The sequence below is a fragment of the Phyllobates terribilis genome, unplaced genomic scaffold, assembly GCF_046119375.1.
Source record: "Phyllobates terribilis strain yellow unplaced genomic scaffold, ASM4611937v1 Scaffold_1__5_contigs__length_1240528914, whole genome shotgun sequence".
NCBI classification, from domain to species: Eukaryota; Metazoa; Chordata; class Amphibia; order Anura; family Dendrobatidae; genus Phyllobates; species Phyllobates terribilis.
The window spans coordinates 777,073,545-777,217,723 of NW_027362761.1; the positions used below are offsets into that span (position 1 = coordinate 777,073,545).

At 46.6% G+C, this 144,179-nt stretch overlaps 1 protein-coding gene across 1 annotated transcript; it reads right to left on the reverse strand.

Annotated features, from left to right (window-relative positions):
- Positions 1 to 17,389: 17,389 nt before the first annotated feature.
- On the reverse strand, positions 17,390 to 114,047 carry LOC141157188 (uncharacterized). Its single transcript, XM_073644190.1, has 6 exons — positions 113,854 to 114,047; positions 74,092 to 74,200; positions 45,162 to 45,599; positions 44,472 to 45,110; positions 33,092 to 33,745; positions 17,390 to 17,893 (listed from the first exon to the last, which is right to left on the reverse strand). Exons 1-6 carry the CDS (start codon positions 114,045 to 114,047, stop codon positions 17,390 to 17,392), a joined length of 2,538 nt encoding a protein of 845 aa, XP_073500291.1.
- Positions 114,048 to 144,179: the final 30,132 nt, after the last annotated feature.

Below are 144,179 nucleotides of genomic sequence, written 5' to 3' on the forward strand. Positions count from 1 at the left end.
TCTACATCCACATCGACCCGTGAACGGTTGGTTACCTGTTATGATGACCGATATGAGCACAGCCGTGGCCAAACGTCAACAGGCCGTATTAAAATTAATTTCTTTGGGGAACCGAAGCCACACAGCGCAGGAGCTCTGGAATGCCATCAAGCAGCAGAGCGATGTGTGGTTTGTGCCAGCGAATCTCCAGCCAGGCATGGTAGTGTGTGACAATTGCCGAAATCTGGTGGCAGCTCTGGGCCTAGGCAACCTCACTCACATCCCATGTCTGGCACATGTGCTCAACTTGGTCGTGCAGAGTTTTTTGAGGGACTATCTGGATCTTGATGCACTGCTGCACAAGGTCCGCATAGAGTGCGCTCACTTGCGGCGTTCCAGCAATGCAAGATCGCGCATTGCAGCTCTGCAGCGCCGATTACATCTACGGAACATCGCATCATATGTGACCTACCCACCAGGTGGAATTCAATGTTACATATGTTGGAGAGGTTGTGTGAGTAGCAGGCAGCAGTAATGGAGTACCAGCTGCAGCAGGCGCAAACAAGTCGCAGTGCGTGCCGTTCACACTTCACCACCATTGAGTGGGCCTCTATGAAGGACATTTGCCACGTTTTGCGTGCCTTCGATTATTCCACGCGGATGGCGAGTGCAGATGATGCACTAGTCAGCATGACTATCCCCCTTATCTGCCTGCTTGAAAAAACACTGCAAGCACTAGGGGAGGAGGTTTTGGAAGAGGTGGAGGATGAGGAGTCACAAATGCCATCTGCTTCTGTACAGTCTGCGCAACGTGGTTCCTCACAAAGGCCTAGGCAGGGGACACTTTGTGAGGAGGATGAGGAGGAGTCAATGGAGGAGGAAGACATCTGTCCAGAGGAGGGAGGTGCACAATGCTCTAGTAGTCAGTATCTAGAGCGAGGGTGGGGTGATGCAAAGCAGGAAGAGATCACGCCTCAAGCAGGGGACAGCGTTTCTTGGCCAGTTGGCAGTCTGCAGCACATGGTTGATTTCATGCTGCAGTGCCTGAGAAACGACCACCGCATCGCTCACATTCTCAACACGGCTGATTATTGGGTGTCCACCCTCCTAGATCCTCGCTACCGGGACAACTTACAAAGCCTCATAACACCGTTGAACCGGGAGTGTAAAATGCGGGAGTACCAATACGCACTGGTGCATTCCATCATGTTCTCCATTCCAACCGAGAGCAGTGCTGCTAGTGCTTTACAAAGCCGCTCAGTGCGTCGAATCAGTGGAGGAAGCTCTGCACAAAGAGGGAGCAGAAGCAGCGCCTCAGCACAAGGCAAGACCAGTATGGCCCAAATGTGGCAAAGTTTTGTGTCCCCGCCGCCACAAATGTCTACACCATCACAGGCGGCTCCAGTCAGCAGGAGGCAACGTTTCCGTCAGATGGTGACAGACTACATGTCTTGCCCTCTCAGTGTACTCCCAGACGGCTCTTCCCCCTTCAAGTTTTGGGTCTGTAAGCTGGATACATGGCCAGAGCTTAGCCAGTATGCATTGGAGGTGCTGGCTTGCCCTGCTGCTAGTGTATTATCGGAACGCGTCTTTAGCGCCGCTGGTGGTGTACTAACAGACCGTCGCATGCGCCTATCCTCCAATAACGTTGACCGGCTTACTTTTCTGAAAATGAACAAGGCCTGGATCTCGCATGAATTTGCAAGTCCTCTTCCAGAATAAATAATTGGTTAGCAACAGTATCCAGGTCTCCTGTTGTGTTCATGTTTCTACCACCTGAACTGTAATCCCTGAGCTCCAACACCGCCAGTTGCTGCTCAGAAGTTCCATCTGCACAGTCAACGCTTGCTCCAGCGTTATTGGGGTTCAGTAAAGTCAGCTGATCCCCAGCTGTGTGTCTGGCAAATTCTCCTGCTCTGTCCACATCCACTGTACTACTAGTTTAAAACTTGCTCCAATTACACCTCTAGCTCCTCTGTTTTTAGTATTTACTCTGGGCTCCAACACCGCTAGTTGCTGCTCATAAGTGCCGTCTGCACAGTCAACACTTGCTGCCATGTTATTGGGGTTCAGTAACGTCAGCTGTTTCCCAGCTGTATGTCCGGCAAATTCTCCTGCTCTGTCCACATCCACTGTACTACTAATTTAAAACTTGCTCCAATTACACCTCTGGCTCCTCTGTTTTTAGTATTTACCCTGGTCTCCAACACAGCTAGTTGCTGCTCAGAAGTGCCGCCTGCACAGCCAACGCTTGCTCCAGTGTTATTGGGGTTCAGTAATGTCAGCTGATCCCCAGCTGTGTATCCGCTAAATTCTCCTGCTCTGTCCACATCCACTGTACTACTAATTTAAAGCTTGCTCCAATTACACCTCTGGCTCCTCTGTTTTTAGTATTTACCCTGGGCTCCAACACCGCTAGTTGCTGCTCAGAAGTGCCATCTGCACAATCAACGCTTGCTCCAGTGTTATTGGCGTTCAGTAACATCAGCTGATCCCCAGCTGTGTGTCCAGAAAATTCTCCTGCTCTGTCCACATCCACTGTACTACTAATTTAAAACTTGCTCCAATTACACCTCTGGCTCCTCTGTTTTTAGTATTTACTCTGGGCTCCAACACCGCTAGTTGCTGCTCATAAGTGCCGTCTGCACAGTCAACACTTGCTGCCATGTTATTGGGGTTCAGTAACGTCAGCTGATCCCCAGCTGTGTGTCCGGCAAATTCTCCTGCTCTGTCCACATCCACTGTACTACTAATTTAAAACTTGCTCCAATTATACCTCTGGCTCCTCTGTTTTTAGTATTTACCCTGGGGTCCAACACCGCTAGTTGCTGCTCATAAGTGCCGTCTGCACGGTCAACACTTGATGCCGTGTTATTGGGGTTCAGTAACATCAGCTGTTCCCCTGCTGTGTGTCCGGCAAATTCTCCTGCTCTGTCCACATCCACTGTACTATTAATTTAAAACTTGCTCCAATTACACCTCTGGCTCCACTCTGTTTTTAGTATTTACTCTGGGCTCCAACACCGCTAGTTGCTGCTCATAAGTGCCGTCTGCACGGTCAACACTTGATGCCGTGTTATTGGGGTTCAGTAACATCAGCTGTTCCCCTGCTGTGTGTCCGGCAAATTCTCCTGCTCTGTCCACATCCACTGTACTATTAATTTAAAACTTGCTCCAATTACACCTCTGGCTCCACTCTGTTTTTAGTATTTACTCTGGGCTCCAACACCGCTAGTTGCTGCTCATAAGTGCCGTCTGCACAGTCAACACTTGCTGCCATGTTATTGGGGTTCAGTAACGTCAGCTGATCCCCAGCTGTGTGTCCGGCAAATTCTCCTGCTCTGTCCACATCCACTGTACTACTAATTTAAAACTTGCTCCAATTATACCTCTGGCTCCTCTGTTTTTAGTATTTACCCTGGGGTCCAACACCGCTAGTTGCTGCTCATAAGTGCCGTCTGCACGGTCAACACTTGATGCCGTGTTATTGGGGTTCAGTAACATCAGCTGTTCCCCTGCTGTGTGTCCGGAAAATTCTCCTGCTCTGTCCACATCCACTGTACTACTAATTTAAAACTTGCTCCAATTACACCTCTGGCTCCTCTGTTTTTAGTATTTACTCTGGGCTCCAACACCGCTAGTTGCTGCTCATAAGTGCAGTCTGCACAGTCAACACTTGCTGCCATGTTATTGGGGTTCAGTAACGTCAGCTGATCCCCAGCTGTGTGTCCGGCAAATTCTCCTGCTCTGTCCACATCCACTGTACTACTAATTTAAAACTTGCTCCAATTATACCTCTGGCTCCTCTGTTTTTAGTATTTACCCTGGGGTCCAACACCGCTAGTTGCTGCTCATAAGTGCCGTCTGCACGGTCAACACTTGATGCCGTGTTATTGGGGTTCAGTAACATCAGCTGTTCCCCTGCTGTGTGTCCGGCAAATTCTCCTACTCTGTCCACATCCACTGTACTACTAATTAAAAACTTTCTCCAATTACATCTCTGGCTCCTCTGTTTGTAGTATTTACCCTGGGCTCCAACACCGCTAGTTGCTGATCAGAAGTGCCGTCTGCACAGTCAACGCTTGCTCCAGTGTTATTGGGGTTCAGTAACGTCAGCTGATCCCCAGCTGTGTGTCCAGCAAATTCTCCTACTCTGTCCACATCCACTGTACTACTAATTTAAAACTTGCTCCAATTACACCTCTGGCTCCTCTGTTTTTAGTATTTAACCTGGGCTCCAACACCGCTAGTTGCTGCTCAGAAGTTCCGTCTGCACAGTCAACGCTTGCTCCAGCGTTATTGGGGTTCAGTAACGTCAGCTGATCCCCAGCTGTGTGTCCGGCAAATTCTCCTGCTCTGTCCACATCCACTGTACTACTAATTTAAAACTTGCTCCAATTACACCTCTGGCTCCTCTGTTTTTAGTATTTACCCTGTTCTCCAACACAGCTAGTTGCTGCTCAGAAGTGCCGCCTGCACAGCCAACGCTTGCTCCAGTGTTATTGGGGTTCAGTAATGTCAGCTGATCCCCAGCTGTGTATCCGCTAAATTCTCCTGCTCTGTCCACATCCACTGTACTACTAATTTAAAGCTTGCTCCAATTACACCTCTGGCTCCTCTGTTTTTAGTATTTACCCTGGGCTCCAACACCGCTAGTTGCTGCTCAGAAGTGCCATCTGCACAATCAACGCTTGCTCCAGTGTTATTGGCGTTCAGTAACATCAGCTGATCCCCAGCTGTGTGTCCAGAAAATTCTCCTGCTCTGTCCACATCCACTGTACTACTAATTTAAAACTTGCTCCAATTACACCTCTGGCTCCTCTGTTTTTAGTATTTACTCTGGGCTCCAACACCGCTAGTTGCTGCTCATAAGTGCCGTCTGCACAGTCAACACTTGCTGCCATGTTATTGGGGTTCAGTAACGTCAGCTGATCCCCAGCTGTGTGTCCGGCAAATTCTCCTGCTCTGTCCACATCCACTGTACTACTAATTTAAAACTTGCTCCAATTATACCTCTGGCTCCTCTGTTTTTAGTATTTACCCTGGGGTCCAACACCGCTAGTTGCTGCTCATAAGTGCCGTCTGCACGGTCAACACTTGATGCCGTGTTATTGGGGTTCAGTAACATCAGCTGTTCCCCTGCTGTGTGTCCGGCAAATTCTCCTGCTCTGTCCACATCCACTGTACTATTAATTTAAAACTTGCTCCAATTACACCTCTGGCTCCACTCTGTTTTTAGTATTTACTCTGGGCTCCAACACCGCTAGTTGCTGCTCATAAGTGCCGTCTGCACGGTCAACACTTGATGCCATGTTATTGGGGTTCAGTAACATCAGCTGTTCCCCTGCTGTGTGTCCGGCAAATTCTCCTGCTCTGTCCACATCCACTGTACTATTAATTTAAAACTTGCTCCAATTACACCTCTGGCTCCACTCTGTTTTTAGTATTTACTCTGGGCTCCAACACCGCTAGTTGCTGCTCATAAGTGCCGTCTGCACAGTCAACACTTGCTGCCATGTTATTGGGGTTCAGTAACGTCAGCTGATCCCCAGCTGTGTGTCCGGCAAATTCTCCTGCTCTGTCCACATCCACTGTACTACTAATTTAAAACTTGCTCCAATTACACCTCTGGCTCCTCTGTTTTTAGTATTTACTCTGGGCTCCAACACCGCTAGTTGCTGCTCATAAGTGCAGTCTGCACAGTCAACACTTGCTGCCATGTTATTGGGGTTCAGTAACGTCAGCTGATCCCCAGCTGTGTGTCCGGCAAATTCTCCTGCTCTGTCCACATCCACTGTACTACTAATTTAAAACTTGCTCCAATTATACCTCTGGCTCCTCTGTTTTTAGTATTTACCCTGGGGTCCAACACCGCTAGTTGCTGCTCATAAGTGCCGTCTGCACGGTCAACACTTGATGCCGTATTATTGGGGTTCAGTAACATCAGCTGTTCCCCTGCTGTGTGTCCGGCAAATTCTCCTACTCTGTCCACATCCACTGTACTACTAATTAAAAACTTTCTCCAATTACATCTCTGGCTCCTCTGTTTGTAGTATTTACCCTGGGCTCCAACACCGCTAGTTGCTGATCAGAAGTGCCGTCTGCACAGTCAACGCTTGCTCCAGTGTTATTGGGGTTCAGTAACGTCAGCTGATCCCCAGCTGTGTGTCCAGCAAATTCTCCTACTCTGTCCACATCCACTGTACTACTAATTTAAAACTTGCTCCAATTACACCTCTGGCTCCTCTGTTTTTAGTATTTAACCTGGGCTCCAACACCGCTAGTTGCTGCTCAGAAGTTCCGTCTGCACAGTCAACGCTTGCTCCAGCGTTATTGGGGTTCAGTAACGTCAGCTGATCCCCAGCTGTGTGTCCGGCAAATTCTCCTGCTCTGTCTACATCCACTGTACTACTAATTTAAAACTTGCTCCAATTATACCTCTGGCTCCTCTGTTTTTAGTATTTACCCTGGGCTCCAACACCGCTAGTTGCTGCTCAGAAGTGCCGTCTGCACAGTCAACACTTGCAGCCGTGTTATTGGGGTTCAGTAACGTCAGCTGTTCCCCTGCTGTGTGTACGGCAATTTCTCCTGCTCTGTCCACATTCACACTACTACAGATTTTAAAGTTGCTCCAATTACACCTCTGGCTCCTCTGTTTTCAGTATTATCCCTGAGCTCCAACACCGCCAGTTGGCGCTCAGAAGTGCCGTCTGCACAGTCAACACTTGCTGCCGTGGTATTGGGGTTCAGTAACGTCAGCTGTTCCCCTGCTGTGTGTACGGCAATATCTCCTGCTCTGTTAACATTCATACTACTACAGATTTTAAAGTTGCTCCAATTACACCTCTGGCTCCTCTGTTTTCAGTATTATCCCTGATCTCCAACACCGCCAGTTGGCACTCAGAAGTGCCATCTGCACAGTCAACACTTGCTGCCGTGTTATTGGGGTTCAGTAACATCAGCTGTTCCCCTGCTGTGTGTCCGGCAATTTCTCCTGCTCTGTCCACATTCACACTACTAGTCTACTACTGATTTTAAAGTTGCTCCAATTAGGCCTCTGGCTCCACTCTGTTTTTAGTATTTACCCTGGGTTCCAGCACCGCCAGCTGTTTCCCAGCAGTGTCTTTGGCACGGGTACTCCCTCCTGCCCAGCCTGGTTCCAGCACGCCAACTGTTTCCGGGTAGTGTCAACGTCACTTTGCCTCCAATGCGTTGTCCTGTCGTGTTGCGGTCGGGTTAGCCGACTCTATGGTGCCTGCAGTTTAGGTGACTCCTATGTGGGCTGCGGGATCTGGCAATGAAGGCTGGTTCCATAGTGCCAATAGGACAAGCACCCCCTGTAGGACTGTGGGTTTCAGTAACTGCGGCCGGCTCGCGGCCTTGCAACTTTTTTTTTCATGGGTACTTTCTGCTACCTATCCGAGTTCCAGTACCGCCAGCTGGTTCTCGGCAGTGCCTTTGGCTTAGGTGCCTCCTTCTCGGTATCCAAGTTCCACCAACGTCTGCTGGTCCTTGGAAGTGCTTTCTGGCACAGGTACCTCCTGCTTAGTAACTGAGTTCCAGTACCGTCAGCTGGTCCTCGGTAGTTCCATTGGCTCTTGTACCTTCTGCTACCCATCCGAGTTCCAGTACCGTCAGCTGGTTCTCGGCAGTGTCTTTGGCACGAGTACTCCCTCCTGCCCAGCCTGGTTCCAGCACGCCAGTTGTTTCCGGGTAGTGTCAACGTCACTTTGCCTCCAATGCGTTGTCCTGTCGTGTTGCGGTCGGGTTAGCCGACTCTATGGTGCCTGCAGTTTAGGTGACTCCTATGTGGGCTGCGGGATCTGGCAATGAAGGCTGGTTCCATAGTGCCAATAGGACAAGCACCCGCTGTAGGACTGTGGGTTTTGGTAACTGCGGCCGGCTCGCGGCCTTGCAACTTTTTTTTTCATGGGTACCTTCTGCTACCCATCCGAGTTCCAGTACCGTCAGCTGGTTCCCGGCAGTGCCTTTGGTTTAGGTGCCTCCTTCTCTGTATCCAAGTTCCACCAACGTCTGCTGGTCATTGGTAGGGCTTTCTGGCACAGGTACCTCCTGCTTAGTAACTGAGTTCCAGTACCGTCAGCTGGTCCTCGGTAGTTCCATTGGCTCTTGTACCTTCTGCTACCCATCCGAGTTCCAGTACCGTCAGCTGGTTCTCGGCAGTGTCTTTGCACGGGTACTCCCTCCTGCCCAGTCTGGTTCCAGCACGCCAGTTGCTTCCGGGTAGTGTCAACGTCACTTTGCCTCCAATGTGTTGTCCTGTCGTGTTGCGGTCGGGTTAGCCCACTCTATGGTGCCTGCAGTTTAGGTGACTCCTATGTGGGCTGCGGGATCTGGCAATGAAGGCTGGTTCCATAGTGCCAATAGGACAAGCACCCCCTGTAGGACTGTGGGTTTCGGTAACTGCGGCCGGCTCACGGCCTTGCAACTTTTTTTTTCATGGGTACCTTCTGCTACCCATCCGAGTTCCAGTACCATCAGCTGGTTCTCGGCAGTACCTTTGGCTTAGGCGCCTCCTTCTCGGTATCCAAGTTCCACCAACGTCTGCTGCTTCTTGGTAGTGCTTTCTGGCACAGGTACCTCCTGCTTCGTAACTGGGTTCCAGTACCATCAGCTGGTCCTCAGTAGTTCCATTGGCTCTTGTACCTTCTGCTACCCATCCGGGTTCCAGTACCGTCAGCTGGTTCTCGGCAGTGCCTTTGGCTTAGGTGCTTCCTTCTCGGTATCCAAGTTCCACCAACGTCTGCTGGTTCTTGGTAGTGCTTTCTGGCACAGGTACCTCCTGCTTACTAACCGGGCCCCAGTACCGTCAGCTGGTCCTCGGTAGTTCCATTGGCTCTTGTACCTTCTGCTACCCATCCGGGTTCCAGTACCGTCAGCTGGTTCTCGGCAGTGCCTTTGGCTTAGGTGCCTCCTTCTCGGTATCCAAGTTCCACCAACGTCTGCTGGTCCTTGGTAGTGCTTTCTGGCACAGGTACCTCCTGCTTAGTAACCGAGTTCCAGTACCGTCAGCTGGTCCTCGGTAGTTCCATTGGCTCTTGTACCTTCTGCTACCCATCCGGGTTCCAGTACCGTCAGCTGGTTCTTGGCAGTTCCTCAGCCTTCTTGTACCTTCTGCTACATTTCCAAGTTTAAGCTTTTTGAAATGGTTCTTGGTAATCACTCTGGATCTCCCTGACGAGGATCCTGAAGACGAGGACCCTGAAGATCACCCCGAAGAAGACGAGGACCCCGAAGATGAGGACCCTGAAGACGAGGACCCTGAAGACCACCCCGAAGAAGACGAGGACCCCGAAGACGACGACCCTGAAGATGACGACCCTGAAGACCACCCCGAGGAAGACGAGGACCCCGAAGACGACGACCCTGAAGAAGACGAGGACCCCGAAGACGACGACCCTGAAGACAAGGACCCTGAAGACCACCCCGAAGAAGACGAGGACCACGAAGATGACGACCCTGAAGACGACGACCCTGAAGACCACCCCGAAGAAGACGAGGACTCCGAAGACGATGACCCTGAAGACGAGGACCCTGAAGACCACCCCGAAGAAGACGAGGACCCCGAAGATGAGGACCCTGAAGACGAGGACCCTGAAGACCACCCCGAAGAAGACGAGGACCCCGAAGACGACGACCCTGAAGACGACGACCCTGAAGACCACCCCGAGGAAGACGAGGACCCCGAAGACGACGACCCTGAAGATGACGACCCTGAAGACCACCCTGAAGAAGACGAGGACCCCGAAGACGACGACCCTGAAGACAAGGACCCTGAAGACCACCCCGAAGAAGACGAGGACCCCGAAGATGACGACCCTGAAGACGACGACCCTGAAGACCACCCCGAAGAAGACGAGGACTCCGAAGACGATGACCCTGAAGACGACGACCCTGAAGACCACCCCGAAGAAGATCAAGAAGATGACCCTGAAGAAGATGACCAAGAGGACAAAGAGCAAGAAGACAACCACCAAGATATGGAAGAACAAGAGACAGAAAACCAAGAAGCAGAAGTACAAGAAGCTGCAGAACGAAAAGCGGAAGAACATTAAGCATAAGACTAAAAATCAGAGCAAAAGATATTATCTAAATTATAAGCAGAAGAAGACTAAGCAGTGTATGGGGGTGAGTCCGTTCCTCCTCGTGGTGCCCCTGGAAAAGTCCTGCTGCTGCAGGCCAAACTCAACGCGGAAAAATGCTGTTGTAAAGCTTTTGTGTCGGGCAGAACGAAAGGTGTAATGTTCAAACTTTTATAGATAACAACTACAGGAATGCCTGTCACAAATAAGAATATGATGAAGAAGAACAATATGAAGAAGATGAAGAAGTAGAATATGAAGAAGAATAATAGTTGAATAAGAAGAATATGAAGAATGTAAAAAAAAAGAATAATACGAAGAAGGTGAAGAAGAAGAAGATGAAGAAGGTGAAGAAGTTGATGAAAAAGATGCTGATGCTGAGGATGATGAAGGAGAAAGTGTGGGAGAAGTAAAAAAGAAGGTGAAGAGCATGGAAGTAGTGAAACATAAATATCTGACAAAATATAAAAAAACTTAACATAGTCAATATTTCCGTAAGTCAGAACGTCTTAAAAAAAATATTAATTCCTGCTATTCCATTTGATTGGGCTAAACCTCTATGCCTTTATTGTCTCCCCCACCTCCCCCAATACATTCTACATTATTCTTAGTTGTTTTCCTTCATGTAGAATTAACCTACAAGGAAAGAAAGGGTTTATTTTCATTCCGATATTTGTGTCCCATTGACTTGCATTGGTTTCTGGTATCGGAATCGGCGATATCCGATATTTTTTGAGTATCGGTCCGATACAATCCGATCCGATATTCCTCGATATCGGAAGGTATTGCTCAACACTATCCATCACACTTTATTCGTTTCTGACTTTCTTGCTCATCAGATCCATACAATAGTTATAATTGAGAGAATCCCCTCGGCTATAACTGGAACATGCCGACTTCTTGATTTTTGGGCCATGTATTGTTTTAGAGTCATCCAAATCTGGGAGATTACAGTTGTATCCTGTAAAGGAAAAACATGTAACCTGAAGATAATTATGTAATTGTCTGGTTTTATTGAGACACACAGTAATATACAGTACAGATCAAAAGTATAAATCCAACCAATATTGGGAAATCCTTGTACAACAACAATGTATATATATACACATTCATATATAGTGAAACTATTCAAATATTCTCCCACATCGGTAGGATTCATATTTGAATCTAGTAAATTGGGCAATGCACTTCAATGGAAGCCGGCAGTAACCTCCAACACTTGTAAGGTCACGGAATGACTCAATCCCTCTTATAAACAATGGTTTTAATAGCTCTTCATAGGATACAAAATCCCCAGTGTTCTATTGGGTCCTTTACTGCAGGTCATGGTGCACACTGCAGGCACCATTGTATCTTACCACCATCCCCTGATGAACCCCTAAAATGAAGAAGGGGGAAAACGCGTCAGGACTTGGTTCTTTTTTTTTTTACAGTTTTCAGACAAGTCGATATTTTCTATGAATTTTATTGCACATCAAGTGATATTTTGGGGATATTGTATCCTATGAAGAACTGTTATGACTATTGTTTATTAGAGGGATTGAGTCTAATTCCTAGGTTTTTTACTCAAAAATTGGGAATGCATTAGGATTATTGATTTTTGATATTTGATTGGTGCTCAATTTAAGAATAGGGTTATATAGGGACCAATAGGGTCAGTCTACAGAGAGCGGGAGCGCCATATCGTTTATAATTTAGGGTACCAACCTCTTTAGGTAGAGGTGAAAATAGGGTCCTATTAGGGACTTTAGAGAGAAAATATATTTAATCCTCCCTCAACCCTGTTTTATATCTTTGTTGGACATCTTTTATTGTATTAGGCTACACATATATGTGTATACCTGGTGTAGTAGCACTACTGGGATATTTTAGTGCTTAAGGTGTCTTTTGATATTTGGTTGGTGCTCAATTGAAGAATAGTCACATAGGGACCAATAGGGTCAGTCTACGGTGAATTAGGGCGCCATATTGCTTATAGTTTAGGGTGCCAACCTCCGCGATAGATAGGGGTGAACACAGGGTCCTATTAGGGACTTTAGAATTATAACCCCGTCACCCTGCTCGATATATCTTCAGGTTTTTGTATGTTTATATATGTTGCTAAATTTTCCAAAGTTTAACGAGTATTATAATAAAGATTATTTTTAAGTTTTTTTTTTCTTGCTTTTGTTTACTTGTTTAGGACGTCCTATATCTATTTGCTCTGGTTTTCATGCTTCATATGATGTCATAGAATGTTATGTTGTTGGCTCCGCCCACATTAGCTCTTATTCGTCATTTCACAGAATGTTTTGGTTGTTGGTTTCGCCCCCATAAGCTACTACTTGTGATGTCACTGAATGTTTTGGTTCTTGGTTTCACCCCCATTAGCTTCTACTTGTGATGTCTCCAAATGTGGAAGGTAGCCCTTCAGAATAGAATTGCTCTTGACTACCTGTTATCAATTGAAGGTGGAACTTGTGCTGTTATAGGTGAGGAATGTTGCTCCCATATTGAAGATGCACATGATTCAATTGAGAGAAACATGGATAAGATAAAGGAGCTGCAACAAAAAGCTAGAGATATCCAAGGAGCGATGGAATCCCTTTTTCTGGATGGGGTCTATCGGAGTTTGGTTAAACAATATACTCTCAACTTTGCTAAAGCCCATAGTGGTAGTGATAGGATTGATTGTATTGATCTTGATTGCCTGGAAATTATTAATGTGATGTGTTTCTCATTGCAGGAAATATAATTTTGGAGCCACTGGCGGACACACACAGAAGAGGGCCCCTGTGCAAGTATAATATATGAGCCCTTTGCAGCCCAATAGCTCATCATAATGCACAATTCCATCGCTTTGGAGGTGAAATGGGCCCCCTTACCTCTTGGCCCGTGTGCAGTCGCACAAGTTGCACCAATAACACATCCGCCCCTGATTGGAACCATAGGAAGGATGACATTACAGCTACAGAGGTGACTGTCTGATGGCCTAGACTAGCTCGACTACCCACTTCTCCTGAAGACCTTTTCAGACTTTTGAGACTTGGGTGGAGGACATCATCTCTGAAAAATAGGGTGCCACAGCTGCATCCCAACAGTCTGAGAACTGAGGATGATTTCATTCTCCAGAGTGGTTCTTGTGGTGGGATGCAGGTCTGGACAGTTGTCGTCATCCCATGATCTATGCAGACTAGCTGCATACTTCATGAACTATGGGCTGTCAACAGGGGTCATTTCACGATAGGCAGGAACATAGTTAGCGCACATCTGGACAGCTGCCATCATCCTATTAGATAGATAAGAATGAATATATCTGTATGTATGCTTTCATAAAGATTGAGTGAATACTTAGATGAAATTGCAACTATAAGGTAGCCAGCAATGGATGTCTGTCATCCCATGATCTATGCAGACTAGCTGCATACTTCATGTAGTATGGGCTGTCAGCAAGTGTCATTTCACGATAGGCAGGAACAGGACTGCCATCAAGACATTACTGTCCTTACTAGTGTATGGGGCTTTTATGTTAAGGGCATAGACCACTCTCTGGTTATTGCTACCCAATGTGTTTGTGAGATGATTAAAAGGCACTTAATGTCTTGTGATATATACATGCATATGTCCAATGTTCATATCTCATAGCAGGAAAGAGAGCAGCTTCCATAAATGTACAGGAAACAGAATACAATAATCTGCAATCAGAAATACAGATTATAAAACAATTATCATAATCTGGTTTCAATTTTTTAAAATATTTATGTGACATATTCCCTTAAAGAAAAATAAATTAAAATATAGCTAAAAAGAGATATTTTAAGAAATGTTAAATAGATTAGAGTAGCATAGGGCCCTGCCAAAAGAGTCTACCTTGTCGTGGTGGCAGGCTTAAAAAATCTTTTGGTTAAAACAAAAGTTGATGGCTATGTATGTGATATGGTGTTCGATGGGAACTGTTAATGTGTGATTGGTGAGGATGTGGTGCAGAAGTGGAGTTTTTCCAAGAGTGGGCGGTGAGATTGCGGAAGGTTCAAGGGGTGGAAGTGGAGCTGGGATGGGGCCTGAGTGGAGTGTTAAGGGGGCCCGAATATTTTAACAGTATGGGGACCCTCAAATTCCTGGTGGCAGCCTTGGGTGGAACCACTGTACCGTGATCAGAGGGCCGTGACTAGGGACCTCACGAATCTGATCTCAGATATACGGCATCTTGACGATACCGCAATCCGAGGAGAGATGAGGGAGGTGGAACCAGGTGCTACTCCCGGACTGACCTCGGGTGGGTGGCAACTGACTCCCAAGGGACAGGAGGCAGGGACTGCCAGGAATGGTAGATGAACTGACACCATTGGTTTGGTGACTGGGATGCCAGACACACGGGCAGGCAAGTACAGGCGGACACGGCTGGTGTACAGGCAGGCTGGTGCTGGCAGGCACGGCTGATATGCAGGCAGGATGGTGCTGGTGGGCACGGCTGATAGACAGGCAGGCGGGCACGGCTGATAGACAGGCAGGCATGGCTAATAGACAGGCAGGCGGGCATGGCTGATAGACAGGCAGGCGGGCACAGCTTATAGAGGAGGAAGTACGGGAAGGGGGCCGTGGCAGGGAGTGAGCTGGCTTTCCTGCTGGAGAGGAGGGACAGCATGCAGGGACTCCGGTGCTACAGAACCCTCCTTTACACCCCCTCTTTTTCAAGCCCACAAGAAATCTCTCCAGGTTGAGAGGGGCATGATGTTCTTCCTGGGCTCCCAGGACCTCTCCTCAGGATCGAATTCCTTCCAATCCACAAGAAAAAAGTTTTTTTTCTCTTGGTGGCCAGAATGTTCTCTACCTCAAAAGCGTGTTCTCTACCTCTGGTCTGCGTGTCTTTTCGTCTGCTCGTTGAACTTTAATAAGGAAGACTAGTTGTCCTTCCAGATGTCAGAAAAACTCTTGACGAGGGAATCCGCAGCAGGAATATCGGAGGTGGTTGACACAGGGAACGGGATATTGGGATGTTGACCGTAGACTACCAAAAATGGAGATTTGGCAGATGATTCACTCACATGGTTGTAATATGAGAATTCGGCCCAAGGGAGGAGCTCGACCCCGTCACTGTGGTGGGCATTGAGGAAGACCGGACAGTGGAGTCAAATGGGCCATCTTGGAGAAATGATTCACAACCATCCAAATAACGGTTCATCCAGCCGATACTAGAAGGTCGATGATGAAATCCATTGCAATATGCTACCAGGGAGCACATAGTATGGGCAAAGGCAATAACTGACCGGTCGGAAGCTGTTTCGGGGCCTTGTTCTGGGCACAGGAGGGACAGGCTGAGACGAAATCCACAATATACCTGCGCAGGGTCGGCAATCAATAATGTTAGGAGATGAGGAGAGTCGTTTTCTTCTGTCTGGCATGGCCAGCCAGCTTCCTATCTGGTTCAGCCACGTACGTCTTTCTGGAAGGGAGTCGAGCCAAATCCAACGGGGCAAACGCAAGGATTTTGGACAGCTCAATTATGTGTAGAGGCTCTTCTCCCTGGTCGGAAGACTGGAAGGATCTAGAGAGCGTCCGCCTTGAAGTTTTTATCTGCCGGCCAAAAATGGAGTGAGAAGTTGAAGTGGGTGAAGAACAGAGACCACCTATCTTGTCGAAGGTTAAGTCGCTGTGCTTAATGCAGATAGGCAAGATTCTTGTGGTCAGTATATACACTAACGTTCAAAAGTTTGGGGTCATTTAGAAATTGTATTATTTTTGAAAGAAAAGCACTTTTTTTTTCAATGTAGCTAACATTAAATGAATCAGAAATACACTCTATACATTGTTAATGTGGTAAATGACTATTCTAGCTGCAAACGTCTTGTTTTTATTGCAATATCTACTTAGGTGTATAGAGGCCCATTTCCAACAATCACCACTCCAGTGTTTTAATGGTACATTGTGTTTGCTAACTGTGTAAGAAGGCTAATGGATGTTTAGAAAACCCTAGAAAACCCTTGCACAAGTATGTTAGCCCAGCTGAAAACGGTTTGGCTGATTTGAGAAGCTATAAAATTGACCTTCCTTTGAGCTAGTTGAAAATCTGGAGCATTACATTTGTTTGTTCTATGAAACTCTCAAAATGGCCAGAAAAAGAGAACTTTCATGTGAAACTCGACAGTCTATTCTTGTTCTTAGAAATGAAGGCTATTCCATGCGAGAGATTGCCAAGAAACTGAAGATTTCCTACAACGGTGTGTACTACTCCCTTCAGAGGAGAGCACAAACAGGCTCTAACCAGAGTAGAAAGAGAAGAGGGAGGTCCCGCTGCACAACTGAGCAACAAGACATGTACATTAGAGTCTCTAGTTTGAGAAATCGATGCCTCACAGCTCCTGTAGTGGCAGCTTCATTAAATAGTACATGCAAAATGCCAGTGTCAACATCTACAGTGAAGAGGCGACTCCGGGATGCTGGCCTTCAGGGCAAAGTGGCAAAGAAAAAGCCATATCTGAGACTGGCTAATAAAAGGAAAAGATTAATATGGGCAAAAGAATACAGACATTGGACAGAGGAAGATTGGAAAAAAGTTTTATGGACAGACGAATCAAAGTTTGAGGTGTTTGGATCACACAGAAGAACATTTGTGAGACGCAGAACAACTGAAAAGATGCTGGAAGAGTGCCTGACGCCATCTGTCAAGCATGGTGGAGGTAATGTGATGGTCTGGGGTTGCTTCGGTGCTGGTAAAGTGGGAGATTTGTACAAGGTAAATGGGATTTTGAATAAGGAAGGCTATCACTCCATTTTGCAACGCCATGCCATACCCTGTGGACAGCGCGTTATTGGAGCAAATTTCATCCTACACCAGGACAATGACCTAAAGCACACCTCCAAATCATGCATGAACTATTTAGGGAAGAAGCAGGCAGCTTGTATTCTATCTGTAATGGAGTGGCCAGCCCAGTAACCAGATCTCAACCCCATTGAGCTGTTGTGGGAGCAGCTTGACCGTATGGTATGCAAAAAGTGCCCATCAAGCCAATCCAACTTGTGGGAGGGGCTTCAGGAAGCATGAGGTGAAATTTCTCAAGATTACCTCAGCAACAGCTAGAATGCCAAAGGTCTGCAATGCTGTAATTGCTGCAAAGGGAGCATTCTTTGATGAAAGCAAAGTTTGGAGGAGAAAATTATTCTTTCAAATAAAAATCATTATTTCTAACCTTGTCAATATCTAGACTATATTTTCTTTTCATTTTGCAACCCATTTGATAAATAAAAGTATGAGTTTTCATGGAAAACACAAAATTGTCTGGGTGACCCCAAACTTTTGAACGGTAGTGTATAACCACAGGGTGCATCGCTTATTCATGCAAGTACCGCCACTCCTCCAGAGCAAGTTTAATCGCTAGCAATTCTCGATCACCTATAGAGTAATTGCATTTAGGAGCAGAGAAGATCTTGGAAAAGAAGCCTAAGGTCACAATGCGACCGGAAGATGACTTCTGAGTAAGAACGGAACCTGCTCCTGAGTAAGAAGAATCTGATTCCAGAAAGAACTGCTTGTTATTGTTCGGACGATGCAATGCTGGAGCCGAGGAGAAGGCCTGTTTTTGGGACACAAAGGCGTCCTCTGCTTCTGGAGTCCACACCTTAGGATTGGTTCCCTTGCAGGTTAGGGCAGAGATAGGAGGGGTCCAAGAAGAGAAATGTGGAATGAATTGGCGGTAGTAATTCGCGAGCCCGAGAAACTGCTGGATAACTTTTAGACCTTCTGGATGGGGCCACTTCAGATCGGCGGATACCTTCTCAGGATCCATTTTCAAGCCAGTCTTGGAGACGATGTACCCCAGAAACGGAAAACAGGTCTACTCAAAGACGCAGTTTTCATATTTGACGTACAGAATTCTACCTCTGTAGAACCTGGCGAACGTCCCTCCTGTGCGTTAGCAGATCAGGAGAGAACACCAAGATGTCATCTAGGTAAACTACCACACATGTGTAGGTCCCGGAACATGACGTTTACCCGTTCTTGGAAGACTGCTGGGGCATTACAGAGTCCAAACGGCATAACGCAATACTCATAATGGCTGTCGGGGGTGTTAACTGTTTCACCAGAAGCCTGTTTTCATCTTCCTGACCAGACCAATTTTTTTAATTTTGACCAGTGTCACTTTATGAGATAATAACTCTGGAACGCTTCAACGGATCCCGGTGATTCTGAGAATGTTTTTTTGTGACATATTGTACTTCATGAATTCATGATAGTGGTAAAATTTATTTGATATGAATTACGTTTATTTGTGGAAAAAATGGAAATTTGGTGAAAATTTTTAAAATTTTACAATTTTCAAACATTTAATTTGTATGCCCTTAAATCAGAGAGTCATGTCACACAAAATAGTTCATAAGTAACATTTCCCACATCTCTACTTTACATCAGCACAATTTTAGAAATATAGATTTTTTTGTTAGGAAGTTATAAGGGTTAAACATTGACTAGCAATTTAAAATTTTTACAACAAAATTCCCAAAACCATTTTTTTAGTGACCACATCACATTTGAATTGACTTTGAGGGGTCTATATGACAGAAAATACCCAAAAGTGACACCATTTTAAAAGCTGCACCCCTCAAGGTGCTCAAAACCACATTCAAGAAGTTTATTAACCCTTCAAGTGCTTCACAGGAATTATTGGAATGTGGAAGGAAAAAATAAACATTTAACTTTTTTTAACAAAAATTTTACTCTAGACCCAATTGTATTTACTTTCACAAGGGTAACAGGAGAAAATAGACCCCAAAATTTGTTGTGCAATTTCTCCTGAGCACACCGATACCCAATATGTGGGGAAAACCACTGTTTGGGTGAACGGCTCGGAAGGGATCGAGCGCCATTTGACTTTTTAATGTAAATTTTTCTGGCATAATTAGCGGACGACAGGTCGTATTTGGAGAGTCGCTGATGTGTCTAAACAGTGGAAACCCCCCACAAGTGACACCATTCTGGAAACTAGACAGCTCAAGGAACTTGTATAGATGTGTGGTGAGCACCTTGAACCCCCAGGTGCTTCACAGAAGTTTATAATGTTGAGCCATGAAAATAAAAACAAACAACAAATTTTTCCCACACAAATGTTTTTTGGCCCCATATTTTGCATTTTCACAAGGGTAACAGGAGATCTTGCACCATGCAATTTGTTGTGCAATTTCTGCTGAGTACACTGATACCCCATATGTTGGAGAAAACTACTGCCTGGGCACACGGCAGGGCTTGGAAGGGAAAGAGTGTCATTTGACTTTTTGAATGTAAAATTTGCTGGAATCATTAGAGGACGCCATGTCGCGTTTGGAGAGCCCCTGAGGTGTCTAAACAGTGGAAACCCCCCAAAAGTGACATCATTTTGGAAACTAGACCCCTCAGGAAACTTATCTAGATGTATGGTGAGCACATTGAAACCCCAGGTGCTTCACAGAAGTTTATAATGTTGAGCCGTGAAAATAAAAAAAATCAAATTTTTCCAGCAAGAATGTTTTTTAGCCCCAAATTTTGCATTTCCACAAGGGTAACAGGAGAAAATGGACCCCGAAATTTGTTATGCAATTTCTTCTGAGTACGCAGATACCTCATATGTGGTCAAAAACTACTTTTGAGACATAGTACAAAGATCAGAAGTGAAGAAGCGCCATATTGGAGTTCAGATTTTGCTGGACTGGCTTGAGGGTACCATGTCACATTGGTTGGGGTGTCAAATCAGCCCATAAGTGACCCCATTTTATAAACTATTAGTGATGAGCAAGCACTAAAATGCTCGGGTACTCGTTGCTTGGGTCAAGCAAATTGAATGCTCGAGTGCTCGGTCCGAGCAACGAGTCCAATGTAAGTCTATGGAAAACGCAAGCATTTTTCCGGCGGCCCCCCCCCGGCGGTCTGCACAGGCCCTAAAAATTGCCGAAATCAATGGGAACAGTGCTCAAATGACATGGGAATAGCATGGGGAAGACCCCTGGGAGCATCTCTGACTCCAAGGACACTGCTATCAACAATGTTGTCAGAGTATTACGCCACTTTTACGGACTCACAATAAAACATAAAAAACTAAACCAAACTGGATTTTCCTGGGAAAAATATTAAGGGACATCCTTTCCAGGGTAATGTCTTGTATATAAGGCAAAATAAAAAAAAACAAAACTGCTCCTCCACACCTTGGGCTATTTTCACAAATAGTGTTTTTGATGCGTTTTTGCACTTTTGCATTGCTTTCAATGGTGAAAAATACATTCACCGGTAAATGTCATTTTAACATTTTACAACTTTATCTGACCATGTGGTGTGTGAGACATCATCAGACACATCCTGTTTCATTTATGAAGGAGGGACTCTGAAAGTCACAAGGACTATTTTTATAGGGCCATTAGGCGGCCCTTACTATTCTTAAAGGGCCAGCAGTTGGCCTTCACTATTGTAAGAGGGCCATCAGCCGGCTACTCTTTCTTGTTCCCATTATTAAAGAGTGAGTCTCCTATACTGTTATTGCGTATGCAGTGACTGAAAGCAATGCCAAAAATTTGGACAAACCCCAATACCCTTTTGAAGAGACATAGATGAGGGCCTCAGTAAAAAAAAATGTTCCCATTATAAAGGAGTGGGTCTCCTATACTGGTAATACCCATGCAGTGACTGTAAGGGCTGCCAAAATTTTGGAAAAACCCCAATGACAATTTAAAGACACATAGAGGTGAGCCACAGTAACAACATGCTGCATTTAGAAAGGAGCTGTTCTTCTATCCAGTTATAGGGTATGCAGTGAGTATAAGGGCTGCTAAAATTGAGGAAAAACCCCAATAACAATTTAAAGACACTTAGAGATGGGCCAGAGTAACGACATGTTCCCATTAGAAAGGAGAGGGTCTGGTATCCAGTTATAGGGTATGCAGTGCGTACAAGGGCTGCCAAATTGTAGAAAAAAAACCCAATAACAATTTAAAGACACGTAGAGGTGGGCCACAGTAACGACATGTTCCTAGAAAGGAGCGGTTCTGCTATCCAGTTATAGGGTATGCAGTGAGTACAACGGCTGCCAAAATTTTGTAAAAACCCCAATAACAATTTAAAGACACATAGAGTTGAGCCTCAGTAACGACATGTTCCTAGAAAGGAGCGGTTCTGCTATCCAGTTATAGGGTATGCAGTGAATACAATGGCTGCCAAAAATTTGGAGGAACTCCAATGCCCCTTGCAAGAGACGTAGAGGTCGGAGGGCCTCCTGAAAACAATGTTCCCATTATTAGGAAGTGGGTATCCCATACTGTTTGCCTATACAGTGAATGCAACGGCTGCCAAAAATTTGGTTGAACTCCAATGCCCCTTGCAAAAGACGTAGATATGGTGATATGGTAGATATAGTGGTGATATGGTGGTGGAGGATGAGGAGAAGGAGGAGGTGAAGAGCAAATAGACAAAATCAGAAAGCGTATACCCATGTCTGGGTGTGAAGACAGAGGTGCATGGGAATATAGTTAGACCTCCCAAAAAAAAGACACTGTATTTGAGTTTATGTTACGCTGCTATCATTTGGAGGTGTTGAGAAGTCTGGCCCAATCCAGTCCTTGTTCATTTTTATAAAAGTCAGCCTGACAGCATTTTCAGTTGACAGGTGGATGCGCCTATCGGTTTTAATTCCACCAGCGGCACTAAAAACCCGCTCGGACAAAACGCTAGCGGCAAGGCAGGCCAGGACCTCCAAGGCATAGAGAGCCAGTTCATGCCAGCTTGGATACCCAATAATTATAAGGCACAGAAGAATCACGGAGGACGTTGGTACAGTCGGCAAGGTATTCCCTCAGCATCTTCCAAAACTTTTCCCCCTTCGTGAGAGTACCCCGTGCCTCAGGGCCTGTGCGATGGGAGGGTCTGAGAAAACTGTCCCAGAACGTTGACAGCATTCCCCTGCCTCTACTGGATTGCATTTGTGTCTCCCTTGCCTATGCTCCTTGGTTGTTCAACGAACTGTGACCTCTGCCACCTACATTTTCAGATGGGAATTTTTTTAATAATTCCGCAAAAAGGGCCATCTCGTACTGCCACATTTTATTAGGACTGTCCGGCACGGGCATAAGAGGCAGAAAGTTCTCCTTGTAGCGTAGGTCTAGAAGTGTCACCAACCAGTAATAACTGTCACCCAAAATTTGGAGACCGCGAGGGTCACGGGAAAGGCAGCGCAACATAAACTCAGCCATATTTGCCATCCTCCTCCTCCTCCTCCCTGTCCTCCCTGGCCATCCTCGCTGAATGAACGGTATGACAGTTGTGCAGTTAGTACCGTCTATAGCACATGAAACTAGCTTCTGTTCTTCCTCCTCCTCTTCCTAACTGCCACCCAATCCACGTTGGGATGAGATGAGGCTGGGCTGTGTGGAATCACCCTGTATGGTTCCTTGCTCCATCTCATCATGCTCCGCCTGCAATGCATCCTCTTTAATTGTGAGCAGAGTGCGTTGGTGACGCTAATTAATGCGTCATTGCCGCTCACCATCTTGGTGGAGTCCTCAATGTTTTGGAGGATGGTACAGATGTCTGACATCCATGTCCACTCCTGAGGACTTATGTGTGGAGTCTGACCTGAACAACGATGGACTTGTTGATTCTGGTAGTCAACAACTGCCCTCTTCTGATCTCGAATACTTCCCAACATCTGCAATGTAGAATTCCAACGCGTGCGGACATCGCACACCAGCCGGTGAGCTGGAAGCTGCAAATGCTGCTGAAGCATGGCAAGGGCGGCGGAAGTTGTAGCTGACTTTCTAAAATGGGCACACACGCGGCGTACTTTGACAAGCAGATCCAGCAGATCTGGGTTCGTTTTGAGAAACCGCTGGTTAAGCACATGGGCCAGGCATAGTACGTGTGTGAGCTTGCCTTGCTTCAGAGTCACCACAAGGTTCCGGCCATTGTCACACACGACCATGCCTGGCTATAGGCAATCCTCTGCATCGGGAGGACGTGTTCCGTCTCAAGGTCCAACTGGATCCCGGCTTCCACTATATTAACCCAGTGTGCCTTCAGTGAGATGTACCGTCCCTGCCCACAAGCATTTTCCCAGTAACTGCATTGCTGAGGGCTAATGTTGTGGAACACGTGCTCGTGTAATGCGGGGACAGCACACCGGGAGAAATAGTGGCGGCTGGGGAATGAGTACCGAGGGACGGCTGCCACCATCAGGTTGCAGAAAGCTTCTGTCTCCATGAGCCTAAAAGGCAACATTTCGAGTGCAAGCGTTTGCGAAATGTGTGAATTTAGTAGTGTGGCTGCGTATTTGCGCTTGTGTTCCAAGGACTGGGGTAGGGACAACTGAATGCTGTGCTGGGACAAGGGCGTGCTTGCTGATGGTGCTAGTTGAGAGTGTGCGATGACATGTGCAGGGAGGGAGGCATCTTCGCACGCGCCATGGACAGGGGATTGGCATGCAAGCACAACAGCGGAAGAAGCAGTGGTGTCACCCACAGACACTGCTTCTGGACCCTGGGGTTCAGCCCACTTAGTCGGGTTCTTTGCTGCCATGTGCCTGATCATGCTGGTGGTGGTCAGGCTGCTAGTTTTGCTACCCCTGGCCTGGCAGGTGGTGCAAATGGCCTTTTTGGGGTTATCTGCAGAGTCTGTAAAAACAACCAGACTCGGGAAGACCTAACAGTTATACTGGCAACTTCCATCGTGTTGGCGTTATAGGGGAACGCTTTCCTGCCTTCTGTCTGCGGCCACAACACTGCTTCTTCCTGCCTGTTGTGGTGCTATGCCTCCCTCCCCCTGTCTGCTGCTGTCCTCGCTCTGCATGTCCCCCTGCCAGGTTGGGTCAGTTACTATATCATCCACCACCTCATCTTCCACTTCCGCACACTGGTCCTCCTCCTGACTTTCTGGCAATTGTGTCTCACCATCATCATCCACCTCTTGCGACAGTAATTGCACTTTCCCACAGTTGCCTTTGTGTGACCGTGGCTGCTCAAATATTTGGGCATCGCTACAGGCGTTCTCCTCTTCACCCGCTTGAAGCTGGCTGGGCGAGAGGCCCGAATCTATGAATGGAAAAGTGAACAGCTCTTCTGAGTGTCCAAGTGTGAGATCAGTTGTATCCAGGCACTCAGCATGGTGGGAGGAAGGAGGATCAGGGTGAGGAATATGAGGTCCAGACTGACGGCTACTGAGACTTGACCATGTGGAAGACAGGGTTGTGGTGGTGTCATAGTGACTGGAAGCATTATCTGCTACGTAACCAACAACCTTTTGACACTGCTTTGTGTTCAATAGTGGTGTTCTGCGGTCCCCTAGTAATTGGGACAGGAAGGTCGAGCGACAAGATGTGGGTGTTTGTTGAGGCACAATTTCAGCTTGCTCATGGCCATGGCCTTGGCTTCGGCCTCTGCATGCACCATCACCTTCACATCCACTTCCCCGTCCCTTGCCACGCACCTTGCCCATTTTAAATGGAGGACAATATTTTACACGTTAACTACAAATGGCTGGATTTGAACCGTAGTCATATGTGATACATCTGACGGAGAACCACGCTTTTAAAAAGCGGGCCTGTAGTTTACTATTACTATTCTTCACAGTGACCTCGTGTGAATAGCTTCAATGACACACTGCAACAAAATGGAAATGGAAGCCAGAAATGGCTGATTTTTGGAATGCAGTTATAAGTGATACGTCTGACAGAGAACAACGGTTTTAAATAGCAGGCCTGTAGTTTACTAATAATATTCTTCACAGCGACCTCGTGTGAATAGCTTGACCGACACACTTTAACAAAATGTAAATGGAAGCCAGAAATGGCTTATTTTGGACCGCAGTTATATGTGATACGTCTGACGGAGAGCCACGATTTAAAAAAATGGGCCTGTAGTTTACTAATACTATTCTTCACAGCAACCTCATGTGAATAGCTTCACCGACACACTGCAACAAAATGGAAATGGAAGCCAGAAATGGCTGAATTTGGAACGCAGTTATATGTGATACGTCTGACAGAGAACGACCATTTTAAATAGCGGGCCTGTAGTTTAGTAATACTATTCTTCACAGCGACCTCATGTGAATAGCTTTGCTGACACACTGCAACAAAATGTAAACGGAAACCAGAAATGGCTGAATTTGGAACGCAGTTTTATGAGATACGTCTGACGGACAACCACAGTTTTAAATAGCGGGCCTGTAGTTTACTAATACTATTTTTCACAATGACCTCGTGTGAATAGCTTGACCGACACGCTGTAACAAAATGTAAATCGAAGCCAGAAATGGCTGATTTTTGAATGCAGTTATATGTGATACGTCTGACGGAGAACCACGGTTTTAAATAGCGGGCCTGTAGTTTACTAATTCTATTCTTCCAAGCAATGTGAACTGAGGTCTAAGATGGTAGACATGCAAGAAATAGGAGCATGTTCACACTAGCAAAAAGAAACAAAACCTACAAAAGACAAAAGACAAAAATATATCTCATACCCTACCATCATTATATATAAATGTAAAGCAAAGTTGCATAATAAATATAGGGTACTTAGTGAACTATTTTTGATCAAAAAAAGTATACAAGCCGTCCCACCAGCGGCAAGGTGACCCTAAATTGGGACGGTACCTATACTGCCTATATTAAAAACCTTACTGTATATCAAAGTTGAAGTAATGCATATAAAAGGGTAGACAAATAGGACCGGGTCCCAACTCCAGACCATCCAGGCCCGTGGTAAGCTACATATATACCAGTCAGCTCAACAAAGGGGATGCCACACCCTTAAATTGCACAGAATGCAAACAAGACAAAAAACCAAGCAATGTGAACTGAGGTCTAAGATGGTAGACATGCAAGAAATAGGAGCATGTTCACACTAGCAAAAAGATACAAAACCTACAAAAGACAAAAGACAAAAATATATCTCATACCCTACCATCATTATATATAAATGTAAAGCAAAGTTGCATATTCTTCACAGCGACCTCGTGTGAATAGCTTCATCGACACACTGCAACAAAATGGAAATAGAAGCCAGAAATGGCTGATTTTGGAACGTAGTTGTATGTGATATGTCTGACAGATAAAAACGGTTTTAAATAGCAGGCCTGTAGTTTACTAATACTATTCTTCACAGCGACCTCGTGTGAATAGCTTGACTGACACACTGCAACAAAATGTAAATGGAGGCCAGAAATGGCTGAATTTGGAATGCAGTTATATGTGATACGTCTGATGGAGAACCACGGTTTTAAATAGCGGGCCTGTAGTTAACTAATACTATTCTTCACAGCGACCTCATGTGAATAGCTTCACTGACACACTGCAACAAAATGGAAATGGAAGCCAGAAATGACTGATTTTGGAATGCAGTTGTATCACAGAGAACCACGGTTTTAAATAGCATGACTGTAGTTTACTAATACTATTCTTCACAGCGACCTCGGGTGAATAGCTTGACCGACACACTTTAACAAAATGTAAATGGTAGCCAGAAATAGCTATTTTTGGAACGCAGTTATATGTGATACGTCTGACGGAGAACCACGATTTAAAAAAATAGGCCTGTAATTTACTAATACTATTCTTCACAACAACATCGTATGAATAGCTTCACCGACACACTGCAACAAAATGGAAATGGAGGCCAGAAATGGCTGAATTTGGAACGCAGTTATATGTAATACATCTGACGGAGAACCACGGTTTTAAAAAGCGGGCCTGTAGTTTACTAATACTATTTTTCACTGTGACCTAGTGTGAATAGCTTGACCAACACACTGCAACAATATGTAAATGGAAGCCAGAAATGGCTGAATTTAGAACGCAGTTGTATTTGATATATCTGACAGAGAACCACGATTTTAAATAGCGGGCCTGTAATTTAATATTACTATTCTTCACAGTGACCTCGTGTGAATAGCTTCACCGACACACTGCAACAAAATGGAAGCCATAAATGGCTGATTTTGGAACGCAGTTGTATGTGATATGTCTGACAGAGAACAATGGTTTTAAATAGCAGGCCCGTAGTTTACTAATACTATTCTTCACAGTGACCTTGTGTGAATAGCTTGACTGAAACAGTTTAACAAAATGTAAATGGAAGCCACAAATGGCTTTTTTTGGACCGCAGTTATATGTGATATGTCTGACGGAGAACCACGATTTTAAAAAATGGGCCTGTAGTTTACTAATACTATTCTTCACAACAACATCGTGTGAAAAGCTTCACCGAGGCACTGCAACAAAATGGAAATGGAAACCAGATATGGCTGATTTTTGAATGCAGTTATATGTGATACGTCTGACGGAGAACCACGGTTTTAAATAGTGGGCCTGTAGTTTACTAATACTATTCTTCATAGCGACCTCATGTGAATAGCTGTGCTGACACACTGCAAAAAAATGTAAATGGAAACCAGAAATGGCTGAATTTGGAATGCAGTTAAATGAGATACGTCTGATGGAGAACCATGGTTTTAAATAGTGTGCCCTCAGTTTACTAATACTATTTTTCACAGTGACCTCGTGTGAATAGCTTGACCGACACACTGCAACAAAATGTAAATAGAAACCAGAAATGGCTGATTTTTGAACGCAGTTATACGTGATATGTCTGACGGAGAACAACGGCTTTAAATAGCGTGCCTGTAGTTTACTAATACTATTCTTCACAGCGACCTCGTGTGAATACCTTCACCGACACACTGCAACAAAATGTTAATGGAAGCCAGAAATGGCTGATTTTGGAATGCAGTTATATGTGATACGTCTGACAGAGAACCACGGTATTAAATAGCGGGCCTGTAGTTTACTAATACTATTCTTCACAGCGACCTGTGTGAATAGCTTCACCGACACACTGCAACAAAATGGAAATGGAAGCCAGAAATGGCTGATTTTGGAACGCAGTTGTATGTGATATGTCTGACAGAGAACAACGGTTTTAAATAGCAGGCCTGTAGTTTACTAATACTATTCTTCACATCGACCTCGTGTGGATAGCTTGACCGACACACTTTAACAAAATATAAATGTAAGCCAGAAATGGCATTTTTTGGATCTCAGTTATATGTGATACGTCTGACGGAGAACCACGATTTAAAAATATGGGCCTGTAGTTTACTTATACTATTCTTCACAGCAACCTCGTGTGAACAGCTTCACCGACACACTGCAACAAAATGGAATCCAAAAATGGCTGAATTTGGAACGCAGTTATATGTGATACGTCTGACAGAGAACCACGGTTTTAAATAGCGGGCCTGTAGTTTAGTAATACTATTCTTCATAGCGACCTCATGTGAATAGCTTGGCTGACACACTGCAACAAAATGTAAATAGAAACCAGAAATGGCTGATTTTTGAGCGCAGTTATATGAGATACGTCTGATGGAGAACAACGGTTTTAAATAGCAGGCCTTTAGTTTACTAATGCTATTCTTCACAGCGACCTCATTTGAATACCTTCACCGACACACTGCAACAAAATGTTAATGGAAGCCAGAAATGGCTGATTTTGGAATGCAGTTATATGTGATACGTCTGACAGAGAACCACGGTTTTAAATAGCAGGCCTGTAGTTTACTAATACTATTCTTCACAGCAACCTCATGTGAATAGCTTTGCTGACACACTGCAACAATATGTAAATGGAAGCCTGAAATGGCTGAATTTAGAACGCAGTTGTATGTGATATGTCTGAGAGAGAGCAACGGTTTTAAATAGCAGGCCTGTAGTTTACGAATATTATTCTTCACATCGACCTCGTGTGGATAGCTTGATCGACACACTTTAACAAAATATAAATGGAAGCCAGAAATAACTTCTTTTGGACCACAGTTATATGTGATACGTCTGACAGAGAACCACGGTTTTAAATAGCGGTCCTGTAGTTTAGTAATACTATTCTTCACAGCGACCTCATGTGAATAGCTTGGCTGACACACTGCAACAAAATGTAAATGGAAGCAAGAAATGACTGAATTTGGAACGCAGTTATATGTGATACGTCTGATGAACAACCACAGTTTTAAAAAGCAGGTCTGTAGTTTACAATACTATTTTTCACAGTGAACTCGTGTGAATAGCTACACTGACACACTGCAACAAAATGGAAAAGGAGGCCGATATTTTCCATGTTCAGTTCAAATTTCTGGATTTTAATTGCTGTAATATGGAAAAGATCTGGCTGTATTCTGCAGTGCTAACAATCAAATGGAGCAAAAAAAATGTGTTCTCTGGATTGCTTTTTAAGCAAGTAACCAGGATTAAGATAAAAAAAAATTAGCCCTGGCCCCTGATGTCTGGGGCTTTGTCTACAAATATCTGTCTCAGCAGCAGAAGCAGACAAATCGTGCAATGGACCCTCTTGTGTTGTGTGCACTGCTGTCTGCCACATAGTTACATAGTTACATAGTTTATAAGGCCGAAAAAAGACAAGCGTCCATCCAGTTCAGCCTATTTCTTGTGCACTGCAGCTATTCTGCAGCGTTGATCCAGGGGAAGGCAAAAAAAACCCATGCGGTATAGGCCAATTAAGATCATTGAGGAAAAATTCACTTCCCGACTCCAATCTGGCAGTCAGATTAAATCCCTGGATTAATTAACTATCACTAAGCATAAGATGTAATTTTATTGTTCTCAAGAAAGGCGTCCAGGCCTCTCTTGAACTCATTAAGTGAGTTGGACATCACCACTTCCTCTCCCAGAGAGTTCCAGAGTCTCACGGCTCTGACCGTAAAGAATCCCCTTCTATGCTGGTGCAGAAACCTCCTTTCCTCCAGACGCATAGTGTGCCCCCTCGTCTTTGTCACCATCCTTGGTATAAACAGGTCATGGGAGAGATCTCTGTACTGCCCCCTGATGTATTTATACATGTTTATGAGGTCTCCCCTAAGCCTTCTCTTTTCCAACGTAAATAGGCCTAATTTTGACAACCTCTCTGGGTATTCTAGTCCCTCCATTCCCTTTATTACCTTAGTCGCCCTCCTTTGTACCCTCTCTAGCTCCAATATGTCTTTCTTGAGCACCGGTGCCCTGAACTGTGCACAATATTCTAAGTGCGGCCTTACCAGCGCTTTATACAGAGGAAGAACAATGTTCTCATCATATGCCCTTATTCCTCTTCTGATGCATGCCATGACTCTATTTTCCTTCGCAGCTGCTGCCTGACACTGGGCATTCCAATTTAATTTGCTGTTAACCAAGACGCCCAGGTCCTTCTCCATGTCAGATTTCCCCAACGGTTTCCCATTTAATATGTATGGGTGACTGCTGTTTTTCTTTCCCATGTGCATGACCTTACATTTGCCATTTTTTGGCCCAACTCTCCAATTTATCTAAATCCTCCTGTAGCTGTGCCCTATCCTCATCTGTATTAACTACTTTACAAAGTTTTGTATCATCTGCAAATATAGCTATTTTACTATGCAACCCTTCCACTAGATCATTAATAAATATATTAAATAATATAGGGCCCAAGACAGACTCTTGAGGCACCCCGCTAGTAACCCTGACACACCCTGAGCTTACTCCATTGATAACCACCCTCTGCTTTCTATCACTCAGCCAGCTATTTACCCACTTGCACACATTATCCCCCAGACCAAGTATTCTCATTTTATATACCAACCTTTTGTGTGGCACGGTATCAAACGCTTTGGAGAAGTCAAGGTATACAACATCCACTGACTCTCCCCGGTCCAGCTGTGAGTGTTATGTTCTGCTACCAAAGCTAAGGAAAGAGAGGAGATCTGTCCCTACTATAGGACTCAGCTGAATCCCTACGATGTAACAGGGAACCTGATCCTGCGATCAGACCTGCTAAAGTCCTAATCTAGTCTGTACGGAGACCTATAGATGTGGGGAGGGAATCCCTACAAGTACTAAGGACTGGGAGGAATATGGGACACCTCCTAACAGAAATAGTAGCAGACAGACGAACAAACAAAATAGATAGAACATAGAGGTCCGTAGACCAAGCAAACTAACAGAGCTAGATACAGAGCACAGGCTAGCTAGAAAGTAGATATACAATGAAGTCCAGCAAAGCCAGAAGGGCGGAGCAGGATTAAATAGGCCAACAAGGTCATGTGACCAGCAAAGGAAAAAAAACCTAACAGCAAGGTTCTAACAGTACCCCCCCTTCTAAGAGGATCCTCCGGATCCCCTAGGACCAGGCTTATCAGGAAATCTCCTGTGAAACGCTCTGATAAGTCTGGACGCGGAAACATCATCTGACCTCACCCAAGAGTTATCCTCGGGTCCGAAACCTTTCCAGGCCACAAGATACTGCAAACTACCTCTATACCGTCTAGAGTCAAGGATGCGAGAAATTTCATATTCCCCGTCCTCCACCACCGGAGGAACAGAGGCAGAGGCGTCACCATCCGAAACAACAGCTTTTTTTAACAGAGAGACATGAAAGACCGGATTAATTCTCCAGGAGGTAGGAACCTCCAACCTAACAGCAGATTGGTTGACAACCTGAAGCACCTTAAAGGGCCCTACAAACTTGGGACCCAATTTCTTAGAAGGAATCCTCAACCGCAGATTCCTAGAGGACAACCAAACCATGTCACCAACAGCGAACAAAACCTCCTGTCGTTTCCTGTCAAAGTAGTCTTTAGATTTTCTGTTGGCCTCCTGAAGATTACCACGCACATCCGTCCAAACTCTTTCCAAATCACCGGAAAAATTCTCCTCCTCAGGCACGGCAGATCCCAACTTGGAGAACGACCCAAACGACGGATGTCTCCCAGAACAACAAAAAAAAGGCGAACAACCAGCAGAAGAAGATGTATGATTGTTCAGAGCAAATTCGGCAAGTGGCAGAAACTCAGACCACCCCTCTTGATTGTCTGCCACAAAACAACGCAAGAACTGCTCAACATCCTGGTTTTTCCTTTCTGTCTGGCCATTAGATTCAGGATGATATCCGGACGAAAACGACAAATGAATTCCCAACCTGTCACAAAAGGCACGCCAAAAACGAGCCATGAACTGAGGACCCCTATCAGAAACAATGTCAGTAGGAACGCCATGAAGTCTGACAATTTCCTTGACAAAGGCCTTAGCGAGAGTTTTAGCGCAGGGCAGTTTGACGAAGGGAACCAAGTGGCACATCTTGCTAAAACGGTCCACGACCACCCAGATGACAGTAAAACCCTCAGAGGGGGGAAGGTCAGTTATAAAGTCCATAGCCAAATGTGTCCAAGGAGCACTGGGGACCTCCAAAGGACAAAGCAACCCCGCAGCAGGAGTATGTGAGGACTTAGATCTAGCACATACAGTACATTGGCGCACCCACTTAATGACTTCCTTCTGCCATCCAGGCCACCAAAAACTGCGACCCACCAGTCTCTTGGTCTCAGAGATTCCGGGATGACCTGCCAACCGAGATTCGTGACACTCAACAAACAAATCTCTCCTAAAGGTCCCAGGCACAAACAACCTCCCATGAGGAGTGTTAGATGGGGCATTCTCCTGAGCTTTAAGAATCTCATCTTCCAAAACGGAGTCTAAAGCAGCTATCACAACACCTTCTTGTAAAATGTTTTCCTCTTTCTCAGCACCGACTATGGGAGAAAAACTGCGAGACAAGGCATCCGCCTTAACATTCTTAGTACCAGGGATGTAAGTAACGGAGAAATTAAACCGCGAGAAAAACAGTGCCCACCTAGCCTGACGGGCATTCTGGCGCTTGGCAGCATCAAGATATATCAGATTTTTATGATCCGTAAGAACCTGAACGGGAAATTCCGCACCTTCCAAGAAGTGGCGCCAGTGTTCAAATGCGAGTTTAATAGCCAATAATTCCCGATTACCAATATCGTAATTCAATTCAGTCTCCGAAAAATTTTTTGAAAAAAAGGCACAGGGATGTAATCCATCCCCGTTATCCTGAGACAATACTGCGCCAACCCCCACAGAGGAAGCATCAACCTCAACCAAAAACGGCCTAGTAACATCAGGCTGCATAAGGATGGGAGCAGAGGTGAACCTCTCCTTGAGATACACAAAAGCTTCAATGGCCTCAGAAGACCACTGAACCGCATCAGCACCTTTCCTGGTGAGATCAGTCAGAGGTTTGACAATACTAGAAAAATTTTTTATGAATTTTCTATAGTAATTGGCGAAACCCAAAAACCTCTGTATCGATTTCAAACCAATAGGCCTAGGCCATTCCTGCACAGCCTGAACCTTAACCGGATCCATCTCAAAACCTTTGCTGGAGATAATGTAGCCCAAAAAACTAATTCTCTGTACAGCGAACTCACATTTCTCCAGCTTAGCAAAAAGCGAATTGTCCATTAATAACTGTAATACCTCACGCACGCTCCGCCAATGAGACTCCAGATCTGGCGAATAAATCAAAATGTTATCCAAATACACAACCACATTTTTGCCGATCAAAGGTCTAAGGATGTCATTAATCAGATTCTGAAAAAATGCAGGAGCATTAGTAAGACCAAAAGGCATAACCAGATTCTCAAAATGACCCACAGGAGTGTTAAAAGCAGTCTTCCATTCATCACCCTCCTTCATGCGCAACAGATTGTATGCCCCCTTAAGGTCAATTTTAGAGAACCACTTGGCCCCCAATAACTGGTTAAACAGATCAGGAATCAATGGCAGTGGGTAAGGATTGCGTACCGTAATTTTGTTAATCTCACGAAAATCCAGACAAGGACGTAAACCGCCGTCCTTTTTTTTTACAAAAAAAAATCCAACCGCCACAGGAGACTTAGAGGGCCTAATGTGACCGGCGGCCAAACTTGTCTGTATGTATTCCTCCAAAGCCTTCCTCTCAGGAATAGTAAGGTTAAATAAACGACTTTTAGGAAGAATCGCTCCAGGGACAAATTCAATAGAACAATCATAGTCTCTATGGGGAGGCAAAACCTGCGATTCTTTCTCAGAAAAAACTCTCCAAAAATCCTGAATAGGAACAGGCAATTCTCCCCTATCCAAAGCTGCAATACGCCCGTTACAACACTTGTCATAACATTTATGGCTCCAGGATTTAATTTCACTGGTAGACCAATCCAGTACAGGATTGTGAAATTTTAACCAGGGCAAACCCAATATTACTGGAGAAGGCAAGTTATTCAACACTACCAAATCCAATTTCTCATGGTGAACACCATTAATAGTGAGAGGAAATTCACTGACCTTGAGAGTAATATTCTTCAAAGGGGAGCCATCCACAGAAACCACAGAAATGGGGGATGATAAAGGTTCAGGTTTTAAATTGAGTTTTTCCACGAATCCCCCATCAATTACATTCAGTGTAGACCCGCAATCAACAAACACCCGAAATTCCATTAATTTTTCCTGCGCAATCGTGGAAGCAGCTAAAAATATACCCTTGGAATTTAAACAGGCAATACGGGCGTGACTGACCATTTTTTTTTCTTTCTTCATACGAAGCTCACAGCCTTTAATCAAATGACCAGATTTTCCGCAATAGAAACACAAGCCTTCCGAAAAACGACGGTCTTTTTCTTGAGAGCGAGGTGCCACCGATCCAATCTCCATCGGTTCACCACTGTTAGTACACACATTATCATAACCAGAAACTGACATAGCAGAGGATTTGCTCTCATTAACCCTAGCACGCAGTCTTCTATCCACCCGTATAGCTAATTGCATAGCCTGTTGCAAATCCTCAGGTGTAGGATAAGCAATTAGCAGGTCTTTAACCCTTTCACCGAGCCCAGCAAGAAATAGACTTTTCAGAGCAGAATCGTTCCACCCTGTTCGAGTGGACCAACGACGAAAATGAGTACAATATTTTTCCACATTACCTGATCCTTGTTTTAAACGTCTCAACTCAGTCTCAGCTGATGCCACACGGTCAGGATCATCATATAATAATCCTAAAGCAGAAAAAAAAACTATCCACTGATCTGAAGCATGTATCACTAGGTTGCAAAGAAAAGGCCCACTCCTGAGGCTCTTTGCGCAAAAGTGACATTATGAACCCTACGCGCTGGGATTCATCCCCAGAGGACTTGGGTCTCAAACGAAAATACAATAAGCAAGCATTTTTAAATGAAAAAAATTCTCGATGTTCACCAAAAAATAAATCCGGCAAACATACCTTAGGCTCCAAGAAATATGCTCCAGGACAGTTACTCACGTGCTGACGGAGCTCGGCCACTTCCAGAGAGAGTCCCTGCAGGTGTTTAGCCAAATCCTGAACCGACACCATGATGGGACAAAAAAAAAAAAAAAAAAAATCTTTCCTTAGAGAATTTGCAGGCTGGACTTACTGTTATGTTCTGCTACCAAAGCTAAGGAAAGAGAGGAGATCTGTCCCTACTATAGGACTCAGCTGAATCCCTACGATGTAACAGGGAACCTGATCCTGCGATCAGACCTGCTAAAGTCCTAATCTAGTCTGTACGGAGACCTATAGATGTGGGGAGGGAATCCCTACAAGTACTAAGGACTGGGAGGAATATGGGACACCTCCTAACAGAAATAGTAGCAGACAGACGAACAAACAAAATAGATAGAACATAGAGGTCCGTAGACCAAGCAAACTAACAGAGCTAGATACAGAGCACAGGCTAGCTAGAAAGTAGATATACAATGAAGTCCAGCAAAGCCAGAAGGGCGGAGCAGGATTAAATAGGCCAACAAGGTCATGTGACCAGCAAAGGAAAAAAAACCTAACAGCAAGGTTCTAACAGTGAGCTCACCTCCTCGTAGAAGGCGATCAGGTTTGTTTGGCAGGAGCGATCCCTCATGAATCCATGTTGATATAGAGTTAGACAGTTATTATCATTAAGATATTCTACAATAGCATCTCTAAGAAATCCTTCAAACAATTTACCCACAACAGACGTTAAGCTTACTGGTCTATAGTCCCCAGGGTAACTTTTAGACCCCTTTTTGAATATTGGTACCACATTTGCTTGGCGCCAGTCTAGTGGGACAGTCCCTGTCCATAAAGAGTGCTTGAATATAAGATACAGCGGTCTGTCTATCACATTACTTAATTCTTTTAGTACCCGGGGGTGTATGCCATCTGGGCCTGGTGACTTGTCTATTTTGATATTATTTAGGCGTTTCTGAACTTCCTCCTGGGTTAGGTGGGTGATATTTAGTGGAGGGTTTACTTTATCACTCTGCATTTCCTCCGATAAATTGTTTTCTTTTGTGAAAACAGTGGAGAAGAAGCTATTGAGTAGGTTTGCTTTACCCTCATCGCCCTCTATGATTTTACCCAGGTTATTTTTCAATGGGCCAACTCCATCAGTTTTAATCCTTTTACTGTTTATATAGTTAAAGAACAGTTTGGGATTCGTTTTACTTTCCTTGGCAATTAGTCTCTCTGTCTCCACTTTTGCTATTCTTATTTGTTTCTTACAGATTTTGTTTTTTTCCCTAGAAGATATTAGCGCTTCCTCGCTGCCTTCTTGTTTAAGTTTACCGAAAGCCCTTTTTTTGTTTTTCATTGCCCTCTTGACTTCCTTATTTAGCCACATTGGCTTCCTCCTATTCCTAGGCCTTTTATTCCCATAAGGTATGTACCTTCTACAGTGACTATGTAGGACTGTTTTGAAAATTTCCCATTTTCTATCCATGCTCCTATTACTGAAGATACTATCCCAGTCTATAAGGTGAAGGGCATCTCTTAGCTGATCAAACTTTGCCCTCCTGAAGTTCAGTGGTTTTGTGACTCCCTTGCTGGGCACCCTACTGAAGCACATGTGGAATTGTATAATGTTGTGGTCACTATTTCCCAGGTGCCTCCCGACCTGCACCTCATTTATTCTGTCTGGCCTGTTAGTTAATATTAAGTCTAAAATGGCCGTCCCTCTAGTTGGTTCCTGCACAAGTTGTGACAAATAATTGTCTTTGATAATTGACAGAAACCTGTTTCCTTTCTGAGATCTACAGCTTTCGGTTTCCCAGTCTATATCGGGGGAGTTGAAGTCCCCCATAATAATCACCTCATTATTTTTTGCTACTTCGTCTATTTGTCTCATTAATAGACTTTCCGTGGCTTCTGCTATATTTGGTGGTTTATAACAGACTCCTATGATAATTTTATTATTGTTTTTTGCCCCATGTATCTCCACCCATAAGGACTCAACCTCCTCATTTCCCTCCCATACATCCTCCCGTATTGTAGGCTTTAGACACGTCTTTACATATAGACAGACTCCACCCCCTTTCCGATTTCTTCGATCCCTTCTAAACAGACTGTAACCCTGTAAGTTAACTGCCCAGTCATAGCTTTCATCTAACCATGTCTCGGTTATTCCCATTATGTCATAGTTACCTGTAGATATTTCTGCGTCCAGTTCATCCATCTTGTTTGTCAGGCTTCTGGCATTTGCTAGCACGCAGATTACACGATTTTGTTTTGTTCCAATCTTCTCCCTGTGGATTGTATTAGAAATTTTCTTACCTCCCTTCCAAGTATCTTGTCTTGGACCTTCTTTGTCGCACTTCATATCTTTCATTAGTTTGTTCTCTGGTTTCATGTTCGTGTCTGGCGTTTTTCTTCCCATCCCCTCTTCTTCTAGTTTAACGCAGTCCTGATGAGTGTTGAGAGTCTCCTGGTGAATATGTGTTTCCCGGGTTTGTTGAGGTGTAGTCCGTCTCTGGCAAGGAGTCCGTCATAGAGGTAATTCACACCGTGGTCCAGGAATCCAAATCCTTGTTGTCTGCACCATCGTCTCAGCCAGTTGTTCACATCAAGGATCCTGTTCCATCTCCTGACGCCATGCTTGTCTACTGGAAGGATAGAAGAAAAAACTACCTTCGCATCCAGTTCTTTTACTTTCTTCCCCAATTATTATTATTATTATTATTATTATTTATTATTATAGCGCCATTTATTCCATGGCGCTTTACATGTGAAAAAGGGGGTATAATACAAGAACAATTTCAATAATCTTGAACACAATGTGACAGCGACTGGTACAGGCGGAGCGAGGACCCTGCCCGCGAGGGCTCACAATCTACGAGGGATGGGTGAGGATACAGTAGGTGAGGGTAGAGCTGGTCGTGCAGCGGTATGGTGGAGCGGTGGTTACTGCAGGTTGTAGGCTTGTCGGAAGAGGTGGGTCTTCAGGTGCCTTTTGAAGGTTTCCACGGTAGGCGAGAGTCTGATACGTTGGGGTAGAGAGTTCCAGAGTAGGGCGGAAGCACGGGAGAAATCTTGTATACGGTTGTGGGAGGAGGAGATAAGAGGGGAGTAGAGCAGGAGATCTTGTGAGGATCGGAGGTTGCGTGCAGGTATGTAACGGGAGACTAGGTCGGAGATATATGGAGGAGACAGGTTGTGAATGGCTTTGTATGTCATGGTTAGGGTTTTGAACTGGAGTCTCTGAGCAATGGGGAGCCAGTGAAGAGATTGACAGAGAGGAGAGGCCGGGGAATAGCGGGGGGACAGGTTGATTAGTCGAGCAGCAGAGTTTATGATAGATTGGAGGGGTGCGAGAGTGTTAGAGGGGAGGCCACAGAGCAGGAGGTTGCAGTAGTCAAGGCGGGAGATGATGAGGGCGTGCACTAGTGTTTTTGCAGATTCATGGTTTAGGAATGTGCGGATCCGGGAGATATTTTTAAGTTGGAGTCGGCAGGAAGTGGAAAGGGCTTGGATATGTGGTTTGAAGGAGAGTTCCGAGTCCAGGGTTACCCCGAGGCAGCGAGCTTGAGGGACTGGGGAGAGTGGGCAGCCATTGACTATGATGGATAGGTCAGTTGGGAGGGTTGAATGAGATGGCGGAAAGATGATGAATTCTGTTTTGTCCATGTTAAGTTTTAGAAATCTAGCAGAGAAGAAGGATGAAATAGCAGACAGACATTGTGGGATTTTGGTTAATACGGAGGTGATATCGGGTCCAGAGCGGTAGATCTGTGTGTCATCAGCATAGAGGTGATAATGAAAGCCATGAGACTCTATGAGCTGTCCCAGGCCTAAGGTGTAGATGGAGAAGAGCAGGGGTCCTAGAACTGAACCTTGGGGGACACCGACAGATAGGGGGCGAGATGAAGAGGTGGTGTGTGAGTGGGAGACACTGAATGTCCGGTCTGTTAGGTATGAGGAGATCCAGGATAGGGCCAAGTCTGTGATGCCGAGAGATGAGAGAGTCTGTAGTAAGAGGGAATGGTCCACTGTGTCAAAGGCAGATGACAGGTCTAGGAGGAGGAGGACAGAGTAGTGTCGCTTAGATTTGGCGGTTAGTAGGTCGTTTGTGACTTTAGTCAGTGCAGTTTCAGTAGAATGGTGCGGTCGGAAACCAGATTGTAGGCGGTCAAAGAGGGAGCAGGAGGAGAGGTGGGAGGACAGTTCAGAATGGACATGTTGTTCCAGTAGTTTTGAGGCATAGGGGAGAAGTGATATGGGGCGATAGCTAGACACAGAGGATGGGTCAAGGGAGGGCTTTTTGAGGATGGGTGTGATTGAGGCATGTTTGAAACATGAGGGGAAGACACCAGTTGTTAGTGACAGGTTGAAGAGGTGGGCTAGGGCTGGGATGAAGATAGTGGTAAGGTTTGGGATGAGGTGGGACGGGATTGGGTCAAGTTTACAGGTGGTGAGGTGTGATTTGGAGAGTAAGGAGGAAAGTTGATCTTCAGAAATGGTGGAGAATGTAGTTTTGGAGGAGGAGGGTTGAGTAGGTGTGGGGAGGGGCTGTGGGGGCTTTAGGCAAAAGCTTTGTCTGATGGTGTCAATCTTCTGCTTGAAGAATGAGGCAAAGTCTTCGGCTGAAATAAGAGGAGAGGAAGGAGGCACTGGGGGACGGAGGAGAGAATTGAAGGTGTTGAATAGTTGTTTGGGGTTGTGGGACAGGGAGGATATGAGAGATGTGAAGTATGTTTGTTTTGCTGCAGTGAGTGTGGACTTGAAGGTAGTGAGGGACCGTTTGAATGCGATGAAGTGCTCATGGGAGTGGGACCTTTTCCATCTACGTTCAGCAGCCCTGGAGGCCCGTCGCAGTTCTTTAGTTAGGCTGGTGTGCCAGGGTTGTCTGTTGATTGTGCGAGTCTTGGTATGCATGAGGGGGGCGTCCGAATCGAGAGCTGCAGCTGTTGTGGTGTTGTATAAAGTGGCAGCAGCATCTGCATCATGTAAGGAACTAATGTCTGTAAGAGGGAGGAGGGATTCAGAGAGAGAGTGTAGGTCAAGGTGTTTGAGATTTCTACGAGGGTATTCAAGTTTGTGGAGTGGGGATTGTTGCCCCGGGGAGGAGAGAGAAGAGAATGTGAGTAGGTTGTGGTCAGAGAGAGGGAGAGGTGAGTTAGAGAGGTTAGATAGGGAACAGAGGCGGGTGAAGATGAGGTCCAGCGTGTGGCCGTCTTTGTGGGTGGGTGTGGAAGACCACTGGGTAAGACCAAAGGAGGAAGTGAGGGATAGAAGCTTAGAGGCAGCTGAGAGGGAAGTATCAATGGGGATGTTAAAGTCGCCCATGAGGATAGTGGGGATGTCAACAGAGAGGAAATGAAGTAGCCAGGTGGTGAAGTGGTCAAAGAAAGTGGTGGCTGATCCTGAGGGGCGGTAGATGACAGCCAGTTGGAAGTTGGAGGGGGAGTAGATGCGCACACAGTGCACTTCAAAAGATGGGAGAGTAATTGCGGGTGGCAGTGGGATCTGGGTGAAGGAGCAGTTTTCTGAGAGGAGGAAACCTATTCCTCCACCGTGCTTGCCGTTGGGGCGGGGGGTATGGGAGAGGTGGAATCCGCCATACGAAAGTGCAGCAGGAGAGGTTGTGTCGGAGGGGGTGAGCCAGGTTTCAGTGATTCCGAGGAAGGAAAGCTTGTTAATGATGAAGAGATCGTGAATGTAGGAAAGTTTATTGCAGACAGAGCGAGCGTTCCATAGAGCTCCTGTTAGTGGAACTGGGGAAGCGGGGGCTGGGCGGATGGGTGTAAGGTTAGAGGGGTTACGAGAGTTTGGGATAGATCGGGGGTAGGAGGTGGAAGTGAATGTAGGGATGTGGTGAGGAGGGCCAGGATGTGGAGAGATGTCGCCGGCAGTAAGGAGGAGCAGAGAAAGCGTTATTAGGTGGGAGCAGGAGAGGGCATGAGGTGGCTGTCTGTGTTTGGAGACAAAGGATTGTATGTTGTGGAATAGCTCTGAGGAAGAGGTGAGATGGGTGGGGAGAATGGAGGGAGAGATGAAGAGTTCCTTTCCAGGTGTAGGGATTAGGGGTGGTTGAAAGAAGTGAAGGATTAAGGGGGTGAGAGTGAAAACAAAAACAAACATTGTTTACTGTGACTTAGTATCCAGGTACCTTCAGTTCACTTCAGGTTCAATTCAGGATTAATTCAAATTTCAGACACTTCAGCTCATGGACACTTAAGCTGAGGGACACAGACTTCAGTCTGACACAGACTCCTAGTTCTCAATATATGGCCTGTAAGAGGAATGGATAAACAGAGATGCTGATTAGAGTGCGGTGGTGGCCGGTAAGGTACAGTCTGCATGCATCATATTATTCAGGATTAATTCAAATTTCAGACACTTCAGCTCATGGACACTTAAGCTGAGGGACACAGACTTCAGTCTGACACAGACTCCTAGTTCTCAATATATGGCCTACAGAATGCATTCAGCTGTGAACCAGAGGGGAGTGGTCTGTGCTCATCTTGATCAGCTGATTAAGGCTGAACCAGATGTAGGATACTCAAAGGTTCAGTAAACAAGGTCATAAATGAAAGTGGGGGGTGGGTAGTGTAACTTGGGTCACGTACCATTAGTATATAGTAGGAGCAGAGAGATATAGGGAAGGCTGCATGGAAATCAGGATGGAAAAGTTGGGTCACGTACCATTAGTATATAGTAGGAGCAGAGAGATATAGGGAAGGCTGCATGGAAATCAGGATGGAAAAGTTGGGTCACGTACCATTAGTATATAGTAGGAGCAGAGAGATATAGGGAAGGCTGCATGGAAATCAGGATGGAAAAGTTGGGTCACGTACCATTAGTATATAGTAGGAGCAGAGAGATATAGGGAAGGCTGCATGGAAATCAGGATGGAAAAGTTGGGTCACGTACCTGTAAGAGGAATGGATAAACAGAGATGCTGATTAGAGTGCGGTGGTGGCCGGTAAGGTACAGTCTGCATGCATCATATTATTCAGGATTAATTCAAATTTCAGACACTTCAGCTCATGGACACTTAAGCTGAGGGACACAGACTTCAGTCTGACACAGACTCCTAGTTCTCAATATATGGCCTGTAAGAGGAATGGATAAACAGAGATGCTGATTAGAGTGCGGTGGTGGCCGGTAAGGTACAGTCTGCATGCATCATATTATTCAGGATTAATTCAAATTTCAAACACTTCAGCTCATGGACACTTAAGCTGAGGGACACAGACTTCAGTCTGACACAGACTCCTAGTTCTCAATGCTTCAAAGTCCTTGCAGATTGTCGGTAGGTCCTTCCTTGCCGTGTTATTGGTGCCAACATGTATCAGAAGAAATGGGTGGACATCCTTGGAACTGATGAGCTTCGGTATCCTATCGATAACATCCTTGATCTTCGCACCTGGGAGGCAGCATACTTCTCTTGCAGTTATGTCCGGTCTGCAGATAGTGTTATGTTCTGCTACCAAAGCTAAGGAAAGAGAGGAGATCTGTCCCTACTATAAGACTCAGCTGAATCCCTACGATGTAACAGGGAACCTGATCCTGCGATCAGACCTGCTAAAGTCCTAATCTAGTCTGTACGAAGACCTATAGATGTGGGGAGGAAATCCCTACAGGTACTAAGGACTGGGAGGAATATGGGACACCTCCTAACAGAAATAGTAGCAGACAGACGAACAAACAAAATAGATAGAACATAGAGGTCCGTAGACCAAGCAAACTAACAGAGTTAGATACAGAGCACAGGCTAGCCAGAAAGTAGATATACAATAAAGTCCAGCAAAGCCAGAAGGGCGGAGCAGGATTAAATAGGCCAACAAGGTCATGTGACCAGCAAAGGAAAAAAAACCTAACAGCAAGGTTCTAACAGTACCCCCCCTTCTAAGAGGATCCTCCGGATCCCCTAGGACCAGGCTTATCAGGAAATCTCCTGTGAAACGCTCTGATAAGTCTGGACGCGGAAACATCATCTGACCTCACCCAAGAGTTATCCTCGGGTCCGAAACCTTTCCAGGCCACAAGATACTGCAAACTACCTCTATACCGTCTAGAGTCAAGGATGCGAGAAATTTCATATTCCCCGTCCTCCACCACCGGAGGAACAGAGGCAGAGGCGTCACCATCCGACACGACAGCTTTTTTTAACAGAGAGACATGAAAGACCGGATTAATTCTCCAGGAGGTAGGAACCTCCAACCTAACAGCAGATTGGTTGACAACCTGAAGCACCTTAAAGGGCCCTACAAACTTGGGACCCAATTTCTTAGAAGGAATCCTCAACCGCAGATTCCTAGAGGACAACCAAACCATGTCACCAACAGCGAACAAAACCTCCTGTCGTTTCCTATCAAAGTAGTCTTTAGATTTTCTGTTGGCCTCCTGAAGATTACCACGCACATCCGTCCAAACTCTTTCCAAATCACCGGAAAAATTCTCCTCCTCAGGCACGGCAGATCCCAACTTGGAGAACGACCCAAACGACGGATGTCTCCCAGAACAACAAAAAAAAGGCGAACAACCAGCAGAAGAAGATGTATGATTGTTCAGAGCAAATTCGGCAAGTGGCAGAAACTCAGACCACCCCTCTTGATTGTCTGCCACAAAACAACGCAAGAACTGCTCAACATCCTGGTTTTTCCTTTCTGTTTGGCCATTAGATTCAGGATGGTATCCGGACGAAAACGACAAATGAATTCCCAACCTGTCACAAAAGGCACGCCAAAAACGAGCCACGAACTGAGGACCCCTATCAGAAACAATGTCAGTAGGAACGCCATGAAGTCTGACAATTTCCTTGACAAAGGCCTTAGCGAGAGTTTTAGCGCAGGGCAGTTTGACGAAGGGAACCAAGTGACACATCTTGCTAAAACGGTCCACGACCACCCAGATGACAGTAAAACCCTCAGAGGGGGGAAGGTCAGTTATAAAGTCCATAGCCAAATGTGTCCAAGGAGCACTGGGGACCTCCAAAGGACAAAGCAACCCCGCAGCAGGAGTATGTGAGGACTTGGATCTAGCACATATAGTACATTGGCGCACCCACTTAATGACTTCCTTCTGCCATCCAGGCCACCAAAAACTGCGACCCACCAGTCTCTTGGTCTCAGAGATTCCGGGATGACCTGCCAACCGAGATTCGTGACACTCAACAAACAAATCTCTCCTAAAGGTCCCAGGCACAAACAACCTCCCATGAGGAGTGTTAGATGGGGCATTCTCCTGTGCTTTAAGAATCTCATCTTCCAAAACGGAGTCTAAAGCAGCTATCACAACACCTTCTTGTAAAATGTTTTCCTCTTTCTCAGCACCGACTATGGGAGAAAAACTGCGAGACAAGGCATCCGCCTTAACATTCTTAGTACCAGGGATGTAAGTAACGGAGAAATTAAACCGCGAGAAAAACAGTGCCCACCTAGCCTGACGGGCATTCAGGCGCTTGGCAGCATCAAGATATATCAGATTTTTATGATCCGTAAGAACCTGAACGGGAAATTCCGCACCTTCCAAGAAGTGGCGCCAGTGTTCAAATGCGAGTTTAATAGCCAATAATTCCCGATTACCAATATCGTAATTCAATTCAGTCTCCGAAAATTTTTTGGAAAAAAAGGCACAAGGATGTAATCCATCCCCGTTATCCTGAGACAATACTGCGCCAACCCCCACAGAGGAAGCATCAACCTCAACCAAAAACGGCCTAGTAACATCAGGCTGCATAAGGATGGGAGCAGAGGTGAACCTCTCCTTGAGATACACAAAAGCTTCAATGGCCTCAGAAGACCACTGAACAGCATCAGCACCTTTCCTGGTGAGATCAGTCAGAGGTTTGACAATACTAGAAAAATTTTTTATGAATTTTCTATAGTAATTGGCGAAACCCAAAAACCTCTGTATCGATTTCAAACCAATAGGCCTAGGCCATTCCTGCACAGCCTGAACCTTAACCGGATCCATCTCAAAACCTTTGCTGGAGATAATGTAGCCCAAAAAACTAATTCTCTGTACAGCGAACTCACATTTCTCCAGCTTAGCAAAAAGCGAATTGTCCATTAATAACTGTAATACCTCACGCACGCTCCGCCAATGAGACTCCAGATCTGGCGAATAAATCAAAATGTCATCCAAATACACAACCACATTTTTACCAATCAAAGGTCTAAGGATGTCATTAATCAGATTCTGAAAAAATGCAGGAGCATTAGTAAGACCAAAAGGCATAACCAGATTCTCAAAATGACCCACAGGAGTGTTAAAAGCAGTCTTCCATTCATCACCCTCCTTCATGCGCAACAGATTGTATGCCCCCTTAAGGTCAATTTTAGAGAACCACTTGGCCCCCAATAACTGGTTAAACAGATCAGGAATCAATGGCAGTGGGTAAGGATTGCGTACCGTAATTTTGTTAATCTCACGGAAATCCAGACAAGGACGTAAACCACCGTCCTTTTTTTTTACAAAAAAAAATCCAACCGCCACAGGAGACTTAGAGGGCCTAATGTGACCGGCGGCCAAACTTGTCTGTATGTATTCCTCCAAAGCCTTCCTCTCAGGAATAGTAAGGTTAAATAAACGACTTTTAGGAAGAGTCGCTCCAGGGACAAATTCAATAGAACAATCATAGTCTCTATGGGGAGGCAAAACCTGCGATTCCTTCTCAGAAAAAACTCTCCAAAAATCCTGAATAGGAACAGGCAATTCTCCCCTATCCAAAGCTGCAATACGCCCGTTACAACACTTGTCATAACATTTATGGCTCCAGGATTTAATTTCACTGGTAGACCAATCCAGTACAGGATTGTGAAATTTTAACCAGGGCAAACCCAATATTACTGGAGAAGGCAAGTTATTCAACACTACCAAATCCAATTTCTCATGGTGAACACCATTAATAGTGAGAGGAAATTCACTGACCTTGAGAGTAATATTCTTCAAAGGGGAGCCATCCACAGAAACCACAGCAATGGGGGATGATAAAGGTTCAGGTTTTAAATTGAGTTTTTCCACGAATCCCCCATCAATTACATTCAATGTAGACCCGCAATCAACAAACACCCGAAATTCCATTAATTTTTCCTGAGCAATCGTGGAAGCAGCTAAAAATATACCCTTGGAATTTAAACAGGCAATACGGGCGTGACTGACCATTTTTTTTTCTTTCTTCATACGAAGCTCACAGCCTTTAATCAAATGACCAGATTTTCCGCAATAGTAACACAAGCCTTCTGAAAAACGACGATCTTTTTCTTGAGAGCGAGGTGCCACCGATCCAATCTCCATCGGTTCACCACTGTTAGTACACACATTATCATAACCAGAAACTGACATAGCAGAGGATTTGCTCTCATTAACCCTAGCACGCAGTCTCCTATCCACCCGTATAGCTAATTGCATAGCCTGTTGTAAATCCTCAGGTGTAGGATAAGCAATTAGCAGGTCTTTAACCCTTTCACTGAGCCCAGCAAGAAATAGACTTTTCAGAGCAGAATCGTTCCACCCTGTTTGAGTAGACCAACGACGAAAATGTGTACAATATTTTTCTACAGTACCAGATCCTTGTTTTAGACGTCTCAACTCAGTCTCAGCTGATGCGACACGGTCAGGATCATCATATAATAGTCCTAAAGCAGAAAAAAAAACTATCCACTGATCTGAAGCATGTATCACTAGGTTGCAAAGAAAAGGCCCACTCCTGAGGCTCTTTGCGCAAAAGTGACATTATGAACCCTACGCGCTGGGATTCATCCCCAGAGGACTTGGGTCTCAAACGAAAATACAATAAGCAAGCATTTTTAAATGAAAAAAATTCTCGATGTTCACCAAAAAATAAATCCGGCAAACATACCTTAGGCTCCAAGAAATATGCTCCAGGACAGTTACTCACGTGCTGACGGAGCTCGGCCACTTCCAGAGAGAGTCCCTGCAGGTGTTTAGCCAAATCCTGAACCGACACCATGATGGAACAAAAAAAAAAAAAAAAAAATCTTTCCTTAGAGAATTTGCAGGCTGGACTTACTGTTATGTTCTGCTACCAAAGCTAAGGAAAGAGAGGAGATCTGTCCCTACTATAAGACTCAGCTGAATCCCTACGATGTAACAGGGAACCTGATCCTGCGATCAGACCTGCTAAAGTCCTAATCTAGTCTGTACGAAGACCTATAGATGTGGGGAGGAAATCCCTACAGGTACTAAGGACTGGGAGGAATATGGGACACCTCCTAACAGAAATAGTAGCAGACAGACGAACAAACAAAATAGATAGAACATAGAGGTCCGTAGACCAAGCAAACTAACAGAGTTAGATACAGAGCACAGGCTAGCCAGAAAGTAGATATACAATAAAGTCCAGCAAAGCCAGAAGGGCGGAGCAGGATTAAATAGGCCAACAAGGTCATGTGACCAGCAAAGGAAAAAAAACCTAACAGCAAGGTTCTAACAGATAGCTGCTTCTGTTCCTCTCAGTAGTGAGTCTCCCACCACCACCACTCTTCTTCCCTTCTTGGCTATCCTTTTTCTTGTCGCTTCTGGGTGTTTCTGGGTGCTCTTTTCTTCTTTGCTTGCTGGTAGTGCCTCATCCTTAGGTGTGCCATCTTCGTCCTCCACAAGTCCTTGGAATCTGTTTCTCTGTTGTGTGGTTGGTGGTGTCTCCATGGTCTTCTTGCTTCTTTAGGTCACTTGCCTCCACTGGAGGTTCTCTGACGCTTCCTTCACTTTCCGTGACCAGTAGTGACGCTTCTGTTCTGTCCAGGAAGTCTTCATTTTCCTTGATGAGTTTTAATGTCCCAATTCTTTCTTCCAGTCTTTCTTCCAGCTCACCATGTAGGTTGTCACATCTGCCATGCTGCTCCTTGTCCCTGCTGACTTGATGTCTGTCTTCTTTCTTGTGATACCCTAGGATAAACAAACTCCTGGAATATGCAAATTGTCCTCTTCAAGCTTCAATCGCTGGTTTGGCGATGCTTTCCAAGCAGCTGGTCCCGGCTGTACCCAACGATCTTCTAGCTGAGGGAGACTCTTCGCTTTTCCCAGAAGGCACCTGGAATATGCAAATTGTCCTCTTCAAGCTTCAATCCCTGGTTTGGCAATGCATTCCAAGCAGCTGGTCCCGGCTGTACCCAACGATCTTCTAGCTGAGGGAGACTCTTCGCTTTTCCCAGAAGGCACCCGGAATATGCAAATTGTCCTCTTCAAGCTTCAATCCCTGGTTTCCCTGCCTCCCTGCCTAACTCCTGCTATCACCACGGAATATATGCAGCTGGATTAGTCCTCAGAAGGACTGTTAGTTCAAATGGACATATAGATATGCTGTGAATACTTTTACTAACTATAAACAAGCAAATCTCTCCCTGACTCAGCAGCAACTCTCCCTACTCTGCCTGTTTCCAGGGTACACTGTGACGAGCCTAGCGTCACCGGGTCTTAAATAGACCTGATGACTCTGTGCGGCCAGCCAATCACTGTAATGCCACAACTAACATGGCTACGGCATTACAGTGCGTGGCAAGCAATCCCTGCCTCTTCATTGGCTCTCTAAAGAGCACCAAACATGCAGGGCGGGAATCCGAGCTCCCGCCCGAGCAACCCGGAAATACTCTCAGAGCGCCGAGCTTGTCGAGCACTGTGATGTTCGGGCGAGTACCGAGTACTGGCGAGCACGTTTGCTCATCACAACAAACTACCTCTCAATGAATTCATCTAGGGGATCATATTGACACCACAGGTGTGTCACAGCATTTTATACCATTGGGCAGTGAAAAAAAATAATTACATTTTTACCACCAAAATTTTTTTTTAGTCCTAGATTTTACATTTTCGCACTGGGAAATGGGAAAAAATGGCACCAAAATTTGTCCCACAATTTCTGCTGAATTTAGAAATATCCCATATGTGGCTGTGCAGTACTGCTAAGCCATACCTTTCCAGGGTAATGACTTGTATATAAGGCAAAATAAATAACAAAATTGCTGCTCTACACCAATGGAGTATGTTAAGATGTAGTGGTTTTGCTGCGTTTTTGCACTTTTGCATTGCTTTCAATGGTGAAAAATACATTCACCAGTAAATGTAATTTTAACATTTTACTTCCTTATCTGGCCATGTGGTGTGTGAGTCATGATCAAACACATCCTGTTTCATCTATGAAGGAGGGACTCTGAAATTCACAAAGCCTATTTTTACAGGACCATCAGGCGGCCCTTACTATTGTTAGAGGGCCATCAGCCAGCTTTGCATAGCCATATATATTGCTACTGCAATATAACGTAGCCATCTGAGGTGGTTAAATTTTCTTTTTAGCCCTCCGTCACATACAATAGGCCTGACAGGCACAACTTTTTTACTGTCATTTCTCCTTCCTCACCAGATTGTGAGGAAATCCCCTCCCTCCAGGTAGTCTCCTGTCTCTAGCAGCTCTGTGAAGCCTCATACCACAGTTGGATTGCAGAGCTACAGGAGGACAGATATAACTGCGCTAATCTCTCAGGCTCATTGTATGTGAACACGTCACACTCAATAAGGTTGGTATTTTATGTTTTTATTCATCACAATTGTTTATTTAGCTTGTTTTATGAATGTATAGCACAAAGTGTGAGGATATTTCATAGAAATAAGGCAGATTAAAAAAGAATGTGTGCTGCTCAGGCATATACAGTAGTTCCCTAACACATATTCCTTCTCTTGCTTCAGATTATCTGCTGAAATGGAGAGAAAAATGTACAATTTATCAAAAAACCTTGATGTTGAGGAAGTAACAAACATGCTGTTAGATGATGCAGACCCCGCACTGAATGATGATTTAGGAGAGGAAAGTGAGATTGATTCTCATGATGAGTTGGAAGTATGTGAAGTGGATTCTGAAACAGAGCAAGATGGTGACAGTGATGAGGATGAAGATGTAGAATCTTATTATATGGGAAAAGATAAAAAACCCCAATGGAACAAGAAGCCACTCCAGAAAAAACATAGGGAACCTCAAAACATTATTACTCACCTTCCTGCAGTTATAGGAACTGCAAGTAATGCAAAAACTGCAGTTGAATGCTGGAATAGTTTATTCACAGATGACATTCTGGATTCTATTGTCACATATACCAACCAATATATAGACATTATAAAGGACAAGTTCATCTGCAACAGAACCATCAAGGCCACAGATGAAATAGAACTGCGTGCTTTTTTTTGATTATTATTAGTGTTGAGCGAACATGCTCGACACTGCTCGGTACTCGCCCGAGCATCACGCTACTCGGGATGTTCGGTGAGCACCGAGCATTTCCGGGTTACTCGGGCGGGAGATCGAGTCTCCGCCCTGCATGTTTGGCGCTCTTTACAGAGCCAATGAACATGCAGGGATTGCCAGCCAGTCACTGTAATGCTGCAGCCATGTTGGTTGTGGGCATTTCAGTGTTTGGCTAGCCGCACAGTGTCACCTCGAGTATTTAAAACCGGGCGCCGCCATCTTGGACACAGTCGCTCCGGATTAGACAGTGTAGGGACAGCGCTGCTGATTTAGGGAGAGATATAAACTGCGAAATAGTTAGTGTAGGGTCTGTAAAGGCTGCCAGAACAAACAAACAGTCCTTTTCAGGACTAATATCCATCCCAGATACCAGGCAGGCAGGCTGTATAGGAGACAAAGTGGTTATACCAGCTAACGCTGCATTACAGTCCTGTGTGCTCCTGTTGCTGAAATTGCTGGACTTAGCACCAAGTGTCGGGGGCCAGGAAAAATCCTTTTTTTTTCATCTAAATCCTCCTTTTTTTTTCCTCCTTCACACTGTACAAATACCCGTCTTATTAACCTTTTGGTGTGTCCCCCCCCCCCCCAAAAAAAAGCGTGTCTCTGATTTTTCAGACACAAATATAACTGTTGAAAATAGTCTGGTGTAGGCTAGAGAAACAGAACTGTTGTTTTGCACTTCCACGGTTCAAACCTCTGTATTATCCATTTTGGGCCATTTGTATCTAAAAAAAAACTGTTTGAGTGTGTCGCTCACTGTTTAGCCGCAAATCTATATATTTAAAAAAGTCTGATATACCCCAGTAAACAATAACTGTGGTTTTGCCATCCCACGGTAAAAAATCTCTTTTATTCAGGTTTTGGTATATTTTCCATAAAGAAAAACAGTAGTGTCTCCTGACGGTTGTGACACAAAAATATATCTGTTGAAAATAGTCTTGTGTAGGCCTGACATCCCAGTGTGGTTTCGCAGTTCCACGGGTCAAATCGCTGTACTATCCAGTTTTGGGCCTTTGGTATCTAAAAAAAAAGCAGTTTGAGTGTGTCGCTCACTGTTCAGAGGCAAATATCTGTATTTAAAAAAGTGTGGTATACCTCAGTAAACAGTAACTGTGGTTTGCCATCCCACGGTAAAAAATCTCTATTATTCAGCTTTTGGTATATTTTCCTTAAAGAAAAACAGTAGTGTCTCCTGACTGTTGTGACACAAAAATATATCTGTTGAAAAAAGTCTTGTGTAGGCCCGACATCCCAGTGTGGTTTCGCAGTTCCACGGGTCAAATCGCTGTACTATCCAGTTTTGGGCCTTTGGTATCTAAAAAAAAAGCAGTTTGAGTGTGTCGCTCACTGTTCAGAGGTAAATATCTCTATTTAAAAAAGTGTGGTATACCCCAGTAAACAATAACTGTGGTTTTCCTCTTCCACGGTTCTAATCTACTCTTTATTACCCTTTTTCCATTGATAGTGCAAGTGTAAGCTATTTTACTTCATTTACAATGGGCAAGGCGCGTGGCAAGGGACGTGGAAGTGGACGTTCTGGTGATGGTTCGTGCAGAGGACGGGGCCGTGGCCAAGGTGAAAATGTGCCTAAACCAACAGCCACATCTTCTCGCTCCCACTTCTTGACCGAATTACTAGGGAAGCACAGAACAACACCAGTATTGAGAACTGATCAGTGTGAACAGGTTATTAATTGGATAGCAGATGATACTTCCAGTTACCTGGGCACCACCACCTCCGGTCTGTCTTCCACACGGTCAACTCTTAGCAGCCGTGAGTCTCGACCGCATAATCCTCCTCACCCTGATGCTCCTTCCTCCCACCATGCCGCGTGTCGTCAGACAGCAAGTGATCCCACACTTGGACACTCTGAAGAGCTGTTCACTGGTCCATTTCCATATTTGGGCCCCTCGCCTGATACGCTTGAAGTGGTGGAAGAGGAGATCCCATGTAGCGATGCCCAAATATTTGAACAGCCACGGCCACAGGAAGTCGACGTTGGCAATCTGTCACAAGAGGTGGACGATGACGAGACACAATTGCCAGGAAGTGAGGAGGAGGATCGTGGTGCGCAAGTGGAAGAGGAGGAGGTGGTGGATGATCTAGTAACTGACCCAACGTGGAAGGAGGACATGCAGAGTGAGGCCAGCAGCACACAGGGGGAGGGAGGCAGAGTACCCCAACAGGCAGGAAGAAGCAGTGTGGTGGCCGCAGACAGAAGGCAGGCAACCGTACCCCGTAACACCAACACGAGGGACGTTGCCAGTACAAGCGGTAGGTCTTCCAGAGTCTGGAAATTTTTAAAGACTCTGCTGATAACCCCAAAAAGGCCATATGTTCCACCTGCCATGCCAGCATCAGCAGGGGTGACAAAACTACCAGCCTGACCACCACCAGCATGATCAGGCACATGGCAGCAAAGCACCCGACTTTGTGGGGCGAAACCCAGGGTCCACTACCAGTGTCAGCGGGTGTCACCACTGCTTCTTCCGCTGTTATGCGTGCAATAGAACCCCCTGTTGTGTGTGCAAGGCAATCCCCTGTCCATACTGCATGTAAAGATGCCCCCTCCTCTCAGTCTTCACTTGTTATGGCAGTTTCTCAAGAAACAGCTTCAACGTCCACGTCCACGTTCCACCGCAGCGTTCAATTGTCCATATCCCAGACCTTTGAACGAAAGCGGAAATTCGCAGCTAACGCCCCACAGGCCACAGTCCTAAATTTGCACATTTCACGACTGCTTGCGTTGGAAATTATGCCTTTTAGGCTGGTGGAGACGGAATCCTTCCGCAATCTTATGGCGGTGGCCGTCCCTCGGTACTCGGTCCCCAGCCGACACTATTTTGCCCGGTGTGCCATCCCCGCACTACACAAGCACGTGTCCCAAAGCATCTGCCGTGCCCTCAACAACGCAGTTACTGGGAGAGTCCACCTGACAACGGACACGTGGACAAGTGCTTGTGGCCAGGGACGGTACGTCTCTCTGACGGCACACTGGGTAAACATAGTGGAAACCGGGACCCAGTCGGACCCTGGGACGGAACACATCCTCCCCACACCGAGGATTGCGGGCCCTATGTCAGTCAGAGTTGCCCCCACAGTGTACAGCTCCTGCGCATCCTCCTCCTCCTCCTCCTCATGTTCAGCCTCCATCTCAGATATCACCACATCAGTTACAAGCTGGAAGCATTGCAGTACTGCCTCCGCCAAGCGGCAACAGGCTGTGATGAAACTCATAAGCTTAGGTGATAAACCTCACACTGCTTGTGAGTTGTGGACAGCTGTGAAAGAGCAGGCAGATCTGTGGCTGAGACCGCTGAACCTACATCCTGGCATGGTCGTGTGTGACAATGGCCGTAACCTGGTGGTGGCTCTGAGGCGAGGTGAGATCACACACGTACCGTGCCTGGCTCATGTGCTTAACCTCGTGGTTCAGCGGTTTCTTAAATCATACCCCGAGTTGCCAGATCTGGTCGTGAAAGTACGCCGCCTGTCAGCTCATTTTCGCAAGTCGGCTACAGCTTCCGCCGCCCTTGCTGTGTTGCAGCAGCGTTTGCAGCTTACGGCACACCGACTGGTGTGTGATGTCCCCACACGTTGGAACTCTACCCTCCACATGTTGCAAAGGATTTGTGAGCAGAAGAGAGCAGTTGTGGAGTACCAGCTGCAACAAGGCCGTCGATATTCAGGTCAGACTCCACACATAAGACCTCAGGAGTGGACCTGGATGTCTGACATATGTACCATCCTGACAAACTTTGAGGAGGCCACCAAGATGGTGAGTGGCGATGACACCATCATTAGTGTCAGCATCCCACTTGTCTGTCTTTTGCAACGCTCTCTGCAGAGAATTAACGAGGAGGCATTGCAGCCAGAGTATGATGAGATGGATCAAGAAGCCATAGCGGGCGATTACACACAGCCCAGCTTCATCTCATCCCAACGTGCATTGGGGGACAATGAGAGAGAGGAGGAGGAGGAGGAGGAGGAGGAAGAACAGGAGCTGCTATCATGCGTTGTAGACGGTAGTACCTGTACAAGTGTCATACCGTCGGTTCAGCGTGGGTGGCCTGAGGACAGGGGTGAGGAGGAAGAGGAGGAGGAGGAGGAGGAGAGCATGGTCAGTCGTCATCTTGGTGAGGACACGGAAATCTTGCCCGTTACCAGTCTGGCACGCATGGCTGATTTTATGTTACGATGCCTTAACCGTGACCCTCGCGTTGTCAAAATGTTGGGTGACAGTCATTACTGGTTGGTGACACTTGTAGACCCCCGCTACAAGGAGAACTTTCACTCTCTTATTCCTGAGGTGGAGAGGTCTACAAAAATGGGGCAGTACCAGAAGGCCCTTGCTGCAGAAGTCTTAAAAAAATTCCCATCTGAACACGCTAGCGGCAGAGGTCACAGTTCGTTGCCCAACCAAGGCGTACAGGCGAGAGAGATGCAACTCCAATCCAGCAGAGGCAGGGGAACACTGTCAATGTTCTGGGACAGTTTTCTGACACCCGCCCAGCTTACAGGCCCTGAGGCGCGGGGTAATCTCACAAGGAGTGGAAAGTTTCAAAAGATGGTGAGGGAGTACCTTGCCGACCGTACCAGCGTCCTCCGTGATTCCTCTATGCCTTTTAATTATTGGGTATCCAAGCTGGACACTTGGAATGAACTCTCTCTGTACGCCTTGGAGGTCCTGGCCTGCCCTGCCGCTAGCGTGTTATCGGAGCGTGTTTTTAGTGCCGCTGGGGGAATTATAACTGATAAGCACACTCGCCTGTCAACTGACAATGCTGACAAGCTGAGCCTTATCAAAATAAACAATGGCTGGATTGGGCCAGACTTCTCATCACCACCAAATGACAGCAGAGTAACATAAAGTCAAATCCACTGTGTTATTTTGGGAGGTGTATTCACATGCACCGCTTCACACCCACACATGGTTATACGCTTCCTCGTTTTGGCTGTTTTATCTTCTTCTCCTTATCCTCAGCCTCCACCACCACTATACCACCAGGGTGCCAGCATTGCAAGTTCCTCCATCCTTATTTTTGGCAGCTTTTGCTTGCAAGGCATAAGCAAATACTATGGGACACCCACTCCCCAATAATGGGACTCATGTTTGTAATATGCTGTACTGCATGGCTCTTGTAAGGGGCATTGCAAGTTGCTCCGTCCTAATTTTTGGCAGCTTTTGCTTGGAAAGCATAAACAAATACTATGGGAGACCCACTCCCCAATAATGGGACTTATGTTTGTAATATGCTGTACTGCATGGCTCTTGTAAGGGGCATTGCAAGTTGCTCCGTCCTAATTTTTGGCAGCTTTTGCTTGCAAGGCATAAGCAAATACTATGGGACACCCACTCCCCAATTTGGGACTTATGTTTGTAATATGCTGTACTGCATGGCTCTTGTAAGGGGCATTGCAAGTTGCTCCATCCTAATTTTTGGCAGCTTTTGCTTGCAAGGCATAAGCAAATACTATGGGACACCCACTCCCCAATAATGGGACTTATGTTTGTAATATGCTGTACTGCATGGCTCTTGTAAGGGGCATTGCAAGTTGACCGTCCTAATTTTTGGCAGCTTTTGCTCGGAAAGCATAAGCAAATACTATGGGAGACCCACTCCCCAATAATGGGACTTATGTTTGTAATATGCTGTACTGCATGGCTCTTGTAAGGGGCATTGCAAGTTGCTCCGTCCTAATTTTTGGCAACTTTTGCTTGCAAGGCATAAGCAAATACTATGGGAGACCCACTCCCCAATAATGGGACTTATGTTTGTAATATGCTGTACTGCATGGCTCTTGTAAGTAGTGTTGAGCCAACCCCGTAGTGTTCGAGTTCGGTTCGGTTCGTCGAACACCCGTGTGTTCGCCGAACTGTTCGTCGAACTGTTCGTCGAACACCTTCGAACACCGTTAAAACCAATGGCAGGCAAACAAAAACACATAGAAACACATAGAAAACACCTTCAAAGGTGTCCAAAAGCTGACAAACTGCTCAGAAGACACAACTACCACATGGAAAAGTGACAAGTACATATAGTCATGCGAAAATAAAAGAGGTGGAGGAGTAAAAGGAGGGGGAGACACAGATATAGGCATGTCATGCCCTTCTAAAATCCAAAAAGTGAGAAGCCGACACGGCCAGTCCGCTCCTGCCCGTGCCACCTCCGTGACGCCGGGTTTGTGCCAGAGCCGCGGTGAACCCTGATGGCCAGCCCCCCTCTCCCAATACTGGTGCCTGTCCGCTGGTGGGTCGAGCGAGCCCCCCTGTGGTGCAGGCAGCTCTAAGCTTTTTAATTTAAATTGTCTCTCTAATTTGAATGAATACACTTTAAATCCATTTACAAGGATCTATTGGAGGGCAAGTCTCATGCCAGCAGCCGCGTAATTCCAGCTCCAGTAGCGTCCACTAAAGCTGCTGCAGTTAAAAAGCTTTTATAAGGATCGAGCTCGGCTGTCCACCGCAAGGCATCCTACTGCCAGTCCCAGCCCCTATGCCTTGGGGTGCCTCCTGATGCTCTTCACTGAGTATCCCATGGTCCCGAAGCATTTCCTTTGAAAAAATTAAGTGTCTAAACTACAGGTGGTGTAGCTTGCATAACAGCCGGGATAATCCGCTGACTAGCAGACACTGCTACTAGGCACAAAGTATTTCCTGGGCTAGATGCAGTTAAAAATTTGTAATTAGATACTCTCGTTGGATGCTGAGAAAGCATTCCATAGAGTCTCCTGGCACGCCATATATGATTCTCTTAAAAAGCTTGGGGTAGGGGTCTAGGGGACCCTTTTATAGCCAAAATCACAGCCCTGTATCGCAATACGTAACCTAGGCTGAAGATAAATGGAACTGTAGCACCCTGAGGGCTCGGTTGCTACAGACGTATTGCACCTCACCCAGAGGTGTGATATCTCACTCTCAGGTAAGGATGGAGTGTGGATCAGGACCCGACACCTGCATGCATTACACCACATTGCCGTGGGGCAGGGCGACCAATATGCCCCTGAGATGGGCACGACAGTCCCTGTCCCTGGCTGGAGTGGGGGGAGGGAACACTGAGGAAGGGGAACCCTGTAGTGCAGGAGCAGGGAGGAAGCAGTTTCTGGGTGCATTGAGAAGGGAGTATAAAAGGTGGGCACTATCTTAGTTCAGTGCAGAGAAGTCTGAGCAGAAGTGGCAGGGAGCAGGGGCTCTGCATGAGCTCTGCTCCGGAGGCGGGCCTAGTAACAGAGGCCCAGGCCTGGAAGAGGGAGAAGGAAGGAAGAGGAGCGGAGAAGGCTCCAGGAACGAGGAATGAAGGGATCCCAGGGGTGCGGACGGGCGAGTCGCCACCGCACGCCCGAATCCACCTGCGTGGAGGGGTCAGGCCAAAGGGGGAGACCGGTTCCCGAACTAGTGGAGGCAGGAAACGACCCTCAGCTAGAAACCGGAGGCTCTGACATTTTATGTGGCGCAGCCCCTCGCTACACCCGCTAGGAAGGCACCACATAGGGTCAGGGAAACTGGCGCCAAGTTTACCAAGAGGAGGCCCGAGGCAGCCGGACAGAAGTGTTGGTAAGAAAGGCCAGACAAAGGACACACAAAGGGGGTCCTGTGAAGTGCTCCAAAGTTATCTGGGAGTTGTCTGAGCCCCTCACCTGGTGAGCACAGTACGACGTGGGCAGCCGTTACCTGCAGACGTGGTCTGGATAATAAGAACTGTGAGTAAAGGCCCTGGACTGCATCACTGACTCCGTGTCGTTACTGCTGCTGCCCTGCACCATCACCCCCATCCTCCGCATACACTGCCCTGAGGCTATACTCCTCCCGTGGGGAGTTATGCTACGCTCTGCTGCACCCACAACACCAGCCTCAGCGGTCTGCCCTGTAGCGGCGGTTCACTCTGACCGCAATCCACGGGTGGCGTAGTCGGACATTTAAACATCAAAACCACATAAATAGTTCCGCCACTGGTTTGACCGCCCTGAGCCACGGAACCGGGTCGCCGCCACGAAGACTACAACCACCAGCATCCACCAAAAAGGGTCCGGCTCCGGGTGTCCCAAGGCCCAGGGGGTGCGTCAGAACATTTTCATCACCTTTCACAATCACCAATGGGACAAGGCAGGGATGTCCTCTGTCCCCTCTCTTATACATCCTAGTGACGGAGCACCTGCTCTCATCAATTCGCCATAACCCCAATATTAGGTGGATTGAGGTGGGAGGCACCGAGTACAAGTGCTCTCTATTTGCTGATGATGTCCTAGTATATATCACTCAATCACATATATCCATCCATGCTGTTATGGCTGAAATAGATCACTTTGTTACATGGTAAAATTTTAAAATCAATGCAGCGAAGTCTGAGGCCCTCGATGTCTCCCTCCCCAAATCCATATAGGATTCCATCCAGTCCAACTTTCCCTTTGCCTGGCCATCACAGGGTATCAAATACTTAGGAATTCCTATTCATAGAGACCTCTCCCATCTATGTTATCTTAATTTTGGGCCCTTTATTGAACAATTCCATACAGACCACGGTTGGCAAGTTAGAACTGTAAGATTCACTACGTGAACCGCTGGTGTTTTGTGGAAAAGCACATGTACACCGCGTTCCAAATTATTATGCAAAAAGTGTTTAGGAGTGATAAGGGAAGAATTTGTTTGTTTGTCAGTTAAACTCATTGATGGTGATGTGTGTCAGGGCTCTTTATATCACTGTAAGCAATTGCAGACACCTGTGCTAATTAGTTTGGCAGGTGTGTCCAATGAAAGGCAAGACTACTTAAGAAGGCTCTCTCACATTATTAAGCAGCCTACATTTTCTGCCAAAATGGGAAAGAAAAAGGATGTGTCGGCTGCTGAGAAGCAACAAATTGTGGAGTGTTTAGGTCAAGGCATGACTACAATCAACATTGTGCGATGATCAGGATGAAGTGTCTTGGCAATCAAGAAGTATGTAGCTGATTCACAGTACACACGTGTGCGTGCTGATAAGGGCAAATTGAGGACTCTTTCCTACAGGCAATTACGTCAGGTTGAAAGAGCAGCGGCAAAAAAGCCTCGTCATAGCAGCAGACAAGTTTTTGAAGCTGCTTGTGCCTCCAACGTCCCCCGAACAACAAGATGCAGGGTCCTTCAGAGGTTTGCAGCTGTGCATACGCCATCCTGTCGACCTCCTCTATCCACTTCACACAAGCAGAAACGGCTCCAGTGGGCCAAACATTACATGAAGACTGATTTCAAAACTGTTTTGTTCACGGATGAGTGCCGTGCAGCGCTCGATGGTCCAGATGGATGGAGTGGAGGATGGCTGGTTGATGGACACCCCACGCAAACACGGCTACAGCGCCAACAAGGAGGAGGTGGAGTAATGTTTTGGGCTGGAATCATGGGGAGATTGTCGGCCCCTTTAGGATCCCTGAAGGCGCTAAAGATGAACTCCATAATGTATGTGGATTTTCTCAAACAGCACTTCCTGCCATGGTTCAAGAAGAAGAACCGTGTATTTCACAGCAAGATCATTTTTCTGCATGATAATGCACCATCTCATGCTGCACATAAAACATCTGCATCTCTGGCTGATATGGGCATAAAAGGGGACAAACTTATGGTGTGACCCCCATGCTCCCCTGACCTGTACCCCATTCAGAACCTTTGGAGCATCATTAAAAGGAGTGTCTATGATGGCGGGAGGCAGTTCACATCTAAGCAACAGCTCTGGGAGGGTATTCTGTCCTCATGCAAAACAATTGAAGCAGAAACCATCCAAAACCTGACAAATTCAATGGACGAGAGAGTTCAGAAGCTCCTTTCGAACAAGGGGTCCTATGTGAAAATGTAACATCACCTAGAATAAAGTTTTGAGTTGAAAACTGTTTGATTTCAGTTTCTAACAACCTGCTAATGCTTATAATTTCAAAAATGACCATTTTTTTGGTCTTTATTAAAATGAAAAGGTTGATCAAAAAGTTTGGGGGATCTAAGAGTGTGGCAACCCAGTAGTCATGATTACTTCGAATTCTGACAATATGAGGGTCATGCTGCAGGTAGTGCAGCAAGAAGGCACTTATGTGTCTTGCGCATCTCGGAGCCCCAAAATTATTTTCCGGGCTAGATGCAGCTAAAAATTATTTTTAATTTTAAATCTGGTGGAGCTTATTATAGATGGCCTAATAGGATCAGTGCTGCACACTGCTACAAAGCCCAAATTATTTTCCAGTCAAGATACAGATAAACATGATTAGTAATTTGAAAGCTTAAAACGTTTGGTAGGGTGATTTTAACCAATCATCAAGCTTTTATTCTCCCCAGGATGACACAGGGGTAGAAAAGTCGTTTCGGATCCATGATTTGTTCATCTTTATGAACGTGAGTCTGTCTACATTATCAGTGGAGAGCCGCGTGCGCTTATCTGTCAGCACACCACCAGCAGCGCTGAACACACGTTCAGACAGAACGCTGGCTGCGGGGCATGACAAGATCTCCAAGGCGTTAGTGGCTAGCTCCGGCCATTTATCCAGATTGGAAGCCCAAAAAGAGCAAGGGTCCAGTGACACAGTCGTGGCTTCAATGTTTACTTGGAGATACTCCTGTACCATCGTCTCTAGGCGTTGACTATGTGTCAGACTTCTTGTCTCCTGTGGCCTTGCAAAGGATGGGCTAAAAAAGTGGTGAAATGATTCCGCAAAATTGATGTTACCATCAGATACTGTGGTTCTGTTACGGTTTGAGTGCTGAACACTTGACGGTCCCACGGTTGGCAAGTTGGAACTGTGAGATTCACTACGTGCACCACTGGTATTTTGTGGAAAAGCACATGTAAGATTCTGCAACAGTCTCTGCTGATACTCCTGCATGTGTGCATCCCTTTCTATGGCAGGAATAATTTCTGCAAATTTACTTTTGTACCGGGGATCTAACAGTGTGGCAACCCAGTAGTCAGGATTATTTCTAATTCTCACAATTCGAGGGTCATGTTGCAGGTAGTGCAGCAAGAAGGCACTCATGTGTGTTGCGCATCCAGGAGCACCAAGTCCCTGTTGTGTTGGTGGCGAGGTAACAATCATGCTTCCTTCCTCTGTCCTTTCCCCCCAACCTCGCACAACAGAAATGTGATCAAGGTCTCCCTCATCTGATGAGTCTTCCATCAGTTCGTCCTCCACTTCTTCCTGGGCTCCTGCACCTTCCTCACTAGTTTGGCTGCTACCATGCGCCCTGGTAAAACCATCTCCCCCACCCTCACATGCCTGCCGCCTTGGTGCTGCCGACCTTCTGGACCTTGCAGATGTTAGCCCTTCCGCATACAACTCCTCCTCCTCTACTTCCTCCACCTCCTCTTGTGCCACCACCTGACTCCGAATTCTGTTTAACATGTGCTCCAGCATGTAAATCACCGGAATAGTCATGCTGATAATGGCATCGTCAGCACTAAACATCTTCGTCGCCATTTCAAAACTGTGCAGAAGGGTGCATAGGTCCCTGATCTGAGACCACTACTCCAGCGTGATTTGCCCCACCTCTGAATCTCGTTGGCCCAGGCTATACGTCAGAACGTATTGCACCAGGGCTTGTCGGTGCTGCCACAGTCGCTGCAACATGTGCAGAGTTGAATTCCACCGGGTAGGCACATCGCATTTTAGCCGGTGAAGTGGCAGGCCCAACGACTTCTGTAGAGATGTAAGTCGCTGAGCTGCGGGATGCGAACGGCGGAAGTGAGCACACAGCGACCGTGCCCTCTGCAGAAGGCCATCTAGTCTGGGATAGTGGGCTAAAAATTGCTGGACAACCAGGTTCAACACGTGAGCCATACAAGGCACGTGTGTGACATTGCCCCGGCGAAGGGTCGCACCCAGGTTTGCAGCATTGTCGCACACGGCCTTCCCTGGTTTCAGGTCCAGTGGAGACAACCATTCATGAAATTGGTTCTCCAGAGCTGACCACAACTCCTCAGCTGTGTGACTCACATTTCCCAGACATTTCAATGTAAAAACCGCCTGATGACGTTGAGCCCTACTGCCAGCATAGTAAGGAGATGTGCAGGATCCCTTCTGCGCAGTTAGAAAGCTTGTGGCATGACCAGACAGGCTTTGGGTGCAGGTGGAAGACCGAGAGGAGGTTGAGGAGGCAGAAGCAGTGGAGAAACTTTGACATAAAGAGTATTGAGGCACAACTCGTGGGGACGGCAAGACTTGGACAGCACCCCCTTGTCCTGCTGTCACCATAGTTACCCAGTGCCCAGTCAGCGATATGTAACGCCCCTGTCCATGCCTACTCGTCCAAGTGTCTGTGGTGAAATGCACCCTGTCACACACAGAGTTTCTCAAAGAAGCGGTGATGTTGTGTGCGACATGCTGGTGGAGCGCAGGCACACCTTTCTTTGAGAAGTAGTGCCGACTGGGCATCTGGTACTGGGGCACTGCGACGGACATAAGGTCTCGAAAATCCTCTGTGTCCACCAGGCGGAAAGGCAGCATTTCTGTAGCCAAGAGCTTGCAGATGGTGAAATTCAACCTCTTAGCTTTCTCATGGCTAGGAGGAAATGGTCTTTTACTTGTCCACATCTGAGGGACCGAGGGCTGGCTATTGTGCTTAGACGGGGTTGATAAGGGTGTCCCCGGCAAACTGCCGGTCTGTGAGGAAGATGCAGGCGGACATGTTAGGTTGCCTTCATCCAAAGGTGGTGCTATCGATGTCGGACAGCGCTCAACACCAGCTGGTGTTACCACCTCCAAAGAAAATGATGACCTGCCAATCACGCTGGCTGTTGCGGGTAAAGAGGTGGCAGGTCTGCGCCCCAAAACAGGTGTGACTGCTGTCCCTCCAGTCACAGAGGATGAAGAGGCCGCGGATGCACAAGATATGGCAGACGGTGGTTGGCCCGGCCGGCTAGGCCGCATTGTAGCACACTGAGCTTCCCACTGCAACTTATGCTTCATGTCCATGTGCCGGTTCATGCATGAAGTACTCAAACTATGTATTTTTTGGCCTCTACTTAGCTTTTGCTGACAAATGTTACAGATAACACGAGTTGGGTCATCTTTATCGATCTGAAAAAATGCCCAGGCTATGCAAGGCTTAGCACCCATGCGACCTGAAGAGCCACCACGACTTGTGGTGAGAGGCAGAGTTGTGTTTGAGGATGCAGTTGTTGACGTGCTTCCAGTACTACGTCTCTGTCCAGGAAGGCACAACCTGACCTCGTCGTCACTAGCATCTTCCTCCACCTCCTCTGCTGACCTCATCTCTTGGCTGACTGTGGGTTGACAGTAAGTGGGATCTCCGACCTCATCATCATCACCCTGTGCGTTATCACACCCGTTGTCCTCAGAGCCAACCTGTTCCTGCCCTGACAAAAAACTAAAGTTGTCGCTCCAATCTTCCTCATTGTCTCCACCAACAGGAGTTACAGTTTGGGAATGAGGGTCTACATTATGGTCAGAACCTTCTGCGTCTGGTCCTGGATCCGATTCATAAAGATTCTGGGCATCAGTGCAGATCATTTCCTCGTCTGGATTCACAGAAGCGCTGGAGTCGACCTCTGATTCCCAGGCTATAGTATGAGTAAACAGCTCTGCAGACTCAACCATCTGTTCTACCTCATACTCAGACGGGCAGCTGGAGATTTGGGAGCTGTGAGGAAGCAAGTGCGATTTGGGTGACACCTTTGAGGACTGGAGTATTTGTGATGTTGAAGTTGATGTGGAGGAGAGCCCACTTAAAGGAGCACTTGATATCCGTTGAAGCACCTGCTGTTTTTGTGCCTCATCTGGAATTTGTAGCGATTGGCGTGGCCGTAAGAAAGGGATCTTATCACATTGTCCGCTAAAAGAAGTAGACATTTTAGTTTGGCTGGAAGATGGTCTTTCTTCTGCAGATGTTACTGTTGCTTTAACACCTACCCCACGGACACAACCTTTTTTCCCCTTCCCAACACGCCTATTCCCCTTTCCACCAGCAGCAGGCCTTTTTCCACTCATTTTGGTGGTTAACTAATTCACAACTCTGGAGTTGTTTGCACAAAAAAACAATGGATGGTAACCGAGCAGAGCTGAGTGGCCAAACTGTGGTATTAGGCCAAAACTATTGGCTGGGTTAGATGCAGAAAAAAATTATTTTGAATTTTCAACCTGATGGAGGTCAGTATAGATGGACTAATAGAGAAAGTCCGACACACTACTAGAAGGCCAAATATTTTTTCAGAGGTAGATGCAGAAAAAAATATATTCAGTTTGCAACCTGATGGAGGTCAGTATAGATGGACTAATACAAGTCCCGCACACAGCTAGAAGCCCAAATATTTTTTCAGAGGTACTGTAGATGCAGATAAAAATTATTTTTAATTTGCAACCTGATGGAGGTCAGTATAGATGGACTAATAGAGAAAGTACGACACACTACTAGAAGGCCAAATATTTTTTCAGAGGTAGATGCAGAAAAAAATATATTCAGTTTGCAACCTGATGGAGGTCAGTATAGATGGACTAATACAACAAGTCCCACACACAGCTAGAAGCCCAAATATTTTTTCAGAGGTACTGTAGATGCAGATAAAAATTAGTTTTAATTTGCAACCTGATGGAGGTCAGTATAGATGGACTAATAGAGAAAGTCCGACACACTACTAGAAGGCCAAATATTTTTTCAGAGGTAGATGCAGAAAAAAATATATTCAGTTTGCAACCTGATGGAGGTCAGTATAGATGGATTAATAGAACAAGACCCACACACAGCTAGAAGCCCATTATTTTTTCAGAGGTAGATGCAGAAAAAACTATATTCAGTTTGCAACCTGATGGAGGTCAGTATAGATGGACTAATAGAACAAGTCCCACACACTGCTAGAAGCCCAAATATTTTTTCAGAGGTACTGTAGATGCAGATAAAAATTAGTTTTAATTTGCAACCTGATGGAGGTCAGTATAGATGGACTAATAGAGAAAGTCCGACACACTACTAGAAGGCCAAATATTTTTTCAGAGGTAGATGCAGAAAAAAATATATTCAGTTTGCAACCTGATGGAGGTCAGTATAGATGGATTAATAGAACAAGACCCACACACAGCTAGAAGCCCAATATTTTTTCAGAGGTAGATGCAGAAAAAAATATATTCAGTTTGCAACCTGATGGAGGTCAGTATAGAAGGACTAATAGAACAAGTCCCACACACTGCTAGAAGCCCAAATATTTTTTCAGAGGTACTGTAGATGCAGATAAAAATTAGTTTTAATTTGCAACCTGATGGAGGTCAGTATAGATGGACTAATAGAGAAAGTCCGACACACTACTAGAAGGCCAAATATTTTTTCAGAGGTAGATGCAGAAAAAAATATATTCAGTTTGCAACCTGATGGAGGTCAGTATAGATGGATTAATAGAACAAGACCCACACACAGCTAGAAGCCCAATATTTTTTCAGACGTAGATGCAGAAAAAAATATATTCAGTTTGCAACCTGATGGAGGTCAGTATAGATGGACTAATAGAACAAGTCCCACACACTGCTAGAAGCCCAAATATTTTTTCAGAGGTACTGTAGATGCAGATAAAAATTAGTTTTAATTTGCAACCTGATGGAGGTCAGTATAGATGGACTAATAGAGAAAGTCCGACACACTACTAGAAGGCCAAATATTTTTTCAGAGCTAGATGCAGAAAAAAATTATATTCAGTTTGCAACCTGATGGAGGTCAGTATAGTTGGACTAATAGAGAAAGTCCGACACACTACTAGAAGCCCAAATATTTTTTCAGAGGTACTGTAGATGCAGATAAAAATTAGTTTTTATTTGCAACCTGATGGAGGTCAGTATAGATGGACTAATAGAGAAAGTCCGACACACTACTAGAAGGCCAAATATTTTTTCAGAGGTAGATGCAGAAAAAAATATATTCAGTTTGCAACCTGATGGAGGTCAGTATAGATGGACTAATAGAACAAGTCCCACACACTGCTAGAAGCCCAAATATTTTTTCAGAGGTACTGTAGATGCAGATAAAAATTAGTTTTAATTTGCAACCTGATGGAGGTCAGTATAGATGGACTAATAGAGAAAGTCCGACACACTACTAGAAGGCCAAATATTTTTTCAGAGGTAGATGCAGAAAAAAATATATTCAGTTTGCAACCTGATGGAGGTCAGTATAGATGGACTAATACAACAAGTCCCGCACACAGCTAGAAGCCCAAATATTTTTTCAGAGGTACTGTAGATGCATATAAAAATTATTTTTAATTTGCAACCTGATGGAGGTCAGTATAGATGGACTAATAGAGAAAGTCCGACACACTACTAGAAGGCCAAATATTTTTTCAGAGCTAGATGCAGAAAAAAATTATATTCAGTTTGCAACCTGATGGTGGTCAGTATAGATGGATTAATAGAACAAGACCCACACACAGCTAGAAGCCCAATATTTTTTCAGAGGTAGATGCAGAAAAAAATATATTCAGTTTGCAACCTGATGGAGGTCAGTATAGATGGACTAATACAACAAGTCCCACACACAGCTAGAAGCCCAATATTTTTTCAGAGGTACTGTAGATGCAGATAAAAATTAGTTTTAATTTGCAACCTGATGGAGGTCAGTATAGATGGACTAATAGAATGATGCTATGCCCAAAAGATTTTACTTCACTAGGTGCAGTAAAAAAATTGGTATTCTATACACAGGTGGTATATCTTGCAACACAGATAGGCTACTCCACTGACTAACACACTCTGCAATAGGCCAAAAAGGATTAGCTTTGCTAGATTCAGCCAAATGCTGTGAAAAAAACTTGCACAGCACTGGCACAGACCTGCCTGGCAAAAACTGATAGGAACTCATGTAACCTAGTCCTGAAAAGGACTCCAATTACAATTAGTCTTTACTCCCACAACCTATCTATTTAAGAGCACAGACCTCCCTGATAAAAGTCGTAGGAAATGCTGTAACCTAGTCCTTAAAAGGACTGCAATCACAACTATTCCCTACTCCCAAGCTATCTGTATATTTGTGCGAAAATTGGCTTGAAATTAACAAGGTATAGCGCACACAGCAACAGCGGTGCCGTCTAACACGCAGCTGCAGCAGTGAGAAAATGGTGGCGACGGGGAAAATGGCTTGGTCTTATAGGGCAAGGACATGTGACATACACTGCCAATGACACATGGCCTTGCTTGTGTGAAAAAAAGCACTTCGCTCCGTGTGTGCGCTGCTGATAGGCTGACAGATTGCACCTCCCCACTGTAAATGCGGGAAAGAGAAAAAAAAATGGAGATCTTCATTGTTCCTGCAGAGATCCATCCCCTGCCCCTCCCCCCACCCCGCTGTACACTCAAACTGCGTATTAACATTAATTTTCATCATTACTGAGAAAAAATCCAGTTATGATTTTGGTGCACGAACAGTTATCGAACATAACCTCGAACAGCCGAATTTTTCTCAAATCGTTCGTGTTCGCCGAACGGCTCGAACACCGCCCAAAACAGCTCGAATTTGAGATTGGCGAACAGTTTGAGTAGAACAACGCTCATCTCTACTTGTAAGGGGCATTGCAAGTTGCTCCGTCCTAATTTTTGGCAGCTTTTGCTTGCAAGGCATAAGCAAATACTATGGGACACCCACTCCCCAATAATGGGACTTATGTTTGTAATATGCTGTACTGCATGGCTCTTGTAAGGGGCATTGCAAGTTGCTCCATCCTAATTTTTGGCAGCTTTTGCTTGCAAGGCATAAGCAAATACTATGGGACACCCACTCCCCAATAATGGGACTTATGTTTGTAATATGCTGTACTGCATGGCTCTTGTAAGGAGCATTGCAAGTTGCTCCGTCCTAATTTTTGGCAGCTTTTGCTTGGAAAGCATAAGCAAATACTATGGGAGACCCACTCCCCAATAATGGGACTTATGTTTGTAATATGCTGTACGGCATGGCTCTTGTAAGGGGCATTGCAAGTTGCTCCGTCCTAATTTTTGGCAGCTTTTGCTTGCAAGGCATAAGCAAATACTATGGGACACCCACTCCCCAATAATGGGACTTATGTTTGTAATATGCTGTACCGCATGTGACGCGCCCCCTGGACCATATGTACACGTGTGTGGGATACCCGGTGCCGGGTCTCTGGGGTCTGTAGTCTCCGTGGCGGTGACCCGGTCCCGTGGCTCAGGCTGGTCAAACCAGTGGCAGTCTTTGTTAGGTTTTGAGGTTAATTGTCCGACTGCGCCACACGTGGATTGCGGTCAGGGAGTACCACCGCTGCGAGACAGACCGCTGAGGCTGGTGTTGTGTGCTCAGCAGAGAATGGGATAACTCCCCACGGGAGGAGTATAGCCTCAGGGCAGTGAGTGTGGATGATGGGGGTGATGGTGCACGAGCGCAGCAGGAACGACTCAGAGTCTTTGCAGTGCAGTTCAGGGTCTTTACTGATGATTATAAGGTAGACCCTCCCGGGAGTACTGGCTAGCATAAGAGGCCTGGTCAGTCTGTGAGCAAGCAGGAGATCCCCTGGCCAGTTGGAGTTGTAGGCCTCCCCGTCTGTCTGCACTCTTTCTGGCTACCTGGCTGTAAGCGGGTAGAAGTAGCCCACGTCCCTGAGTGTACCGTGTAGTGCTCACCCGTATGGCTGGTGACTTGGGGCCTTCTGTTAGCCTCCGCTCCACGACGGCGGTGCTGGCCCTTGCTTGTGACTGAGCCTCCGGGCTTCTATGGCCAGAGAACCTGAAATCCCCTGCCGGCTGGTTTCTGCTGCTGGATATATAAGTCCTCACAGCCTCGGACTCCTGTGTCCGGTTCCTATTGTCTTCTGCCAGGACGAGCTCTGCTCAGCTTCCAGCCCCTGGTCTTTAGCTCCTAGCTCCTACAGAGCTCCTTGCTGTTACTTTCCCTTGCTCTCACTCTGACTCTGACTGTTCTCTGTTCTCTGACTCACTCAACCCCGCCCCAGATCCAGTTTATAAGGGCAGAATTCTCCCCTCCCAGGACTGGGGCAGGAGGATGTTGCATGTTTAAGGGATCCTGACCAGGAAACCTCCCACTTGCTCTCCGACGTAATATCTCTATTACTGTGGTGACCAGACCCCTGGGGTGCCACACATGGCTCTTGTAAGGGGCATTGAAGTTCCTCATAATTTTTGGAAAGCCTTCCATTCACTGCTTAGGCCAACATTGCACAGGAGACCCAGTTGCTATAAATGGAAAAAAAGGTTTAGTTAATGCCCTCTGACCTCCATGTCATTTCCAAGGGGCATTGGAGTGGCTCGAAATTTTTGGTAGGCATTGCACTCACTGTATGCCCTATAACTGTGTAGCCGAACCGCTCCTTTTGTTCCAGAAACATATCCTACAAGACATATCTGGTTGACTGCCTGATATTGATGTGAATGGTCCCTGTTCCTCCTGCTCTTTCTCCTTTGCCACTACCTCATCCATCATTTATCACCTGAAGCTTTGTTTTAACGGGAGTCATAGAACTTGGATAGTAGCAGGAAAACATCCAGAAATCCTCGGAGGAGGTAGGATATGCGCCAAAACGCTGACCACCTCAGGCCTAGCCGCTACTACATACATACGCTTGCATTACAACAAAACAAAGCAGATGCTAACTTCTATGATCCTCATCATGCTCCTCACCTTGGCACTCTCAAGTCCCCTGATGGAGAAGCCAGGGCCCACCGGAGGAGTCTGAGAGTCCGGTGGGCTCGGCCAATGCTGCCCTAAAGCAGGCCAGGCTAAGAAAAGTGTGGGAAAGGTTACCGGGACAAATAGGGGTGGCTGGGGACCGAGTATGGACACACGGCCACCCCCTGGAGGCTGGGGAGCTAGCGGGGACACCCGACCACCAGGCGGCTGGGGACTGAGTATGGATACCAGGCCGCCGACACAGCCATGGTGTGGTGGCCAGATTCCGCCTCCACATGCCTAAAACGCCCAATTTAAAGTGCAAGCAAGCAAGCAGTATGGTATTGCAGCCTGGGGGTGGGTGGGTGGCATGCTGCATACTTGTGCTTGCATTGCAAGGAATGGGAGAGGTACAATTGAACACTGCCCTAGGACAAGGACTTGAATGGGGATAGTTGCAAGTCTGCAACGACAGGTGCAAGGTGTGAGGCATCTTCGCATGTACCATGAACAGGGGTTTGGCATGCACACACTACAGCCTAAAACGTTTTGGAAGAATGTTCTCTGGTCAGATGAGACAAAAGTAGAGCTTTTGGGGAAAAAGCATCAACATAGAGTGTACAGGAAAAAAAAAGAGGCATTCAAAGAAAAGAACACAGTCCCTACAGTCAAACATGGCGGAGATTCCCTTATGTTTTGGGCTTGCTTTGCTGCCTCTGGCACTGGACTGCTTGACCGTGTGCATGGCATTATGAAGTCTGAAGACTACCAACAAATTTTGCAGCATAATGTAGGGCCCAGTGTGAGAAAGCTGGGTCTCCCTCAGAGGTCATGGGTCTTCCAGCAGGACAATGACCCAAAACACGCTTCCAAAAGCACTATAAAATGGTTTGAGAGAAAGCACTGGAGACTTCTAAGGTGGCCAGCAATGAGTCCAGACCTAAATCCCATAGAACACCTGTGGAGAGATCTCAAAATGGCAGTTTGGAGAAGGCATATATCAGGGACCTGGAGCAGTTTGCCAAGGAAGAATGGTCTACAATTCCAGCAGAGCATTGTAAGAAACTCATTGATGGTTACTGGAAGCAGTTGTTCGCAGTTATTTTGGCTAAAGGTTGTGCAACCAAGTATTAGGCTGAGGGTGCCAATACTTTTGTCCGGCCCATTTTTGGAGTTTTGTGTGAAATGATGAATGATTTGATTTTTGCTTCATTCTTTTTTGTGCTTTTTCCTTGCAAGCAAATTAAATGAAGATAATAATACCAAAGAATTTGTGATTGCAATCATTTTCAGGAAGAAACTGAGTATTATCTGACAGAATTGCAGGGGTGCCAATACTTTTGGCCACCACTGTAGGTCTCCACAAAATCTGCTTAACTACTTCTATCAGCAGTATTAATATTCATCAGAATGAGCCCTTAGAAGGACTGTTAGTGTAGATGAAATTAATAATAGTGGTGTGGAATCCTTGTTTAAAATAAGCACCAATTCTCTTCCTCGCTCAGCTGCAGCTCTCCCTACTCTGCCTGTTTGACGTGTAGACTGTGACGAGCATAGGGTCCCGGGTCTTATATAGAACCGATGACAGCCAATCACTGTAATGCCACAACCAACATGGCTACGTCATTACAGTGACTGTCAGGCAATCCGTGCATGTTAATAGGCATCCTAAGAAGTGCCAAACGTGTGGGGCGGGGACTCGAGCTCCTGCCCGAACATTCAAAAAATACTCGCCAAGTAACGACCATCTCGAGCACTGTGATTCTCGAGCGAGTTACGAGTAGTGACAAGCATGCTCGCTTATCACTAATAGACATGTTAATTATATACAAAATCGTAAAAATGGAAACAAAATCTTCAAAACATCTCAATTTATTTAATATTGAGCATAAGCATCACGTGCAGAGATACATGCACTTATACGCCTTGGAATTCTATCATTGAGGTTATTAATGGTTGTCTGAGGAATGTCATGCTGAATGCACTTGGGGACGTAAATCATCAAGATCTGCTGCTGGCAGCTTACTTTGCAAATGTCAATCAGTGACTCCCCAGATGTGCTAAATGATACACAAGTCTGCAGATGCTGCAGGCCAAGGTAGCACATTTTGGACGCACAGGCTACTCACAGTTTCATAAGCAACTTGTTGCCTGGTGTAGTGTTGAAAAACTTCTCCAGGGATACTTTGGAGAAATGGCCTTACCATTGTTTCCACCACAAAATCAATGTAATGATGTTCTGTTAGTATCCCTGGAATGAACATTAGAGGGGTCAAGATACTGTACATTTTGCCACCCCACACCACAATCCAAGGAGTAGGACCAGTGTGAAGTTCCCTTGTAAAGGGCTCTTCATGGCAATACTCACATGGAGTCAAGACTGGCTATCATTGCTTATTACCAAAGTGTGACTCGTTGCTGAAGAGGATAGACCTCCATTCCAGCCTGAAGTACAGAATGGATCACTTCTCCTGTGTACCTTTTGCTCTCATTCCAGTTTGTCGTTCACCAAAAGCAAAGTTGAACAGTGCTGACATCTTTGTTTACGCACGTTGTGATCTACCGGAGTGATAAACTGGCGCATCGACGAACAGGAGCCATCGCACAATCATCCCACAATACTTGATCCAATATTTGAGATTTCATGTGGCTAAAAAAATTAGCTTTCTATCTGACTTTCATGCCCCTTCCACACACCACAGATTGGAGCTAGGTGCTTGAAAATTTGCAGATCTTAGCGACACCTGTTATTTCTTTTACTTACATAACTTCACGATTTGTCCTAGTGAGTGTAGCAATTTCCATGCTTAGAATATCGCTGTATTTCAAAAAGTATAATTCTCTATTCAAATCTTATTTATTGGTTATAAGTGCTGTCTACATTTGGATAGAGAGAAACATATCCCTGGGTATATTTGACATATCCATATGTTTATATTGGCTGAATATATGCCGAAAGAGCATGTCTTTCTATTAAAAACGGCTATATATTGTTAATTATTTTGAAAAGTGAATTAAATAGAAGTGGAAATCAATGGGGGATGTAAATAGCTTAGATCATTGTCCAATGGGAAATCAGTAGAGGTTGTACATATTTTTGGAAGTGGTGTTAAAAATTTCATGTTGTTCTGTATGCATTAAATATGACGTTCACTGGTATTTCCATATGGCTACATCTATGTTTCAATATATTTTTTTTACATCTATCTTATTCTATATAGCATTACTGAGATATTTGTTTTACATGCAGGTAATCCCATGCCCTTTGCAGCATTTAATGGTGAAATGAATACCCTTTCAGTGTGAGAACATTTCTGGTCATGCATGAATAAATCATTCTTTCCTCTGACACATGTGACTTGTAGTAGTGAGATTTAGCATTGACTTTTAAATCAAAAGGGATGTTTTTCAGCTCCTTGTGATTTGTGACAATATTGTTTTGTTTTATTCTTCTCGCTTTCTTAAAAAACGAAACTGACACAGATCAATACCTTTGATGGAAGGTAATAATCAGGCCTATTAAGTGACAAAGGTTTACTCTGTAACAGCTGTGCTGGCGGGAGAGGAGAGCTTGTCTGACTAATGAATCGTGAAACAATCAGGCAGTAGCCATTTGTGTTTAGATCTGTAAATATGGTGTGGTTCAAGTGCCAGACCATTGCCGGCACTCCAGCTGGGGGCACAGATGGTCCACATTCAAAGCAGCACAAGTGTAAGGAGATTTTTTTATTATGATTTTATTTCTTTTTCCCACATTGCACCTCTAAAACTAGCTCACATTGAAAACTTTATCCAAAATCCATGAAAAGGAAAACCTCACACATCCGTAAACATAGCAACATAAATGCATACAGAATCATTATTAATATATTATACTAGGATTTATCTATCAAACTATCTATCTACGTAAGAAACATTGAAAGAGAACTGTTGGAACCCACATTTATAAAATATCTTCATAAAAAAAAGTATGAATTCAAATGTCCCAGAAATGTGTCAGACGTTTTTAAAAAGTGAAGCAAAAAAAATTAGTCCACATGGTGTGCACCAAATGCATTTTGTGTATAACACCCCTCTAAGCTGACTCCGTGGGCAAGGTGTCCGGTAGTTCTCACTTGAATATGGTGCAATGACTCCACCCAAATCTTGCTGTGAGCTCTAGGGGGAGGCAGGAGGGTCTTCCTCTTCTGCCAGGGGTAGACTCTGGAAACCCCTGTCCGTGCTCTGTAGATGAGAGAGATGAGATTAAAACAACCCAACAAGTTTATCGCACAGGGGTTAAAAGGTGTAAATGGGAATGGGCATAAAAAGGAACAGTGAACAAAGGATATCACACAAACACAGCAGATAGCCAACCCTCTTAAAGGTAAAGGTTGTGATTTGTAGCTAGCTTAGGTGTTGTGATAGAACAGGGCAATCCTTGGGGGTACAACAGTACAGCAATCATACGTACATTCACCAATTATATCTACGCTGCTGGCCCTCAGTTATGGATGGCACTTCCCTTTTAATTGACAGCAAACACACTCCTAACTAATAACACATAATCCAATAATTGCTGCAGCAATGCCAGTAACACAACTGGGGCTCAGTTGCTGCGTATGTTGGCGCGCTTACAGGAACCATTGGCACACTTTAGTATCACAACTAGTGTTGAGCGAGCATGCTCGACACTCTCACTACTCGGGATGTTCGGTGAGCACTGAACATTTCCGGGTTACTCAGGCGGGAGCTCGGGTCTCCGCCCTGCATGTTTGGCGCTCTTTACAGAGCCAATGAACATGCAGGGATTGCCAGCCAGTCACGGTAATGCCGCAGCCATATTGGTTGTGGGCATTACAGTGATTGGCTGGCCGCACAGCATACCTCGAGTATTTAAAACCAGGCGCCGCCATCTTGGACACATTCGCCCGGGATCAGACAGTGTAGGGTCAGTGCTGCTGAGTTAGGGAGAGATATATAGTGCGAAATAGGTAGTGTAGGGTCTCTAAAGCCTGCAAAATCAAACAAACAGTCCTTCTCAGGACTAATATCCATCCCAGATATCAGGCAGGCAGGCTGTATAGGAGACGCAGTGGTTATACCAACAAACACTGTTTAACAGTCCTGTGTGCTACCGCTGCTCAAATTGCTAGACTTATTTTTCCGCCCCCCCAAAAAAATTTAGTGTGTCTGTGAGTGTTCAGACACAAATATATCTGTTTAAAAGAGTCTGGTGTAGGCCAGATAACTAGAACTGTGGTTTTGCAGTTCCACGGTTCAAATCTCTGTATTATCCACTTTTTTGCCTTTTTGCATAAAAAAAAACATTTTGAGTGTCTCGCTGACTGTTCAGACACAAATATATCTGTTTAAAAGAGTCTGGTGTAGGCCAGAGAAATAGAACTGTGGTTTTGCAGTTCCACGGTTCCAATCTCTGTATTATCCCCTTTTTTAATAAAAAAAAACATTTTGAGTGTCTCGCTGACTGTTCAGACACAAATATATCTGTTTAAAAGATTCTGGTGTAGGCCAGATAACTAGAACTATGGTTTTGCAGTTCCACGGTTCAAATCTCTGTATTATCAATTTTTTTGCCTTTTTTCAATAAAAAAAAAATTTTGAGTGTCTCGCTGACTGTTCAGACACAAATATATCTGTTTAAAAGAGTCTGGTGGAGGCCAGATAACTAGAACTGTGGTTTTGCAGTTCCACGGTTCAAATCTCTGTATTATCAATTTTTTTGCCTTTTTTCAATAAAAAAAAACATTTTGAGTGTTTCGCTGACTGTGCAGACACAAATATATCTGTTTAAAAGATTCTGGTGTAGGCCAGATAACTGGAACTGTGGTTTTCCTCTCCAAGCCACTCATAAGCATCAAGAATAAAAAGGCTAGACTGGACTTTGCTAAAAAAACATCTAAAAAAGCCAGCACAGTTCTGGAAGAACATTCTTTGGACAGATGAAACCAAGATCAACCTCTACCCGAACGATAGAAAGAGAAAAGTATGGCGAAGGCGTGGTACAGCTCATGATCCAAAGCATACCACATCATCTGTAAAACACGGCAGAGGCAGTGTGATGGCTTGGGCATGCATGGCTACCAGTGGCACTGGGTCACTAGTGTTTATTGATGATGTGACACAGGACAGAAGCAGCCGAATGAATTCTGATGTATTCAGAGCCATACTGTGTGCTCGGATCCAGCCAAATGCAGCCAAACTGATTGGTCGTCGTTTCATACTACAGATAGACAATGACCCAAAACATAAAGCCAACGCAACCCAGGAGTTTATTAAGGCAAAGAAGTGAAATATTCTTGAATGGCCAAGCCAGTCACCTGGTCTCAACCCAATTGAGCATGCATTTCACTTGTTAAAAGACTAAACTTCATACAGAAAGGCCCACAAACAAACAGCAACTGAAAACCACCGCAGTGAAGGCCTGGCAGAGCATCAAAAAGGAGGAAACACAGCGTCTGGTGATGTCCATGAGTTCAAGACTTCAGGCAGTCATTGCCAAGAAAGAGTTTTCAACCAAGTACTAGAAATGAACATTTTATTTACAATTATTTAATCTGTCCAATTACTTTTGGTCCCTTTAAAAACAGGGTGGCACATGTTAAGGAGCTGAAACTCCTAAACCCTTCATCCAATTTTAATGTGGTACCCTCAAATGAAAGCTGAAAGTCTGAACTTCAACTGCATCTGAATTGTTTTGTTTAAAATTCATTGTGGTAATGTCTAGAACCAAAATGAGAAAAATGTTGTCTCTGTTCAAATATATATGGACCTAACAGTATATTTGTTTAAAAGAGTCTGGTGTAGGCCAGATAACTAGAACTGTGGTTTTGCAGTTCCACGGTTCAAATCTCTGTATTATCCACGTTTTTGCCTTTTCTGCATAAAAAAACATTTTGAGTGTCTCGCTGACTGTTCAGACACAAATATATCTGTTTAAAAGATTCTGGTGTAGGCCAGATAACTAGAACTGTGGTTTTGCAGTTCCATGGTTCAAATCTCTGTATTATCCACTTTTTTGCATAAAAAAAAAAATGTGTGTGTCTCGCTGACTGTTCAGACACAAATATATCTGTTTAAAAGAGTCTGGTGTAGGCCAGATAACTAGAACTGTGGTTTTCCTCTTCCACGGTTCAAATCTCCTTTTTATTACCCTTTTGCCATTGATAGTGCAAGTGTAAGCTATTTTACTTAATTTACAATGGGCAAGTCGCGTGGCAAGGGACGTGGAACTGGACGTTCTGGTGATGGTGTGTGCAGAGGATGGGGCCGTGGCCAAGGTGAAAATGTGCCACAACCAACAGCCACATCTTCTCACTCCCAGTTCTTGACCGAATTACTAGGGAAGCACACAACAGCACCATTATTGCGAACTGATCAGTTTGAACAGCTTATTAATTGGATAGCAGATAATACTTCCAGTCACCTGGGCACCACTACCTCAGGTCTGTCTTCCACACGATCAAGTGTTAGTAGCCGTGAGTCTCGACTGCATACTCCTCCTCACCCTGATGCTCCTTCCTCCTACCATGCCGAGTGTCGTCAGACAGCAACTGATCCCACAGTTGGACACTATGAAGAGCTGTTCACTGGTCCATTTCCAGATCTGTGCCCCTCGCCTGCTCCGCTTGAATTGGTGGAAGAGGAGATCCCATGTAGCGATGGCAAAATATTTGAACAGCCACGGCCACAGGAAGGCGACGCTGGCAATTTGTCACAAGAGGTGGACGATGACGAGACACAATTGCCACAAAGTGAGGAGGAGTACCGTGGTGCGGAAGTGGATGGGGAGGAGGTGGTGGATGGTCTAGTAACTGACCCAACGTGGCAGGAGGACACGCAGAGCGAGGCCAGCAGCACACAGGGGGAGGGAGGCAGAGTACCCCAACAGGCAGGATGAAGCAGCGTGGTGGCTGCACACAGAAGGCGGGCAACCGTTCCCCGTAACACCAACACGAGGGACGTTGCAACCGGTAGGTCTTCCAGAGTCTGGAATTTTTTTAAAGACTCTGCTGATAACCCCAAAAAGGCCATTTGTACCACCTGCCATGCCAGCAACAGCAGGGGTGACAAAACTACCAGCCTGACCACCCCCAGCATGATCAGGCACATGGCAGCAAAGCACCCGACTTTGTGGGGTGAACCCCAGGGTCCATGACCAGTGTCAGCGGGTGTCACCACTGCTTCTTCCACTGTTGTGCGTGCAATAGAACCCCCTGTTTTGTGTGCAAGGCAATCCCCTGTCAATACTGCATGCAAAGATGCCCCCTCCTCTCAGTCTTCACTTGTTATGGCAGTTTCTCAAGAAACAGCATCAACGTCCACGTCCACGTCCCACCACAGCGTTCAATTGTCCATATCCCAGACCTTTGAACGAAAGCGGAAATTCGCAGCTAACGCACAGGCCACAGTCCTAAATTCGCACATTTCACGACTGCTTGCATTGGAAATACTGCCTTTTAGGCTGGTGGAGACGGAATCCTTCCGCAACCTTATGGCGGTGGCCGTCCCTCAGTACTCGGTCCCCAGCCGACGCTATTTTGCCCGGTGTGCCATCCCCGCACTACACAAGCACGTGTCCCAAAACATCTGCCGTGACCTCAACAACGCAGTTACAGGGAGAGTCCACCTGACAATGGACACGTGGACAAGTGCTTGTGGCCAGGGATAGTACATGTCCCTGACGGCACACTGGATAAACATAGTGGATAAACATAGTGGAAGCCGGGACCCAGTCGGACATTGGGACGGAACACATCCTCCCCACACCGAGGATTGCGGGCCCTATGTCAGTCAGAGTTGCCCCCACAGTATACAGCTCCTGCGCAACATCCTCCTCCTTCTCCTGTTCAGCCTCCATCTCAGAAATCACCACATCAGTTACAAGCTGGAAGCACTGCAGTACTGCCTCCGCCAAGCGGCAACAGGCTGTGCTGAAACTCCTAAGCTTAGGTGAGAAACCTCACACTGATTGTGAGTTGTGGACAGCTGTGAAAGAGCAGGCAGATCTGTGGCTGAGACCGCTGAACCTACATCCAGGCATGGTCATGTGTGACAATGGCCGTAACCTGGTGGCGGCTCTGAGTCGAGGCGAGATCACACATGTACCATGCCTGGCTCATGTGCTTAACCTCGTGGTTCAGCGGTTTCTTAAATCGTACCCCGAGTTGCCAGATCTGCTCGTCAAAGTACGCCGCCTGTCAGCTCATTTTCGCAAGTTGGCTACAGCTTCCGCCGCCCTTGCTGTGTTGCAGCAGCGTTTGCAGCTTCCGTCACACCGACTAGTGTGTGATGTCCCCACACGTTGGAACTCTACCCCCCACATGTTGCAAAGGATTTGTGAGCAGAAGAGAGCAGTTGTGGAGTACCAGCTTCAACAAGACCATCGATATTCAGGTCAGACTCCACATATAAGACCTCAGGAGTGGACCTGGATGTCTGACATCTGCACCATCTTGACACACTTTGAGGAGTCCACCCAGATGGTGAGTGGCGATGACGCCATCATTAGCGTCAGCATTCCACTTGTCTGTCTTTTGCAACGCTTTCTGCACAGAATTAAAGAGGAGGCATTGCAGCCAGAGTATGATGAGATGGATCAAGAAGCCGTAGCGGTCGATTACACACAGCCCAGCCTCATCTCATCCCAACATGCATTGGGGGACAATGAGGGAGAGGAGGAGGAGGAGGTAGAACAGGAGCTTGTATCATGCGCTGTAGACGGTATTACCTGTACAACTGTCATACTGTCGGTTCAGCGTGGGTGGCCTGAGGACAGGGGGGAGGAGGAGGAGGAGGAGAGCATGGTCAGTCGTCATCTTGGTGAGGACACGGAAGTCTTGCCCGTTACCAGTCTGGCACGCATGGCTGACTTTATGTTACGCTGCCTTAACAGTGACCCTCGCATTGTCAAAATGTTGGGTGACAGTCATTACTGGTTGGTGACACTTTTAGACCCCCGCTACAAGGAGAACTTTCACTCTCTTATTCCTGAGGTGGAGAGGTCTACAAAAATGGGGCAGTACCAGAAGGCCCTTGCTGCAGAACTGTTAAAAAAGTTCCCATCTGAACACGCTAGCGGCAGAGGTCACAGTTCGTTGACCAACCTAGGTGTACAAGCGAGAGAGAGGCAACTCCAATCCAGCAGAGGCAGGGGAGCACTGTCAAGGTTCTGGGACAGCTTTCTGAGACCCGCCCAGCTTACAGGCCCTGAGGCGCGGGGTACTCTCACAAGGAGTGGAAAGTTTCAAAAGATGGTGAGGGAGTACCTTGCCGACCATACCAGCGTCCTCCGTGATTCCTCTGTGCCTTTTAATTATTGGGTATCCAAGCTGGACACTTGGAATGACTCGCTCTGTACGCCTTGGAGGTCCTGGCCTGCCCTTCCGCTAGCGTGTTATCGGAGCCTGTTTTTAGTGTCGCTGGGGGAATTATAACTGATAAGCGCACTCGCCTGTCAGCTGACAATGCTGACAAGCTGACCCTTATCAAAATGAACAATGGCTGGATTGGGCCAGACTTCTCATCACCACCAAATGACAGCAGAGTAACATAAAGTCAAATCCACTGTGTTTTTTCTGGAGGTGTATTCACATGTTCCGCTTCACACCCACACATGGGTATACGCTTCCTCATTTCGGCTGTTTTATGTTCTTCTCCTTATCCTCAGCCTTTACCACCACTTTACCACCAGGGTGACCGTGGTCCATGTTGCCATTATTGCAAGTTCCTCCGTCCTTATTTTTGTCAGCTTTTGCTTGGAAGGCATAAGCAAAGACTGTGGGAGACCCACTCCCCAATAATGGGAATAATATTTTTAAGATGCTATACTGCATGGCTCTTGTAAGTGGCATTGCAATTTCCTCCTTCCTAATTTTTGGCAGCTTTTGCTTGGAGGCATAAGCAAATACTATGGGAGACACACTCCCAAATAATGGGAATAATGTTTTTAAGATGCTGTACTGTATGGCTCTTGTAAGGCACATTAAGAGCGTCTTGTTAAGCTACTGCGACCTCCACCACTTTTCCGAGGGGCATTAAAAGCGTCATGTTAAGCTACTGGGACCTCCACGTCTCTTCTGAGGGGCATTAAAAGCGTCTTGTTAAGTTACTGCGACCTCCACCACTTTTCCGAGCGGCATTAAAAGCGTCTTGTTAAGCTACTGGGACCTCGACGTCTCATCTGAGGGGCATTAAAAGCGTCTTGTTAAGCTACTGGGACTTCCACGTCTCTTCTGAGGGGCATTAAAAGCGTCTTGTTAAGCTACTGCGACCTCCACCACTTTTACGAGGGGCATTAAAGGCATCTTGTTAAGCTACTGGGACCTCCACGTCTCTTCTGAGGGGCATTAAAAGCGTCTTGTTAAGCTACTGCGACCTCCACCTCTTTTCCGAGGGGCATTAAAAGTGTCTTGTTAAGCTACTGGGACCTCCACGTCTCTTCTGAGGGGCAATAAAAGCATCTTGTTAAGCTACTGTGACCTCCACCATTTTTCCGAGGGGCATGGGCATTAAAAGCGTCTTGTTAAGCTACTGGGACCTCCACGTCTCTTCTGAGGGGCATTAAAAGCATCTTGTTAAGCTACTGGGACCTCCACCACTTTTCCGAGGTGCATTAAAACCGTCTTGTTAAGCTACTGGGACGTCCACGTCTCTTCTGAGGGGCATTAAAAGCATCTTGTTAAGCTACTGTGACCTCCACCACTTTTCCGAGGGGCATTAAAAGTGTCTTGTTAAGCTACTGGGATCTCCACGTCTCTTCTGAGGGGCATAAAAAGCGTCTTGTTAAGCTACTGGGACCTCCACGTCTCTTCTGAGAGGCATTAAAAGCGTCTTGTTAAGCTACTGCGACCTCCACCACTTTTCCGAGGGGCATTAAAAGAGTCTTGTTAAGCTACTGGGACCTCCACCACTTTTCCGAGTGGCATTAAAAGCATCTTGTTAAGCTACTGGGACCTCCACGTCTCTTCTGAGGGGCATTAAAAGCATCTTGTTAACCTTCTTTGACCTCCACCATTTTTCCGAGGGGCATTTAAAGCATCTTATTAAGCTACTGGGACCTCCACGTCTCTTCTGAGGGGCATTAAAAGCGTCTTGTTAAGCTACTGGGACTTCCACGTCTCTTCTGAGGGGCATTAAATGCATCTTGTTAAGCTAATGGGACCTCCACGTCACTTCTGAGGGGCATTAAAAGCGTCTTGTTAAGATACTGCGACCTCCACCACTTTTCCGAGGGGCATTAAAAGCGTCTTGTTAAGCTACTGGGACCTCCACGTCTCTTCTGAGGGGCATTAAAAGCGTCTAGTTAAGCTACTGGGACCTCCACGTCTCTTCTGAGGGGCATTAAAAGCGTCTTGTTAAGCTACTGGGACCTCCACCACTTTTCCGAGGGGCATTAAAAGCATCTTGTTAAGCTACTGGGACCTCCACGTCTCTTCTGAGGGGCATTAAAAGCGTCTTGCTAAGCTCCTGGGACCTCCACCACTTTTCCGAGGGGTATTAAAACTGTCTTGTTAAGCTACTGGGACCGCCACGTTACTTCTGAGGGGCATTAAAAGCATCTTGTTAAGCTACTGCGACCTCCACCTCTTTTCCGAGGGGCATTAAAACCGTCTTGTTAAGCTACTGGGATCTCCACGTCTTTTTCGAGGGGCATTGAAACCATCTTGTTAAGCTACTGTGACCACCACGTCTCTTCAAAGGGGCATTAAAAGTGTCTTCTTAAACCACTCTGAACGCCACAGCTCTTCCAAGGGGCATTGAAATGTTGTTTTTAATTACCTCTAACCTCCATGACTCTTCCAACGGGCATTGCATTTCCTCCTAATTTTAGTCAGCTTTTGCTTTTCAATGAAAAGTTTAAAATGAAGGGAGACCCACTCCCCAATAATGGGTAGAAGGTTTTTAGTACGCTGTAATCCACGTCTGTTTCAAGGGGCATTGCAGTTCCTCACAATTTTTGGAAAGCCTTCCATTCACTGCTTAGGCCAACAGTGTACAGGAGACCCAGTTGCTATAAATGGAAAAAACGGTTTAGTTAAGGCCCTCTGACCTCCATGTAATTTCCAAGGGGCATTGGAGTGCCTCAAAATTTTTGGTAGGCATTGCACTCACTGTATGCCCTATAACTGTGTAGCCGAACCAGTCATTTTGTTACAGAAACATATCCTACAAGACATATGTGGTTGACTGGCCTGATATTGATGTGAATGGTCCCTGTTCCTCCTGCTCTTTCTCCTTTGCCACTACCTCATCCATCATTTATCACCTGAAGATTTGTTTTAACGGGAGTCATAAAACTGGGATAGTAGCAGGAAAACATCCAGCAATCCTCGTAGGAGGTAGGATATGCGCCAAAACGCTGACCACCTCAGGCCTAGCTGATACTACATACATGCGCTTGCATTCCAAGGAAACAAAGCAGATGCTAACTTGTATCATCATCATCATGTTCCTCACCTTGGCACTCTCAACTCCCCTGATGGAGAAGCCAGGGCCCACCGGAGGAGTCTGGTTCTCTGGTGGGCTCGTCCAATGCTGCCCTAAAGCAGGCCGGGCTAAGAAAAGTGTGTGGGGGGATGTTCCAAGGAGAAATAGGGGCGGCTGGGGACCGTTTATGGACACCCGGCTGCCCCCAGGCGGCTGGGGACCGAGTGTGGACACCCGGCCGGGTGGCTGGGGACTGAGTATGGATTCCAGGCCGCCAACACAGCCATGACGTGGTGGCCAGATTCCGCATCCACATGCCTAAAAGGCCCAATTTCAAGTGCAAGCAAGCAGTATGGTATTGCAACCTGGGGGAGGCTGGGTGGTAGGCTGCACACTTACGCTTGCATTCCAAGAAAACAAAGCAGATGATAACTAGAGATGAGCGTTGTTCTACTCGAACTGTTCGCCAATCTCAAATTCGAGCTGTTTTGGGCGGTGTTCGAGCCGTTCGGTGAACACGAACGATTTGCGAAAAATTCGGCTGTTCGAGGTTATGTTCGATAACTGTTCGTGCACCAAAATCATAACTGGATTTTTTCTCAGTAATGATGAAAATTAGTGTTAATACGCAGTTTGAGTGTACAGCGGGGCGGGGGGAGGGGCAGGGGATGGATCTCTGCAGGAATAATGAAGATCTCCATTTTTTTTTCTCTTTCCCGCATTTACAGTGGGGAGGTGCAATCTGTCAGCCTATCAGCAGCGCACACACGGAGCGAAGTGCTTTTTTTCACACAAGCAAGGGCATGTGTCATTGGCAGTGTATGTCACATGTCCTTGCCCTATAAGACCAAGCCATTTTCCCCGTCGCCACCATTTTCTCACTGCTGCAGCTGCGTGTTAGACGGCACAGCTGTTGCTGTGTGCGCTATACCTTGTTAATTTCAAGCCAATTTTCGCACAAATCTACAGATAGCTTGGGAGAAGGGAATAGCTGTGATTGCAGTCCTTTTAAGGACTAGGTTACAGCATTTCCTACGACTTTTATCAGGCAGGTCTGTGCTCTTAAATAGATAGGTTGTGGGAGTAAAGACTAACTGTAATTGGAGTCCTTTTCAGGACTAGGTTACATCAGTTCCTATCAGTTTTTGCCAGGCAGGTCTGTGCCAGTGCTGTGCAAGTTTTTTTCACAGCATTTGGCTGAATCTAGCAAAGCTAATCCTTTTTGGCCTATTGCAGAGTGTGTTAGTCAGTGGAGTAGCCTATCTGTGTTGCAAGATATACCACCTGTGTATAGAATACCAATTTTTTTTATTGCACCTAGTGAAGTAAAATCTTTTGGGCATAGCATCATTCTATTAGTCCATCTATACTGACCTCCATCAGGTTGCAAATTGAATATAATTTTTTTCTGCATCTAGCTCTGAAAAAATATTTGGCCTTCTAGCAGTGTGTGGGACTTTCTCTATTAGTCCATCTATACTGACCTCCATCAGGTTGCAAACTGAATATATTTTTTTCTGCATCTACCTCTGAAAAAATATTGGGCTTGTAGCTGTGTGTGGGACTTGTTCTATTAATCCAACTATACAGACCTCCATCAGGTTGCAAACTGAATATAATTTTTTTCTGCATCTACCTCTGAAAAAATATTTGGGCTTCTAGCTGTGTGTGGGACTTGTTCTATTACTCCATCTATACTGACCTCCATCAGGTTGCAAATTGAATATAATTTTTTTCTGCATCTAGCTCTGAAAAAATATTGGGCTTCTTGCTGTGTGTGGGACTTGTTGTATTAGTCCATCTATACTGAACCTCCATCAGGTTGCAAACTGAATATATTTTTTTCTGCATCTGTGACACCCCAGGGGTCTGGTTGTCACAGTGATAGAGATATTACGTCTGAGAGCAGGTGGGAGGTCCTTTGGTCAGGGATCCTGTGCATGCCACACCTCCTGCCCAGCCTTGGGAGGGGAAGAACTTCCCCTGTATAAACCCGGGGCTGAGGCAGGGTTAGTGAGTCCAGGAAGAGTAGAGACAAGAGCAGCATAGGAAGCAGCAGAGTCACAAGGAGTCAGGGGCTGGCAGCTAAAGAGCTCGCCCTGACTAAGAAGATTCTTTACCGGACCCGGAGTCCGAGGCTGTGGGGACTAACTTCTACCCAGCAGCAGAATCCGTCAGGCAGGGGATTTCAGGTCCCCTGGCCCAGAAGCCCGAAGGCCCGGTCGCACGCGTGGGACCAGCACCGCCATCGTGGAGCGGAAGCCATTAGAAGGCCCCGAGTCACCGGCCATACGGGTGAGCACCACACGGTACACTCAGGGACGTGGGCTACTTACATCAGCTTCTAGCAAGGTAGCCAGAAGAGTACAGTCAGCTTGGGAGGCCTACAACTACGCCTGGCCAGGGGAGATCCCATCTGCTCAAGGACTGACCAGGCCCCCGTTCGCTAGTACTCCGGGAGGGTCTATCGTTGTTACCAGTAAAGACCCTGAACGCTACCATACCGTCTCTGAGTGGTTCCTGCTACCCCCATCATCCACGTCGGCTGCCCTGAGGCCATACCCCTCCCGTTGGGGGTTATACTATCACGCTGCACCATCCTTCCACCGGCCTCAGCGGTCTGCCCTGCAGCAGCAGCCCCCTGGCTGCATTCAACGGGTGGCGTAGTCATCAACCATTTTCTACCGCTAACAGACTGCCGTCCAGTTTGACTCCCTGGGCACGGACCGGGTCACCGCCACGAGACTACAACCCTAAACAGATCCGGCTCCGGGTAAGCTCCCGCGTGCGCAACGCAGCGCGACACAGGCCCAGGGGCGCGTCAACTTTGGCGTAGTCGGCAGGATCACGTGCCCGCAACCACCGGGTACTGCGTGCCTGAAAAGCAAAGACTGTTCAAACTTACCAGTGGTGAAGATTCCCGCCATCGGTGAAGATTCCCGCCATCCGGCGCCATCTTCAGCCTTCTTCCCGCCATCGGTGAAGTTTCCCGCCATCCGGCGCCATCTTCAGCCTTCTTCCTGCCATCCGTGGAGTTTTCCCGCCATTGGACGCCATCTTGAGGACGCCGCGCGGGAAGAAGAGGGGCGTGGACTCCGAAAGCGCGCGAGAACTGAAGCCCCGCCTCACGTCCGGACGTTGCGTAAGGTCCTGGAAGGAGCCCAGCAGACGCCGACGTCACAGGAGCGCGACGGAAGGTCCTCAACCCTGACGATCCACTGCGGAGCCGCGGCCTACGGAACAGGATCATCGCAAGGTAGGCCACGGTCCACTAGGGGGGAGGAAGATGTCGGATACGGAGGAGAGCTCCACTGCCTCAACCCCCGCCAGCGCTACCGCTGTTGCAGTTATGCCCTTCACCATGCCCTATATCCCGGGAGCAGCTTGGCTACCCCAGTACTCAGGGGAGTCACATACCCTGCATGACTTTAGAGAAAAGCTGGATAGCCTCTTCCAGGTGTACCCCCTCACAGAAGAGCAAAAAGTGAGCATCCTGGTGGCCCAACTAACTGGGGCAGCCAAAAGGGAAGTAAAATCCTGGCCACCTGGGAGGAAGACTGTCGCAGGGATACTAACCCGGCTGAAGGACACCTTTGATACCCGCACCTCAGCCGAGATTAAACTTAGATTCTACGGGTGCAAGCAGCGAGCGCATGAGAGTATAAGGGACTATGCACTCAACCTACAAGAGGCCCTGAGGGCCATTAAGCAGACCGACCCTAATGGAGTGGGAGACGAGGACAGGCTGTTGACCGAACAATTTATAGAGGGTTTATATTGCAATGCCCACCGCACCCAGTTGCGGGCAATGGCCTTACAGGACCCTCATCTAGAATTTGCACAGTTCAAGGACAGAGCCATCCGGGTGCTCCGAGAACCGGCACCAGGTGGCGTTGTGACCCACAGACGCCCCACTACCACTTACTACCAGGAGGCGGCGCCCTTGTCAGCAGGGCCTGTGGGAGCTGATGCGCAGGCTTTGGACAATGACCCGGCTCCAGACCTACACCATCAGTTCCAAGAGCTAGCTAAAAGCGTTGCTGCGCTAACCCGAACTGTGCAGTCTTTACAGGTTTCCACTCCAGGGAAGATCCAGCTGGCATCCGGACCGGAGGACATCCCGTGGCGTCGACCAAGGAGGACCCCACCGGCCAGAGGAAGACCCAGTGACCGATACAGCGAGGACGGACGACCCATCTGCCGCCGCTGCAATCAACCCGGACATATGGAAAGGTACTGTTCTTTAAACGGGCACAACCTGGGGTAGAGGGCCAACCCCCAGGAAAAAGATCACCAGGCCCATCGAACTGGCGCGACAGATATGTGGGAGGACGTCCAGTCTTGCCTGTGGTACTGGATGGCATTCCCATGAGTGCCCTACTGGACACCGGGTCACAGGTCACCACCATCCCGTACGTGCTCTTCAAGCAGTACTGGAATGACTCGGATATTACCCGCTACCCTGACGACGACTTGAGTATCATCGCCAGCAATGGTCAGCCCGTGCCACAGATCGGATTTAAAGAGGTGACCATCAAAATTGGTAGAGTCGAACTGGCCGCACAGGGACTGATCATTGTAGATATTGACAAACATGAGAGTCACCCAAAAATAACTCTAGGAACTAATGTAATTGAAAATTGTCTTGCAGAGGTGATTTTCCTTTTACAGCAGGTTGCCAAGAACGCCAGCTCCGGCGAGCAGCGGGTGCTCCAGAAAGAGATCCGGGCACTGATGCAACGGCAACAAGTGGAACTCTCCGGCGGTGAGATTGGTAGCGTAAGAATGTGTGACCCTTTTCCTATTGCCATGCCCCCAAAAAGTGAAATGATGATTTGGTGCCGGGCAGCTATTGGTCTGAGAGGTAGAGATTACCAGGCAATGGTAGAACCAGTTTACTCAGACAGTAGGCCCACCATTTTGACAGCACGGGGGGTGGTCAATGTACGCCATGGGAGGGTGCCCGTTCGCATAATAAATATCGGGGAGAGGGAAGTGTACCTGCCCCGGTATGCCACGCTAGCCAAATTATATACCACTAATCAAAATTCTATACAATCTGTGGAACCCTTGCCTCCATCTCACCCGGAGGAAGGTAACGGCTCTAAGAAAGACATGGAGGACTGGTGTCAGCAACTACATCTGGGTACTGACTCCACTCCCTCACACCAGAAACAAGGAGTCTATCGGGTGGTTCAAGAGTATGAGAGAGTGTTTAGTAAACACCCGTTAGACTTCGGGCGAGTCAAGGGGGTAGAACACCGCATCCCCACGGGAGATCATCCTCCCATAAAAGAGAGGTATCGACCCGTACCCCCTGCACATTACCAACACGCCAAGGGGATGCTTAGAGACATGAAGGAGGCTGGGGTAATCCGGGATAGCTGTAGCCCCTGGGCAGCCCCACTAGTTTTAGTCAAAAAGAAAGACAACACCATGAGGATGTGTGTAGATTACCGGAAAATCAACCGTATCACACACAAGGATGCGTACCCCTTACCAAGGATAGAGGAGTCATTGGCTGCTTTAAGATCTGCTAACTTCTTCTCTACCTTGGATCTCACTAGCGGGTACTGGCAGGTTCCTGTAGCAGAGGCGGACCGGGAGAAGACCGCATTCACCACCCCGATGGGACTTAGCGAGTTCACCTGCATGCCGTTCGGACTCTGCAACGCCCCAGGAACCTTCCAACGATTAATGGAGTGCTGTCTGGGCCACAGAAACTTCGAGACGGTCCTGTTGTACCTGGACGATGTCATCGTATACTCAAAAACTTATGAGGACCACCTGAAACACCTGGCGGAGGTGTTCGAAGCTCTGGCGAGTTACGGCCTAAAGGTGAAACCCTCCAAGTGTCACCTCCTGAAACCAAAGGTGCAATACCTGGGACACGTGGTGAGCGCTGACGGAGTGGCTCCCGACCCCGATAAGATCACCGCAATCAAAGGATGGCCAAGCCCTTCCAGCGTAAAAGAAGTGCGGCAGTTCCTAGGGTTGGTAGGCTACTACCGAAGGTTTATTCCCGGTTTCACCAAAAAGGCAGCACCTATGCAGGACCTCCTGATAGGCCAGTCCCGGAAGGCCAAGAACCAGAAGCCGCCCTTCAAATGGGAAAAGCTAGAAGAAGAGTCCTTCCGCCAGCTGAAGATGGCCCTCACGGGGGATGAAATCTTGGCGTACCCGGACTATAGCCAGCCCTTCATCCTCTACACCGACGCCAGTAACATCGGGCTAGGAGCCGTACTGTCCCAGATTCAGCAGGGGAGAGAACGAGTAATCTCCTATGCCAGCCGAAAACTGCGACCCACCGAAAGGAACCCCGAAAATTACAGCTCATTTAAGCTAGAGTTCCTGGCCGTGGTATGGGCAGTCACCGAGCGCTTTAGGCATTACCTCGCTTCTTCCCGGTTCACCGTATACACGGATAACAACCCGCTGACACACCTGGACACGGCAAGACTCGGTGCCCTGGAGCAGAGGTGGATGGCCCGTCTGTCCAACTACGAGTTCACAATTAAATACCGGGCAGGGCGCTCCAATACCAACGCGGACGCCCTGTCCAGGATGCCCAACCTGCCGGACGGAGGAGAAGATCCGGAGGGACTGGAAGAAGTTGAACTCCCTGCGTTCCACCGTCATGGGACTATCCAGTATTCCCACCGGGTAAGGAGTAAGCAGGCTGCTACGTTGAACCCCTTACCTCACTACAACTGGGCGGAAACGCAAGACAGCGACCCTGCCGTCCGACTGGTGAAGGAGATGCTGACTCGCCCGGAGGCTAGCCTGGAATCAGACGCTCCAGAGGAAGCCAAACAACTATGGGCAGAGAAGAGTCGACTGTTCCTTTACAAGGGGAAGTTGTGCCGCAGAATGGTTAACTCCAGGACGCATGAACTACTCTGGCAAGTAGTGGTGCCACGAAGAGACGCAGCCATGGTGATGGAGGCATACCACGACGGAGCTGGACACTTCGGGTGGAAAAAGCTGGAGTTCCTGCTGCGCGAGCGGTTCCACTGGGTAGGCATGAGGGGAACCATCGAGAAGTGGTGCAGAGACTGTGGCCCGTGCAATCTGAGAAGGAAGGACCGGGCCAGCCAGAAGACTCCCCTGCAGTCCATCGTCACCCGGCAACCGTTGGAACTGGTAGCCTTGGATCATGTAAAACTGACCCCCAGCAGAAGTGGCTACGTCTACGCGTTAACCATCGTGGATCATTACTCCCGGTTTCTGGTTGTCGTCCCCGTCAAGGACTTAACGGCTCGAACAGCAGCTAGAGCCTTCCAGCAGCACTTTTGCCGTCCACACGGGTACCCGGACCAAGTGCTGACGGACCAGGGACCTGCCTTTGAAGCGGAGGTCTTCCAGGAATTCTGCAATCTGTATGGCTGCCGGAAGATAAGGACGACACCCTACCATCCGCAAACTAATGGACTTTGTGAGAAAATGAACCAGGTGGTAATGGATCTTCTAAAAACGTTGCCCCTGGAAGAACGCAGTCTGTGGCCTGAGAAGTTGCCCGATCTGGTGGACCTATACAACCACATCCCGGTAGGTTCCACCAACTGTACCCCGGCTTACCTAATGAGGGCAAGACCTGGTAAGTTACCTGTTGACCTGGAAATGGGAGTCCTGACGCCCGAGGACACTTCACCAGAAACAGACTGGGACACAGAGAGGCAGCAGCAGTACCGGAAAGTACAGGAGAGCGTGGAGCGAAGTCTCTGTCAGGCTAGGGAAAGACAAGAGAAGACTTACAACCAGTATGCTCCCGCTGTTCCCCTGGTACCCGGAGAGCAGGTCTTGAAGAGGAAGAGACGGCTCCACAAGTTGGACGACCAGTGGGAGAAGGACCCGTACACCGTACTGCCCTCAAGCCACGAGAACCCGAAGGTCTGTACCATCAGTAAAGACGGAGGGGAAACCACAGCCATTGTATCCCGGGACCACCTGAAGAAGTGCCCCGAACAACTGAGGAACCCTGAGGAGGAACAGGAAGACCATCGACCCGTGGAAGAAAGGGAAGATATGGTTAGTACCGTGCTCGGGGACTTCCCTCGGTCTTGGACTCAAGTCAATGGTGCAGTTGTGGTACCCGTACTCACCTTCCTCCAACCATCATCCCAAGAACCTACGGAGCAACGGGTAGAGCTGGAAGAGCAGCCGGTCCAGGAGGCAGAAGACTCCACCCAAGCGGAACAGGAGAATCCACCCTCTGCTTATAGTGAGCCTGCCGTACCCCTAGTGAGACAAAGAGCCGGTAGACAGCTGCCCAGTTTACCCTTGACAGCTCCTACACCCTGTAGTTCAGGGCCAGACAGTCAGCTCCGTAGGTCCACTAGGGCCACTAGAGGCCAGTTACCCGCACGTTGGAGGATCTAAATGTTTAAGTTGTTTTACAATGTTTACCTGTTTATTGTTGCTTGTGTGTAATTTTGTGTTTCTAGTTGTTTTTAGGAGTCTTCGGTGGATTTACCGGGAATCCTTTGTATATAGTTGGAGCGTAACCCAGGATGGACTAGAGACTGTTAAGGACTCGGGGTAGGACAGACCCCTACCTGGTTACGTCTCCCTGTGTTGGTGAAATGGACACCTTTGCTTTTCTTCAAAGACTGCACCCGGTTGCGGACATCCGTGACCATCTTATTGTGTTTCCTTATTGTATTTTATTGTTCTTTGATATACCTTGTTATATTTTTCTAAAAAGTGTTTAGTCCCGGAGTACTAAATTTCACTAGGGGGGAGTGTGACACCCCAGGGGTCTGGTTGTCACAGTGATAGAGATATTACGTCTGAGAGCAGGTGGGAGGTCCTTTGGTCAGGGATCCTGTGCATGCCACACCTCCTGCCCAGCCTTGGGAGGGGAAGAACTTCCCCTGTATAAACCCGGGGCTGAGGCAGGGTTAGTGAGTCCAGGAAGAGTAGAGACAAGAGCAGCATAGGAAGCAGCAGAGTCACAAGGAGTCAGGGGCTGGCAGCTAAAGAGCTCGCCCTGACTAAGAAGATTCTTTACCGGACCCGGAGTCCGAGGCTGTGGGGACTAACTTCTACCCAGCAGCAGAATCCGTCAGGCAGGGGATTTCAGGTCCCCTGGCCCAGAAGCCCGAAGGCCCGGTCGCACGCGTGGGACCAGCACCGCCATCGTGGAGCGGAAGCCATTAGAAGGCCCCGAGTCACCGGCCATACGGGTGAGCACCACACGGTACACTCAGGGACGTGGGCTACTTACATCAGCTTCTAGCAAGGTAGCCAGAAGAGTACAGTCAGCTTGGGAGGCCTACAACTACGCCTGGCCAGGGGAGATCCCATCTGCTCAAGGACTGACCAGGCCCCCGTTCGCTAGTACTCCGGGAGGGTCTATCGTTGTTACCAGTAAAGACCCTGAACGCTACCATACCGTCTCTGAGTGGTTCCTGCTACCCCCATCATCCACGTCGGCTGCCCTGAGGCCATACCCCTCCCGTTGGGGGTTATACTATCACGCTGCACCATCCTTCCACCGGCCTCAGCGGTCTGCCCTGCAGCAGCAGCCCCCTGGCTGCATTCAACGGGTGGCGTAGTCATCAACCATTTTCTACCGCTAACAGACTGCCGTCCAGTTTGACTCCCTGGGCACGGACCGGGTCACCGCCACGAGACTACAACCCTAAACAGATCCGGCTCCGGGTAAGCTCCCGCGTGCGCAACGCAGCGCGACACAGGCCCAGGGGCGCGTCACATCTACCTCTGAAAAAATATTGGGCTTCTAGCTGTGTGTTGGACTTGTTCTATTAATCCATCTATAAAGACCTCCATCAGGTTGCAAACTGAATATAATTTTTTTCTGCATCTACCTCTGAAAAAATATTTGGCCTTCTAGCAGTGTGTGGGACTTTCTCTATTAGTCCATCTATACTGACCTCCATCAGGTTGCAAATTAAAAATAATTTTTATCTGCATCTAGCTCTGAAAAAATATTTGGGCTTCTAGCAGTGTGTGGGACTTGTTCTAATACTCCATCTATACTGACCTCCATCAGGTTGCAAATTGAATATAATTTTTTTCTGCATCTAGCTCTGAAAAAATATTGGGCTTCTAGCAGTGTATGGGACTTGTTGTATTAATCCATCTATACAGACCTCCATCAGGTTGCAAACTGAATATAATTTTTTTCTGCATCTATCTCTGAAAAAATATTTGGCCTTCTAGCAGTGTGTGGGACTTTCTCTATTAGTCCATCTATACTGACCTCCATCAGGTTGCAAACTGAATATAATTTTTTTCTGCATCTAGCTCTGAAAAAATATTGGGCTTCTAGCTGTGTGTGGGACTTGTTCTATTAATCCATCTATACAGACCTCCATCAGGTTGCAAACTGAATATAATTTTTTTCTGCATCTAGCTCTGAAAAAATATTTGGCCTTCTAGCAGTGTGTGGGACTTTCTCTATTAGTCCATCTATACTGACCTCCATCAGGTTGCAATCTGAATATAATTTTTTTCTGCATCTAGCTCTGAAAAAATATTTGGGCTTCTAGCAGTGTGTGGGACTTTCTCTATTAGTCCATCTATACTGACCTCCATCAGGTTGCAAACTGAATATAATTTTTTTCTGCATCTAGCTTTGAAAAAATATTTGGCCTTCTAGCAGTGTGTGGGACTTTCTCTATTAGTCCATCTATACTGACCTCCATCAGGTTGCAAATTAAAAATAATTTTTATCTGCATCTAGCTCTGAAAAAATATTTGGGCTTCTAGCTGTGTGTGGGACTTGTTCTATTACTCCATCTATACTGACCTCCATCAGGTTGCAAATTGAATATAATTTTTTTCTGCATCTAGCTCTGAAAAAATATTGGGCTTCTAGCTGTGTGTGGGACTTGTTGTATTAGTCCATCTATACTGACCTCCATCAGGTTGCAAACTGAATATATTTTTTTCTGCATCTACCTCTGAAAAAATATTGGGCTTCTAGCTGTGTGTGGGACTTGTTCTATTAATCCATCTATACAGACCTCCATCAGGTTGCAAACTGAATATAATTTTTTTCTGCATCTAGCTCTGAAAAAATATTTGGCCTTCTAGCAGTGTGTGGGACTTTCTCTATTAGTCCATCTATACTGACCTCCATCAGGTTGCAAACTGAATATAATTTTTTTCTGCATCTAGCTCTGAAAAAATATTTGGCCTTCTAGCAGTGTGTGGGACTTTCTCTATTAGTCCATCTATACTGACCTCCATCAGGTTGCAAACTGAATATAATTTTTTTCTGCATCTAGCTCTGAAAAAATATTTGGCCTTCTAGCAGTGTGTGGGACTTTCTCTATTAGTCCATCTATACTGACCTCCATCAGGTTGCAAATTAAAAATAATTTTTATCTGCATCTAGCTCTGAAAAAATATTTGGGCTTCTAGCTGTGTGTGGGACTTGTTCTATTACTCCATCTATAGTGACCTCCATCAGGTTGCAAATTGAATATAATTTTTTTCTGCATCTACCTCTGAAAAAATATTGGGCTTCTAGCTGTGTGTGGGACTTGTTCTATTAATCCATCTATACTGACCTCCATCAGGTTGCAAACTGAATATAATTTTTTTCTGCATCTAGCTCTGAAAAAATATTTGGCCTTCTAGCAGTGTGTGGGACTTTCTCTATTAGTCCATCTATACTGACCTCCATCAGGTTGCAAATTAAAAATAATTTTTATCTGCATCTACCTCTGAAAAAATATTTGGGCTTCTAGCTGAGTGTGGGACTTGTTCTATTACTCCATCTATACTGACCTCCATCAGGTTGCAAATTGAATATAATTTTTTTCTGCATCTATCTCTGAAAAAATATTTGGCCTTCTAGCAGTGTGTGGGACTTTCTCTATTAGTCCATCTATACTGACCTCCATCAGGTTGCAAACTGAATATAATTTTTTTCTGCATCTAGCTCTGAAAAAATATTGGGCTTCTAGCTGTGTGTGGGACTTGTTCTATTAATCCATCTATACAGACCTCCATCAGGTTGCAAACTGAATATAATTTTTTTCTGCATCTAGCTCTGAAAAAATATTTGGCCTTCTAGCAGTGTGTGGGACTTTCTCTATTAGTCCATCTATACTGACCTCCATCAGGTTGCAATCTGAATATAATTTTTTTCTGCATCTAGCTCTGAAAAAATATTTGGGCTTCTAGCAGTGTGTGGGACTTTCTCTATTAGTCCATCTATACTGACCTCCATCAGGTTGCAAACTGAATATAATTTTTTTCTGCATCTAGCTTTGAAAAAATATTTGGCCTTCTAGCAGTGTGTGGGACTTTCTCTATTAGTCCATCTATACTGACCTCCATCAGGTTGCAAATTAAAAATAATTTTTATCTGCATCTAGCTCTGAAAAAATATTTGGGCTTCTAGCTGTGTGTGGGACTTGTTCTATTACTCCATCTATACTGACCTCCATCAGGTTGCAAATTGAATATAATTTTTTTCTGCATCTAGCTCTGAAAAAATATTGGGCTTCTAGCTGTGTGTGGGACTTGTTGTATTAGTCCATCTATACTGACCTCCATCAGGTTGCAAACTGAATATATTTTTTTCTGCATCTACCTCTGAAAAAATATTGGGCTTCTAGCTGTGTGTGGGACTTGTTCTATTAATCCATCTATACAGACCTCCATCAGGTTGCAAACTGAATATAATTTTTTTCTGCATCTAGCTCTGAAAAAATATTTGGCCTTCTAGCAGTGTGTGGGACTTTCTCTATTAGTCCATCTATACTGACCTCCATCAGGTTGCAAACTGAATATAATTTTTTTCTGCATCTAGCTCTGAAAAAATATTTGGCCTTCTAGCAGTGTGTGGGACTTTCTCTATTAGTCCATCTATACTGACCTCCATCAGGTTGCAAACTGAATATAATTTTTTTCTGCATCTAGCTCTGAAAAAATATTTGGCCTTCTAGCAGTGTGTGGGACTTTCTCTATTAGTCCATCTATACTGACCTCCATCAGGTTGCAAATTAAAAATAATTTTTATCTGCATCTAGCTCTGAAAAAATATTTGGGCTTCTAGCTGTGTGTGGGACTTGTTCTATTACTCCATCTATAGTGACCTCCATCAGGTTGCAAATTGAATATAATTTTTTTCTGCATCTACCTCTGAAAAAATATTGGGCTTCTAGCTGTGTGTGGGACTTGTTCTATTAATCCATCTATACTGACCTCCATCAGGTTGCAAACTGAATATAATTTTTTTCTGCATCTAGCTCTGAAAAAATATTTGGCCTTCTAGCAGTGTGTGGGACTTTCTCTATTAGTCCATCTATACTGACCTCCATCAGGTTGCAAATTAAAAATAATTTTTATCTGCATCTACCTCTGAAAAAATATTTGGGCTTCTAGCTGAGTGTGGGACTTGTTCTATTACTCCATCTATACTGACCTCCATCAGGTTGCAAATTGAATATAATTTTTTTCTGCATCTAGCTCTGAAAAATTATTGGGCTTCTAGCTGTGTGTGGGACTTGTTGTATTAGTCCATCTATACTGACCTCCATCAGGTTGCAAACTGAATATATTTTTTTCTGCATCTACCTCTGAAAAAATATTGGGCTTCTAGCTGTGTGTGGGACTTTTTCTATTAATCCATCTATACAGACCTCCATCAGGTTGCAAACTGAATATAATTTTTTCTGCATCTAGCTCTGAAAAAATATTTGGCCTTCTAGCAGTGTGTGGGACTTTCTCTATTAGTCCATCTATACTGACCTCCATCAGTTTGCAAACTGAATATAATTTTTTTCTGCATCTAGCTCTGAAAAAATATTTGGCCTTCTAGCAGTGTGTGGGACTTGTTCTATTAGTCCACCTATACTGACCTCCATCAGGTTGCAAATTCAAAATAATTTTTTGTCTGCATCTAGCTCTGAAAAAATATTTGGCCTTCTAGCAGTGTGTGGGACTTTCTCTATTAGTCCATCTATACTGACCTCCATCAGGTTGCAAACTGAATATTTTTTTTTCTGCATCTACCTCTGAAAAAATATTTGGGCTTCTAGCTGTGTGTGGGACTTGTTCTATTAGTCCATCTATACTGACCTCCATCAGGTTGCAAATTAAATATAATTTTTTTCTGCATCTAACCCAGCCAATAGTTTTGGCCTAATACCACAGTTTGGCCATTCAGCTCTGCTCGGTTCCCATCCATTGTTTTTTTGTGCAAACAACTCCAGAGTTGTTAATTAGTTAACCACCAAAATGAGTGGAAAAAGGCCTGCTGCTGGTGGAAAGGGGAATAGGCGTGTTGGGAAGGGGAAAAAAGGTTGTGTCCGTGGGGTAGGTGTTAAAGCAACAGTAACATCTGCAGAAGAAAGACCATCTTCCAGCCAAACTAAAATGTCTACTTCTTTTAGCGCACAATGTGATAAGATCCCTTTCTTACGGCCACGCCAATCGCTACAAATTCCAGATGAGGCACAAAAACAGCAGGTGCTTCAACGGATATCAAGTGCTCCTTTAAGTGAGCTCTCCTCCACATCAACTTCAACATCACAAATACTCCAGTCCTCATAGGTGTCACCCCAATCGCACTTGCTTCCTCACAGCTCCCAAATCTCCAGCTGCCCATCTGAGTATGAGGTAGAACAGATGGTTGAGTCTGCAGAGCTGTTTACTCATACTATAGCCTGGGAATCAGAGGTCGACTCCAGCGCTTCTGTGAATCCAGACGAGGAAATGATCTGCACTGATGCCCAGAATCTTTATGAGTCGGATCCAGGACCAGACGCAGAAGGTTCTGACCATAATGTAGACCCTCATTCCCAAACTGTAACTCCTGTTGGTGGAGACAATGAGGAAGACGATGATGAGACTCAAATACCTGATTGCAGCGACAACTTTAGTTTTTTGTCAGGGCAGGAACAGGTTGGCTCTGAGGACGACGGGTGTGATAACGCACAGGGTGATGATGATGAGGTTGGAGATCCCACTTACTGTCAACCCACAGTCAGCCAAGAGATGAGGTCAGCAGAGGAGGTGGAGGAAGATGCTAGTGACGACGAGGTCAGGTTGCGCCTTCCTGGACAGAGACGTAGTACTGGAAGCACGTCAACAACTGCATCCTCAAACACAACTCTGCCTCTCACCACAAGTCATGGTGGCTCTTCAGGTCGCATGGGTGCTAAGCCTTGCATAGCCTGGGAATTTTTTCAGATCGATAAAGATGACCCAACTCGTGTTATCTGTAACATTTGTCAGCAAAAGCTAAGTAGAGGCCAAAAAATACATAGTTTGAGTACTTCATGCATGAACCGGCACATGGACATGAAGCATAAGTTGCAGTGGGAAGCTCAGTGTGCTACAATGCGGCCTAGCCGGCCGGGCCAACCACCGTCTGCCATATCTTGTGCATCCGCGGCCTCTTCATCCTCTGTGACTGGGGGGACAGCAGTCACACCTGTTTTGGGGCGCAGACCTGCCACCTCTTTACCCGCAACAGCCAGCGTGATTGGCAGGTCATCATTTTCTTTGGAGGTGGTAACACCAGCTGGTGTTGAGCGCTGTCCGACATCGATAGCACCACCTTTGGATCAAGGCAACCTAACATGTCTGCCTGCATCTTCCTCACAGACCGGCAGTTTGCCGGGGACACCCTTATCAACCCCGTCTAAGCACAATAGCCAGCCCTCGGTCCCTCAGATGTGGACAAGTAAAAGACCATTTCCTCCTAGCCATGAGAAAGCTAAGAGGTTGAATTTCACCATCTGCAAGCTCTTGGCTACAGAAATGCTGCCTTTCCGCCTGGTGGACACAGAGGATTTTCAAGACCTTATGTCCGTCGCAGTGCCCCAGTACCAGATGCCCAGTCGGCACTACTTCTCAAAGAAAGGTGTGCCTGCGCTCCACCAGCATGTCGCACACAACATCACCGCTTCTTTGAGAAACTCTGTGTGTGACAGGGTGCATTTCACCACAGACACTTGGACGAGTAGGCATGGACAGGGGCGTTACATGTCGCTGACTGGGCACTGGGTAACTATGGTGACAGCAGGACAAGGGGCTGCTGTCCAAGTCTTGCCGTCCCCACGAGTTGTGCGTCAATCCTCTTTATGTCAAAGTTCCTCCACTGCTTCTGCCTCCTCAACCTCCTCTCGGTCTTCCACCTGCACCCAAAGCCTGTCTGGTCATGCCACAAGCTTTCTAACTGCCCAGAAGGGATCCTGCATACCTCCTTACTATGCTGGCAGTAGGGCTCAACGTCATCAGGCGGTTTTTACTTTGAAATGTCTGGGAAATGTGAGTCACACAGCTGAGGAGTTGTGGTCAGCTCTGGAGAACCAATTTCATGAATGGTTGTCTCCACTGGACCTGAAACCAGGGAAGGCCGTGTGCGACAATGCTGCAAACCTGGGTGCGGCCCTTCACCGGGGCAATGTCACACACGTGCCTTGTATGGCTCACGTGTTGAACCTGGTTGTCCAGCAATTTTTAGCCCACTATCCCAGACTAGATGGCCTTCTGCAGAGGGCACGGTCGCTGTGTGCTCACTTCCGCCGTTCGCATCCCGCAGCTCAGCGACTTACATCTCTACAGAAGTCGTTGGGCCTGCCACTTCACCGGCTAAAATGCGATGTGCCTACCCGGTGGAATTCAACTCTGCACATGTTGCAGCGACTGTGGCAGCACCGACAAGCCCTGGTGCAATACGTTCTGACGTATAGCCTGGGCCAACAAGATCCAGAGGTGGGGCAAATCACGCTGGAGGAGTGGTCTCAGATCAGGGACTTATGCACCTTTCTGCACAGTTTTGAAATGGCGACGAAGATGTTTAGTGCTGACGATGCCATTATCAGCATGACTATTCCGGTGATTTACATGCTGGAGCACATGTTAAACAGAATTCGGAGTCAGGTGGTGGCACAAGAGGAGGTGGAGGAAGTAGAGGAGGAGGAGTTGTATGCGGAAGGGCTAACATCTGCAAGGTCCAGACGGTCGGCAGCACCAAGGCGGCAGGCATGTGAGGGTGGGGGAGATGGTTTTACCAGGGCGCATGGTAGCAGCCAAACTAGTGAGGAAGGTGCAGGAGCCCAGGAAGAAGTGGAGGACGAACTGATGGAAGACTCATCAGATGAGGGAGACCTTGATCACATTTCTGTTGTGCGAGGTTGGGGGGAGAGGACAGAGGAAGGAAGCATGATTGTTACCTCGCCACCAACACAACAGGGACTTGGTGCTCCTGGATGCGCAACACACATGAGTGCCTTCTTGTTGCACTACCTGCAACATGACCCTCGAATTGGGAGAATTAGAAATAATCCTGACTACTGGGTTGCCACACTGTTAGATCCCCGGTACAAAAGTAAATTTGCAGAAATTATTCCTGCCATAGAAAGGGATGCACGCATGCAGGAGTATCAGCAGAGACTGTTGCAGAATCTTACATGTGCTTTTCCACAAAACACCAGTGGTGCACGTAGTGAATCTCACAGTTCCAACTTGCCAACCATGGGACCGTCAAGTGTTCAGCACTCAAACCATAACAGAACCACAGTATCTGCTGGTAACATCAATTTTGCGCAATCATTTCACCACTTTTTTAGCCAATCCTTTGCAAGGCCACAGGAGACAAGAAGTCTGACACATAGTCAACGCCTAGAGACGATGGTACAGGAGTATCTCCAAGTAAACATTGAAGCCATGACTGTGTCACTGGACCCTTGCTCTTTTTGGGCTTCCAATCTGGATAAATGGCCGGAGCTAGCCACTTACGCCTTGGAGATCTTGTCATGCCCCGCAGCCAGCGTTCTGTCTGAACGTGTGTTCAGCGCTGCTGGTGGTGTGCTGACAGATAAGCGCATGCGGCTCTCCACTGATAATGTAGACAGACTCACGTTCATAAAGATGAACAAATCATGGATCCGAAACGACTTTTCTACCCCTGTGTCATCCTGGGGAGATTAAAAGATGGATGATTGGTTAAAATCACCCTACCAACCGTTTTAAGCTTTCAAATTACTAATCATGTTTATCTGTATCTTGGCTGGAAAATAATTTGGGCTTTGTAGCAGTGTGCAGCACTGATTCTATTAGGCCATCTATAATAAGCTCCACCAGATTTAAAATTACTAATCATGTTTATCTGTATCTTGGCTGGAAAATAATTTGGGCTTTGTAGCAGTGTGCAGCACTGATCCTATTAGGCCATCTATACTAAGCTCCACCAGATTTAAAATTAATAATAATTTTTAGCTGCATCTAGCCCGGAAAATAATTTTGGGGCTCCGAGATGAGCAAGACACATTAGTGCCTTCTTGCTGCACTACCTGCAACATGACCCTCATATTGTCAGAATTCGAAGTAATCATGACTACTGGGTTGCCACACTCTTAGATCCGCCAATTTTTGAAATTATAAGCATTAGCAGGTTATTAGAAACTGAAATCAAACAGTTTTCAACTCAAAACTTTATTCTAGGTGATGTTACATTTTCACATAGGACCCCTTGTTCGAAAGGAGCTTCTGAACTCTCTCGTCCATTGAATTTGTCAGGTTTTGGATGGTTTCTGCTTCAATTGTTTTGCATGAGGACAGAATACCCTCCCAGAGCTGTTGCTTAGATGTGAACTGCCTCCCGCCGTCATAGACACTCCTTTTGATGATGCTTCAGAGGTTCTGAATGGGGTAGAGGTCAGGGGAGCATGGGGGTCACACCATAAGTTTGTCCCCTTTTATGCCCATATCAGCCAGAGATGCAGATGTTTTATGTGCAGCATGAGATGGTGCATTATCATGCAAAAAAAAGATCTTGCTGTGAAATACACGGTTCTTCTTCTTGAACCATGGCAGGAAGTGCTGTTTGAGAAAATCCACATACATTATGGAGTTCATCTTTAGCGCCTTCAGGGATCCTAAAGGGGCCGACAATCTCTCTCCCCATGATTCCAGCCCAAAACATTACTCCACCTCCTCCTTGTTGGCGCTGTAGCCGTGTTTGCGTGGGGTGTCCATCAACCAGCCATCCTCCACTCCATCCATCTGGACCATCGAGCGCTGCACGGCACTCATCCGTGAACAAAACAGTTTTGAAATCAGTCTTCATGTAATGTTTGGCCCACTGGAGCCGTTTCTGCTTGTGTGAAGTGGATAGAGGAGGTCGACAGGATGGCGTATGCACAGCTGCAAACCTCTGAAGGACCCTGCATCTTGTTGTTCGGGGGACGTTGGAGGCACCAGCAGCTTCAAAAACTTGTCTGCTGCTATGACAAGGCTTTTTTGCCGCTGCTCTTTTAACCTGACGTAATTGCTTGTAGGAAAGAGTCCTCAATTTGCCCTTATCAGCACGCACACGTGTGTACTGTGAATCAGCTACATACTTCTTGATTGCCAAGACACTTCATCCTGATCATCGCACAATGTTGATTGTAGTCATGCCTTGACCTAAACACTCCACAATTTGTTGCTTCTCAGCAGCCGACACATCCTTTTTCTTTCCCATTTTGGTAGAAAATGTAGGCTGCTTAATAATGTGAGACAGCCTTCTTAAGTTGTCTTGCCTTTCATTGGACACACCTGCCAAACTAATTAGCACAGGTGTCTGCAATTGCTTACAGTGATATAAAGAGCCCTGACACACATCACCATCAATGAGTTTAACTGACAAACAAACAAATTCTTCCTTTATCACTCCTAAACACTTTTTGCATAATAATTTGGAACACAGTGTACATGTGCTTTTCCACAAAACACCAGTGGTTCACGTAGTGAATCTTACAGTTCTAACTTGCCAACCGTGGTCTGTATGGAGTTGTTCAATAAAGGGCCCAAAATTAAGATAACATAGATGGGAGAGGTCTCTATGAATAGGAATTCCTAAGTATTTGATACCCTGTGAGGGCCAGGCAAAGGGAGAGTTGGACTGGATGGAATCCTATATGGATTTGGGGAGGGAGACATCGAGGGCCTCAGACTTCGCTGCATTTATTTTAAAATTTGACCATGTAACAAAGTGATCTATTTCAGCCATAACAGCATGGATGGATATATGTGATTGAGTGATATATACTAGGACATCATCAGCAAAGAGAGAGCACTTGTACTCGGTGCCTCCCACCTCAATCCACCTAATATTGGGGTTATGGTGAATTGATGAGAGCAGGTGCTCCGTCACTAGGATGTATAAGAGAGGGGACAGAGAACATCCCTGCCTTGTCCCATTGGTGATTGTGAAAGGTGATGAAAATGTTCTGACGCGCCCCCTGGGCCTTGGGACACCCGGAGCCGGACCCTTTTTGGTGGATGCTGGTGGTTGTAGTCTCCGTGGCGGCGACCCGGTTCCGTGGCTCAGGGCGGTCAAACCAGTGGCGGAACTATTTATGTGGTTTTGATGTTTAAATGTCCGACTACGCCACCCGTGGATTGCGGTCAGAGTGAACCGCCGCTCCAGGGCAGACCGCTGAGGCTGGTGTTGTGGGTACAGCAGAGCGTAGCATAACTCCCCATGGGAGGAGTATAGCCTCAGGGCAGTGTATGCGGAGGATGGGGGTGATGGTGCAGGGCAGCAGCAGTAACGACACGGAGTCAGTGATGCAGTCCAGGGCCTTTACTCACAGTTCTTATTATCCAGACCACGTCTGCAGGTAACGGCTGCCCACGTCGTACTGTGCTCACCAGGTGAGGGGCTCAGACAACTCCCGGATAACTTTGGAGCACTTCACAGGACCCCCTTTGTGTGTCCTTTGTCTGGCCTTTCTTACCAACCCTTCTGTCCGGCTGCCTCGGGCCTCCTCTTGGTAAACTTGGCGCCAGTTTCCCTGACCCTATGTGGTGCCTTCCTAGCGGGTGTAGAGAGGGGCTGCGCCACATAAAATGTCACAGCCTCCGGTTTCTAGCTGAGGGTCGTTTCCTGCCTCCACTAGTTTCGGGGACCGGTCTCCCCCTTTGGCCTGACCCCTCCACACAGGTGGATTCGGGCGTGCGGTGGCGACTCGCCCGTCCGCACCCCTGGGATCCCTTCATTCCTCGTTCCTGGAGCCTTCTCCGCTCCTCTTCCTTCCTTCTCCCTCTTCCAGACCTGGGCCTCTGTTACTAGGCCCGTCTCCGGAGCAGAGCTCATGCAGAGCCCCTGCTCCCTGCCACTTCTGCTCAGACTTCTCTGCACTGAACTAAGATGGTGCCCACCTTTTATACTCCCTTCTCAATGCACCCAGGAACTGCTTCCTCCCTGCTCCTGCACTACAGGGTTCCCCTTCCTCAGTGTTCCCTCCCCCCACTCCAGCCAGGGACAGGGACTGTCGTGCCCATCTCAGGGGCATATTGGTCGCCCTGCCCCACGGCAATGTGGTGTAATGCATGCAGGTGTCGGGTCCTGATCCACACTCCATCCTTACCTGAGAGTGAGATATCACACCTCTGGGTGAGGTGCAATACCTCTGTAGCAACCGAGCCCTCGGGGTAATACAGTTCCATTTATCTTCAGCCTAGGTGACGTATTGCGATACAGGGCCGTGATTTTGGCTATAAAAGGGTCCCCTAGACCCCTACCCCAACCTTTTTAAGAGAATCATATATGGCGTGTCAGGAGACTCTATGGAATGCTTTCTCAGCATCCAACGAGAGTATCTAATTACAAATTGTTAACTGCATCTAGCCCAGGAAATACTTTGTGCCTAGTAGCAGTGTATGCTAGTCAGCGGATTATCCCGGCTGTTAAGCAAGCTACACCACCTGTAGTTTTGACACTTAATTTTTTCAAAGGAAATGCTTCGGGACCACGGGATACTCAGTGAAGAGCATCAGGAGGCACCCCAAGGCATAGGGGCTGGGACTGGCAGTAGGATGCCTTGCGGTGGACAGCCGAGCTCGATCCTTATAAAAGCTTTTTAACTGCAGCAGCTTTAGTGGACGCTACTGGAGCTGAAATTACGCGGCTGCTGGCATGAGACTTGCCCTCCAATAGATCCTTGTAAATGGATTTAAAGTGTATTCATTCAAATTAGAGAGACAATTTAAATTAAAAAGCTTAGAGCTGCCTCCACCACAGGGGGGCTCGCTCGACCCACCAGCGGACAGGCACCAGTATTGGGAGAGGGGGGCTGGCCTTCAGGGTTCACCGCGGCTCTGGCACAAACCCGGCGACACGGAGGTGGCACGGGCAGGAGCGGACTGAACGTGTCGGCTTCTCACTTTTTGGATTTTAGAAGGGCATGACATGCCTATATCTGTGTCTCCCCCTCCTTTTACTCCTCCACCTCTTTTCTTTTCGCATGACTATATGTACTTGTCACTTTTCCATGTGTTAGTTGTGTCTTCTGAGCAGTTTGTCAGCTTTTGGACACGTTTGAAGGTGTTTTCTATGTGTTTCTATGTGTTTTTGTTTGCCTGCCATTGGTTTTAATGGTGTTCGAAGGTGTTCGACGAACAGTTCGACGAACAGTTCGGCGAACACACGGGTGTTCGACGAACCGAACCGAACTCGAACACTACGGGGGTGGCTCAACACTAATGCTAACTTCTATCATCATCATCATGCTCCTCACCTTGGCACTCTCAACTACCCTGATGGAGAAGCCAGGGCCCACCGGAGGAGTCTGGTTCTCTGGTGGACTCGTCCAATGCTGCCCTAAAGCAGGCCGGGCTAAGAAAAGTGTGTGGGGGGATGTTCCAAGGAGAAATAGGGGCGGCTGGGGACCTTTTATGGACACCCGGCTGCCCCCAGGCGTCTGGGGACTGTGTGTGGACACCCGGCCGTGGGGTGTCTGGGGGCCGATTATGGACACCCGGCCGCCCCCTGGCGGCTGGGGACCAAGTGTGGACACCCGGCCGGGCGGCTGGGGACTGCGTATGGATACCAGGCCGCCAACACAGCCATGACGTGGTGACCAGATTCCGCCTCCACATGCCTAAAAGGCCCAATTTCAAGTGCAAGCAAGCAAGCAGTATGGTATTGCAGCCTGGGGGTGGGTGGGTGGCAGGCTGCACGCTTACGCTTGCATTCCAAGAAAACAAAGCAGATGCTAACTTGTATTATCATCATCATGCTCCTCACCTTGGCACTCTTAACTACCCTGATGGAGAAGCCAGGGCCCACAGGAGGAGACAGGTTCTCTGGTGGGCTCGTGCAATGCTGCCCTAAAGCATGCCGGGCTAAGAAAAGTGTGTGGGGGGATGTTCCAAGGAGAAATAGGGGCGGCTGGGGACCGTTTATGGACACCCGGCTGTCTCCAGGCGGCTGGGGACCATGTGTGGACACCCAACCGCGAGGCAGCTGGGGACCGAGTATGGACACCCGGCCACCCCCTGGCGGCTGGGGACCGAGTGTGGACACCCGACCGCCAGGCGGCTGGGGACTGAGTATGGATTCCAGACCGCCAACGCAGCCATGACGTAGTGGCCAGATTCCGCCTCCACATGCCTTAAAGGCCCAATTTCAAATGCAAGCAAGCAGTATGGTTTTGCAGCCTGGGGGTGGGTGGGTGGTTGGCTGCATATTTGCGCTTGCATTGCAAGGAATGGGGGAGGCACAATTGAACAGTACCCTGGGACAAGAACTTGCACGGGGATAGTTGCAAGTCTGCATCTTCTGATGCGGCAAGGATGACTTCTGAAGGGCACACTTTTAGGCAGTGACCTGGGAGTCAGAGATTCTTCCAGGCGTCTTCCCCATGCTGTTCCCATGTCTTTTCAGCACTGTATGCATGTGTCACACAGCACATGGCCAGATAAGGTTGTAAAATGTTAAAATGACATTTCCCGGTGAATGCATTTGTCACGGTTGAAAGCAGTACAAAAGTGCAAAAACGCAGAAAAAATGCTACTTGTGAACATAGCCCAAGGTGTGCAGGAGTATTTTTTGGGGGGTTATTTATTTTACCTTATACACAAGTCTTTACCCTGGAAAGGAGCTTCCTTAACATATTTCACAGGAAAGCAGTTTCAGTTTCATTTTTGAACGTTTTATTGTGAGCCCATAAAAGTAGCTTAATACCTCTGACCACGTTGTTGACTGCAGTGACCTGGGGGTCAGAAATGCTTTCTGGGGCGATCCCAATGCTGTCCCAATGTCATTTGAGCACTGTCATTATCGTTTTGGGCACTTGTTAGGCTTCTAAAAGACTGCCGGGATTGCCGCCGCAAAAATGCTCGGGTCTCTCATAGACTAACATTGGGCTCGTTGCTCGAGGAAGAACAGGAGCTGGTATCATGCGCTGTAGATGGTAGTACCTGCACAACTTTCATACCATCGGTTCAGCGTGGGTGGCCTGAGGACAGGGGGGAGGAGGAGGAGGAGGAGGAGAGCATGGTTAGTCGTCATCTTGGTGAGGACACGGAAGCCTTGCCCGTTACCAGTGTGGCACGCATGGCTGACTTTATGTTACGCTGCCTTAACCGTGACCCTCGCGTTGTCAAAATATTGGGTGACAGTCATTACTGGTTGGTGACACTTTTAGACCCCCTCTACAAGGAGAACTTTCACTCTCTTATTCCTGAGGTGGAGAGGTCTACAAAAATGGTGCAGTACCAGAAGGCCCTTGCTGCAGAACTGTTTAAAAAATTCCCATCTGAACACGCTAGCGGCAGAGGTCACAGTTCGTTGCCCAACCAAGGCGTACAGGCGAGAGAGACGCAAACTCCAATCCAGCAGAGGCAGGGAACACTGTCAACGTTCTGGGACAGTTTTATGAGACCCACCCAGCTTACAGGCCCTGAGGCTCGAGGTACTCTCACAAGGAGTGGAAAGTTTCTAAAGATGGTGAGGGAGTACCTTGTCGACTGTACCAGCATCCTCCGTGATTCCTCTGTGCCTTTTAATTATTGGGTATCCAAGCTGGACACTTGGAATGAACTCACTCTGTACGCCTTGGCGGTCCTGGCCTGCCCTGCCGCTAGCGTGTTATCGGAGCCTGTTTTTAGTGCCGCTGGGGGAATTATAACTGATAAGTGCACTCGCCTGTCAACTGACAATGCTGACAAGCTGACCCTTAGGAAAATGAACAAGGGCTGGACTGGGCCAGACTTCTCATCACCACCAAATGACAGCAGAGTAACATAAAGTCAAATCCACTGTGTTATTTCGGGAGGTGTATTCCCATGCACCGTTTCACACCCACACATGGGTATACGCTTCCTCATTTCGGCTGTTTTTTGCTCTTCTCCTTATCCTCAGCCTCCACCACCACTATACCACCAGGGTGACCGTGGTCCGTGCTGCTGGCATTGCAATTTCCTCCGTCCTAATTTTTGGCAGCTTTTGCTTTGAAGGCATAGGCAAAGACTATGGGAGACCCACTCCCCAATAATGGGAATAATGTTTTTAATATGCTGTACTGCATGGGTCTTGTAATGGGCATTAAAACCGTCTTGTTAAGCTACTGTGACCTCCACGTCTCTTTCAAGGGGCATTAAAACCGTATTGTTAAACCACTCTGAACTCCACGTCTCTTCCAAGATGCATTAAAACCGTCTTGTTAAGCTACTGTGACCTCCACGTCTCTTCCAAGGGGCATTAAAACCGTCTTGTTAAACTACTCTGACCTCCACGTCTCTTCCAAGGGGCATTAAAACCATCTTGCTAAACCACTCTGACCTCCACGTCTCTTCCAAGGGGCATTAAAACCGTCTTGCTAAGCTTCTGTGACCTCCACGTCTCTTCCAAGGGGCATTAAAACCATCTTGTTAAACCAATCTGACCTCCACGTCTCTTCCAAGGGGCATTAAAACCGTCTTGTTGAACCACTCTGACCTCCACCTCTCTTCCAAGGGGTATTAAAACCATCTTGTTAAGCTACTGTGAACTCCACGTCTCTTCCAAGGGGCATTTAAACCATCTTGTTAGGCTACTGTCACCTCCACGTCTCTTCCAAGGGGCATTAAAACCATCTTGTTAAACCACTCTGACCTCCACGTCTCTTCCAAGGGGCATTAAAACCGTCTTGTTAAGCTCCTGTGATCGCCACCACTTTTCCGAGGGGCATTAAAACCACCTTGTTAAGCTACTGGGACCTCCACGTCTCTTCTGAGGGGCATTAAAAGCGTCTTGTTAATCTACTGGGACCTCCACATCTATTCTGAGGGGCATTAAAAGCGTCTTGTTAAGCTACTGGGACCTCCACCACTTTTTCGAGGGGCATTAAAAGCGTCTTGTTAAGCTACTGGGACCTCCACGTCTCTTCTGAGGGGCATTAAAAGCGTCTTGTTAACCCTGTTCGACCTCCACCATTTTTCCGAGGGGCATTAAAAGCGTCTTGTTAAGCTACTGGGACCTCCACGTCTCTTCTGAGGGGCATTAAAAGCGTCTTGTTAAGCTACTGGGACCTCCACGTCACTTCTGAGGGGCATTAAAAGCGTCTTGTTAAGCTACTGCAACCTCCACCACTTTTCCGAGGGGCATTAAAAGCGTCTTGTTAAGCTACTGGGACCTCCACGTCTCTTCTGAGGGGCATTAAAAGCGTCTTGTTAAGCTACTGGGACCTCTACGTCTCTTCTGAGGTGCATTAAAAGCGTCTTGTTAAGCTACTTCGACCTCCAGCACTTTACCGATGGGCATTAAAAGCATCTTGTTAAGCTACTGGGACCTCCACGTCTCTTCTGAGGGGCATTAAAAGCATCTTGTTAAGCTACTGGGACCTCCACCACTTTTTCGAGGGGCATTAAAACCATCTTGTTAAGCTACTGGGACCTCCACGTCTCTTCTGAGGGGCATTAAAAGAGTCTTGTTAAGCTGCTGTGACCTCCACCACTTTTCCGAGGGGCATTAAAGCGTCTTGTTAAGCTACTGGGATCTCCATGTCTTTTCCGAGGGGCATTAAAACCGTCTTGTTAAGCTACTGTGACCTCCACGTCTCTTCAAAGGGGCATTAAAAGAGTCTTCTTAAGCCACTCTGAACTCCACAGCTCTTCCAAGGGGCATTGAAATGTTGTTTTTAATTACCTCTAACCTCCATGACTCTTCCAACAGGCATTGCATTTTCTCCTAATTTTAGTCAGCTTTTGCTTTTCAATGAAAAGGCGAAAACTAAGGGAGACCCACTCCCCAATAATGGGTAGAAGGTTTTTAGTATGCTGTAATCCACGTCTGTTTCATGGGGAATTGCAGTTCCTCATAATTCTTGGAAAGCCTTCCATTCACTGCTTAGGCCAACAGTGTACAGGAGACCCAGTTGCTATAAATGGAAAAAACGGTTTAGTTAAGGCCTTCTGACCTTCATGTCATTTCCAAGGGGCATTGGAGTTCCTCAAAATTTTTGGTAGGCATTGCACTCACTGTATGCCCTATAACTTTGTAGCCGAACCGCTCATTTTGTTACAGAAACATATCCTACAAGACATATGTGGTTGACTGGCCTGATTTTGATGTGAATGGTCCCTGTTCCTCCTGCTCTTTCTCCTTTGCCACTACCTCATCCATCATTTTTCACCTGAAGCTTTGTTTTAACGGGAGTCATAGAACTGGGATAGTAGCAGGAAAACATCCAGCAATCCTCGTAGGAGGTAGGATATGCTCCAAAACGCTGACCACCTCAGGCCTAGCCGATACTACATACATGCGTTTGCATGCCAAGAAAACAAAGCAGATGCTAACTTGTATCATCATCATCATGTTCCTCACCTTGGCACTCTCAACTCCCCTGATGGAGAAGCCAGGGCCCACCGGAGGAGTCTGGTTCTCTGGTGGGCTCGTCCAATGCTGCCCTAAAGCAGGCCGGGCTAAGAAAAGTGTGTGGGGGGATGTTCCAAGGAGAAATAGGGGCGGCTGGGGACCGTTTATGGACACCCGGCTGCCCCCAGGCGGCTGGGGACCGTGAGTGGACACCGGGCCGCGAGGCAGCTGGGGACCGAGTATGGACACCCGGCCGCCCCTTGGCAGCTGGGGACCGAGTGTGGACTCCCGGCCGCTGGGCAGCTGGGGACTGAGTATGGATTCCAGGCCGCCAACACAGCCATGACGTGGTGGCCAGATTCCGCCTCCACATGCCTAAAAGGCCCAATTTCAAGTGCAAGCAAGCAGTATGGTATTGCAGCCTGGGGGTGGGTGGGTGGCAGGCTGCACACTTACGCTTGCATTCCAAGAAAACAAAGCCGATGCTAACTTCTATCATCATCATCATGCTCCTCACCTTGGCATTCTTAACTCCTCTGATGGAGAAGCCAGGGCCCACCGGAGGAGTCTGGTTCTCTGGTGGGCTTATCCAATGCTGCCCTAAAGCAGGCCGGGCTAAGAAAAGTGTGTGGGGGGATGTTCCAAGGAGAAATAGGGGCGGCTGGGGACCGTTTATGGACACCCGGCAGCCCCCTGGTGGCTGGGGACCGAGTGTGGACACACGGCCGCCAGACGGCTGGGGACTGAGTATGGATTCCAGACCGCCAACACAGCCATGACGTAGTGGCCAGATTCCGCCTCCACATGCCTTAAAGGCCCAATTTCAAGTGCAAGCAAGCAGTATGGTATTGCAGCCTGGGGGTGGGTGGGTGGTTGGCTGCATATTTGCGCTTGCATTGCAAGGAATGAGGGAGGCACAATTGAACAGTGCCCTGGGACAAGAACTTGCACGGGGATAGTTGCAAGTCTGTATCTTCTGATGCGGCAAGGATCACTTCTGATGGGCACACTTTTAGGCAGTGACCTGGGTGTCAGATATGCTTCCAGGGGTCTTCCCCATGCAGTTCCCATGTCTTTTCAGCACTGTATGCATGTGTCACACAGCACATGGCCCGATAAGGTTGTAAAATGCTACAATGACATTTCCCGGTGAATGCATTTGTCACGGTTGAAAGCAATACAAAAGTGCAAAAACGCATAAAAAATGCTACTTGTGAACATAGCCCAAGGTGTGGAGGAGAATTTTTGTTTTTGGTTATTTATTTTACCTTATACACAAGTCTTTACCCTGGAAAGGAACTTCCTTAACATATTTCACAGGAAAGCAGTTTATTGTGAGCCCGTAAAAGTGGCTTAATACCTCTGACCACGTTGTTGACAGCAGTGACCTGGGGGTCAGAAATGCTTCCTGGGGCGATCTCCATGCTGTCCCCATGTCATTTTAGCACTGTCACTATCGTTTTGGGCACTATTTAGGCTTTCTACAGACTGCCGGGGGTGCCGCCGGAAAAATGCTCGGGTCTCCCATAGACTAACATTGGGCTCGTTGCTTGGGTCGAGCACCCGAGTATCACGGAGAGCTCGGCCCGAGCTTAGAGCATCCGAGCATTTTAGTGCTCACTCAACACTAATCACAACTAAAACAAAATCCCTTCAGCAACAGTTCTCTTATTAACTCCTCAACAGTGGAACCACAAGTCCCAGCATTACCTACTCACTCATTGATGTAGCAGGTCTGGGTTCACACAAGGATCCAGCTTGGGGCTGTAGGGTCCAGATGCCCGGGACACTGGACTTGTTCCCTTAGATAAGCCAGGTGGTGGTGGCATCTCCTGGTAACCTGGCTGGTCTGCAGATGTGGTTCAGCTGTAGGATTATCTTCTCCCCTCATGCACTGAGCAGCCAGACTAGTAGCACTCACTCTGTGCCTCTGTTGTCTGCTCTCTAGGATTAGTCTCTTACATGTATAACATGGTGGATTGCACCCATTTCTCTGTCTGCCGCTAGCGGCACTCTTCTTGTCCAACCTGCTCAGCCAATCAGTCCCTTCCTCTGCTGCTCCTCCTCTCCTATGATACATAGAGGAGCAATGTCTGCTCGGAGTTGCAGTCCAGGGCGGTGCAGCAAAAGAATCATTAATGTCTGATGCTGTGAATGCCTGTGTAATCCTCGGAGTTTCTGTACACATAGGTCACACTCCAGATGTTACACATGTATTACATATGTGGCGCCCCTGCGGGTCCAGTTGCCACAAAGGTACTGCATCTCAGCCAGAGGTGTGGTACCCCACTCTCAGGTAAGGAGGGAGCACTACCCGGGAACCAAACACTCACATCCAACACTACACACCATATTGCTGCACCCAAATTCTTTTTACAAAAGCAAAATGACGCCCACGCGTGCGCAGTAGCATCTTTCGGCAAACAAGAGATGCTACTGCCCATGCACTGGCCGCCGAAGCCATTTTGGGGAATGTAAATTTCACTTTGTGACACAAATTACACAGTCAGTATGTAAAATAGTAGGAAGGTCACTGAAAGCACAGTGACCTGTCACAAGGCAGAGATAGCCATATATGAATACAAAATGAGAGCACCAGAGCACATACATATCATTCTGTCAGAAATGAATGTAAAGATTATAAAAGAACCACTGGACGGATTTCACCAACAAAGGTATCATTTTACTCAGTATAATGGCGCCCACCTGACAGTGTATGTGTATGTACAATCCTGCTGACAGGTGCGTTTTATGCCATTCGGTGCTTGTTTACAGGCCTCCTTAAACAGGATTGCGAAGAAAGAGTGGCAGAGAATGAGTCAGGCTTGGTGAGGATTCTGCCTATGAGCAGATTAAAGGTACTCCAGATTTTGTGGTCAGTATAGATAGTCACCCGGAATTTAGCTCGTTCAAGATGATGTTGCCTTTTTCAAGGCCCAATTTTATGGCTAAGAGTTCACGGTCACCAATGGAATAATTCTGCTTTGCTGGAGAAAATTTCCTGGAGAAGAATCCACAGGAATGATTTCTTGCTTTTGAGGAATTTTGCCAGAGAACTTCCTCTACACCAATTTCAAAGGCATCCATTTTAAGGAAGAATAATCTGTCCACATCAGGATGGTGCAGGACTGGAGCAGTAGAAAATCAAGACTTAAGTTCTTGAAAGGCTTGAAGGCCGAAGATTTTGACCAGTTCCAGGAATTTGCGCCCTCCGAGTCAGAGCAGTTAGGGGAGCAACCGCTTGATAGTAGTTTTTAATAATCTGGTGGTAATAATAAGCAAAATTGAGAAATCTTTGAAGGGTCTTGAGACCAACTGGCCATGGTCAATCCCATATGGAGGAAAAGTTCTCTAGGTCCATAGGAAGATCACCAGATCACTAGGAGAGATGATGTAGACATGGAATGGCAATTTCTGTCGCTCAAACAGACATTTCTCTAACTTGGCATAAAGGTGGTTTTGTTGTAGTCTCATTAGAATGGAGTGGCCAGGCAAAAAGAGTCTAATTCTCTGGAGAAGATTAGGATGTCATCCAGATAGACTAAGACATATTGATACAGGACATTATGAAAAATCTAATTCACAAAGTGCTCGAACACAGCCAACATATTGCAAAATCTAAAAAGCATCACTAGATATTCTTAATGACCATTGCTAGTGTTGAAACCTGCTTTCCATTCATCACCCTTTTTGATGAGGATTAGGTTATAAACGCCATGAAAGTGTAATTTAGTGAAAACGGTAGCACCTTTAATCCTGTCAAATAACTCAGATATGACTGGCAATGGATAACGGTCTTTCAGAGTGATTTTATTCAGGCCCCAATAGTCTATGCATGGTCTCAGAGACCCATCTTTCTTTTTAACAAAGAAGAAACCTGCTCCAGCTGAAGATGAAGATTTTCAAAGAATCTCTTCTCTTGATTTTCTTTATTGTAGGCAAACATTGCCTCAGTCTCTAGGAGAGATAGAGGATAAACTTTTCCTCTTGGATAACTATAAGAAAGGGAATAGCACTGTTATACAGCCGATGAAGAGGTAGCGTCTCGGCCCACTGCTTGGAGAAGACATCTGCAAAGTCCTTGTAGGAAGCAGGCAAATTGGAGGTAGTGGATGCAGAAGAGAGTTTCAGAGGAAGTGGCTGGGGTAGAGTTTTGAGGCAATTGCGAAAACAAGATGGACCCCACTAGGTAAAGTGGTCAGTTGACAAGTCTATGATCGGAGCATGGAGCCATAGCCATGAATGTCTCCAAAGCACTGATGCATCAGAAAGTGGCAAAATTATAAAAGAAATTTCATTGACGTGTATTGCACCAATCTGTAGAATTACTAGTCTGAATCGTTACCTTCTCTGTCCGGAAATGGATACGATGACCAGGAATTGCAAAGCCATTTGTGGAGATTAGCTTTAGAGGTGTCCTCAAGGAAAACAAAGAAAATTTCAGCCTTTTGGCCAAAGAGAAGTCCATAAATTTCACTGCTGCTCTGGAAACAATGAATGCTTGTTGTGTGAATACAGAGGAACCAAAGGAAATAGTCATAGGCATGAGTAATTTTTCTTTAGTGGAGGACAGGGCTAATCCCAGGGCGATACTTCCTTCCTCATCTTTCCTTCCTCGTCTAGGGTCTGAAGTTTCTGTTTGGCCTTCAATTTGGAACAGTTTATGCAAGAGTGATCCTGTTCACCACTATATAAACAGTGTCCTTGTGAAAGTCAACAGGATCTTGACAAACTCTTCCAACCTACTGTATGAGGGGATTTTGAAGATGTTCTCTGAAGTGAGACATGAGAATCCAAAGTTTTTTCCCTAGGTTGTTCATTAAAGGGATTTTTGCTACTTCATATGAGAGCAGCATGATGAAGGAAAAGAGAACTTGATTCCAACAATGTATTGGTTAATTTACAAGGTGCAGAAGTTGTAACACAATCAGAGTTCTTAGATGTAGGATGAAGCATAGCTCAGAGAGCTATCCCTGCCCACACCATAGCTTTCTATGTACACAGTCTATAAACAGAGAGCTGCTTATCACAGGAAGGGGCATGGTTGGACTAGGTCTCATGCACTGCTGTAGTCCGAGTGGTGATATGTTCCTGGTGATAAAACCTTCATTATAAGTAAACAACAGCACATAGCTCGATAAGTGGCACATTACTGAATCTAGTGTTTTAACCCCTAGATCATGCTGTTCAGATTCTGACAGATTCCTTTGAAAGCGCAAGTGTCCACACCAGTAGCAAGGGAAATTCATCAAGTGAAGAAGGCTACTCCCATGTTCATCTTTAACACAACTAGACAGGCCGGCGCAGAAGACAGCCAGGAGAGCATCATTTCTCCGGGCCAATTTAGCAGACAGGGTACAGAACTGGGTGGCATGATATGAGTTAATCCATTGTTATAGCCATAGTATGGAATCAGCAGCTGAGTGAACGTGACCTGGTTCATTGAACACTCCAAGTAATGCAGCCAGGAATTATGGTGGAGAATGCATCATAGGATTGTCACACTCCCACAATGGCTCAGCCCAGAATAGGGCATCTCCAGACAGTAAAGAAAAAATATATGCCACTTTGAACTGTTCAGAAATAAATTGCTGAGGACACAATTCAAAGTGTACGGTGCATTGGTTCACAAAACCCCGGCATGCCTTAGGATTGCCATTAAAACAAGCAGGAGTGGGCAAATATGGAGATGTTTCCCAAGTTGAGTGTTAAAGGTATTAGGCTGTGGCAGGTATTGATGACCTGGTGGTGAATCTGCAGAAGTCTGAGGTAGTGCTTCCATGCAGGCTGAAAGATTTTGCACAACCTGGACAAGTTCATGTTTTGTGATTGCAAATTGCACCAACAGACAGTTCATCTGTATCTGTGGCTGCTGCACCTTTAGAGCCCATGGTCTTGGGATTCTTTTATGCTCATCTGGCGAGGTGGATCTTAAAAATCTCAGGTCCGGAGTTGACACAGCAAGCAGGAAGGCATGTGATAAGTGAAGATTTGGCACACTCAGGAATCTTAGTAGTAGAAGGGCTAGTGCAGTGGAACCCAGCAGGGATGGAAGTATGTTAAAGCACATTATGCATAGAAGGTGGAGCACACCAAACAAAGAAGTCTAGAGTCTCAATCCAAAGACATAGGTATGTGTGTCAATGGGCCTTAATTAGGTCTATGGAGATGATGTAATTGACCCACACTGGGCAATTTGCAAAACCCAATGTGGAGCACAACAGTGGGCGGGGATCCAGGAGAAGGAAGCGGAGCCCGGGATACACTGGCCATGTGTGTAACATTTATAATGTTTACTGCACTCTTAGTTATATTTACACATAGCAGATTTGTTGTAAAAATTTCTACAACTACTATTTGAATACAGTTGTTTTAGTGGCATGCACATAGATTTCTGCAAGACCTATTCAAATGAATGAGGCTCATAGAAATATCGACAGATGCGGCTTTTTTTTTTGCTACCAAAACCAACCAGTGCAATAGTCACCATTTTCCTCTTTTGTGAATCTCTTTCATATTTAGTATATGTGATACCTGGAAGACAGCAAAGCTGCAGCTATGGCAGGTAATGGTTTCAAATGATTTGTATGATTATACCTTTTATCGTTTTAAGAACAGGGTTTCACATTAACTAATAAAATAAATAGTGAAACAATTCATTGGGATTTCATAGAAGGCATACACGCTTGGCTAGAGGGATGTTAACCTCTCTTTATAAAATTGAAATTGCTTTGGGCAAATATAGAAAGGAACAAGACAAGTCTTGCTGAATATTTATCTCTGGAGGTTTTACTGTGTATGACTCTCTCACCTTTTTATTTCATAAGGCTATAAAAATTGCATTTTTTTCATCGTTTGAAGCGGACTTCCAGGATACAGTCTGGGGACTGCAGCTGGTCTTTGAATGTGGAGCTACGCAGTGATATGTCTTGCTATCATCCAGACAATTTACTATCAAAGCGTCCTCACATAGAGTCTGACAGTCAGTGCTCACAGCAGGGGACATCCGAGCTGGCCAACAATGGAAGAAGGACATTGGCAGTCTCACTGGCCTCTTATTGAAATAATGCAGTGATATAATATTCTCACACTGGGACTTGCAAAACTATATGTGTTTTATGCTCAAGCAATTTTTGCATTATACATAGATGTTGAGACCACTGTTCCTGTGGATAGGCCAGTGTGATATATTCTTTTGACAAAACCACAAGGGCGACAGTACAAACATCCTTCATGACAATAAATGAAGGAGCATGCTGCTAGTGGCTGCAGGGTAATTTTGATATTTGGGTTTTGCCTAGAAGCAAGTCATTTTGCTTCTAAACAAAAATTAAAATCAAATGGTGAAAACAAATTAAAAACAAAATAATTAGACACCTTTTAAAATGTATAGAAAAATCATGCATTTATCCCAGACATAGTTTAATTCTTGAAGCAAACATCCTGCTGCTAAATTTAGGCTGAAATTACACATTAGATGCTACATACTGTATACAGCAATGAATGGGCCGTTTAGTTGTCATATCAGGATAGTTGACTTTATGTATGATAATTGCTTGTTCTACATGGTGTCAGTTACTGCCTCCAAGCAACAGTTACATTGCATATGTAACAAAAATAGTATTGATTTATTCCCATAGTACTCATAACATAAAAATAAATATATACTATATATATGAAACAAAGAGTGAAAAATTTAAAGTGGTCTGAATACTTTCCGTACCCACTGTACGTACAGTACAGACCAAAAGTTTGGAGAAACCTTCTCATTTAAAGATTTTTCTGTATTTTCATAACTATGAAAGTTGTACATTCACACTGAAGGCATCAAAACTATGAATTAACACATGTGGAATTATATACTTAACAAAAAAGTGTGAAACAACTGAAAATATGTCTTATATTCTAGGTTCTTCAAAGTAGCCACCTTTTGCTTTGATGACTGCTTTGCACACTCTTGGCATTCTTTTGATGTGCTTCAAGAGGTAGTCACCGTAAATGGTCTTCCAACAATCTTGAAGGAGTTCCCAGAGATGCTTAGCACTTGTTGGCCCTTTTGCCTTCACTCTGCTTCACGGTGGGAACCGGGCATGTAGAGTTCACCTTTTCTGCGTCGCACAAAGACATGGTGGTTGGAACCAAGGATCTCAAATTTGGACTCATCAGACCAAAGCACAGATTTCCACTGGTCTAATGTCCATTCCTTGCATTCTTTAGCCCAAACAAGTCTCTTCTGCTTGTTGCCTGTCCTTAGCAGTGGTTTCCTAGCAGCTATTTTACCCTGAAGGCCTGCTGCACAAAGTCTCCTCTTAACAGTTGTTGAAGAGATGTCTCTGCTGCTAGAACTCTGTGTGGCATTGACCTGGTCTCTAATCTAAGCTGCTGTTAACCTGCGATTTCTGAGGCTGGTGACTCGGATAAACTTATCCCCAGAAGCAGAGGTGACTCTTGGTCTTCCTTTCCTGGGGCGGTCCTCATTGTGAGACAGTTTCTTTGTAGCGCTTGATGGTTTTTGCAACTGCACTTGGGGACACTTTCAAAGTTTTCCCAATTTTTCACACTGACTGACCTTCATTTCTTAAAGTAATGATGGCCACTCGTTTTTCTTTACTTAGCTGCTTTTTTCTTGCCATAATACAAATTCTAACAGTCTATTCAGTAGGACTATCAGCTGTGTATCCACCTGACTTCTGCACAACACAACTGAGGGTCCCAACCCCATTTATAAGGCAAGAAATCCCACTTATTAAACTTGACAGGGCACACCTGTGAAGTGAAAACCATTTCCGGTGACTGCCTCTTGAAGCTCATTAAGAGAATACCAAGAGTGTGCAAAGCAGTCATCAAAGCAAAAAGTGGCAACTTTGAAGAACCTAGAATATAAGACATATTTTCAGTTGTTTCACACTTTTTTGTTAAGTATATAATTCCACATATGTTAATTCATAGTTTTGATGCCTTCAGTGTGAATGTACAATTTTCATAGTCATGAAAATACAGAAAAATCTTTAAATGAGAAGGTGTGTCCAAACTTTTGGTCTGTACTGTATGTATATATATGTATATATATATATATATATATATATGTATATATATATATATACAGTGCTGGCCGAAAGTATTGACACCCCTGCAATTCTGTCAGATAATACTCTTCCTGAAAATGATTGCAATCACAAATTCTTTGGTATTATTCTCTTCATTTAATTTGTCTTTAATGAAAAAAACACAAAAATAATTGTCCTAAAGCCAAATTGGATATAATTCCACACCAAACCTAAAAAGGGGGTGGACAAAAGTATTGGCACCCTTTGAAAAATCATGTGATGCTTCTCTAATTCGTGTAATTAACAGCACCTGTAACTTACCTGTGGCACCTAACAGGTGTTGGCAATAACTAAATCACACTTGCAGCCAGTTAACATGGATTAAAGTTGACTCAACCTCTCTCCTGTGTCCTTGTGTGTACCACATTGAGCATGGAGAAAAGAAAGAAGACCAAAGTACTGTCTGAGGACTTGAGAAACCAAATTGTGAGGAAGCATGAGCAATCTCAACGCTACAAGTCCATCTCCAAAGACCTGAATGTTCTTGTGTCTTCCGTGCGCAGTGTCATCAAGAAGTTTAAAGCCCATGGCACTGTGGCTAACCTCCCTAGATGTGGACGGAAAAGAAAAATTGACCAGAGATTTCAACGCAAGATTGCGCGGATGGTGGATAAAGAACCTCGACTAACATCCAAACAAGTTCAAGCTGCCCTGCAGTCCGAGGGTACAACAGTGTCAACCCGTACTATCTGTCGACGTCTGAATGAAAAGGGACTGTATGGTAGGATACCCAGGAAGACCCCACTTCTTACCCCGAGACATAAAAAAGCCAGGCTGGAGTTTGCCAAAACTTACCTGAGAAAGCCTAAAACGTTTTGGAAGAATGTTCTCTGGTCAGATGAGACAAAAGTAGAACTTTTTGAGAAAAAGCATCAACATAGAGTATACAGGAAAAAAAGAGGCATTCAAAGAAAAGAACACGGTCCCTACAGTCAAACTTGGCGGAGGTTCCCTGATGTTGTGGGGTTGCTTTGCTGCCTCTGGCACTGGACTGCTTGACCGTGTGCATGGCATTATGAAGTCTGAAGACCACCAACAAATTTTGCAGCATAATGTAGGGCCAAGTGTGAGAAAGCTGGGTCTCCCTCAGAGGTCATGGGTCTTCCAGCAGGACAATGACCCAAAACACGCTTCTAAAAGCACTATAAAATGGTTTGAGAGAAAGCACTGGAGACTTCTAAGGTGGCCAGCAATGAGTCCAGACCTAAATCCCATAGAACACCTGTGGAGAGATCTCAAAATGGCAGTTTGGAGAAGGCACCCTTCAAATATCAGGGACCTGGAGCAATTTGCCAAAGAAGAATGGTCTACAATTCCAGCAGAGCATTGTAAGAAACTCATTGATGGTTACCGGAAGCGGTTGTTCGCAGTTATTTTGGCTAAAGATTGTGCAACCAAGTATTAGGCTGAGGGTGCCAATACTTTTGTCCGGCCCTTTTTTGGAGTTTTGTGTGAAATGATCAATGATTTGATTTTTGTTTCATTCTTTTTTTGTGTTTTTCCTTGCAAGCAAATTAAATGAAGATAATAATACCAAAGAATTTGTGATTGCAATCATTTTCAGGAAGAAACTGAGTATTATCTGACAGAATTGCAGGGGTGCCAATACTTTTTGCCAGCACTGTATATAGCGCTCAGCATAAATGAGTACACCCCCTTTGAAAAGTGAAAAGTAAGACTTTAATTAATAAGTTACTGAAAACAAGAACTGTTAACAATATTTTGATATCACCGAGTTTCTTAGAACATTCTTTTAACCCCTTAAGGATGGAGCCAATTATGTCCTTAATGACCAAGCAAAATTTTACAATTCTGACCACTGTCACTTTATGAGGTAATAACTCTGGAACGCTTTAACAGATCCCACTGATTCTGATATTGTTTTTTCATGACTTATTGTACTTCATGATAGTCATAAAATTTATTCGATATGACTTGCGTTTCTTTCTGAAAAATCAGAAATTTGGTGAAAAGTTTGAAAATTTCACAATTTTCAAAATTTTAATTTTTATGCCCTTAAATCAGAGAGATACAGTACAGACCAAAAGTTTGGACACACCTTCTCATTTAAAGATTTTTCTATATTTTCATGACTTTGAAAATTGTACATTCACACTGAAGGCATCAAAACTATGAATTAACACAAGTGGAATTATCTACTTAACAAAAAAGTGTGAAACAACTGAAAATATGTCTTATATTCTAGGTTCTTCAAAGTAGCCACCTTTTTGCTTTGATGACTGCTTTGCACACTCTTGGCATTCTTTTGATGAGATTCAAGAGGTAGTTACTGGAAATAGTCTTCCAACAATCTTGAAGAAGTTCCCACAGATGCTTAGCACTTGTTGGCCCTTTTGCCTTCACTCTGCGGTCCAGCCCACCCCAAACCATCTTGATTGGGTTCAGGTCTGGTGACTGTGGAGGCCAGGTCATCTGGCGTAGCACCCCATCACTCTCCTTCTTGGTCAAATAGCCCTTACACAGCCTGGAGGTGTGTTTGGGGTCATTGTCCTGTTGAAAAATAATTGATGGTCCAACTAAACGCAAACCGGATGGAATAGCATGCCGTTGCCAGATGCTGTGGTAGCCATGGTGGTTCTGTATGCCTTCAACTTTGAATAAATCCCCAACAGTGTCACCAGCAAAGCACCCCCACACCATCACACCTCCTCCTCCATGCTTGACGGTGGGAACCAGGAATGTAGAGTCCATCCGTTCACCTTTTCTGCGTCGCACAAAGACACAGTGGTTGGAACCAAAGATCTCAAATTTGGACTCATCAGACCAAAGCACAGATTTACACTAGTCTAATGTCCATTCCTTGTGTTATTTAGCCCAAACAAGTCTTTTCTGCTTGTTGCCTGTCCTTAGCAGTGGTTTCCTAGCATCTATTTTACCATGAAGGCCTGCTGCACAAAGTCTCCTCTTAACAGTTATTGTAGGGATGTGTCTGCTACTAGAACTCTGTGTGGCATTGACCTGGTCTCTAATCTGAGCTGCTGTTAACCTGCGATTTCTGAGGCTGGTGACTCGGATAACCTTATCCTCAGAAGCAGAGGTGACTCTTGGTCTTCCTTTCCTGGGGCGGTCCTCATGTAAGCCAGTTTCTTTGTAGCGCTTGAAGGTTTTTGCAACTGCACTTGGGGACACTTTCAAAGTTTTCCCAATTTTTCAGACTGACTGACCTTCATTTCTTAAAGTAATGATGGCCACTTGTTTTTCTTTACTTAGCTGCTTTTTTCTTGCCATAATACAAATTCTAACAGTCTATTCAGTAGGAATATCAGCTGTGTATCCACCTGACTTCTGCACAGCACAACTGATGGTCCCAACCCCATTTATAAGGCAAGAAATCCCACTTATTAAACCTGACAGGGCACACCTGTGTAAACCATTTCCGGTGACTACCTCTTGAAGCTCATTAAGAGAATGCCAAGAGTGTGCAAAGCAGTCATCAAAGCAAAAGGTGGCTACTTTGAAGAACCTAGAATATAAGACATATTTTCAGTTGTTTCACACTTTTTTGTTAAGTATATAATTCCACCTGTGTTAATTCATAGTTTTGATGCCTTCAGTGTGAATGTACAATTTTCATAGTCATGAAAATACAGAATAATCTTTAAATGAGAAGGTGTGTCCAAACTTTTGGTCTGTACTGTATGTCACACAAAAAAGTTAATAAATAACATTTCCCACATGTCTACTTTACATCAGCACAATTTTGGAACCCAAATTTTTTTTTTTAGGAAGTTATAATGGTTAAAAGTTGACCAGCGATTTCTCATTTTTACAACAAAATTTACAAAATCATTTTTTATGGACCACATCACATTTGAAGTGACTTTGAGGGGCCTTGATGACAGAAAATACCCAAAAGTGACTCCATTCTAAAAACTGAGACCCCGGAGAATTTCTGAATCTGGGGGGCGCTACAGCCTTATTCCTCAGCGACGCATTTTTACTGCGCTGAGGAATAAATACTAGTGATGAGCGAGTATGTTCTGTTAACCCTTTCGGCGAGCATGCTCGGGTGCTCGCTGAGTATCTTCAGCGTGCTCATGTGTTATGTTTTAGTCACTCCGTGCTCATGATTTGCGGCTGTTTGACAGCTATAATACATGTGAGGAATGCCTAAGAAACAGGCATTCCTCACATGTATTAAAGCTGTCAAACAGTCACAAATCATGCGCACAGTGTGACTCAAACATAACACCCGAGCGCACTGAAGATACTTGGAAAACACCCGAGCATGCTCGTAAATCTTGAGTAACGAGCATGCTCGCTCATCACTAATAAGTACCCTTAACAGTCGCCATAAAAATGCATTACGGCGGTCGTTAAGGGTTTAACCCATAATATGAAAGTAAGGTTAATAATATAACTTTTATTTCAAAATCTTCTATTTTACTCAGATTAGTTAATGCAAAAATTAATACACCCTACATAAAAAACTACTACAATCAGTATTTTGTATGATCTCCATGATTTTTAAAGACATCACCAAATATTCTAGGCATGGAATGAACAAGTTGGTGACATATTGCAACGTTTATCTTTTTCAATTCTTCAAGAACGACCTCTTTGAAAGCCTGTGTTCTGGATCGTGATTGATGCACAACCAGGGCACTCATGTAGCCCCACATAAGGACAACATGGTGTGGCAGTGTTCTTATGTGGGTCTGCATGAGTACTGCTGAAATCAGGAGCAACATTTCATTGATGGTATCATGAATTCACAGATCTACTGCTCTATATTGAAACAGAAGATGCTACCAGCACTCCGTGCCATTGGTGAATGTGACACCTGTGGGGAGTTCTAAAGAGACTAGTTGAGCATCACTTTCCTTTCAGCAACCAGACTCTAAAAGAGGTTGTTCTTAAAGAATGGAAAAAGATAGATGTTGCAACTTGTTCATTCCATGGGTTCAAATCCCACCAAGGACAACATCTGCAAGGAGTTTGTATGTTCTTCCTGTGTTTGTGTGAGTTTCCGGTTTCCTCCCACCCTCTAAAAACATATTGATAGGAAATGTAGATTGTGAGCCCCTGTGGTGACAGTGACAAAATGTTTGTTAAGTAATGCGGAATATGATAATGCTATATAAGCAAGTATAATAAATATATATATGACGCGCCCCTGGGCCTGTGCTGAGTAGCATTGCGCATGCGGGAGCCTACCCGGAGCCGGATCTGATAGGGGTAGTAGTCTCGTGGCGGTGACCCGGTCCGTGCCCAGGGAGTCAAGCTGAGTGGCAGTATATTAGAAGTAGATGTAGGACGACTACGCCACCCGTTGAATGCAGCTATGGAGCTGCCGCTGCAGGGCAGACCGCTGAGGCTGGTGGAAGGATGGTGCAGCGTGGATGGTATAACCCCCAACGGGAGGGGTATGGCCTCAGGGCAGCCGACGTGGATGATGGGGGTAGTAGGAACCACTCAGAGACGATGCGGTGTAGTTCAGGGTCTTTACTGGTGACAAAGATAGACCCTCCCGGAGTACTGGCTAGCGGTCGGGGCCTGGTCAGTCCTTGAGCAGATGGGATCCCCCTTGGCCAGGCGGAGTTGTAGGCCTCCCCCACTAATTGTACTCTTCTGGCTTCCTTGCTAGAGGCGGGTAAAGGTAGCCCACGTCCCTGAGTGTACCGTGTGGTGCTCACCCGTATGGCCGGTGACTCGGGGCCTTCTAGTGGCTTCCGCTTCACGACGGCGGTGCTGGTCACACGCGTGTGACCGTGCCTTCGGGTTTCTTGGCCAGAGGACCTGAAATCCCCTGCCGGGCGGTTTCTGCTGCTGGGTCTGGGTTAATCCCCACAGCCTCGGACTCCGGGTCCGGTGGTAACTCTTCAATCAGGGCGAGCTCTTCAGCTGCCAGCCCCTGATTCCTTTTAGCACTGCTCCCACAGAGCTCCTGATCTTTCTTTCCTAGGCTGCTCCTCTTCTTCTCTCTACTCTTCTCTCAAACCCTGCCTCAGCCCCAGTTTTATATAGGGGAAGTTCTTCCCCTCCCAGGACTGGGCAGGAGGTGTGGCATGCATAGGATTCCTGACCAAGAGACCTCCCACCTGCTCTCAGACATAACATTGCTATTACTGTGGAGACCAGACCCCTAGGGTGCCACATTCCCCCCTAGTGAAATTTAGTACTCCGGGACTAAACATATTTTTGTAAAACATAACAAGTAAAAACAGAAACAGTACAATAAAGAAATACACATTAGGATGGTCATGGAACGTCCGCAACCGGGTGCAGTCTTTGAAGAAAACAAAGGTGTCCATTTCACCAAGAGACAGGGAGCCGTAACCAGGTAGGGGTCTGTCCTACCCCGAGTCCTTAACAGTCTTTAGTCCATTCCTGGTTACGCTCCAACATATGTACAAAGGATTCCGGATAATCCATAAACGACACCTATAAACTAACTAGAAATACACAATTATTTACAGGTAACAGAAAACAGGTAAATACAAATAAACAGTCTAAACACTTAGATCCTCCAACGTACGGGTAACTGGCCTCTAGTGGCTCTAGTGGACCTACGGAGCTGACTGACTGGTCCTGAGCTACCAGGTGTAGGAGCTGTCAAAGGTAAACTGGGCAGCTGTCTACGGGCTCTTTGGCTCACTAAGGGTATGGCAGGCTCACTATAAGCAGAGGGTTGATTTTCCTGGTCTGCTTGTGTGGGGCCTTCTGCCTCCTGGACCGGCTGTTCTTCCAGTTCTACCTGTGTCTCCGTAGGCACTTGGGATGCTGGTTGGAGGAACGTGAGGACGGGTACCACAACAGCACCATTGACTTGAGTCCAAGACCGAGGGAAGTCTCCGAGCACAGTACTAACCATATCTTCCCTTTCCTCTATGGGTCGAGGGTCCTCTTGTTCCTCTTCAGGGTTCCGTAGCTGTTCGGGACACTTCTTCAGGTGATCCCGGGATACAATGGCTGTGGTTTCCCCTCCGTCTTTACTGATTGTACAGATCTTTGGGTTGTCGTGACTTGAGGGCAGTACGGTGTACGGGTCCTTCTCCCACTGGTCGTCCAACTTGTGGAGCCGTCTTTTCCTCTTCAAGACCTGCTCTCCGGGCACCAGGGGAACAGCGGGAGCATACTGGTTGTAAGTTTTCTCCTGTCGTTCCCTAGCTTGACAGAGACTTCGCTCCACGCTCTCCTGTACTTTCCGGTACTGCTGCTGCCTCTCTGTGTCCCAGTCTGCTTCTGGTGAAGTGTCCTCGGGTGTCAGGACTCCCATCTCCAGATCAACAGGAAGCTTACCAGGTCTTGCCCTCATTAGGTAAGCCGGGGTACAGTTGGTGGAACCTACAGGGATGTGGTTGTATAGGTCCACCAGGTCGGGCAGCTTCTCAGGCCACAGACTGCGTTCCTCCAGGGGCAATGTTTTCAGGAGATCTATCACCACCTGGTTCATTTTCTCACAAAGTCCATTAGTTTGCGGGTGATAGGGTGTTGTTCTAATCTTCCGGCAGCCATACAGGGTGCAGAACTCCTGGAAGACCTCCGCTTCAAAGGCAGGCCCCTGGTCCGTCAGCACCTGCTCCGGGTATCCATGCGGACGGCAGAAGTGCTGCTGGAAGGCTCTAGCTGCTGTGTGAGCCGTTAAGTCCTTGACGGGGACGACAACCAAGAACCGGGAGTAGTGATCCATGATGGTTAACGCGTAGACGTAGCCACTTCTGCTTGGGGTCAGCTTTACATGATCCAAGGCTACCAGTTCCAACGGCTGTCTGGTGATGATGGACCGCAGGGGAGTCTTCTGGCTGGCACGGTCCCTCCTTCTTAAGTTGCATGGGCCACAGTCTCTGCACCACCTCTCGATGGTTCCTCTCATGCCTACCCAATGGAACCGCCCGCGCAGCAGAAACTCCAGCTTCTTCCATCCGAAATGCCCAGCTCCGTCGTGGTATGCCTCCATCACCATAGCTGCGTTTCTTCTTGGCACCACTACTTGCCAGATTAGTTCATGCGTCCGGGAGTTAACCATTCTGCGGCACAACTTTCCCTTATAAAGGAACAGTCGACTCTTCTCAGCCCACAGTTGCTTGGCTTCCTCCGGAGCGTCTGGGTCAAGGCGTGCATCTGGCCGAGTCAGCATCTCCTTTACCAGTCGGACGGCAGGGTCACTGTCTTGCGTCTCCACCCAGTTGTAATGAGGTAAGGGGTTGAACGTAGCGGTTTGCTTACTTCTTACACGGTGGGAATACTGGATAGTCCCATGACGGTGGAACGCGGGGAGCTCAACTTCTTCCAGTTCCTCTGAATCTTCCCCTACGTCCGGTAGGTTTGGCATCCTGGACAGGGCGCCTGCGTTGGTATTGGAGCGTCCTGCCCGGTATTTGATTGTAAACTCATAGTTGGACAAGCGGGCCATCCATCTCTGCTCTAGGGCACCGAGTCTTGCAGTGTCCAGGTGTGTCAACGGGTTGTTATCCGTGTACATGGTGAACCGGGAAGAAGCGAGGTAGTGCTTAAAGCGTTCGGTGACTGCCCACACCACTGCCAGGAACTCTAGCTTAAATGAGCTGTAATTTTCAGGGTTTCTTTCGGTGGGTCGCAGTTTTCGGCTGGCGTAAGCAATTACCCGTTGCTTCCCCTGCTGGATCTGGGACAGTACGGCTCCTAGCCCGATGTTACTGGCATCGGTGTAGAGGATAAAGGGCTGGCTATAATCAGGGTACGCCAGGATTTCATCCCCCGTGAGGGCCATCTTCAGCTGGCGGAAGGACTCTTCTTCCAGCTTCTCCCATCTGAAGGGTGGCTTCTGGTTCTTGGCCTTCCTGGACTGGCCTATCAGGAGGTCCTGCATAGGAGCTGCCTTTTTGGTGAAACCGGGAATGAACCTTCGGTAGTAGCCTACCAACCCGAGGAACTGCCTCACTTCCTTTACGCTGGAGGGGCTTGGCCATTCCTTAATTGCGGTGATCTTATCAGGGTCGGGAGCCACTCCGTCAGCACTCACCACGTGTCCCAGGTACTGCACCATTGGCTTCAGGAGGTGACACTTGGAGGGTTTCACCTTTAGGCCGTAACTTGCCAGAGCTTCAAACACTTCCGCCAGGTGCTTCAGGTGGTCCTCGTAGGTCTTGGAGTAGACGATGACATCGTCCAGGTATAACAGGACCGTCTCAAAGTTCCGGTGTCCCAGACAGCACTCCATCAATCGCTGGAAGGTTCCTGGTGCGTTGCAGAGTCCAAACGGCATGCAGGTAAACTCGCTAAGTCCCATCGGGGTGGTGAATGCGGTCTTCTCCCGATCCGCCTCTGCTACAGGAACCTGCCAGTACCCGCTAGTGAGATCCAAGGTGGAGAAGAAGTTAGCAGATTTTAAAGCAGCCAAAGACTCCTCTATTCTTGGTAAGGGGTACGCATCTTTGTGTGTGATACGGTTAATTTTCCGGTAATCTACACACATTCTCATGGTGTTGTCTTTCTTTTTGACCAAGACTAGTGGAGCTGCCCAGGGGCTACAGCTATCCCTGATTACCCCAGCCTCCTTCATGTCTCTAAGCATCCCCTTGGCGTGTTGGTAGTGTGCAGGGGGTACGGGCCGATACCTCTCTTTTATGGGAGGATGGTCTCCCGTGGGGATGTGGTGTTCTACCCCCTTGACTCGCCCGAAGTCTAACGGGTGTTTACTAAACACTCTTTCGTACTCTTGAACCACCCGGTAGACTCCCTGTTTCTGGTGGGAGGGAGTGGAGTCAGTACCCAAATGTAGTTGCTGACACCAATCCTCCATTATTTTCTCAGAGCCGTTACCTTCCTCCGGATGAGATGGAGGCAAGGGTTCCACAGACTGTATAGAATTTTGGTTGATAGTATATAATTTGGCTAGCGTAGCATACCGGGGCAGGTATACTTCCCTTTTCCCAATATTTATTATGCGAACGGGTACCCTCCCATGGCGTACATCAACTACCCCCTGTGCTGTCAAAATGGTGGGCCTACTATCTGAGTAGACTGGTTCTACCATGGCCTGGTAATCTCTACCTCTCAGACCAATAGCTGCCCGGCACCAAATCATCATTTCACTTTTCGGGGGTATGGCAATAGGGAAAGGGTCACACATTCTTACGCTATCAATCTCACCGCTGGAGAGTTCCACTTGTTGCCGTCGCATCAGTGCCCGGATCTCTTTCTGGAGCACTCGCTGCTGGCCGGAGCTGGCATTCTTGGCAACCTGCTGTAAAATGAAAATCACCTCTGCAAGACAATTTTCAATCACATTAGTTCCTAGAGTTATCTTTGGGTGACTCTCGCGCTTGTCAATGTCCACAATGATCAGTCCCTGTGCCGCCAGTTCGACTCTACCGATTTTAATGGTCATCTCTTTAAATCCGATCTGCGGCACGGGTTGACCATTGCTGGCAATAATACTCAAGTCGTCGTCAGGGTAGCGGGTTATATCCGAGTCATTCCAGTACTGCTTGAAGAGCACGTACGGGATGGTGGTGACCTGTGACCCGGTGTCCAGTAGGGCACTCATAGGGATGCCATCCAGTACCACAGGCAAGACTGGACGTCCTCCCACATATTTGTCGCGCCAGTTCGATGGGCCTGGTGATCTTTTTCCTGGGGGTTGGCCCTCTACCCCAGGTTGTGCCAGTTTAAAGGACAGTACCTTGCCATATGTCCGGGTTGATTGCAGCGGCGGCAGATGGGTTGTCCGTCCTCGTTGTATCGGTCGCTGGGTCTTCCTCTGGCCGGTGGGGTCCTCCTTGGTCGACGCCACGGGATGTCCTCCGGTCCGGATGCCAGCTGGATCTTCCCTGGAGCAGAAACCTGTAACGACTGCACAGTTCGGGTTAGCGCAGCTACGCTTTTAGCTAGCTCTTGGACCTGATGGTGCAGGTCTGGAGCCGGGTCATTGTTCAAAGCCTGCGCATCAGCCCCCACAGGCCCTGCCGACAAGGGCGCCGCCTCCTGGTGGTAAGCGGTAGTAGGGCGCCTGTGGGTCACAACGCCACCCGGTGCCGGTTCTCGGAGCACCCGGATGGCTCTGTCCTTGAACTGTGCAAAGTCCAGATGAGGATCCTGTAAGGCCATTGCCCGCAACTGGGTTCGGTGGGCATTGCAATATAGTCCCTCTATAAATTGTTCGGTCAACAGCCTGTCCTCGTTTCCCACGCTGTCGGGGTCGGTCTGCTTAATGGCTCTCAGGGCCTCTTGTAGGTTTAGTGCATAGTCCCTTATACTCTCATGTGCTCGCTGCTTGCACCCATAGAATTTAAGCTTAATCTCGGCTGAGGTGCGGGTATCAAAGGTGTCCCTCAGCCGGGTTAGTATCCCCGCGACAGTCCTCCTCCCAGGTGGCCAGGACTTTACCTCCCTTTGGGCTGCCCCGGTTAGTTGGGCCACCAGGATGCTCACTTTTTGCTCTTCTGTGAGGGGGTACACCTGGAAGAGGCTATCCAGCTTTTCTCTAAAGTCATTCAGGGTATGTGACTCCCCTGAGTATTGGGGTAGCCAGGCTGCTCCCGGGATATAGGGCATGGTAAAAGGCATGACTGCAGCAGCGCTGGCGCTGGCGGGGGTTGAGGCAGTGAAGCTCTCCTCCGTATCCGACATCTTCCTCCCCCCTAGTGGACCGTGGCCTACCTTGCGATGATCCTCTTCCGTAGGCCGCGGCTCCGCAGTGGATCGTCAGGGTTGAGGACCTTCCGTCGCGCTCCTGTGACGTCGGCGTCTGCTGGGCTCCTTCCAGGACCTTACGCAACGTCCGGACGTGAGGCGGGGCTTCAGTTCTCGCGCGCTTTCGGAGTCCACGCCCCTCTTCTTCCCGCGCGGCATCTTCAAGATGGCGTCCAACGGCGGGAAAACTCCACGGAAGGCGGGAAGAAGGCAGAAGATGGCGCCGGATGGCGGGAAAACTCCGCGGATGGCGGGAAGAAGGCAGAAGATGGCGCCGGATGGCGGGAAACCTCCACGGATGGCGGGAATCTTCACCACTGGTAAGTTTGAACAGTCTTTTTCAGGCACGCAGTACCCGGTGGTTGCGGGCACGAAATCCTGCCGACTACACCAAAAGCTGACGCGCCCCTGGGCCTGTGCTGAGTAGCGTTGCGCACGCGGGAGCCTACCTGGAGCCGGATCTGATAGGGGTAGTAGTCTCGTGGCGGTGACCCGGTCCGTGCCCAGGGAGTCAAGCTGAGTGGCAGTATATTAGCAGTAGATGTAGGACGACTACGCCACCCGTTGAATGCAGCTATGGAGCTGCCGCTGCAGGGCAGACCGCTGAGGCCGGTGGAAGGATGGTGCAGCGTGGATGGTATAACCCCCAACGGGAGGGGTATGGCCTCAGGGCAGCCGACGTGGATGATGGAGGTAGTAGGAACCACTCAGAGACGATGCGGTGTAGTTCAGGGTCTTTATTGGTGACAAAGATAGACCCTCCCGGAGTACTGGCTAGCGGTCGGGGCCTGGTCAGTCCTTGAGCAGATGGAATCCCCCTTGGCCAGGCGGAGTTGTAGGCCTCCCCCACTAATTGTACTCTTCTGGCTTCCTTGCTAGAGGCGGGTAAAGGTAGCCCACGTCCCTGAGTGTACCGTGTGGTGCTCACCCGTATGGCCGGTGACTCGGGGCCTTCTAGTGGCTTCCGCTCCACGACGGCGGTGCTGGTCACACGCGTGTGACCGTGCCTTCGGGTTTCTTGGCCAGAGGACCTGAAATCCCCTGCCGGGCGGTTTCTGTTGCTGGGTCTGGGTTAATCCCCACAGCCTCGGACTCCGGGTCCGGTGGTAACTCTTCAATCAGGGCGAGCTCTTCAGCTGCCAGCCCCTGATTCCTTTTAGCACTGCTCCCACAGAGCTCCTGATCTTTCTTTCCTAGGCTGCTCCTCTTCTTCTCTCTACTCTTCTCTCAAACCCTGCCTCAGCCCCAGTTTTATATAGGGGAAGTTCTTCCCCTCCCAGGACTGGGCAGGAGGTGTGGCATGCATAGGATTCCTGACCAAGAGACCTCCCACCTGCTCTCAGACATAACATTGCTATTACTGTGGAGACCAGACCCCTGGGGTGCCACATATACACTGCTCAAAAAAATAAAGGGAACACTTAAACAACAGAATATAACTCCAAGTAGATCAAACTTCTGTGAAATCAAACTGTCCACTTAGGAAGCAACACTGATTGACAATCAATTTCACATGCTGTTGTGCAAATGGAATAGACAATAGATGGAAATTATTGGCAATTATCAAGACACACTCAATAAAAGAGTGGTTCTGCAGGTGGGGACCACAGACCACTAGTGATGAGCGAGCACTAAAATGCTTGGGTGCTCGAAGCTCGGGTTGAGCACATTGGAATAATCGGGTGCTCGACCCAAGCAACAAGCCCAATGTATGTCTATGGGAAACTCGAGCATTTTTCTGGCGGTCCCCCCCGCGGGTCTGCAGAAGGTCAAAAATTGCCCAAATTGATGGGAACAGTGCTCAATTAAACATAAGGCAGGCAGAATATATAGACAGACAGGCAGGCAGGGTATATAGGAGGCTGCATGAAAAACATAGCAGGGCACTTGGAACACACTAGTGCCCTCCGATTTTCATGCACCCGTCTCTTTAAAAAAGCCGGCCGGCAATTCATCAGCGGCATACACCGGTACCCGACAATTTAGAACAGTGACGAGTACTGAGATGCTCGGGCGAGTACCGAGCAGTGGCGAGCATGCTCGCTCATCACTACAGACCACATCTCAGTACCAATGCTTTCTGGCTGATGTTTTGGTCACTTTTGAATGTTGGTTGTGCTTTCACACTCGTGGTAGCATAAGACGGACTCTACAACCCACAGAAGTTGCTCAGGTAGTGCAGCTCATCCAGGATGGCACATCATTGCGAGCTGTGGCAAGAAGGTTTGCTGTGTCTGTCAGCGTAGTGTCCAGAGGCTGGAGGCGCTACCAGGAGACAGGCCAGTAGATCAGGAGACGTGGAGGGGGCGGTAGGAGGGCAACAACCCAGCAGCAGGATCGCTACCTCTGCCTTTGTGCAAGGAGGAACAGGAGGAGCACTGCCAGAGCCCTGCAAAATGACCTCCAGCAGGCCACAAATGTGCATGCGTCTGCACAAACGATTAGAAACCGACTCCATGAGGGAGACGCCGTGGAGAGCGATCTGCTGCCTGCAACATCCTTCAGCATGACCGGTTTGGCAGTGGGTCAGTAATGGTGTGGGGTGGCATTTATTTGGAGGGCCGCACAGCCCTCCATGTGCTCGCCAGAGGTAGCCTGACTGCCATTAGGTACCGAGATGAGATCCTCAGACTCCTTGTGAGACCATATGCTGGTGCGGTTGGCCCTGGGTTCCTCCTAATGCAGGACAATGCCAGAACTCATGTGGCTGGAGTGTGTCAGCAGTTCCTGCAAGATGAAGGCATTGAAGCTATGAACTGGCCTACCCGTTCCCCAGACCTGAAACTGATTGAGCACATCTGGGACATCATGTCTCGCTCCATCCACCAACGTCACGTTGCACCACAGACTGTCCAAGAGTTGGCGGATGCTTTAATCCAGGTCTGGGAGGAGATCCCACAGGAGACCATCCGCAACCTCATCAGGAGCTTGCCCAGGCGTTGTAGGGAGGTCATACTGTCACATGGAGACACAATACTGAGCCTCATTTTGACTTGTTTTAACGACATTACATCAAAGTTGGATCAGCCTGTAGTGTGTTTTTCCATTTTAATTTTAGAGGTGACTCCAAATCCAGTCCTCCATTGGTTAATCAATTTGATTTCCATTGATGATTTTTGTGTGATTTTGTTGTCAGCACATTCAACTTTGTACAGAACAAAGTATTTAATGAGAATATTTCATTCATTCAGATCTAGGATGTGCTATTTGAGTGTTCCCTTTATTTTTTTGAGCAATGCTGTCATTAAAAATCATGAAGGTCATACAAAATACTGGACGAATTTGTTTTTTGTTATGGGTTAAGAAATGCTCTCTGGAACTCAGTCTTGTCAAAATTTTTAAATTGCTCTTATGTTCAGTTAGATATTGATTAAAATCTTACTTTTTAAAGGGGATGTACTCATTTGTGCTGAGCACTATATATGTATATGTATATACAGTGGGAAAGATAAGTATTTGATACACTGCCGATTTTGCAAATTTTCCCACCTACAAGGAATGGAGAGGTCTGTAATTTTTATTGTAGGTACATTTCAATTGTGAGAGACAAAATGTGAAAAGCAGAGATTTTGGCCCATTCCTCCATACAAATCTTCTCCAGATCTTTCAGGTTTTGGGGCTGTTGCTGGGCAACATTAAGTTTCATCTCCCTCTAAAGATTTTCTACTGGGTTCAGGTCTGGAGACTGGTTAGTCCACTCAAGGACCTTGAAATTCTTCTTACGGAGCCACTCTTTAGTTGCCCTGACTTTGTGTTTCGGGTCATTGTCGTCATAGACCTTACTGAGAGACTATTTGTTAGAAAGGGTTGTACCAGGTTTGAAAGTTATACTCCTCCAGATCACAGGCATTTGATCGCTGGGACCATTGCACCTCATTGATCCTGAGATCTCAAGCATGTGACCAACACTCCATTCATTCTAAAAGGGAGTGACAAAGACCAGCCGAGCACAGCGCTCTCCTATTTCTGGCGGTCCAATTGGGATTGAATAGAGTGGAAATTTGCATGCTCCACCACATTCAAACAGGACTCTTCAGAGCCACATTCTCAGGATGAGTCTCAGCAGCCTGACTTCCAGTGATCAGGAAATTACCTCCTATCCTTTGGGTAAAGGATAGCCTCCAAACTTAGTAACATAGTAACGTAGGTTGAATAAAGGTCCATCCAGTTCAACCTTTCTCCCTGAATTGTACTCCCTACACTAACACACTAACTTACTGGGACTAGGCCTCACAAATGTATTATTACCATTTTTATTATTGCTGCACTATTACAATTAAAAATGAACTAGTTTATAATTTTCTTGATTAGTTTTATATTTTGTATTACTCTTATGATTCTAATAATGGTGTTACTAAAATCCCTATACCTAAATTTGTTGATCCAGAAGAAGGCAAAAACCCCAGGACACATTCAGCCAATTTTCATCATGGGGAAAAATTCCTTGTTGACCCCGAGAAAAGGTGATCAGCCCAAGAACCCTGTATCAAACCTTATTATGTTAATAGTTATGTAATTACTATTACCGTATTAAATGTACTACTATAGGTATAACATTTTGTCTAATTTAACTGTAACCCACAATTTTATGTGTATTGAGGAAATCGTCCAGCCCTTTTTTGAAAACTGTTATAGTGTCTGCCATTACTACCTCCACAGCCTAACTGCTCTGACTGTAAAGAACCCTTTCCTGTTTAGGTTCCGGAATTGCCTTTCTTCCACCTGTAATGAGTGCCCCCTGGTCCTTAGTACGGTCTTTGGAAGGTATAAGTCATGTGCCAGTCCTTTGTACTGACCACACATATATTTATACATGTAAATGAAATCTCCTCGAAGGCGTTGTTTTTCTAAGCTAAACAGACTCTACTTTTTCAATCTCTCATCATATGAGAGGCCTTCCATCCCTTGTAATAATCTACTTGCCCGCCTTTGAACTGACTCTAACTTCTGAATATCCTTTTTAGAATGTGGAGCTCAAAACTGGATCCCATATTCCAGATGTGGCCTCACCAGTTATTTATAAAGTGGTAACAATTAGTGATGATCGAGTATGCCTAAACTAACACTTTCGGCGAGCACGCTCAGGTGCTCGTTGAGTATTTTGGCGTGCTCGGCGTTTCATTCATTGTCGCCGAAAGGGTTAATGAGGCATACTCGATCATCACTAGCAACAATACATTGGGATCGCGGGATTTTATTTCTCTTTTTATACATCCTAAAATCTTGCTTGCTTTTTGCGGCTGTTGCTTCATGCTTGACATTGAGTCACCCCCTGACAAAGGACTCCCAGTCTGAAACGCGCGTCGGGGCTGCTCTGCATTCATACACAGGACCGTCCTATCAGGTATGCCTCTAAGCATTGCCTCCCCTCTGTGATTAGCCCTCCATTACCATTCATCACCAATTGCAAGTTCATCTTTCCTTCCCCCCTCTTGCCTTCCCTCTCCTACTCACCCCATCCCAACCTCCCAAACCTCCTTCCATTTCCTCTGCGGTGAGTGCATCACGCATCAGCAATTATACAACATCACGTGCACTGTTGGGGACAGGCACTTATACACCACCATTGGTTACAGATATTTATGCGGCGCCTATTAATACACCATTTTTTACTTAGTAGTTTAATACTTGATTGATTTAATTAATTATATCTCTATACACAACATTATTGAAGTATTATATAGGTGTACCATATGGGCACTGCATACTACCATTTTTGTACCTGGTGTTAGTACTATTATCTCTGTTTCTATATACCACATTTATAACATTGTCCATATGTTCATTTTCTATTTGGTCCATTAATCATGATTTATACATCTAATTTTTGTATTTGTATGTATGTTTGAATGCGGGAATTCTTGTGCTTGTATTGCCACTATAACCAGTACTTCAATAAAGGTTTTTTATTTATCCCAATCATTGTCATGCAGATATTTGGACCCGACGTTCTGTGGTTCTCTTGTTTGTTGTTCTCTCATCCGAATGGTCTGCCATTTATTTTTGTCCATATAGCACACAATTTTGATTACACGGGTATTTTATATTGACCATTTGGTCCTTGATGAATTCCATTTTACATGTGGCTATACTCATTGTGTTTTTGTGTATTAAACCTCATCTGCCAAGTGTTTGCCCATTCAGTCATCTTATCCAGATCGTTCTGCAATATCGTAATGTCAAGATCAGATTTTAATATCCTACACTTTACTCTTAATCCTATCCACAAGGTCATTAATAAAGAGGTTAAAAAGAATCGGTCCTAGCAGAGATCCCTGCGGCACCCCACTGCTGACTATATCCCATTTAGAGAACATACCATTTATGACGACTCTTTGTTTCCTATCATTTAGCCAATTCCTTACCCATCTACATATAGTTCCCCTAAGTCCTTGCTTCTGTAGCTTCAGTATAAGGCTGTTATGTGGTACAGTATCAAATGCCTTTGGAAAGTCCAGATAAATCACATCAGCTGCATTACCAACATCCAGATTTGCACTTACCTCCTCATAGAACCCCAACATGTTGGTTAGACACAACCTATTTTTCATGAATCCATGCTGATTGTCATTTATTATATTATTCTCTGCGATATAACTATGCAGGTCATCTCTTATTATAATCTCAAAAACTTTGCACACTTCTGATGTCAGACTTACTGGACAGTAGTTACCTGGATCCACCTTCTTATATTTCTTAAATATCGATACCACATTGGCTGTCCTCCAATCCTGTGGCACTACCCCTGTTACAAGGGAGTTTAAGAAAATGAACTTCAGCAGTTTGTCAATTACTGAGCTCAATTCCCTCAGTATCCGTGGATCAATACCATCTGGGCCGGGGAATTTGTCAATGTTTAATTTACTCAGACGCAGGCGTACTTCTTTTTGTGTTAAACTAGTTATATCAGGTGGTGAACTTTGATTTTTGCCCTGTTGAAAGATCCCTGGAAGAGACGTTTTATTAGTGAACATGGATGAAAAGGGCCTGTTTAATATCTCAGCCTTTTCTTTGTCCTCTATAATTATCTTGTTATCATCTTTTAAGGGGCCGATACCATCTGATTTTTTCTTTTTTGGCATTGATGTATGTATATAGTTATTGGGATTTATTTTAATGTCGCTGGCGATTTGTTGCTCTGTAGATAATTTTGCTAGCTTGATTTATTTTTTACATTTCTTATTTAGATCTTTATGTGTCACGGGTGTGTTGCCACGAAGATCGTCACGATTACACAGCCTGACTTCTCGCAGCTGACTTTTTGGTGCTTTGTGTTTTCGGCAGTGAGGGAGTTAATTCTCTCTCTGTGCTAGACGAGGTCCAGCCTCGCCCAGCTGCAATCAATGCTGCTGTAGTGAGTCTCCTTCAAATGCCTGCTGGTCTGTTTGGGAAGTGTCGGTGAAAGCATTTCATACAGACTTACAGAGCGGATCGTGGTATTTGGAGTTTCTGAGATAAGTGTATTTGGAGTGGTTTTTCCCTTCCTCGCTTTATCATTTATCTCCTTTCCCGTTGGTGTTCCCTCTGTTGTAGTTGTGTAGTTTTTGTATGCAAGGTGGTTTTGGTTTTTCCCTTGTACTGTCTCGTTCGTCTAAGTACTGTGTGTGGGCATATTATTACTTGTCCTCTTTTGTTGTGATCGGGGTCCTTCTCAGGACTAGATTACTTAGGTGCAGGGATCCTCAGGAGGTAGGGGTTACGCTGGCGGCCTGGACCTCTGTACCTTTAACAGTACCTCCAGGTTGAGGGATTAGTCAGGGCCCCAGCTTAGGGTCAGCTTAGGCCCCCTACCTCCAGTTTACAGAGACAGCGTGACATTTTCACCGACCCACTTAGTTTTTCTCCAGCTACCATGGATCCAGTAGCCGGTCTAGCTCGGCAGTTGCAGAGTTTGTCCATGGAGCTGGCGGACGTTAGGTCCAAGGTTTTGCATCCTCAGGAGCAAGCCGGACCAGAACCTAAAGTAGCTCTCCCTGACAGGTTCACTGGGGGGCGGGACAAGTTTTTTGTTTTCCGGGAGGCATGCAAATTGTACTTTCGGCTGCGGCCTTGGTCATCGGGGAGTGAAGAACAAAGGGTGGGAATTGTCATCTCGCTCCTACAAGGGGACCCACAATCTTGGGCGTTCTCTCTTCCCCCGGGCTCCCCGGCTCTCCAGTCAGTGGATAGGTTTTTCGCTGCTCTGGGACTCGTATATGATGACCCAGATCGGATCTCCCTTGCTGAGTCTAAGTTACGTAGGATCCAGCAGGGAGATCGTCCGGCGGAGGAATTCTGTTCGGAGTTCCGTAGGTGGGCCACGGACACCCAGTGGAATGACCCGGCTCTTAGGAGCCAGTTTTGTCAAGGTTTATCCGACAAATTACAGGATGTGTTGGCACAGTATGACTCTCCCGCGTCACTGGAAGCCGCTATGGCCCTGGCTATTCGCGTTGACAGACGGCTTCGGGAGAGGTGCGGGATAACTCGACCCCCTGTGATGACTCCACCTCCTACAAGGTCCCCTCATATGGTGGTTCCCCTGGTCAGTCCAGAGGAGCCTATGCAATTAGGAGGGACATCATTTCGGGGGAGGGGACCGGTGGTGCGCCATAAGACAGGAAGGTGTTTCTTCTGCGGGAGAAAGGGACATTTTATTGGGGGGTGTCCATCCCGTCCCTTGCAGAGTGAAGAGTCGTCGGAAAACTGTTGATCCCAGGTTGTGTGGTGGACGGCAATCTGGGATTAGGTATTTCGTCCCTAGGTTCGTCTCAGTTTCTCGTACCGGCGGAGGTGGTGGTGGGTACGAGAACTGAGAGGATATCTGTTCTTCTGGATAGTGGGGCCGGGGCTAATCTGGTTGATGCTCGGTTTGCCCGGGTTCAAGGTATGCGATTGAGTGAGTTGGCTAAACCCATCCCCATATTCTCGATCGATGCCAGGCCTCTCGGTCAGGGAAGTTTTTTGCAAGCTGTGCATGACGTAAAACTTCAAGTGGGGGCGATACATAAAGAACTGTTGTCTTGCTACGTGTTGGAGGGTCTTCCCACTCCTATAGTGTTGGGCCTTCCTTGGTTAACTAAGCATAACCCGGTTATTAATTGGCAAACCAGAGAGATAAGCCAATGGAGTAAATTCTGTAATAAAAACTGCATGAACACGGTCATCGGTGCGGTTACTCCTTGGGTCTTACCTCCATTTCTGGCGGACTTTGAGGATGTATTCTCGGAGAAAGGGTGTCAGGAACTACCTCCTCATCGCGAGTATGACTGTTCTGTAAAACTGCTCCCTGAGGCCAAGTTACCTAAAGCTAGGTTGTATAACCTTTCTGGTCCTGAGAGGCAGGCCATGAAGGATTATATTTCAGAAAGTCTGGCTAAGGGGCATATTAGACCTTCATCTTCACCGGTGGCTGCGGGGTTCTTCTTTGTTAAGAAGAAAGATGGAGGCCTACGCCCTTGCCTGGATTTCCGTGAACTTAATCGGATTACGGTCCGAGATCCGTATCCACTCCCACTTATTCCCGATCTCTTTAATCAGATCGTGGGCGCCAAATGGTTCTCTAAGTTGGATCTCAGGGGGGCGTACAATCTGATTAGGATGAAGGAGGGGGATGAGTGGAAGACGGCGTTTAACACTCCGGAGGGGCATTATGAGAACCTTGTCATGCCATTCGGTCTGACTAATGCCCCGGCGGTGTTCCAACACTTTGTTAATGACATTTTTCGCCGCCTGGTGGGACAGTTTGTTGTCATATATCTGGATGATATCTTAATTTACTCGCCGGATCTGGTGTCTCATCAGGAGCACGTTAGGCAGGTGTTACAGATCTTGCGGGATAATAAACTGTATGCCAAATGGGAAAAGTGTGTGTTCGCCGTACAGGAACTCCAGTTTTTAGGCTTCCTGGTTTCAGCGTCCGGTTTTCGTATGGACCCTGGGAAAGTGCGGGCAGTTCTTGAGTGGGATCGGCCAGAGAATCTTAAGGCACTACAACGTTTCCTGGGGTTTGCTAATTATTACCGGAAGTTCATTCGTAATTTCTCGTCCATGGTTAAGCCTCTCACAGACATGACTAAAAAGGGGACGGATTTTTCTAGGTGGTCTGACAAGGCTTGTCAAGCATTCTCCTGCTTGAAAAAATGTTTTGCCTCGGCACCCATACACATTCAACCTGATGCGTCACAGCCATTCATTGTAGAGGTAGACGCTTCTGAGGTAGGGGTGGGAGCAGTATTGTCACAAGGTTCGTCCCCTGGTAAGTGGCATCCGTGCGCCTTTTTCTCTAAAAAATTGTCGTCCGCTGAGAGGAATTACGATGTCGGCAATAGGGAACTCTTGGCCATTAAGTTAGCTTTTGAGGAGTGGCGCCATTTTTTGGAGGGGGCAGTCCATCCGGTCACCGTCATCACCGATCACAAGAACCTGCTATATCTGGAGTCCGCGAAACGTCTGAATCCCAGACAAGCTAGGTGGTCATTGTTTTTTACCAGGTTTAATTTTGTCGTTACATATCGTCCTGGGTCAAAAAATGTAAAGGCGGATGCCTTATCTCGCAGTTTCCCTGGGGCCGGGAATACGGACGACCCGATTCCTATCCTTCAGGAGGGGGTGGTGGTTTCGGCAGTATGCTCTGAGCTGGAGGAGGAGGTATTGGAGGCTCAGGGGGACGCCCCTGTTGGACCTCCGGGGAGACTGTTTGTTCCAGATCAGTTGCGACAAAAGGTGATCGAGGCACACCATAACTCAGTTTTGGCAGGACACCCGGAGAGTAAAGCAACTGTGGATCTCCTCTCGCGTCGGTTTTGGTGGCCTAACTTACATAAGGAGGTGGTAACTTTTGTCGCGTCCTGTGGGGTTTGTGCGCGCTCTAAGACCTCACATACCCGTCCGTCTGGGGCCCTCTTACCTTTGAAGATCCCGGAGCGTCCTTGGACTCATCTGTCTATGGACTTTATTACGGACCTCCCTCCGTCTTCGGGTAAAACGGTCATACTCGTTGTAGTGGACAGGTTCAGCAAGATGGCACATTTTATCGCTCTTCCGGCTCTCCCTAATGCTAAAACTCTTGCGCAGGTGTTCATTGGGGAGATTGTGAGGCTTCACGGGGTACCCTCCGATGTGGTGTCTGATCGGGGGTCTCAGTTTGTGTCCAAGTTCTGGAAGGCGTTTTGTGCACGGCGGGGGATGCATTTGTCATTCTCATCAGCTTTTCACCCTCAGACCAATGGTCAGACGGAACGTATGAACCAGAGCTTGGAGACATATCTCCGGTGTTTTGTGTCAGAGAACCAGGAGGACTGGGCTTCTTTCTTACCTCTGGCAGAGTTTGCTCTTAATAATAGGCGGAGCGAGTCCACTGGTAAGTCCCCGTTTTTTGGGGCATATGGTTTTCACCCCCAGTTTTGTACTTTCAGTAGGGGGGGCTCTTCGGGGGTTCCTGAGGAGGAACGATTTTCCTCATCACTCGCTTCAGTATGGAGAGGGGTGCTGAAGAATCTGAATACTATGGGGAACCGATACAAACGTATGGCTGATAGGAGGAGAGTGTCTGGTCCGGACCTAAGTGTGAACGATCTGGTATGGTTGTCTACCAGGAATATTAAACTTAAGGTTCCCTCCTGGAAACTGGGTCCCAGGTTCATCGGGCCGTACAGAATCAGTTCTATTATTAATCCGGTGGCATTCCGTCTTGACCTCCCCCCTACGTTTAAAATTCACAACGTGTTCCACAGATCGTTGCTTAAGAGGTATGTGGCGCCGGTGGTACCGTCACCTTTACCTCCCCCTCCAGTGGTGGTCAATGGTAACTTGGAGTTCCAGGTATCAAGGGTCATCGATTCACGTTTTAATCGCCGGTCCCTTCAGTACCTGGTTCATTGGAAAGGGTATGGTCCTGAGGAGAGGATGTGGGTTCCTGCGTCGGATATTAACGCAGACCGATTAGTTCGGGCCTTCCACACGACTCACCCGGATAAACCTGGCCCTGAGGGTCCGGAGGCCCCTCGTAGAAGGGGGGGTACTGTCACGGGTGTGTCGCCACGAAGATCGTCACGATTACACAGCCTGACTTCTCGCAGCTGACTTTTTGGTGCTTTGTGTTTTCGGCAGTGAGGGAGTTAATTCTCTCTCTGTGCTAGACGAGGTCCAGCCTCGCCCAGCTGCAATCAATGCTGCTGTAGTGAGTCTCCTTCAAATGCCTGCTGGTCTGTTTGGGAAGTGTCGGTGAAAGCATTTCATACAGACTTACAGAGCGGATCGTGGTATTTGGAGTTTCTGAGATAAGTGTATTTGGAGTGGTTTTTCCCTTCCTCGCTTTATCATTTATCTCCTTTCCCGTTGGTGTTCCCTCTGTTGTAGTTGTGTAGTTTTTGTATGCAAGGTGGTTTTGGTTTTTCCCTTGTACTGTCTCGTTCGTCTAAGTACTGTGTGTGGGCATATTATTACTTGTCCTCTTTTGTTGTGATCGGGGTCCTTCTCAGGACTAGATTACTTA

Excerpts from the sequence above, each read along its gene's own strand:
- LOC141157188 (XM_073644190.1), bottom strand. The coding sequence starts at position 114,047 with ATGGATGCCTTTGAAATTGGTGTAGAGGAAGTTCTCTGGCAAAATTCC. Across the intron at positions 45,111-45,161 it reads TGGAGAAATGTGAGTTCGCT|ATGGATCCGGTTAAGGTTCA; the intron begins GTACAGAGAATT and ends AAAGGTTTTGAG. Across the intron at positions 17,894-33,091 it reads CCAGGAAAGGTGCTGATGCG|ACCTGTTTTCCGTTTCTGGG; the intron begins GTTCAGTGGTCT and ends GTCTTTGAGTAG.